The following is a 143,607-nucleotide window of genomic DNA, read 5'->3' as shown; positions in this document are numbered from 1 at the left end:
ACCCTTATGGCAGAAAGTGAAGAAGAACTAAAGTCTCTTGATGAAAGTGAAAGAGGAGAGTGAAAAAGTTGGCTTAAAGCTCAACATTCAGAAAACTAAGATCATGGCATCTGGTCCCATCACTTCATGGCAAACAGATGGAAAAACAGTGGAAATAGTGGCAGACTTTATTTTTTGGGCTTTTGGCCACTTGATGTGAAGAGTTGACTCATTGGAAAAGACCCTGAAGCTGGGAAAGATGGAGGGCAGGAGGATAAGGGGACGACAGAGCATGAGATGGTTGGATGGCATCACCGACTCAATGGACATGGGTTTGGGTGGACTCCGGGAGTTGGTGATGGAGAGGGAGGCCTGCATGCTGCGCTTGATGGGGTTGCAAAGAGTGGGACACGACTGAGTGACTGAACTGAACTGAAAATCACTGCAGATGGTGACTGCAGCCATGAAATAAAAAGATGCTTACTCGTTGGAAGAAAAGTTATGACGAACCTAGACAGCATATTAAAAAGCAGAGGCATTACTTTGCCAACAAAGGTCCATTTCGTCAAGGCTATGGTTTTTCCAGTAGTCATGTATGGATGTGAGAGTTGGACTATAAAGAAAGCTGAGTGCCGAAGAATTGATGCTTTTGAACTGTGTTGGAGAAGACTCGAGAGTCCCTTGGACTGCAAGGAGATCCAACTAGTCCATCTTAAAGGAAATCAATCCTGAATATTTATTGGAAGGACTGATATTGAAGCTGAAACTCCAATACTTTGGCTACCTGATGTGAAGATCTGACTCACTTGAAAAGACCCTGATGCTGGGAAAGATTGAAGGCGAGAAGAAGAGGGGATGACAGAGAATGAGATGGTTGGATGGCATCACCAACTCAATGAACATGAGTTTGAGTAAACTCCAGGAGTTGGTGATGGACAGGGAGGCCTGGTGTGCTGCAGTCCATGCGGTCGCAGAGAGTCGGACACGACTGAGTGAACTGAACTGAACTGATCCCTTCCCCTGAAAACTCAACCAAACATGAAAGAGGTTTATGGGCTTCCCTTGTGGCTCAGCTGGTAAAGAATCTGCCTGCAGTGCGGGAGACCTGGTTTCGATCCCTGGGTTGGGAATATCCCCTGAAGAAGGGAAAGGCTACCCACTCCAGTATTCTGCCCTGGAGAATTTCATGGACTGTACAGTCCCTGGGGTTGCAAAGAATCGGACACAACTGAGCGACTTTCACTTTTTTTCTTTCTTTCATGAACTCGAGACTTCTGTGTGTAGCAGAGACCAACATGTTTTACACTGTTGAGTTAAAAAATAAAAAATCAAAACAATTTAGACAAATGGGTATGGTATGCTAGCATTTGTATTAAAAAAGGGAAAAAACATTTGCTTGTGATGTGTAAGATAGTTCTGGATGACTTGACGAAAAACTGGTAAAATTGATAGCCATTGGGAAAGGGAACTGAATAACTGGGGAAGAAGAGAGGAGTGGTTTTCATGATTAAAACCATGTATACCTTTTATAATTTTTTTTTTTTTTTTCTGATTACACCTCGCAGTTTGCAGGATCTTAGTCCCCCAGTCAGTGATTGAACCTGGGCCCTGGTGGGGAAAGCACAGAGTCCTCACCACGGACTGCCAGGGCATTCCCCTTATATACCTTTTAAATTTGGAGGCCTTGAGTATATTATGATTTAAAAATAAATGAGTATTTTTAAAATAAATAGCTTTTATTATCCTCAGCAGCAGAGGGAAATCAAGCCTGAGCTCTACGGGCACAAGTAGCTTCCCCCTGGAGGTGGAACCTGCGGCAGCACCTGGAGAAGCTCCTCAGAGGCTCCCTTCATCTGGCCGCCCTGCCCGAGGCGTTTCTAAGGAGTTGGGACCCACGGGGATCATCAGGGAGGAGCACAAGGGGAAAGGCTGTCCAGCCTGAAGTCAGGCGTGTCCAGAGCTAGCACCTGACAGCACACAACTCACATCCTCCCTGGAAGGCAGGTGAGAACCTGCACCTGGGACACCACACGTCTTCCCTTTGGGCGTCTCTTTCCCCTGTTCCTCTCCGACTCCACCTTCCTCCACGGGTCCTCTCATCTTTGGCCACAGTGTTTGGTTTTTGAGAAGAGAATGTTGAACAAGCCAGGCTCTTAAACTCTCATTTGACTTGGAAGAGTTATGCTTTCATTTTTTCTTCTTTTTCTTTTCTTTCTTTGTTTTCCTATGCTTTTCTTTCTTCTTTTTCTTGTGTTTCTATTTTGAGGAGCTGGAGCTGCTCCCATCGTCATCTGACGTTGAATCCTTCAGTAATTGTTTTGATTTTTGTATCCTAAACACATAAGATTGACCAAATAACCATATTCAGTCAGTTCAGTTCAGTCGCTCAGTTGTGTCCGACTCTTTGTGACCCCATGAACCGCAGCACACCAGGCTTCCCTGTCCATTACCAACTCCCGGAGTTTACTCAAACTCATGTCCATTGAGTCGGTGATGCCATCTAACTGTCTCATCCTCTGTCGTCCCCTTCTCCTCCTTCCCTCAATCTTTCCCAGCATCAGGATCTTTTCAAATGAGTCAGCTCTTTGCATCAGGTGGCCAGAGTATTGGAGTTTCAGTTTCAACATCAGTCCTTCCAATGAACACCCAGGACTTATCTCCTTTAGGATGGACTGGTTGGATCTCCTTGCAGTCCAAGGGACTCTCAAGAGTCTTCTCCAACACCACATATTCAACTCAACCTAAAAAAAGTTTTTTAGATAAAAATATAAGTAGTGAGGATGAAAACTGTCACAAATAGTCACCTTATTAAAGATAGTACTGATGTTTATTTTTGCATATTTCCCCATTCTTGTCTACATCCATGCCTATTTTATATGACTTTAACCAGTGTACAAGCCATTTTGTATTCTCAGGTGAAGACTAGGTAATCTCCCTCCTCAACAATTACAATTCAGTATCACCAATTTGAAAAAAAAACCCTCTTGTTTTTTCACCCTATCTTTATTCATGTCTAATTTTTAACAATAGCTCAGATTCTTAAAGACATTGGAGAAGATAAAGAAAACATAAGAAAGAGACTCAGTCACATAGTAGAACTAGATATCACAATGTTGGCTTCGAACATCAACTATCTGTGACACGAGTGGGCTTGGCCAACCTTTACGTTAACAGCTTTAAGTTAACCCAAGTAGAACAGGCTGCCTCCTCTTTCCCCACATACTGGTCTTTTCAGGGATTACTCCTATTCTCCAAACATTTCACAATTAAAATACCATCTTTATTAAACCATTTCTCTAATACTGGAATGGCTGTTTCTAACTTTGTATGATTTCAGACTTTAAGAAGATATTGTTATCACCAGAACAGTCTCACCTTATATTCTTTTCGTGTCTTTTATTCTCTCCTATGATGTCATACATGGGATCTTCATGTGCCTTAAGGGTGAAAAAGGGTTGGGTGAAAAAAGGCTTAAAGTTGGGTTAGGCTTGCTAGGTTGTTAGTTAATTAAAGATTAAATCCCTAGGTTACTAAAAGCCAGTTATTCTTTTTCAGCTTGGTTGTTCAAATGTTCTAATCCTTCCTAAGGGGCACCAGCACTGCCAACTCACTGAAGCTGTGAAAAGAATTTTCCAAATAGGAAGATATAGGAGGGTTAACCTGGTGGTCCAGTGGTTAGGACTCTGCACTTTTCACTGTGGAGGCCCTAGGTTCAACCCCTGATCAAGGAACAGGATCCTGCAAGCCACACAATGCAGCCAAAAGAAAAAAATACAGGATATAATTTAAGTACCCTTTATTAAGAAATAAATAATAGCAGAATCATGAAATATTATTCAAGGAAGAAATATTGAAGCAATTCTCTTTGTTCTATGTGGCTACATGACCATGAAATATTAATAGTACTAAGAAAAACAAGTGAATTATAAAATCACATATAGGGGGACTTCCCTGGTGGTTCAGTGGCTAAGACTCCACTCTCCCAATGCAAGGGGCCTGGGTTCAATCCCTGGGGGGAACTAGATCCCACATGCTGTAACTGGTGCAGCTAAATAATAAATATAAAAAAATAAAATCATATATAAGAATGAAATATTTATAGGTATACAAAAATATATAAGTCCCCCAAAGTCTGGAAATACACTGGAGGTATAGATAATTTTAAATGATTTGAATTACTTAAGAATACATGTATGGGAAATGTTATGGTATGTGAATTATCTTGTTTTAAAAAAGAATAAACATTTATAATAGAAATTTTAGATACTATCAGAAAATTAAATTTTAAAAACATTGATTACTTCACTACCCAGAGATAACAGTAAACATGTGGTATCTCTTTTTCTTGGTTTTTTCCTTGTTCTGGGGGGTTTCTTTGTCGCCATCCTCTGCAGTCTGTGGGATCTTAGTTCCCCAGCCAAGGACTGAACCTGTGCCCACGTCAGTGAAAGCACCAAGTCCTAACCACGACCACCAGGGAGCTCCCTGGTCTCTCTTTTTCAATCATTATTCATAATTTATGAAAAATCATAATAATACTCTATAAAACTCTATTACTTTTCATTTACATTTTCATGAACATTTCCCCGTGATATAACACATTCTTCTAAGCCACAATTCCTAATGGCTAAATAATCTGTTACAGTAATTTATGTTGATATTTAATTTATCTTGATATGTTGGACTATTATTTCCCATTTTTCTTTAGTTTTCATTTTTCTAAACATACAAATAATGAAAACTATCCTATACATACATAAATAGTTGTGTATATACTATGTTCTCTTATACTCTTAAGGTAAATTCTTATAAGTGGGATTTCTGAATCAAAATGAGTATCCTTAAAGTTTCTCAGATTTATCGCCAAACTATGTTCTATAGTATCTGTAAAAATTGTCACTCCACTAGAAGTGGAATGATTGATGTCAAAATAAGTTATATCAGATTATTAAAATGAAAACACAGCATCTTAAATGTCATAAAAACTGGAAAATGTTGATTCCAATCTGATTTACATTGACAACCTCAGTATAGCCAGACAGCTGCATATTTTACTTGATAGAAGCAGTTACTGAATTTACACCCCTGGGAAGTGACTGTTAAAATAATGTGAGGAAATGATAGATTTATTTTACTGTCAAGTAAAGAGTGTATATAATTTATATATGCATTTCTAGCTTATGGTTTAAAGATATAATCTTTAGGTAAAGCCTGGAAAACTAAAACCCTATTTTAGCTATAAAACATGTTTTTGTAAATACAATAAGTTTAAAAAAGTGATTGAATAAATAACAATGTCTGCTTCAGAAAAAGAAGGTATTCCCAAGGTATAAGCAAATAACACTTTAATAAGAAGTTAATCTTTTGTTAAAGAATGAATCTATCTCACAAATGGACTGGCATAATACCTCATTCTGCTGCACTTCACTTTATTGCACTTGGCAGATACTGCTTTTTTTTAACAAATCGAAGGTTTGTGGCAACTCTGTGTCAAGCAAGTCTGTCAGCATCATATTTCCAACAGTATTTGCTTACTTCATGTCACAGTGTCACATTTTGGTAATCCTTACAGTATTTCAAACTTTTTCATTATTGTTAGGTTTGTTAGGGTGATTTGTAATCAGTGATCTTTGAAGTTAGTACTATAGCCTTCTGAAGGCACAGATGATGGTTAGCAGTTTTTAGCAAGAAAGTATTTTAAATTGTTACGTATTTTGTTTTTAGACAGAACGCTGTTGCATACTTAACCAACTACAGTATAGTGTAAACATGACTTTTGTATGTATTGAGAAATAAAAATGTGTCATTCACTATATTGTGATATTCACCTCTAGATATTGCTGGAACCAAACCTGCCTTATCTCCAAGGTGTGCCTGTGACTTAACAGAAATGTGGTTAACACCAGACACTTTGGCTGAATGGCTCTGGGAATGTATTTGATGTGAATTTCCAGTTTACTGATTATAGCCTAATTCACTGATATTCACTGTCTCTGATATATGTAAATTGATATTGTGGGGCTCTGCTTACTACTCTGAACTGTTCTAACTTTTGGTTGCCTTTGATAAAAAAAAGGGCATTCTTTGTCCTCCGTTCAGTGACTATTACCGTTTACAGCACCAACCTGAAAGCAAAAAAAAAAAAGGAAATATTTCTGTAAGATAACACAGTTTCCTTTAAAGAAGACAAACAATCGGTAGATCATATCAAAGTTTTTCTTCATTAAACTCCAATTCTAAAAACAAATGCAATCAATGAATGAACCATGTAAGATCCTAAAAAACAAAAGGAAAACTTGTGATTGGGTTATGTCCCAATAAACCCATTGTAAGTTGAAAATATCATAGGTTGAAAATGCACTTTAATGCACTTAACCTACTGAATATCATAGCTTAGCCTAACCTAAAGGCACTCATAACACCTATTGATACATTAGCCTACAATTGGACAAAATCATCTAACACAAGGGCTTCCCCAGTGGCTCAGCAGTAAAGAATCTGCCTGCAGTGCAGGAGCTACAGAGATACAGGTTCAATCCCTGGGTCAGGAAGATCCCCTGAAGAAGGGCATGACAACCCACTCCAGTATTCTTGCCTGGAGAATCCCACGGACAGAGGAGATTGGTGGGCTACAGTTCCCGGGGTTGAAAAGAGTCAGACACGACTGAAGCGACTTAGCAATGGCAATGTAACACAAAGCCTATTTTATTGAATAAAAAGCCTATTTTATAATAAAATGTTGAATTTCTCATGTAATTTATAAATGGATGTATGAATTCATTTACATATAATATATCCAAAAAAGCCAAATTGATAAAGACAGTAGATTAATGGCTATCTGGGGCTGAAATGGGGATTAACTGGAAAGAGTCATGAGGGATCTTAATGGGAGGATAAAATTTTCTAAAATTTATTTATGGCAATAAATAAATATACTCAGTAGTTACTAAAAAAAACACTAAAATGGGTGAACCTCATAATGTCTATATTAAACTGTAATAAAGCATTTTTCAAAAGGCCACAAACCCAAATGTACAGAGAAAAGCTGTATGAGTCAAATGCAAAAAAATGTTGTATATCACAATGCAATAAATGTTAAAATGAAGAACAGACACCAGAAAATTCAATTCTAAGGCACCAGAGGGGAGAACTGAGAATCAACTCAATTTTTCTTTGTGGAACCTCCAAAGAGCTCAGGAATTGAGCTCTGAGCACCAGATACTGTTGAATGTAAGGGTAAAGGAGAAGCTGAAATAACAAGGACTGATGAAAAGTCCAAGGGCAGCTCTTACTAGCCCTGGTAGAAGTTATTGTCTGAAAAAGGTAAATCATAGGATCTCTGGCAAAAGGACATCAGATACACGTGAAGGCAAGGTGTGACAGTAATTACAGAAGATTACGGGAACACATAAAAAAGTAGATGGCAAGATTTCGCAGCCTTTTTGCTCCAATTAGATTCCACAACACTAGCAGCTTGGCCTTCACCCTCCATGGAGGAGCCGCCTTCTCTGGGAAAATACAACCCAGCCCTAGAAGAAAAACCTACAGGTACTGACCTCATAAGTTCCCAGATGGACAGACTAGAAAGATCACCCTCCAGTGAAACTCAACAAGCGCTACTCACACACTTAGAGCTTCCAATCAACTTTTTATTTCCCAGTAATGAGCAAGAATAGCTGTGATTGCCAGTCTTCAAGATGGACACCAAAATCCCTAAAAAACATGCCCTCAGGTATTCCCTGCAATGTTGAATAAGTTAACTGTTGTAACCTAGGTACTGGGAAAGGATGGTGTGTGAATGGAGGCAAAGAAACATGAACTGCTATATTAATCGTATGCATGAAGGATCTCTGTACAAACAAATGTCTTTAAAAGCAGCAGTACCCCTTCAAATGCCATCTTATGCTGGTGCAGTGGATAGTGTGCCCACAGCTCCTCTCAGGTCACCTGGAGAAAACCTTGGTACCACTGATGAGGAGGATTGGCTGAGGCAAGACCCAAGGGACCACCTCCCAATGCATCTCTTGTTCCCCGTGGCATTTCTACATGGAATATCCTTTCTGTTACAGGACTATTACTGAAGCATAGACTCTGCAAGAAGCTACAGTCCTGTGGAAGACCACCGCCCTTGCAGCCAGAAGCCCTGGAGTCAAGGCACTGCTCTGCCACTTACCCTAGACACTGACTAACACGTGGAAGGCAGCTTCCTCATCTATTACCTAGAGATCATGCCCTGACTTCAACAGTGCTGTGTGAGAATGAATTAAAAGAAGTGAACTTATTTGTAAACAGTGGTTTATAACTTGCATGAACTGAGTCTGTTACTTGAAACCCTTCCACGCTCACACTGCATGACTTTGACTTCTTTCCCCAGTGGCATCCAAAGTCCTTTGGTTGGTGTGTGAGCCAGAAATTCCCTGGCATGTTCATTGCCTGGGACATCTGGTATACAGTCTTCTGGCTTAGTCTCATCTTCCTGAAAAAGGAAACAGTGTGTAAGCTCTATGGCAAAAAAAACCACCAGAGCCCTCTCCCACCTGTTTGAGAACACAGCACTGCCTGGCTTCCTCATGGGCTGGAGATCCCTATGTCATCATGGTATCCTCTGAAGAGCTAGAAAGACAAATTATAACAGAAAGAAAATATAAGTAAATATTCCAGAAGATCTGCTGCTGCTGTCGCTTCAGTCATGTCCGACTCTGTGCGACCCCATAGACGGCAGCCCATCGGGCTCCTCTGTCCCTGAGATTCTCCAGGCAAGAACACTGGAGTGGGTTGCCATTTCCTTCTCCAATGCATAAAAGTGAAAAGTGAAAGTGAAGTCGGTCAGTCATGCCCGACTTTTAGCGACCCCGTGGACTGCAGCCTACCAGGCTCCTCCGTCCATGGGATTTTCCAGGCAAGAGTACTGGAGTGGGGTGCCATTGCCTTCTCCGTCCAGAAGAGCTAGCCTACCACAAAAACAAAGTAGCTGTTCTTAGAGAAAAGTCACTAGTGTTTACACAGGGATAATCTGTGAGCTCCAAGTTCTAATTCTAGATCACAAAAATGAGATTCTAAGATCACAAAAAATTTTCTGCTAACTTAGAAGCTTTGTGGAATGAGGCAGAAGACAGAATTAAACAAGTAAGGTTTCCTGGAACAATAAAAACAATGTGTCAGAGTAAAAGATTATTAGACCTTGAGGGCCACTGTCATGGTTTATAATCTCATACATAGGGTACTTGTGATGCAACTTCCATGACAGTGTCATGGGGATGGGGGCTGTGCAGTGGGGAGGGAGCGAAGCCAGAGGGAAGGACCTGTTGCAGTAGAAGGAGGTGGGGTTGACCTGGCCCAGAGGCTGCTCCTCCCACTCCCCACCCACCAGCTTTGGATTCAAGATCCTCCCTGAAAGGCCTGTCCTGGCCTTCCAGCGGGCATGGGGATACTGTCTGATGCTCAGCACCCTGATTGCCCTCTGACCTCTCAAGATGCAGGTCTCCTGCTCGGTGCCTGGATAATAGGTGACACTCAGTGAAGAACTACTGCTAGAGAAGCAGATGACTGTGTGCAAATATACTTTCCCTTCCACCAACACAGCTCTCAGACCCCAGGGTCCTGAGCACGCAAATCATGCCTATGCTCCCAACTCATTTCCACTTGTCATTGCTCTGCTGAAACTTCCAGAAAAGACTTCTGGGTGCCAAATCTAGAAAACTAGCACCAAATGCTCATGTTCATTTTTAAGTATTAACACACTACCTACTCGCTATTAAACACACGGTGTGGGTGTTTGGGTTTCATTGTGAATGCCCAAGGGACCAAAAACAAAAGTGAGAATGAAAACAAAGAAACAGGACAACGGAACTTGTCAGGTCTGTGCATTGCTTCTGTAAGAAATATCTAACTGAGGACATCTGGACCCTGTAGCTGGTTTAAAATTGTGTCTTGACTCCAGAAACTTGGAAACACACATGGGAGCTTCACCATTGCTGCACCCAGATGGTGAGAGCCAGGATGACTAATTTTCCACATTTTCTGTAATGAAGATGTGTTACTTTATGACCAGGGGGAAAATGCTTAAAATGTGAACTAGATATTCATATGGGACAATCTCCATAAGTTTAAATTTTTAAAACGGGAGTGAAGAGCAAACCATTATATTTGGTATGTTTTTTGTTTTTTTGGCCACACTAGGCAGCTTGTGGGATCTTGGTTCTCCAACCAGGGATCAAACCCAGGGTCCCGGCAGTAAGATCCCTGAGTCGTAACTACTGGACTCCCAGGGAATTCCCTTGGTATTTGTGTGTATGGGCAAAAGGAGTCATCATATGGCCATAACACACCCACCTTTGTTATTATACATATAGACTGTCTCTGGAAGGATATCTAAAAAACTGGCTTGTCTCTAAGGAGGGGAACTAAGGATCATATAAATGGGAGAGACTTTATTATTCATTCTATTTGCATTTGCATGCACATGTATTAACTTGCAAAATGCTTTCTAATGACAACAGAAAAGCAAAATCAGTGGTATCTTCATTACAGCTATGTTGGTGTAAGCCCAGATTAATATATTTCTGAAAGAAAACTGAATGTAACAGGGGCTAAGAAAAATGGAGCCTGAAATACACTTTATATAGAGGAAGCTCTGCCCCTGAAGACTACATAGTAAACAACCAGGCATGAAGAGATTTAGCTTTTTATGTGTGGAACACTGCTTTTCCAAAGTAAATGCTTAAAATATTTTCTGACAGAAAGTGGGGAGATGATAACAGTTCATCGGCATCCATTCATTAGAAACATTAATGCTATGCCTTATGCATAGAGACCAAAAGGAGACTGCTGGTACCATCATAAATCAACTAATCCAGGAGATTAGATTGAGATTTGAGCCACAAGAGTTATACAAACAACAACATATGGCCAACAAACTGAAATCCAAATTACTGAAAAAATATGTAACTACTGATTCCAAAATGAAAAGGAGTGTGAAGGGACTAGACATTTTGAAATCTATTATTAGCAATGGCTTCCCTAAAAAGTCCATTTTACAACTGTTTTCATAAGTTTAAAGGAAGGTGGTTGATGGTTTTTCCTCGGGCTAAACAATTCATTAATTTAACATATTAAAAAAAGATAGTTCTCAATGTTTGAAGTAATATATAACTAGTACACATAACAGAATAATTTAGAAATGGTAGTATGTTTATGTTAAGTTTAGCTTCTGTGCCATAACAATCAAGAAGTCTACATTTATCTTTGTAGTTAATTCTTATTTTTTGTACGGCACATGGGGTCTTAGTTCCCCAACCAGGGATCAAACCCGTGCCCCCTGCATTAGAGTCTAAAACCACTGGACTGCCAGGGAAGTCCCTGTAGTTAATTCTTAATATTTAAAAAAGTTCATGAAGGCCCATTATTCTGTCCCATCTAAGAAGCTTACCGTTAAATCAGATGATAATAATTTATTCTGTGTAATATGACTAAATTAATGTAAGAAGGAATTTCTTCCCAACTGGTCGGAGAGAAAAAAATCTTTATTCAGCCAAGTATTTCAAATTACTCCTTGTGATTCTGAGTACTTGCGTGGGCTTTCTTTCAGACAGATCCTTCATGTAAGCATACTCCACCCCAAACAATTGTTCCTGCAACAGCTTGTCTTATCTGGGACTGGAAAACAGAGGCAAAAGTGGCGCATAGACTGAGAATATCCATTCTGCTATGCCTAGTAGCCCAGGAGCACTTAAGTGACAGAGTGGGAACATGGACTGGAGCCTAGGTGGGAGACTCAGAAGTCTTTGAGGGCCTGGCTGCTGCTGCTGCTGAGTCGCTTCAGTCGTGTCTGACTCTGTGCGACCCCACAGACGGCAGCCCAGCAGGCTCCTCTGTCCCTGGGATTCTCCAGGCAAGAGCACTGGAGTGGGGTGCCATTTCCTGGCTGGTATGGGCAAAGAGAGAAGCAAGGTAAAAGTGTAAGAAAATGGCCAGTGGAGATTGAAGAGGGTACATCAGGGACGAAGGATTTCAATTCAATTTCTGAAAAAACAAACTGTGGGGCTTTCCATTTAATATGGCAGACTGAACAAGATGCTTTATTTTTTGTTTTTTGTTATAACAACAATAAAATTTAAAAGGTAGAAAGTTACAAAGAAATCTTGAGCAGAGACAACATCAGAGGAAGATTTCAACAAATCTGGGCAAGTGGAAGGAAGAAGGAATGGATTTATGTGTAGGAAGTTGGTCTTCAGGAGATGGGGTTAGGGAATGTGGACATGGAGTGGCTGAAGACACCAGTTTTTTCCTCCTTTCTTATATCCAGGAAACTGCCCGCCCAACCTGTGAAGGCGGCTGCAGATTAGTGCCCTCTGAGCATAGATGAGGATGGGGGTGATAGTGAGCATGGGCTGAAGTCAATGCTAAATGAAAGTCTGTATGAACTCGAGACACTCAGCCTTCTCCTTTCCAACCCACCCAGAATGCTTGCATCCAAGCATAGATCCCCAGACTGAAGGGTCTGCTCTAGAGAAGCTGAAGAGCCCTAAAAAACATCTCTACCCACAGCCTGATCTTCCTCTAGTGAGGCTATGCAGTCAGTGAGCAAGCACCTTCTCTCTCTGTCTCATACATGGATGCTTGTCAAAGGGTGTTACAGAGCCTCACTCTTAAATATGAGTAGAGACCCAGATATCCAGGCATTAGTGGGGAAAAACTCTAAATGGAAGACAGATCAAAAGAAAAGGCAAATACAAAGGCAATGGAGGGAGCAGAAAGCAAAGAAAAATTAATGAGTATCCTCGAAGAGGAAACAAGAAAGGATACTATGGAAAAATAATGCTCAGAATGAGAAAAAGTTCTTGAATTGAGAAATACAAGAACAGAATTTTAAAAACATGTGCAGTAGAAGAAACAGAAGATAAAGATAAATCTACAAAATAGATTGAAAAGTCAAAGGGATAAACAACTGGAGATAAAAGATAATTACAGGACCGACAGAAATCCAACAGAAAGAAAAAGAAAAGGAGAAAAAGAAATCAAAACACAGTATATTTATTTAATGTACCCATGAAATTTCAAAAAATGAAAAAAAAAACTGTTGTAAAAAAGACACACATCATCATAAGCTTCAGAATGGCAAAAATAAATGGAAGTAAAGTTGCCAAAGCTTTAAGAATAGAGTTAAGGCTGAGCAGGTAACCTATGAAAGAAAGGGAATCAAGTGCCATCAGACTCCTTAGCAATTCTGGAAACTACATGCCACCTTCAAAATTGAGTGAAAATAATTTTTGACCTAGAATTCTATACCTCACCAAATTATTAAGTTTAAAGACAGAATAAAGACATTTTCAGATATGCAAGGCATCAAAAAATTTACTTCCAATACACTCTTTCATGGGAAGTTACAGAATGTGCTTCAGCAAAATATGGGAGTAAAGACAGAAGGAGGAACAGATGCAATCCAGGAATGGGATATAAGACAGGATATTGGTGAAAGAAGTTCCAGGATAATGGTTGCACTCCAGGTCTAGAAAGTAACGAAGGATTACTGGAGGATAAAAGATGGAAGATCCAAGTGAAAAATAAAATAATTGATTATCTAGATAGGAACACATGGGGCAAGTATTTTCAGCTTTTGAAGCCTCAGGGGGAAAAATAGCACTTGATAATAGTATATGAAGTCGCTCAGTCGTGTCCGACTCCTTGTGACCCCATGGACTGTAGCCTACCAGGCTCCTCGTCTGTCCATGGGATTTTCCAGACAAGAGTACTGGAGTGAGTTGCCACTTCCTTCTCCAGGGGGATCTTCCCGACCCAGAGATCGAACCCGGGCCTCCTGCATTGTAGGCAGATGCTTTGACCGTCTGAGCCACAAGGGAAGTCCCTGGTGTGAAAAGAAGAGAAGCAAAAAGCAAAGGAGAAAAGGAAATATATGCCCATTTGAATGCAGAGTTCCAAAGAATAGCAAGGAGAGAGAAGAAAACCTTCCTCAGTGGTCAGTGCAAATAAATAGAGGAAAACAGTACAATGGGAAAGACTAGAGATCTCGTTAAGAAAATCAGAGATACCAAGGGAACATTTCATGCAAAGATGGGCTCAATAAAGGACAGAAATGGTATGGACCTAACAGAAGCAGAAGATATTAAGAAGAAGTGGCAAGAATACACAGAACTGTGCAAAAAAGATCTTCATGACCCAGGATAATCACAATGGTGTGATCACTCACCTCGAGCCAGACATCCTGGAATGTGAAGTCAAGTGGGCCTCAGGAAGCATCACTACTAACAAAGCTTGTGGAGGTGATTGAATTCCAGTTGAGCTATTTCAAATCCTAGAAGATGATGTTGTGAAAGTGCTGCACTCAATATGCCAGCAAATTTAGAAAACTCAGCAGTGGCCACAGGACTGGAAAAGGTCAGTTTTCATTCCAATCCCAAAGAAAGGCAATGCCAAAGACTGCTCAAACCACCACACAATTGCACTCACCTCATACGCTTGTAAAGTAATGCTCAAAATTCTCCAAGCCAGGCTTCAACAGTATGTGAACCATGAACTTCCAGATATTCAAGCTTGTTTTAGAAAAGGCAGAGGAATCAGAGATCAAATTGCCAACATCCTCTGAATCATCAAAAAAGCAAGAGAGTTCCAGAAAAACATCTATTTCTGTTTACTGACTATGCCAAAGCCTTTGACTGTGTGGATCACAAATAAACTCTGGAAAATTCTGAAAGACATGGGAATACCAGACCACCTGACCTGCCTCTTGAGAAATCTGTATGCAGGTGAGGAAGCAATAGTTAGAACTGGACATGGAACAACAACAGACTGGTTCCAAATAGGAAAAGGAGTATGTCAAGGCTGTATACTGCACCCTGCTTATTTAACTTATGTACAGAGTACATCATGAGAAACACTGGGCACAACCTGGAATCAAGATTGCCGGGAGAAATATCAATAACCTCAGATACGCAGATGACACCACCCTTATGGCAGAAAGTGAAGAACTAAAGAGCCTCTTGATAAAAGTGAAAGAGGAGAGTTAAAAAGTTGGCTTAAAGCTCAACATACAGAAAACTAAGATCATGGCATCTGGTCCCATCACTTCATGGCAAATAGATGGAGAAACAGTGGAAATAGTGGCAGACTTTATTTTTGGGGGCTCCAAAATCATTGCAGATGGTGACTGCAGCCATGAAATTAAGAGAAGCTTACTCCTTATGACCAACCTAGACAGCATATAAAAAGCAGAGACATTACTTTGCCAACAAAGGTCCGTCTGGTCAAAGCTATGGTTTTCCCAATAGTCATGTATGGATGTGAGAGTTGGACTATATAAAGAAAGCTGAGTGCTGAAAAATTGATGCTTTTGAACTGTGGTGTTGGAGAAGACTCTTGAGAGTCCCTTGGACTGCAAGGAGATCCAACCAGTCCATCCTAAAGGAGATCAGTCCTGAATATTCATTGGAAGGATTGATGCTGAAGCTGAAACCCCAATACTTTGGCCACCTGATGCAAAGAACTGACTCATCTGAAAAGACCCTGATGCTGGGAAAGATTGAAGGCAGGAGGAGAAGGGGACGACACAGGATGAGATGGTTGGATGGTACTACCGACTCAATGGACATGAGTTTGAGTAAACTCTGGGAGTTGGTGACAGACAGGGAGGCCTGGCGTGTTGCAGTCCATGGGGTTGCAAAGGGTCGGACACGACTGAGTGACTGAACTGAGCTGACTGAATAGTATATGAAGCAAATGAAAAATTGAGGCTATTACTATTCAAAAGACAATAGTTATACTAGAAAACAAAAAAAAAATCACACCGTCTGACTCAAAAGCTAGCAGCACTGCATAATTATAACAATGTTAGTACTCACATTGATTAGGGAAGTTATTATATCATAATGGAACTCAATTGGAAGGATGGAAACAAAAAGGGCAAATAGGAGAACTAAATCTTTACAAGAAGTTAATAGCTAATGTCTGAAAGTGTTGAATGAACAAAAGCAGTATAAGCATACAATTTAGAAATGTGCAGTCAAATCCAAGAAGTGAAACCTAAAAGAGTTTGCATGTGGAATCTTGGCCCTATTAGGAGAGAACTGGGGGTAGATGGTTGTGCAGGGAACTATGGGGGTGAATGAGGAGGGTGGCAACCCACCACTATTTTTTTGTAGGATTTTTAGTAAATACTATTAATATTTGAGTTTTTAAGCTATATGCAAGTATTACTCTGATATAAATTAAACTTTATGAAAATCAAACACAACTCTGAATTAGAAAAAGCAAACATGTTTGTAGCCTAGCCAGTTTTAAACCTGTGAAACTGGACAAATCCCATTGGTCTGAGAATTGAGAACACCTCAATTCTGCTCTAGCGTTTTTGTCTAAACAGGTCAGTGACTTAACCACTGAGCCTCCATTTTCTCACCTATAAAATGTTATCATCTTTCTCCTGTCTGTGAAAAAGTTCTGTGAGCTTCAAAATAAACATATAGAGTATTAACCACCATCTGGAATCTTATAGTTAAAGATACTGAGCGCTGAGTGGGCCAAAGTCCTGCCTGAGTACAGGGTGTCCAGAAGGAGCCAGGACTGTGGATGCTAGCAGTATAGCTCCTGTATCCACAACCATTGTTCACTGAGGCAAAATTCAGCTCAAGAGCCACAGTGAGAAGTACAGGTCAGGCTTCAAGGAGGCATGCGTTTTGTATCAAAGCTCCCAGAGGCGAAGGAGAAAGATCAATCCTTTGAGGACCTTTCCTGACATGTCTATCTCAGCAATCAGCAATCATGAGAAAGCAGGCAGTGAGAAGTGCCCGAAACAAACAATTCAAATAACTAACTGAAAACCAAACTGAGAAAAGTTCCACTTATGAAGCTGATTACAGGATAACAGAAACACGGAAAAGAAAGGGTCGTTAATCCAACTTTCCCACCTGATGTTTATTTAAATCTCCTTTACAACCCACCCTTCTCTCAGTGGTCATCTGGACTCTCCTCCATCCCTCGGGAGCTGGGGGAGCACACTGCCTCTTAAGTCAGGCTGACGCGGGTCCTAATTCTTCTTCTTGCGCTGGAACTGGCCTAGTAGCTTTCACCCTTAACCCTGGTAAAAAATCCTAAGGACCAGAGAGAACAAGTCTACGCGCTCGTCTACGTGACAGCTCCTCCCGAGTAGTTAGGAGCCAGGCCCTCACCCCAGTTGACTTCTCTTTGTCACCGCACGAACGTAACGGGACTGGGCTTTCTCTTCCCTTATTAACAGCAGGTGAAAAGGATGGGGAATTTAATCTCTTCACAGCGCGCCCCCTGACCTGAGAGCGGGAAAGACCAGGGCGCTCAGCCGCACTTCTGGGTTCAGTCCCGGAGTCCTGACCAAGCACCGCCGCCGCCGCCGCACGAGGACTAAAACCGCCGCTTCCTGCGGGGGAAGCGCCCGCCGCCGCCGCTCGGGGCCGGGACGAGGCTCGGGGGAGGAGCCTCCCTCCCTCCCGCCAGCCGCTGGGAGTCTAGGGTCCCGCCGCCGGGATCAAAACCGGCTTCGCGGGGCCGCGAAGACAGCACTTCCTCCCTGCCGCGACCCCCGGGCCTCGCAGCGCCCCCTTCCTGCCGCCTCCCCGAGCCCGGTTTCTTCGCCAAGGCCGCCGGTCCCCAGCCTCCCGACAAGCCGGCCGGACTGCCTCCGGGCGACGCAGCCTGAAGTCCGCACTCGGAGCGCCAAAACCCCGCGGTGGGGTCAGCGGGTGCCGCAGGCCGGAGCGCGCCCCCTGGCGACGGCCGGGAGCCCCGGCGCTGAGGATGCTGCGGAGGGAGCTTGAACTCCCACTTGGATCTCTGGAAGCATTTCTCCTGAAGCCTTCAGGAATGTAAGCTGTCAGTTGCACTGAAGCCACCATGCTAAGAAGAAGCCCAAACTGACAAGTGGGAAAGATTGATGGCAGGAGGAGAAGGGGACGACAGAGGATGAGATGGTTGGATGGCATCACTGACCCGATGGACATGAGTTTGAGTAGGCTCCAGGAGTTGGTGATGGACAGGGAAGCCTGGCGTGCTGCAACCCATGGGGTTGCAAAGAGTCGGACACAACTGAGCGACTGCATTGAACAAGTGGGGAGAGATCACGTAAAGAGGCCCTAAGACTCAATAAAAAATGGGATGTCAGGTCAGATGCCACTGCCTAACCACACCTCACCCCTAGTGAGAGGACCCCTTGGTGCATGCCAGAGATAAATCTTAAGTGGCTCACAGCAACCAAGCTAGACCAGAACTGTTTTCCCCATCTTGGGGAGGCTTTGTTGCCGGCCAGTTATGTGCCTAAAGTAAAAGAAAAGAAAATGGAAGAAGGAAAATAGAAAGAGAAAAGACAACAAACAGTATTTAAACCCAACAGGTGACCTTATAGCATGCAAGCAAATAATCTGAAAACGTTAGTATATACTTATATGCAGAAAGCAATTGTGTTGGATTTTTCTCACTTGCAATTGAAAAAAGTCAATTCAAAGTCAGTTTGCCTAACACAATGATTTGATTTCTCAGCAAGAAGATCTGGAGATTGATAATTACATTTTAGCAAGTATTAGTAAAAATTCTTTTGAAAACAACAGTGGACCAAAATCCAAATCAAAAAAAAATTTTTTTTCTTTCTGTAGTAGCTCCCTACATGTGGGATCTTAACTCCCTGACCAGGGATGGAAACTGTGCCCCCTGCACTGGAAACTTTGAGTCTTGACCATTGGACTACCAGGGAAGTCCCCAAATGAAACTGTTCTAAGAAAATAAAATTCAGGAATTTATTGACTTACATATGTGAAATGTCATAGGATAAAACTTCAGGAATGGCTGGATCTAGGTGCTAAGATGTTACAGTTAGCAGGTTCTCTCTCAGCTTTACTTTCCTTTGTATTGCTTCGTTCTTTGCAATTTCTCCCATGTAGGGAAAAAGATGGCCACTGGAAGCCAAAGATGGCCAACAAATTAGCAGTCCTAGCTGGAAGAAACTTTCCCTTTCTCAGTTTCAGTAAGAATTCCATGTATTATACTCATTGCCTTAGCAATTCTTTATTACCCAGGGCCGTCTCTCACATTCAGCCCCATTTTCTGATTTTGATAAACTCAGTATAAGAGCATCTAGTAAGCATGAGACAAACGGGAATTCTTATCCTGGTGGTTATGATTCTGAATCATTATTGTTACCTGTCATCCTTTGTTTATGCTTATACTTGGAGGGGTGTGCAGGTACAGTTCCTTTCCAGAAATAGAGAGTAAAGTGATTATTACCCAACTGTGAACACACATGGAGTCACCCTTCAGTTTGTACTAGGGCACCTAGCCCAGTGAGTGAGCGATGCTTTCTTTATTGTCCCTCTCTGTTCTATCCTCAGCTTCAGTCTTTTCTACCCCTCTGCTTCATCCTAAGATGGCAGATTCACCCTCAAGGCCAACAAGAGGGTCTTGGTGTTGGTCTAATTGTAGAGGGGTGGCTGCAGCTAGTCCTGACTGTGTTACTGGATAGGTTTGAAACCTTATTATTTTTCCCCCCTAAATGTTTGTTTATCTCTGGCTGTGCTGGGTCTTCATTGGTGCTTGGACTTTTCTCTAGTAGTGGGGACTACTCTCTTCTTGTGGTGCACTTCTCGCAGTGGTGGCTTCTCCTGCAAAGCACAGGCTCTAGGGTGATCAGGCCTCAGTAGCTGCAGCACGTGGACGCAGTGATGGTGTATGGGCTTTAGATGCCTCATTGCATATGGAATCTTCCCAGACCAGGGATCGAACCTGCGTCCCCCCCGCACTGACAGGTGTATTTTTAACCACTGGACCACCAGGCAAGTCCTATTTCTAATCATTTCAACTGGCATTCTATATAGTCACCAATAGGACTGGAGGGAAAATTGCAGACGTGTTTCCTTTGATGCTTTGAAGGGAAAAGGGAGACAGCTAACATAACTATCAATCTGTGGCAAAAAACCGGTTGACAAACCAATTGCCATTGCCCCTTCATTTCCTTGATCACACCACTTTGGTTTTATACAAGAAGCTTAGGTGGCCATCTACTTCAGTGGAGGCCCTTTCCCTCCTCTCTGGAAATGAATCTTAATTAGTCTTAAACCAATCATAGTAACACAATTTCTCTTCCACTGATAGATAGATTAGCAATGGGCATGGGTTGCAATTTCAGTCAATGAGGCAGGATGGGAGGGCTATAGGAGGGAGGGTTTCTGGAAATGCTGTCCTTGCTCTTAATAAATGATACTTGGAAAGATTAAAAAGTCCCCTTTCTGCCTCAGGATGGTGTTCTCTGTAGATGGTATCTGGATCTAGGGCAGGCATCTTATAATTACAAGGGGCAGCAGCAAACCCCCTGAGGAGGAAAGGAAAAGAAGTCACCAAAGCACCTGAGGTTGTTCTAGAGACACTTCATTAACCACTCCTGCAGTTGCTTCCCCTCCAGACCTCCTCTTCTGAGAGATAGTATGTATGGGTTAAGTGATTTTTGAGTTATTTTCTATCACTCATAGATAAATGTTATTCCTTACATTTCCATATTACTTTGCAGATTTCCACCCCTCCTAAACTGCTTCACTTGATCCTCACAGAAACTCTCTGGAGACAGGCAAGACATCTTACAAATAAGGAAAGTGATGCTCAGAGAATAGGGGGATGGGTGGCCCTACAAGCAGGTCGGACTGATTTCTAGTCCAGGATTTTTCATCAAACCACATGGCAACTCCAGGTGTGTTGTCCAATACTGAAGGTGGGAGAATTTCTTGGAAAATCCTGGGAAGGGAGAAAAGACACTGCTACTTCACATTTGCTTCAGGTCAGTTCAGATGAATACTGGCCTCTTTATCCCTGGCTCAGTATGTACCAAGCTAAAGTTAATAGCTTACATAGCTTAGCCTCCAGGGTTTACTGCTTTTGGAAGATCTGATTCATGCATGAATCCTTCTTTATTTCAGGCTCAATGAAAAGTGGAATTCTTTCTTTAGTGCCTAGTTTTACTTGCCAGATTATGTTTGTAATTTTCCCACTAACTTCTTGTATGGAGCTGGATTGAAAGAACCTTTGAAGCTCCAACATTCTGGCCGCCTGATGCGAAGAGCCGGCTCACTGGAAAAGACCCTGATGCTGGGAAAGATTGAGGGCAGGAGAAGGGGACGACAGAGTATGAGATCGTTGGATGGTATCACTGACTCAATAGACATGAGTTTGAGCAAGCTCTGGGAATTGGTGATAGACAGGGAGGCCTGGCATGCTGCAGTCAGTCCATGGGGTTCCAAAGAGTCGGAACATGACTGAGTGACTGAACTGAACTGAGAAAGAACCTAGTTTTCTGATACTCATTCAGACCGATCCTATTTCAAATCCCGCTTCAGTTCTTCCTCCAGGATACTCCACAGCTCCATCCTGGCCTCAGACCTTTTGTATGTTTCTCCTATTATGTCCTTGCCTCTGATTGTGTCACACATCCTCTTGTTCCTTGGCTCTTTTCTCTCACTGATTCTCACCTTCTACTTTTCCCTTCTTGCTATCTTTCTCACTTCTCCCCTCACCCTTTTAAAAAATTCCAGTACCTTTCCCTTCTTTCTGGTTCCTGTCTCTCACCAACCTGCCTCTTTCTCCTATCTTTACCTTTCTAAGCTTTTAGTCTACTGGTGATTCTTCTTGACTGGATTCACAGTTTCTAAACTTGACCAGTTCTCACAATGTCACCCCCAGAAGTTTAATAGAAATCTTTTTAAAAAAATTTCAGCTTGATTTTATCAGTTCTTAGGTTGATGTTATCAGTAGTGCCAAGAGGTACACTTTCTCTTTGGTAGATTGCTACAGAAATACAGTTCAAAGAATATCTGTTAGGATTTAAAGAGACACTGTAGACACACACTGTTTGATCAGATAATCAACATTTTAAAAGGAATAACAAGGGAATTCCCGGGTAGTTGAGTGGTTGGGGGTCACTGCTTTCACTGCTGTGACCCAGGGTCAAGCCCTGGCTGTGCAACGTGGCCAGTAAATAAATAAATAAACAAAATAAAAGGAATGACTAGAAATCAAACCCCTGGGGAGCACTACGAGGCAAAGTGGAAGCTGCAATCACTGCCTGACCTGCTTCTGCCTATGTCTGTCTTCTTTCCCATGCTGAAGTGTCTTCTCTCTTATAGGATCACAGAATTTTAGGATTGGAAGCCTTAGAAATCAACCCCTTCATTTTGCAGATGAAGAAACCAAGGCCCAGCTAGGTAGCATGTGTTGCTCTCAGTCACAGCAAGGGAGTGCAAGATTCCTGACTGGAACCAGGCTGACTTTTTTGTTTGTTTCTGTGTAAAACCTGGCAGAGTTATTAAAAATCATAAAGAACTAATGAAAAGTACATCAGTTTAGTTCAGTTCAGTTGCTCAGTCGTGTCCGACTCTTTGGACCCCATGAATCGCAGCACGCCAGGCCTCCCTGTCCATCACCAACTCCCGGAGCTTACTCAAACCCATGTCCATCGAGTCGGTAGAAGGAAGCAAATCATCACCCCAAATTCAACTTACTGGTGGTTGAATTGTTTTAGTAGGTTTTCTATTTCAATAAAATAAGCTCTATTAGGAATAATGGACATTTCTTTAATGCTACATGTAGCTTCTCGTTAGATCCTGAATCTAATAAAATCTATAATACTCTAATAATTATAATTTTTAAAACAATTATCACATTTTATCTTCATCTTACAGAGGACACTGACTTAGTTTGCAGGTCACTTAGATAGTCCACATAATTTTTTTTCCCTTTAATAAGTTGGATTCAATTTACTCACCATTTGTTAGCATTTTTAGTTAGAAATTAGGTTGGTACCCAGCTTCTTTCTCCCTTGCTATCTTTGCCAGGTTTTGGTATCGGGATTGTTTGCTTCCAAAACAAGTTGACAAACCTTTGGTGATTTGCTTTCATTAGTCCAAGTTTCAATAAATAAGAACAAACAATTCTAAACTAAGAATGCATTTAACTAGTCTAGTAAATTTCCCCGCAGAATCTGGGTCTGTAATGTGAAGTCTTAACTACCTTAGTCACGGGGGTGGGACCATGTGGGATGTTTGCCATTAAGTATCACTCACAACATCTTAAAACTTTCCTCTGGGCAACTGTCACGGAGTCTCCCCTTTCTCTTAAGTATTAAAAGAAAATCCTGGGGAAAGAAATCTCGAAGATGGCTTCAGTCTGTTTCAACGTAGAATCCAGCCTTGAAACTAAAGTTCTTTAAAAAGAAGTTTTCCTCCCTTCCCAAATCAGCAAAGGGTAACTGGATCCGCGGCCACGTAGGAGCCTCTAGGGGCCCTAAATCCGGAGTCTCTAGGGGTAGGCAGAGATCTGCGGGTTTGCCTGGGCCAGAAAAGTCTTTCTCTTTTAACTGTGGATCGCAGCCCAATCCCAAAGAGTTCTTGATTTCTCCCTCGGGGACTGGTCCCTTTGAACTTCCAGAAGGCCCGCCTCTTCCCCGGGCGGGCCAGCTCACGGGACCCGGCCGGCTCGGGCGGCGCGGGGCGCAGCAGGGCTGTCCTGGCGCGCGGCCGCGGCTCCTCCCCTCCCTCGGATGTGGCCGGGGGGTGGGGGGCGGGAGAGAGGGGGGTGGCTGCTGCAGCCCGGGGAGGGCCGGGAGTCTTTTCCACGTTTGCAAAGGCCGCTGCACATCCAGGCCCGACCCGCGCCGCCCGAGCTCCGCGCGCCCTCGCGGCTCCCAACCGCGCCCCTTCCTCTCCTCGCCCCCGATGGCGATCAGGGCCCGGAGTTGGCGGCCCCCGCCGCCGCCGCTGCTCCTGCTGCTTCTCTGGGTGACCGGGCAGGCGGCCCCTGTGGCGGGCCTGGGGCTGGGTTCGGACTCGGAGCTGCAGATCGAGCGGCGCTTCGTGCCGGATGAGTGTCCGCGTGCCGTGCGCAGCGGCGACTTCGTGCGCTACCACTACGTGGGGACGTTCCCCGACGGCCAGAAGTTCGACTCCAGGTACCGCGCCCCGCGCGCCAGCCGGACCTCCGAGGCTGCAGCGGCCGTTTTCCGGCTTCCCGGTCTCCGGACAGGCCTTTCCCTCCTGACGGACCTCCCCCAGCTCCGCCCCTCGAACCCGCTCCTCCCTCTCCCTCTTCTCACCCCAAAGCTCCCCCGACCCTTAATCCCTTCAGCCTGGGGGTTGCGGGGGCCCTCGAGCCTGCCGGCCCTTTTAACTCGACTGGTGGGCTGGAATCTTCCTGGGACCTTGCGCAGCGGGGTTGGAGCAGATCACCCACTCCTTCTCCGCCCTGCGCAGTAACACGCGCGAAATCTTCGTAAAGAGCTGGCCCGCTAGCAGACCCCCGAGAGTAAATGTTAGTGTCTGCCTGTCTGTCTCCATTCTGGGAAGGCCCTTGAGTGTCAAGTCATTCATGCCTCTTGATGATGATGATAATGGAGGTGGCGATAGCAGCCGCTAACATTTATGGAGTTGTTACAGGGTGGTTCTCAGTGCTTTCCATATAACGAGCTTATTTAATTCTTAACTACAGTTTTCTGTATAGGTATTATCATTACCCTTATTTTGCCAGTGAGATAACTTGAGCCCATGGCGGCTGAGAAACTTGTTTAAGCGAGATCATTTTGAAACCCGAACAATCGAAGTCCAGGATTTGTACCCATTAACCACCACCCTCCCCTTATGGCCTTGCAAAAAACTCCCTGGGCAGGAGGTAGTCCAGAGCCAGTCACTCAGCTTTGCCCCATGCACGGTGTCCACAGTTCCTGCCCTTGAATCTGCAGCGAGATCACAGCACCTCTCCCAGCTCCCCCAGTTTAGCGTTAGGGTTAACGGGCCCTTTCTCCAGCTCCAAGCTGCTCTCCTTCTCCAGACTTTGTTACCGTCTTAGGTCTGTGTCCACACTTCTCGTCCTGAATCACCAGGTTAAGTAAAGAGAACTATTTGTTAACATCTGTTTTGTGCTTGAGGCGGGGCTAACATTCCTGAGGTTATCTTTTAAAAGGTACTCTTAGTCTTTCTTGCCTTTTAAAAAATTCCAGACAGTGAGTGTATATACAAAAGCTGGTTAGTATTTGATGTGGCACATAGCAAGCACTGAGAAATATTCATTCTCATATTGTTTCAGTCGCTGCTTCTTTTTCAAACAGGTTCATTGAGATATAATTTACATTCCATACAATTCACCCATTTAAAGTGTATGATTCAATTTTTTTTTTTTTTTTTTTAGTATATTCACAGAGTTGTGAAATTATCACAACTCTCTAATTCTAGAATATTTTCTACACTCCAAAAAAAGAAACCCATCAGCAATCACTCCTTTCCCCTCCAGGTCTAGGTAACCACTAATCTACTTTTTGTCTTTTTATGGAATCTTGCCATTTGCAGCCTTTGGGTTTGGTTTCTTTCACATAACATTGGTTCATTTATGCTGTAGCGTGTATCAGCTCTTTATTCCTATTTATGGCTGTATAATATTCCATATCATATTTTATCTATTAATTAGCTGAGGGGCTTTTGAGTTATTTACACTTTTTGGTTATTATGAATAATGATGTTATGAACATTCACATACAAGGTTTTGTGTGGATGTATGTTTTCATCTCTTATGGATATATGCCTAGGAGTGGAACTGCTGGGTCCTATGGTAACTATGTTTAACTTTTTTAGGAACTGCCAAACTTGTTTTCCAACGTGGCTGCACCATTTTACAATCCCACAGCAATATGTGAGAGTTCCTGGTTCGCCATGTTCTCACCAACACTTGTAATTGTATGCCTTTTTGATTATAGCCATCCTAGTGGATATGAAATAGTAGGTCATTATGGTTTTGATTCATGAATCTCTAATGGTGAATGATGCTGCACATCTTTTCATGAGTTTATTTGCCATTTGTATATCTTCTTTTGCTTCACTAGTTAGAAAATAGTTAAGACTTTCCTGCTTATGCTGATGTTAATTAATAATTCCCACTGGAACAAATCATCTAGTACTTTCTACCCTCTAGAATGGCAGCCACTGTGAGTCAGTGTAAAAGTGAAGAGAGAAAGTGTTAGTTGCTCAGTCATGTCTGACTCTTCGCAACCCCATGGATTGTAGCGTGCCAAACTCCACTGTCCATGGAGATCCCCAGGCAAGAATGCTAGAATGGGTTGCCATTTCCTTCTCCATGGGATCTTCCTGACCCACGGACAGTGGAAACACAGATGAGCTGTCATCCATTCTGCAAATGTGTATGCAATGTCTGCCCTGAAGACGGTGTTCCCTCCCTGCACTCTGGCTATTGTCCAGACAATTATACACTGTGTTAAGTACAGAAAGAATAATAGCACACCCTTCTGTCTCTGACATAGAGTTCACAGATAGTTCTTACCTTGTGCCTTTACATATATGAACTACACTGAATTCTTTTAACCTCACAATACAATACCATCTCATTACAAATGAAGAAATTGGGGCTCAGAAAGTTCAAGTAATTTACCCAAGATGATAACTACTAAGTGGTGGAATGGGGCTTTGAATCTAGGCAGTTTGGTGCCAGGAAGAGGGGGCATGTGAAAGCTGCTTAGACGGCCTGAGCCTGGAGTGGGAGTAGAGGAGCCACAGAGAGGGGAAAAGAGGAGGTGAAAGGAGCTCAGAGAGACAGGGTCAACTTTTGAGAGCCCTCCTCTGTCTGGCTGTGGAGTCTGGCCTTTGTCTAGGGACAATGGGAAGCCACTGAAGAGTTAATCATGGGCGTGAGAGACCAGAACTGCGTTTTATTGTACAAAAAATCCCTGTGGTTGCAGTGCAGACAATGGAATGGTGGGAGCAGGGTACACAGTAGGTGACTGATTAATGTGTTTCCTTCGAGGGCCCCCATTCCTTTGGGAATTTATGAAGTATATTAGAGCATTCCTTTGCTCTTCCTTCACAAAGAGCTTCAGTTCAGTTCAGTTGCTCACTTGTGTCTTGACTCTTTGCGACCCCATGGACTGCAGCATGCCAGGCTTCCCTGTCCGTCACCAAGGGAAGATGTGGTACCTTCCCTGTCCATCACCCTGTACCTTCCCTGTCCATCACCAGGGAAGACGGACAGGCTTCCCTGTCCATCACAAAGAGCTTGCTGCTGCTAAGTCACTTCAGTCGTGTCCGACTCTGTGCGACCCCATAGACAGCAGCCCATCCGGCTCCCCTGTCCCTGGGATTCTCCAGGGAAGAACACTGGAGTGGGTTGCCATTTCCTTCTCCAGTGCATGAAAGTGAAAAGTGAAAGTGAAGTCGCCCAGTCGTGTTCGATTCTTAGTGACCCGGTGGACCGAAGCCTACCAGGCTCCTCCGTCCATGGGATTTTCCAGGCCAGAGTACTGGAGTGGGGTGCCATTGCCTTCTCCACACAAAGAGCTTAGGAAAGCAGAAATCTAGGTGCTTTGGGCTTTGGCTGTTAATTTGGAGGTTTGGCCCAGAAGAAAATGATGGCTGTCAGTCTGACCAGAGTCATAAAACACAAACGCCTTTTCTTTCCACAGAGCATTCTTCCTGCATCTGTGCCTGGCCCGTAGGGGCAGTTGGTGTCTTTTCAGCTTATGGGTATTTGCAGCTGCCAGGAGGCCCAGCCCTTCAGCCCTTGGTCACTGGGTTAGGCATGGTTTCATTTTATTTTGGAGTCTCCTCAGGCTTGTTAGCTTGCTCTGCGGCTACTGTGCTGGATTGAAGGGGAAGACGGCAGCTTCCCGCTGCAGGTTTCTTGGGGGGCTCCTGCTCTCACCCTTCAGTCCTTGGGAGCTGCTTGTCCACCACTCTTGAGTCAGCTTTTGAAGAGTTCCATAGCAGTCCAAGTAGTAAGGGACTGAAGTTTAACATGTTCCTGTTATCTTTAGCAGGCAAAACCAGCATCCTGGTCACAGCCTTCAGGCCTGTCTGCAGGCCCCTAAAGTCTATACATTCAATAAGTATTACTGTAGGAACTTCCCTGGTGGTCCAGTGGTTAAGACTCCATGCTCCCAATGCAGGGGGCCTGGGTTCAATTCCTGTGCAGGGAACTAGATCCCACAGTCTGCAACTAAGAGTTCACATGCCACAACTAAAGATTCTGCATGCTGCAATGAAGATTCAAGATCCTGAGTGCTGCAACTAAGACCTGGTACAGCTAAATAAATAAATAAATATTTTTTAAAAGTAATAATACATATTACTGTGTGCCCACTACCTGCCCTGTTGGGTATTATAGAGTTGTAGATGCTTGGATCCAGTGGTGTTCAAACTGTACATGCATCAGAATCACCTGGAGAGCTTATTATACACAGTTTCTGATTAGGTAGGTCTGGGATGGGGCCTGAGAATCTGTATATCTAACAAGTCCCTAAATGATGCTGATCGTGTGGTCTAGGACCACATTTTGAGAAGCATTGCTTTAAAAGAATCATAAACTCATAATGGAGGTCAGCTTCATTTTATATATTCATTATTCAACAAATATTTATTGAATACCTACTATTCTAGTTGCTTATGTAGGAGAGATAAAACAGACAAAAGTCCCTGCTTCTGATGGTGGATACAAGTTATTTTACATTTATCCAAACGCATAGAATATATATCACCAAGAGTGAACCCTGATGTAAAAACTATGGACTTTCAGTGATAATGACATATCACTGTAGGTCATTGATTATAACAAATGTACCACTCTAGTGATACACTCTGCTGATAATGGAGGAGGCTATGTGTGTGTATATGGCATTGGGTCCAGGCAGGCGGTATAAGGGAAATCTCTGTATCTTCCGCTCAATTTTTCTGTGAACTCAAAACTGCTCTAAAGCAAAACAAAAATGAAAAACTGCCCTAAAAGAACAAAATCTATTAAAAATCCCTACCCTCAAGTCAGGGAGTGGGGAGGGCCCAGAGAACCATTGTAGCTGGCATAAGGAGAAAAGGAGGGAATTTATTGGAAGGATCTTCCATTCCTCCCGAGGATCCAGAATTGTGAGCAGAGGTGACTTTCTGCATCTCTCTGAGGGACTTCAGAGGGGCTGATTCCCCCGACTCCTCCCGGAGAGAGCTCCAGCAGGCTTTCTGTGCCACATACATGACCTCTTGGGTCCAGTAATGCTGACTAACTGGAATCTATCTCAATTCCACATTCCCAGGATCTCTCCCATTTGATTGGTCCCATAGGGAACCTCAACCCCCTCACCCTTGCTATGGGTATAAAGTCACATGTCAAGTGAAAGCGTGTTATCTCATCCTTTTGGCAGGATTGGATCTCAGAGAGGAGCCAGAGGGCTCGGCAGTACCTTGGATGGTGTCAGGTTGGATCCATGGGGCTAAGTGGTGGCAGGGAGACTGGCCAGGTCAGGGCACCCTCTCTTAGGCGGGAAGCATTTAAAGTGTGGATCTGGGGCTTCCTTGGTTAACCCAGTGGTAAACAATCTGCCTGCCAATGCAGGAGACATGGGTTTGATCCTGGATCTGGGAAGATCTCACATGCCTCGGAACAACTAAGCCCGAGCACCACAACTACTGAGTTTGTGTTCTAGAGCCTGGAAGCCCACAGCTCCTGAGCCCAAGTACTGCAGTTCCTGAAACCTGCACCCTGTGGAGCCCATGCTCTGGAACAAGAGAAACCACCACAATGAGAAACCCTCAAACTGCAGTGAAGAGTAGCCCCCGCTCTCTGTGACTAGAGAAAAACCCATGCAGCAGTGAAGACCCAGCACGGTCAAAAATAAATAAATAAAATTATTTAAAAAAAAATTAAATGTGGATCTACATAGGAAACCTTTCTATGGAAAAGCCACATAAAGAAAGAGAAGCTGCCCAGTGCAGTTTTAATAACTTGAGGTAAAGTTCTTTTTCATTCTTCTTACTAGAGTCTTATGCAGTCATTGGTAGGCTGACTTAATGTCCTCTTTGAAAATTTAGTGGCATTAGGACTTCTCTGGTGGTCCAGTGGCTAAGACTCTGCTCAACCCGGGTTTGACCTCTGGTCAGAGAACTAGATCCCACATGCTGCAACTAAATATTCTGTGTGCCACAACTAAGATCGAAGATCCCAAGTGCCACATCTAAGACCTGGTGCAGCCAGATAAATAAATAATTTTTTTAAAGACTTAATGGCATTGCTTTTAATTTCATTTGTGCATCATTATAAGCAGTGATATATTCGTATTGATTACTTAAGTTGGCTATATTTTACTGAAGGGCTTCCCAGGTGGCTCAATGGTAAAGAATCTGCCTGCCAATGCAAGAGACATGGGTTCCATCGATGGGCTGAGAAGATCCCCTGGAGAAGGAAATGGCAACCCACTCCAGTATTCTTGCCAAGGAAATCCTGTGGACTGGACAGAGGAGCCTGGCGGGCCCCAGTCCATGGGGTCATAAGAGTTGGACATGACTTAGTGACTAAACCACCAACTACTATCGCATTTTACTGGACTGAGAACTTGTGTGAAAAAAGAATTATTTCTAGAGATCTGACATTTTAACTTGTGCAGTTGCTTGAAAACAAAAATCTACAATAGCAGTGTAATGATTTTACTTTCCTTTGCAAAGTTTTTCTTTTAATGATATTTTAATGCACCAAAGACTGTCGAAGCCAACCGCTCACGGGTTAAGGTCTGACCCTCCATGGAGGTGTGAATAGGTGCGCTCTTTCTGTTCCTCCTCACTCCTCTCTTCTCTCTCACCTTCTCTCTCTTCCTCTCATTTTTCCATCTGGGTAGATCATTAATAGCTTGCCTTTCCCCTCTGCCAGGGCTCATTAGTTGCTGATAGAGGTGGTTGTTTGAGGGAGATACTCTTGCTGGAGCCTCTAGGAAGCCCAGAGTCACCTTTGGGAGTAAGAAGTGTGGGGAGCAGGGGTGGGAGGCAGGAACATCAGTTTTGGCCTCCTCACTTCTGAGTTGTGCCCAAGCTCAGTGGTGGAATTCAGCCTGGGGAGGGTGTTGAATCTCACCTGCGTCGTCCCAGGATTAGGCATCCAGCTAGGAGATGAGTTTCTGCTTTTGAGCATTTCGTGAGTCTTATTCACCACGGGCTTGGGCAAGGACCACAGTCCTTGTATCCCAGGTGACCAGCCATCTGATCGATTCCGAAACACCAGCAGTGGTTCCTGAGCCCAGGGGACTGGCTCTTTATTAACTTGTTTCCCTCCTGTTATGAATTCTCAAAATATGGCGGTCTCTTTAATGTTCAAGACAAGTTTATTCAGTCTAATGTGAAGCAATGTGAATATAGTTAATAACACTGTATTGTATACTTGACATAAGTATACCTTTTACTAAAAAGGTAAAACTAAATGTTCTTACCACAAAAACAAAACGAAGGGACTTCCCTGGTGGTCCAGTGGATAAGACTTTGAATTCCTGATGCAGGGGGCCTGTGTTCAATCTCTGGTTGGGGAACTAGATCCTGCATGCCAAAACTAAAACCTGGCACAGTCAAATAAATAAATAAAATTTTAAAAAAGAAAATGGTAACTATGTGAGGTGATGGATATGTTAATTAGTTTAATTGTGGCAATGATTTCAGTGTACACACCTTAAATATGTACACTTTTTGTCAATTATACCTCAGTAAAGATGTGGCAGGAGTAATGTATCCAGTTTTCGTTTGTCTAAACTAAATATAAAATTGCATTTAGAGAAAGCTATCTTTTCCTTTTATCATTGATCAGAGCTTCAGCTCTGCTAACCGTAGGGCCATATTCTCTTCCCTTTGGTAATGGCCATTTTAACTTTGCTTCTGAACCTGAGATCAGAATAATCTCAACCATAGGTAGTATACATGTATGTCAATTTTTGGCAAAAAGTTTTAAAATTAATTTAATTTTAAAATCAATGCACATATACTGAATTTTAAAAGCAGTTAAATAATTTCCATAAAGTTTAAAATTATGGTTGCTAAGCTACGGGAGTTGGGAAGGGGCTCACAGTGAAGTGTAGCTGTTCTGAATTCCAACTTTCAAACTCCAAGTTTCATTCTGCCCTCTTGCTCGTCTTTTACTCTGCAGCCTCTGGGCAGCACATGGTGTCTACCTTTGGCCAGATCCCCTTTTGTATACGCCTAAATTCTGTTTCTTCCCTTCTGCATCAGTTTCTGCTCTTTCGTTCCCTTTCCATATTCCAAAATGTTGCCATCTTTTGACAGCAAGGGTCCCTGCACTGGTTTTCTAAGTTCTTTTTTAAAAAGAGAAGCTGAGGAGCTTGAGGAAGGAATGAGTTGTAGGGGCTCTTGAGAAAGGAGGGTGTTCAGTTTGCCTTGTGTTCTTTTTAAAGTTCATCCTCACTACAGATTGAAACCTACATTTGGAAATAGAGCTCCAGTGTGGGATCTTTAAGAATGCAGCCACAGAGGGAGGTAGTTACCTGTCCTGAGGAATAAGCACAGGACAATATGTGCTTCTGTGCAGCAGCTGAGTGAGTTGAAGATGATGGGTGTTAGGTGATGGCTTCTGTCTTAGTGGTCCTTGGGCTAATTATCTTGAAGAGCATCACTGGAGGCTGCTGCAGCCACCCCAATCCCCACTAGGGGCAGAGGAAGATAGAAGTGTCAGCAATCAAAGGGTCTACAAGAATGAATGATCAGGGGAGAAAAAATAAGCTGGTGGAGAGGAAAGGGGGTGTTGGATGTGCTGGATAATTTCCATAAAAAAAAACACTTTTTTTTTTTTTTGGCCACATCCTGCAGCATGTGGGGTCTTAGTTCCCCTATCAGGGATCGAGTCTATGTCTCCTGCATTGGAAGGTGGAGTCTTAACCATCAGGGAAGTCCCATTCTGGATAATTTCCATTTGCCTTTCTAGGTCCCCTTACCCCCAGTTCCACTTCTTTTTGCTCTGGGAGGTTGACCTGTATGGACCATGTGTGCATAATATGGGTTATATCAGTGACCCCCTTGTAGTCTGGCTTCTAGTTGGTTTCAGCCAATGGGACATCCGCAGGAGATCAGAGGGAATAGGCAGGGTGAGGTGGAGATATTTATTCCTCTGACTTCCTGCCTGTACAGTCATCACATGGGCTGTGTTCCTAAACCAAAGGTCCTAGCTTAGCTTCTGTCAGGTGCTCTGAGCTCCCTGTCTGTCCCTGGATCCTTCAGGCCTGGGTGTGACAGCACTCCCTACTTGTCCCCAGAGCTATTGCACTGTCCCTTAATGTTTCTCTGCATCCTGCCCACAGCGCCCTGGAGTTGTCTACTTTAGGCATATCATCTGTTTCCTGCAGGACCTTGGCTGGGGCATCTGCAAAACAGCCAGATACTGGGACACGCTGAATAAGTGCTAATTCCAGCGGTCGCAGAAATAATTTTCATGACCAACTCCTGGCAGGACCCTGCACATGAATTTGTGCTAGTCCGAGTGATCAGCATAGACTTGCTCAGAACGATTTATTTTTCCAGATGGTCAGAGTTTTCAGCAGTAGACAAAACTGGCCTTGCATTGTTTGTTAGTTTTTCATGTATGTAAATTATATATTTTCTTTTGGAAAGGTGCTTTTTGTTTTGGGCGTGTTGCTTAGGCTGTTGTTTAGTCACTAAGTCGTGTCTGACTCTTTTGGACCCCATGGACTGGAGCCCGCCAGGCTCCTCTGTCCATGGGATTCTCCAAGCAAGAATACTGGAGTGGATTGCCATTTCCTTCTCCAGGGATCTTCTTGATTGTCATTAAATGAATAAATTAATGCCATAAGGCCACACTAGTTTTTATACACCATCTAGGGAGGCTCTGTGCCTGGAGGGTGAAACTTAGACAGTCCTGGGTTCTAACTTTTTTTCTCATTTGGCTAGTTTTGTGCGCTTGAGAAATTTTTTCAACTTCAAGGGACCTGAGTATCAGTACTTACTGATACTTAAAGTGTTGTATGAGGATTAAATGAGGTAGTGTATAGAAAAGCTTGGGCTTCCCAGGTGGCACTAGTGATAAAGAATTGCCCTGCCAATGCAGAAGACAGAACAGCTGCTGGTTCAGTCCCTGGGTCAGGAAGATCCCCTGGAGAAGGGGCAACACACTCCAGTATTCTTGCCTGGAGAATCCCATGAACAGAGGAGCCTATACAGTCCATGGGGTCACAAAGAGTTGGATACAACTGAAGCAACTTAGCACATATAGAAAAGCTTAGTTGCCCCTGTGCCTGGTACATAATAAATACTCTCTAAATAGTAGTTATTATTAAAAACTCTCATTAATTTTGGGTTCTGTGAATGAAAACTATAAAGTTTCCAGCCTGTGCATTGTTGCTGTTTGCACATGTTCTGTGCCTGGGAAGCTTTTGAAGCCTAAATTCTGGTCCATTGTTAACCTAAATCCTCCAGTTTGATGACGGTTCAGGGTGTGGCAAGATCCCAGCCAAGTGAAATTGGACAGCTGGCATTCCGAGGGTGGTTTTTTGTTTCCCCTGGAGATAGAGGGTGGAGATGTAGAGCCACTTGGGCACAAAGCTGATCATGCGCTTTTGTCCTCTGGCTTGTTAGCCAGAACTGGACATTTGCTTTCTGTTCACTGACCTTGGAGAAAAGAAGGCAGTAAAATGGACTATAAAGCTAGGAGGAGAAAGGGAAGGAGGAGACAGATCTGACAAAGCTGCCCTGATGGGTGGTGAGGTGGACTGTGCTGCTCTCCCAAGCTGATCATTGGGGAAAATGAGAAAAAGGTAGAAGTAATTTACCAAAGAAGGGCAGCACATCCTAATGAGGTGAATTCCAACAGTTCTTAAGGTTTATTACACAAGCACAGTTGTCCCTCAGTATCCCACGGGGGTCAGGTTCTAGGACCCCTTTGGATACCAAAAGCCTCAGATGCTCAAGTCCTTTATATAAAATGGTGTAGTATTTGCATGTAACCAAGGCACTCCTGTAAACTTTAAATCATCTCTAGATTACTTCTAATACCTAACACAATGCAAATGCTATGTAAATGGTTGCCAGTGTTCAACAAATTCAAGTTTTTGCTTTTTGGAACTTTCAGAAGTGAAAAAAAATATTTTCAATTTCCAGTTGGTTGAATCCATGAAGTGAAAATTGAGGATACAGAGGGCTGACTGTATTCCATGATCATTTTGAAATTGAGAGAATTAAAGAGAAGATACATTAAGCCACTTGAAATCTTGTACTCATAGATTACTATAGATAGTATTTTCATGTTTCACCTTGTGGATTTTTCATATGCATCTATATAAGTAAATTCAAAATGGGATTATTTTATATGTGGCTCTATAACCTGCTCTTTTCTCTTCACGTGTATGTTCTTCTGTGCCAATGAATAAAATCTTAAAAAACTTTTCATTGATGTATAATTAACATGTAGCATTATATTAGTTTTAGGTAAACAACATGATTTTATACTCATATATATTGCAAAATGATCACCACACTAAGAGTTAATATCCATTACCATGCATAGTTATACAATTTTTTTTCTTATGATAGCTTGTAGGATTTTACTTTCTTAGCAACTTTTAATAATGCAATACAGTATTGTTAGCTATAGTCACCATTAACTATATTCACTATACAGTATTTTATTAACTGTAGTTATGTATTGTGATGCTATACATTATATAATTATAGCAGATATCTTTTATTTTTAAATGACCATAGAGAATTTATTATATGTCTTTGTCTTATATACAACCAGTGCCATACTCTTGGACTTCTAAGTTATTTCCAGCATTTTGTTATTATAAACCAAGCTCTGTAGTTCTTTTCTTTTTTTTTGTAATTATTTTCTTAAACACAGTGTCTAAAACCCTGTGGGTGTCTCTGTCAGTTTATAAGGTACTTGTAGGCAAAGTCCATGCCTTGGAATTTTTTATATTCCCCAAAGCCCCTAGTAAAGTCTCCTTATTGGCACCCCCTTGTTGCTGCTAAGTTTGGTATTAAAGAGGATGAGAACTTGGATTGTAGCCATGATTCCATTATTTATTTTCCTGCTTCAGGCCATCACCAGTTAGCCTTTAAAACACATTTATTAGTGACTTAAAGATTACTTCAGACTTTCTGTCACCTGCAATAATTATGTATAGTAATATTGGCATAATCCTGGGGTTTTCAGAGCCCTTTTCACATTCCTGTATTATACAGATCTTGTGATGGCTATTATTGTCACTCACATTTTGCAGTGGAAGAAACTGAGGTTAAGAGAGTTCAAGTGCCCTTCATGCTACGCCACACTGCATCTTTGTTTAATTTAGTGACTTAGAAGAAAAGAAAGGCAAATTAGTAACAGAAACAAAATCAGGAATCTAGAAAATAGACTGGTGGTTGCCAAGGGGAAGGGGGTGGGACAGGGTAGGAGTGGGAGTTTGGAATTAGCAGATGTAAACCGGTGTATACATAGGATGGATAAACAACAAGGGCCTACTGTATAGTACAGGGACCTAGCTTCACTATCCTGTGATAAACCATAATGGAAAATAAAAATGAAAAAGAATATATATCCACATACATATATACATATATATGAGCTTCCCAGGTAGCTCAGTGGTAAAGAATCTGCCTGCCACTGCAGGAGACACAGAAGATGCGGATTCGATCCCTTGGTCGGGAAGATCCTCTGCAGTAGGAAATGGCAACCTACTCCAGTATTCTTGCCTGGAAAATTCCACAGGCAAAATTCCAGGAGCCTGACAGGATGTAGTCCATGGAATCTCAAAGAGTCGGACATGACTGAGCGACTGAGCATGTGTGTATAACTAAGTCACTTTGGTGTACAGAAGTAATTAACACAGCATTGTAATTCAACTCTGCTTCAATAAAAATAAATTTGAAAAAGAAAGTTAGTATTAATTTGCACATTGGTGTCTGTGATGTTGCTCTTAGGTACCAATCGCATAGAAATGGAGTAAGTGATTCTTTTTTTAATGGAAGAATTGGTAAGCTATTTTGCAACAAATTTGACATATATATTATTTAAGCCATAATATTTTGAGAATGATCTTTATTTGCTTTACACAGCAGTAAAAATGATATACATTGTGTGTGTGCAAGCTCAATCACTAAGTCATGTCCAACTCTTTTGTAACCCCCCTGGATTGTAGTTCATCCGGCTCCTCCATCCATGTAATTTTTCAGGCAAGAATACTGGAGTGGGTTGCCATTTCCTACTCTCTATTTTTTTTCCAGAGAGTTATGCCGATGCTTAACTGACTAGATTTGCTGGCAATATTCAAGGTAGTTTAAAAATCCCAACACTGCAAGTACTGTCCAGTGAAGACATTGCCTGCATCAGAATAGATATGTGGGTTTGTTGTTTTGCAGGGACCTCACTGTGTCCATGGGTACTTTTTTACAGGTTGGCTTCACTAAGGTTGGCTTATTTATACTCTTCTTCTCTCTCCTTCCCCTTTGGGTCTCCAGCTATGACAGAGACTCCACTTTCAACGTGTTCGTGGGAAAAGGACAGCTGATAGCAGGGATGGATCAAGCTCTGGTCGGGATGTGTGTAAATGAGAGGCGGTTTGTGAAGATCCCTCCAAAGCTGGCCTATGGAAGTGACGGCGTTTGTAAGTGTTTGTTCTGTACTTGTGAAAACATTTGCCAAAACAACCAGAACATTTGCTGGCTCTTCAGTCAGGCAGAATAGAGAGTCTTTTGAAGCTTCAGGTAGTGGAAAATGAGAAGCAGTAAACACTCACACACGGCTGAAATTTCATCTGAAGTTGATTTATTCTAGATATGAAAGAAGTGTTATTAACACAGGTATACTGAATGTTATTCTTGTTGAGAGGAAATTTTTGTTTTTCCTCTTTTATTTAAGTTTCACTGGGAGGGAGTTCTCTGCTGGCCTAGTGGTTAGAATACTGGACTTTGACTGCTGTGGTCCGGGTTAAATCCCTCGTTGGGGGACTGAGATCCTACAAGCTGCAGGGTATGGCCAAAAAAAAATTTTTTTTTTTTTTCATTTGGAGGGAACATCACTCATTCTGGAATCGTATACGACCTCTTGAGCCCTTCTGGCTTCCATTCACCTTGGCAGCATCCTTGGTGTTTCTTTGAAAGGCAGCAGCTTCTCAGTGTGAGCTCTCTTTATTTTCTAGCTGGTGTGATCCCCCCAGATTCAGTGCTTCATTTTGATGTACTTCTGATGGATATTTGGAATTCGGAAGATCAGGTTCAGATTCACACTTACTTCAAGCCTCCCACTTGCCCTCGGACCATCCAGGTATCTGATTTTGTAAGATACCACTACAATGGAACATTCTTGGATGGGACACTGTTTGATTCGAGGTATGTCCTGCCATTTGTACTAGTATCATTGAAATGCCCCTTAGTTCCTTCTGTCTCATCCACTTTTTATGGCCATGGAGAAACCAGAAAGGGAACTTGTTCCCAAGTGCTCTGTGATTGGGAACAAAGGTGCATACCTGCATTTCCTCCAGGGATGGGTATGAATCCATTGGTCAGCTGAGTTTGAGGTAACAAAAACCTTTTGAAAGATGAGTTAGAAATGCCCTCGTGGTATGGAACTTCTCCCTTTTCTCATTGGTTTTCAGTCACAATCGCATGAAAACATATGACACCTATGTGGGAATTGGCTGGCTGATTCCTGGAATGGATAAAGGGCTGTTGGGGATGTGTGTGGGAGAAAAACGCATCATCACCATTCCTCCTTTTCTGGCCTATGGAGAAGATGGAGACGGTAAGTTCTTCCCATTCTTCAAGCTACTCTCATCTGTCTTTATTCCTTTTGCAGTGGTTGGTTTAACTTACCGGGTGAAACCCACCAGAACTTTTGGTCTAGACTTGCAGTGTCCAATAGGGTAGCCACCAGCTATATTTAGCTATTTACATTTAAATTAAGTTAAATAAAAATTTAAATTCTGTACCTTGGTCATACTGCCACAGTTCAGGTACTTAAAAGCCACTTGTTGTCAAGGGCTACTGTATTGGACAGGCAGATACGGAGCACTCCCATCACCGCAGAAGTTCTGGTGGACACTGCTAGTCTAGGTCAACTGCTGACTGATGGTTAAGATGCAGAAATCTTCATCTATTCACGGTCATTTTTGTTCTTAAGTAAGCCGTCTGTCATTGCCTCAGAATCTGTAAGCTTAGGCACCAACCTCTCCAGCCTATGTTTTCCCTTCTGTGAAATTAGATTTGAACCAGGTAGTCAAAAGGTTGTAGCCATCAAGGTAGAAATTCAGCATATGCTGCCAGAATTGTCATTTTTTTTTCACTGATTTGTACCTCCTTAATGGGTTTTACCTGTGGCATTAGCTCCATGTGAATAAATGCAAAGTACTGATATAATTTTAGAGGATACATTAATTTGGATTAGTGTTCAGTTTGTAGTTTCACTGTGGAGGCAAATGGTAAACTGTTTACTGGCTGATAGATAGAATTTCTTAGTTACTCATGTTTGAATTTCAGGCACATTTAATTTAATCACACTGACAAGCTGACACAACAATGAGACCTTCAGGCATTTAAACAAGCTGATATATGTAGTTAAGAATAGAAATGAGGCATTCCCTGGATGTCCAATGGTTAGGGCTTCAAGCCTCCACTGTAGCAGGCATGGGTTCCATCCCTGATCAGGGAACTAAGATTCCACAAGCCTCCGAGCAGTGTGGCCAGGAAAAAAAGAAACGAAAATGTGATGCTATTTAAGAAGTTTACTGATAGTGGTACCCAAGTTCTAATAACCCCCTAATATAATATTTTCCAAGCTATGTTTCCTGGCCCTAGGTCTGTATACACAGCAGGAGAGGCGTGCCTTCTTTCCTGTTGACTTCTACTTTTGGTACTTAGGATCTGCAGGAAGTTCCTTTATTTTTTTTTTTGCTGGTCACAAAACATGTGATTTTTTTTTTCCCCAATTATGTATATTAGTTGGAGGCTAATTACTTTATGATATTGTAGTGGTTTTTGCCATAGGAAGTTTCTTTAAAAACCTTTTAAAAGAAAAATATAGCAGCTTGAAAACAGCTACCATAAATATATCTTAATTCTCCCCTCCTCAAGATATGTTATTATCTTATTGATACTCAAATTGTGTCATCCTTGACTAGTAGAAGTTTGTTCCCCTTGACTGTCAAATCCTTTTGTCTTCATCCACATGTATACGAATTACCAGATAAAATGAGATGCCTAGCCTGATGTGAGGAATATTATTCATTTATTTTAAACAATTACTAATTAAATATTTAAAATAAATAGTTTATTTAAAATAGTTATTTTTAAATGCTTTATACTTTGACATTCTGCTCAGCTATCCAGGCATAAATTTAAGTAGGTGAATTGTATGGGAATTAAATCTCAATAAAGTTGTAAAGGTCAGTATTCATTCCAATCCCAAAGAAAGGCAATGCCAAAGAATGCTCAAACTACCGCACAATTGCACTCATCTCTCATGCTAACAAAGTAATGCTCAAAACTCTCTAAGCCAGGCTTCAACAGTACGTGAACCATGACCTTCCTGTGTTCAAGCTGGATTTAGAAAAGGCAGAGGTACCAGAGATCAAATTACCAACATTCGCTGGATCATCAAAAAAGTAAGAGAGTTCCAGAAAGACATCTACTTCTGTTTTATTGACTATGCCAAAGCCTTTGACTCTGTAGATTACAACAAACTGGAAAATTCTGAAATAGATGGGAATACCAGACCACCTGACCTGCCTCCTGAGAAACCTGTATGCAGGTCAGGAAGCAACAGTTAGAATTGGACATGGAACAACAGACTGGTCTAAATTGGGAAAGGATTACGTCAAGGCTGTATATTGTCACCCTGCTTACTTAACTTATATGCAGAGTAATCATGAGAAATGCTGGAATGGATGAAGCACAAGCTGGAATCAGGATTGCCAGGAGAAATATCAATAACCTCAGATATGCAGATGACACCACCCTTATGGCAGAAAGCAAAGAAGAATTAAAGAGTCTCTTGATGAAAGTGAAAGAGGAGAGTGAAAAAGTTGGCTTAAAGCTTAACATTCAGAAAACTAAGATCATGGCATCTGGTCCCATCACTTCATGACAAAAAGATGGGGAAACAATGGAAACAGTGACCAACTTTATTTTTTGGGCTCCAAAATCACTGCAGATGGTGACTGCAGCCATGAAATTAAAAGACACTTGCTCTTTGAAAGAAAAGTTACGATCAACCTAGCTGCTACTGCTGCTAAATCGCTTCAGTTGTGTCTGACCTAGACAGAATGTTAAAAAGCAGAGACATTACTTTACCAACAAAGGTCCAGCTAGTCAAAGCTATGGTTTTCCCAGTAGTCATGTATGGATGTGAGAGTTCGACTATAAAGAAAGCTGAGCGCCAAAGAATTGATGCTTTTGAACTGTGGTGTTGGAGAAGACTCTTGAGAGTCCCTTGGACAGCAAGGATATCCAACCAGTCCATCCTAAAGGAAATCAGTCCTGAATATTCATTGGAAGGAGTGATATTGACGCTGAAACCCCAATACTTTGGCCACCTGATTCAAAGAACTGACTTGTTGGAAAAGACCCTGATGCTGGAAAATATTGAAGGTGGGAGGAAAAGGGGATGACAGCAGATGAGATGGTTGGATGGCATCACCAACTCAATGCACATGAGTTTGAGTAAACTCCGGGAGTTGATGATGGATAGGGAGGCCTGGTGTGCTGCAGTCCATGGGGTTGCAAAGAGTTGGACACGATTGAGCGACTGAACTGAACTGAAAGTTGTTATAAAAAAGCAAACATTCAGGTAGTACCTTATAATGCTAGAAAAATTTAAACACCAGGGCTTCCCTGGTGGCTCAGATGGTAAAGAATCTGCCTGCAATGTGGGTTTGATCCCTGGGTAGGAAAATCCCCTGGAGAAGGAAATGGCAACCCACTCCAGTATTCTTGCCTGGAAAACTCCATGGACAGAGGAGCCTGGCGGGCTGCAGTCCATGGGGTCGCAAAGAGTCGAACATGACTGAACGATGAACATTTTCACTTCACTTTCAGGGTTAAGTGAAACTTTAAGGGGTTCTGTTTTCTATTGAATTAAAAGATACTGAAAAGTACAAAAGATTAACATTCTACACACACCCTCCCATACCCACACCTGGGATTCCAAAGGGATTGATCACACCTGGCATTCCAAAGGCCAACTTGGCAGCCCACTTTGAGCAAACTTCACCATTCTTCTGAAGGGAAGGAGATGGGGGAATGATTCTGCAACAGAGACAGCTGAAGGAGCACATGCTTGGGATGCCCAGTGGTTCACTTGCCCAGGCCTTCTCCTTTTATGGCATAACAAATGGCAAGTAGGAGTGTTGACGGAGGTGGTTTGTCAGGTAACTAACTTCCTTTTATCCCAGAGTCCTGGGTTTAGAGTTAGGTATTGGTGGATGTTGAACCTCTGCAAGAAGAGCTAGTGCCCAATAATCTCTTCATGTGGATTATGCCGTTGCACATTTTCAGTAAATCCTCACTGTCAGGAATATCCAAGAGAAGCAGTAGCACCCTGAAATGAGATAGACATGATTTGAGGACTATTTCTATTTTGGATTGTGGGTGGCATTTTCCTTTTCCCCTCTTAGCTAACTTTAGTTTTGTTTGTATGTTGTTTTGGATGCATTTAAAGGAGTGAATTTTTGCCTCTTTAAAAAATTGGCTGCGAGTTCCCAGACAGAGAACAGACTTGTGGTTGCCAAGGTGGAGGGCGGTGGGAAAGGAATGGATTGGGAGTTTGGAATTAGCAGATGGAAACTACTGTGTATGAAATGAAGGGGCAACATGGTTCTACTGTATAGAACAAGGAACTACAGTCAATGTCCTGTAGTAAACCATAATGGAAAAGAATATGAAAAAGAATATATATATGACTGAATCACTTTGCTATACAGCAAAAATTAACACATTATAAAACAACTATATGTCAATAAAATAAATTTTTTGAAAATTGACTGTGAGTTCCGAAGAACAAGTCTATGTAGTGTTCTCCAGAACCATATCCGAGCTTTGGAATGTCTGTGATTTGCATCTGTACACAAACAGAAGCCCACGAAGGTATGTATTTGGGTTTGCATGTGGGTGCATAACCACCCACCTAGAGCCTCGATTTGCAAGCACAAGCATAGAAAATGTGGTCACAGTGGTCTCCATGTCATTAATATCGGTTTGCTCCTGTTTCTGAGGAAGTCAGGCTTCAAATTATACCTGTCAGCCCATGGTTGGACACCGTAGTGAGACAGAATGTTCCATGTTTCACCCAAGATGTGAAAAAACATTTATTTCCCTGGCTTGAAAACTTCAAGGAATGTGTAACACCAGTGTGGTGGGTGTTGAATTGTAGTTACAGTACTTCCTAAATCTTGTGTCCCGATTTCATCATCTTACTTCATTCCACTCTAGGGAAAGACATTCCTGGTCAGGCATCTCTGGTGTTTGACGTTGCGTTATTGGACCTCCATAACCCTAAGGATGGCATTTCCATTGAGAATAAAGTAGTGCCTGAAAACTGTGAGCGGCGAAGTCAAAGCGGGGACTTTCTCAGGTATCATTACAACGGCACGCTCCTGGACGGCACCTTCTTTGATTCCAGGTGAGCAAACAGGGTTCTTCACTGACCAGAACATCTGTTAACTGCAGTTTGCAGCTGGCAGGACCATGATCTGTATACTTGTCAGTGCTGATCTGGAGTTAGTATTTTCATCTTCAGTATAGATTTGTATTGTGTGATACTGAATTCCTTCAAGGGTGTTAGAACAGTCTCCCCGAGCTCTGTAGGGGATGGGCCTGCAGGAAAGCAGGAGCGCTCATGCTCAGACTCCCACCACCCCTGTAGACTGTGCTCAACAATCCAAGTACAAACCCAGGTCTGGAGTCTGAGACGGAGAGTGACTGGAAGGGAAGTCCAGGCTGTAGGATGGAAAAAGAACAGACCTGGTATCAAGAGACCTGGATTCCAGGCCCTGTATGTGGCACATTAAAGCATTTAACGTCTCTGATCTTCAGTTTTCCCCCTGTTGTTAGCTCCTTTCTCAAAGAGATGGTTAGATTAAAGAGAGAAGGTAGGTGGAAGTGCTTTGCAAACTTTGATGACTTATCTGCTGCAGGAACTGTTTGGTTGCATTATGCTCCCATCCTGATACTAATTAGGAGGTTAATTACTGAACCTGTCATTAGTCAGTTTTGTATTGTTTATCAAGCTTAGCTTGCAGTCTTGATCTGGCAACAGGCATTTGGTTTGTGTTGTCTGGAAAACATTCCTTTAGCTTCCTATAGAGCAAACAAGTAGTGACATCAGTCTTCCTGTCTCTCTGAGGTAAGAGACTTCCTGTTTAATTAGTCATCCAGAAACATTACAGAAGAATTTTTATATGGTGTAATTTTATTTGCATAATTCATTTTTCCTGCTTCTAGGATCCCCTCTTTTAAATTTTTTATTTGATTTTTTTGAAAAAGGCAATAGTTACATTGTTCAAAATTAAAATAAAATATGCATTAAGATATGTTGTATTAATCATCCCTGCCAACCTTACATCCCCCTCTCCACAAGCCACTTAGAGTTAATCACTTTTATTAAGTTTCTTTTCTTATTCTTCAAATGTGTGGATTTTTTTCTAATGCAGATATAATCAAATACAATTGTTATATTATTAATATCTTCTCACTTTATAGAATATAGCATTTAGAATACTATATGTGTACATATATAACATTATGTATTACATATCCATACATAACATAATGCTATGTACTATATGCACTATTCTGCCCCTTGCTTTTTTTCACTTTGGGACTATTTCCATATTAATGCATCGAGAGAACTCATTTTTTGTCTGCAGTGAATTGGGTGAACATACCATATTTATTTAACCATTCCCCACTGATGACATTGAGTTGTTTTTATTCTTTTTCTATAAAAAAAAAAAATTCGGTGTGTGTGTATGTGTGTGCACATGTGTGTGATTAGTCACATATGAGCTTGATTCTGTCTTTTATTCCCTGGAATTATATTTCTAGTTGAAAGGCCATTTTCCTAGTAGATACCAGATTTCTTCCCTTATTAATGGAGCCACAGTTTTCTTAGGTTTCAAACAGACTTCCATTTTAGTATACTGGGATCTAATTCATCCTAAGAACTAAGTAATATTCCATTATCAAGATTTGCCTTAATTTAGTAATCAATCCTCAATGTTTTCTACCTTTTGATGTCCTAAGTAGAGCTGCAGTACTTACTTTTGCAGTAAAATCTTAAATAATATAATTGTTTCCTTAGGATAAATGTCTAGAAGAATCTCTAGATCTAAGGTTATATGTATTTTTACAGCTTTTGATATAACTACCAAGCTATCCTTAAGGAAGGTTTTACATCACTAAGAATACCCCATTCCCTGCAAACTCAGCAACATTAGGTATCATTTATAAATTATCTTTGCTAATTTATAGGAGAAAAATAGAATTTTATAATTTTAATCTGAATTTCTTTGATTGCTATTAAGGTGGAAATATTTTCAAATGTTTATTTACTATTTGGATATTTTCTTTTGTGATTTACCTGTTTGTGTCTTTTGCCTCTTTTTATATTGAGGATATTGGTATTTGTCCTTTTCTTAATTTAGATCTTGATACATTAAAGATATTAACTCTTTTATGGTTGCATATTGTTGAAGGCATATTGCTTATTTATTTGCATTTTAACTTTGGTTATTGTGATTTTTGATATGTTTTAAATATAACTTTTTATGTTATTAAATGCATTCCACATCTACTTTATGGCTTCCTTTATTCTTATGTAAATTCTTACATATATATATTCTGTTTTGGATAACTTACTAAAAGTCTCTCTCCTCACCTAGGGTATATAAATTTTTACCTGTATTTTCCTCATGCCCTTCTAATTGTTTTATTTTATTTTATTTTTTTTTTGTTTTATTTATTTATTTTTTTGTTTTATTTTTTTATCCTTTAAAATATTCTCTATTAGAATTTTTATTTGAGAAACTATTATGTTCTTATTGTATAAGTGAAACAATGCAAAGATATTTAGTAAAATGTCATAATTTCACATCAACCCCTTCCATTTTCACCACTTGAGGCAAATATTAAAAACCTTACACAGACTCTGTCCATGCTTGTAAACTCTTTCATGTTTAAATCTTTAATCCATCTGGAATTTATTGTGGTGTTCAGTATGACCATAAGGATCTAAATGTTTTTTTCCAGATGGTTAGCTAGTTTTCCCAACACTATTGAATAACTGTCTTTTCCTCACGCATCTAAAATCTGAGATTTATTATGTACTAAATTCTTATATACACTTTGGGTCTTAGTCTAGAATTTTTATCCCTTTCCAGTGATCTAGTTATCATTCCTGGGCCACTATCACACCTTTAGCTACTGTAACTTCTTAATTTGTATGATAGAGAATATTCTTTTTCTTTGTAAACATCATTTTTTCCTATTAAGTGATACATTGACATGATTTAAAATTCTAGAAGTATAAAAGGATAAACAATAAAGAATTTTCCCCCTCTCCTTGACCATCAACCTCCTAGTTCCCCTCTTCACAGGGAACTAGTGTGACGATTTAATAGGTCTTCCATTCATATACAATGAAATACAGATAAGTATGTAGACAGCCTGCTTCCTGGCTGAGGAGAATCACTTGATGCTGTCATTTCTTCATGCCCTGTGGCTCTGTGGTCCCTGCGGTGGGGGGGGGGGGGTGGCTGAGAAGGAAGAGCCCCTCACAGCTCTGCTTTTCATCTCCCTGGCCCCACTGCTGGCCCTCCTCTCTGAGGCCATCATCCTTGGGCTGTGTTTGATGAAGTGACACCGATGGTGAACTGGCTCTTTCAGGACAAGCTTTTTGCCACATCTGCGCCACGTAAGGGTGGGTAATGGGCGCAGATCATTGCAGTTCAGTTTGGTAGCAGACCTGACATGTGAAGTTTTATTATTTTATTCTGGAATCATCAGGCTTTGGGAAGTTTATCCCTACTCTCTCCAAACTCATAGTCTAATCAGAACCAGAGAGGTTGGATCTCTCCACTGAGCGGAATGCTCGGGTCTCCTGCCAGAGGCATTGAGAAAGGCAGGTACTCACCAGGAGGCTTGATGAGCAGCAACTAAGCAGGGCGGGTTCATCCAGGCCCTGGCGGAGGTTGGAGAGTTAAACTGCTCTCAGTACATATACTACTTTTCTGGCAGCCCAAATATTCATGTCTCCCATAAACAGGTGTTCTCCTCTTTAGAAAAATTGTTAATTTCTTTTTAATTTTTTTCCCTTTTTTGCCTTTCCTTTGAAACTTTATATTAGAGTAATAAACATGGTCCCCAAGAGTCGAGTCCTGTTTGCATTAGCTCCATTCCTGCGTGGTTGCTTCTTGTAACCTGCATCCAATTCATAACCTGACTAAAGCCAAGTGCTGGAGGGCTTCTTTCTGTGAGCATTTCTGCTGGAAGCAGCTCCCACGCCGTGTGTGGACCCTTGTTCACCATTTCAGGGGAGCATGTTTCCTGGCTTGTCCTCCGGCTCTAGGGTGCCCCCCGCCTCTGGCCTGGAGGCCTCCGCGCTCTGGCTGCTTCACGGTACCGACCCCACAGCGGCCGCGGCGTCCCTTGTGATCAAGCTCTTTTCCTTTTTCCCAGCTACTCGCGGAACCGCACTTTTGACACGTACATTGGGCAGGGCTACGTGATTCCCGGGATTGACGAAGGTTTACTTGGAGTCTGCATTGGAGAGAAGCGGAGGATCGTGGTCCCCCCTCACCTGGGCTACGGTGAGGAAGGAAGAGGTGAGCTCTGCGTGCCTTCTAGGGTCAACTGGGCAGACCAGTCGCTGCTTCCACAATGCTTGGAGTAGGGCCTTTCCGAGCCGAAGCCTAGAAGCCAAAGTCCAGCCTCAGACTTGAATGCTCAGATATAACTCTAGTTTCTAGAGGTGCTCTGGCGTTTCTCCTTGTTCCCCCTGCCCGCTTTCCTTTTGGAAAATTTAAAACTATGTCCAAGTTGAAAGAACTGTGCAGTGAATTCCACTTAGATTCACCAGTTGTTAACATCTTGCTATGTATTTATTTTTTCTGTATGTGTAAAACTATATTTTCTCTTTGTTGAGTTATTTGAAAGTAAATGCCAACTCCCGCTTCTTTTGTTGAAGTATATTTGACATATAACATTGTGTGCATTTAAGGTGTATGTGCTATTTTGTACGTTTATACATTGTAATGTGATTGCCATTGTAGTGATAATGAGCACCTCTATCGTGGTGTATGTTCAGTCGTGGTGTGTGTTCAGTCGCTCAGTTGTGTCCGACTCTGTGCAACCCCATGGACTGTATAGGCTGCCAGGTTCCTCTGGCCAAGGGATTTCCCAGGCAAGAATACTGGAATGGGTTGCCATTTCCTACTCTAGGGGATCTTCCTGACCTAGGGATCGAACCTGACCCAGGGGCCAAACCTGAGTCTCCTGCATTAGCGGGCAGATTCTTTACCATTGAGCCACCTGGGAAGCCCTTCTGTCATGGTACATAATTACCATTTTTTTGGGGGGGGGTGGGATAATTGATAATGAGCAAGTTTGATGATTATAATATTGCTGTCTGTATTTGCTATACTGTGCATTATTTTGGCTTTTGTTTTTAACAACTTTATTGAGATATGCCATAAAATTCACCTATTTTTAAGTATACAACTCAATGATTTTTAGTAAATGTATTGAGATGAGCGGTTATCACATTAATCCAGTTTTAGAATATTTGTCACCCAAAGAGCAAACTTTAAAAAAAAATCACACAGATAATATATGTTGACTTTAGAAAAACATAGCTCATTAACAACAAAAATTTCCCATAATCTCACCAGCCAGGAATAAGCATTATTAATGTGGTAGATGGAATACTGGCCCCAAAGATGTCCATGTCCTAATTTGCAGAACATGTGAATATGCTACTTTACATGGTAAAAGAGACTTTGCAGATATAATTAAGGTGAGATAAGAAGGTTATCCTGGATCATGGCCTTAATGTACTTCCTAGTATCTTTGTAAGAGACCAGAGAGAGGAAAAAATGCTAGGCTGCTGACTGAGAAGATGGAGGAAGGGGCCACAAGCCGAGGAAAGGAGGGTGACCTTGAGAAGCTTGAAAAATGGGGAAACAGATTCTCCCCTGAAACTTCCAAAAGAAACAGGTCCCTGCCAATACCTTCAGTTTAGACTTTGACCCCTGAGTTATATAAGAATACATTTCTGTTGTTTTAAGCCACCAAGTTTCTGGTAATTTGATACAGCAGCCTTAGAAAACTAATACAACCATAAAGTGGTTGTATACTTCTTCATCTTGAGTAGATGTGACTCTATCGGTAAAAGGAAATATATAACCATTTACACTAATAAATACTGACAAAATTGTGATCATCTACACATATTACTTTGTCATTTCTCTTTACCTAATTTGTTGTGGACAATGTTTTATGCCAACAGGTTGCATAGAATTTTAATGGTTGCATACTATTCCAAACCATATTTCCTTTCTTTTTTTCTAATATACCATGTTTTGCTAGCTTAGGAATAGTTGATGCAGTATTATTTTGCTTTTGTGTTATTTTTGCTGGCTGGCCTGGCTGACTGTACACATTCATTTTGTTAACCCGCTTCTGACTTCTACTACTGTATCATATGGATTTCAGAATTTTCCCAGTCGGATTTGTTTGAAAGGTCTCAGAAGCCCCAGGTTGGTTGGAAACTAGGGTGTACCATGGAGAAATATTTTTTTCCCTGACTTAAATTTCTGTTATAAAGCCACAATAAATCATAGCTTACGATCTTAAGATCATTCAGCAGGCCTCACTTCCTGTCCTGTTTGTCTAGTGTCTTGATGCTCTATTTTTTTGTACTATGTAAATGTCTGTGCTGTACTAAGTCACTTCAGTTGTGTCCAAATCTGTGCAACCCTGTGGACTACAGCCTTCCAGGCTCCTCTGTCTGTGGGACTCTCCAGGCAAGAATACTTGAGTGGGTTGTTATGCCCTCCTCTGGGATCTTTCCGACCCAGGGATTGAACCTGCAGCTCCTACACCTCCCGCACTGCTGGTAAATTCTTCACTGCTGAGCCACCAGGGAAGCCCCATGTAAATGTCTACTTCTAGACAAATACATACAGGAATAGACAAATACTTTCAGAGTACCCTGTTTTGTTATGCCCTTAGAACTAATTCTTCCTTTCCCTAAGAAGAATATGCTGATGGAAAACATTTGGTTAAATTATTTTTCTCCTTTTGGCTTTCTCTCAAGTATGAGATAGTTTTGCAAAGAATTATATAAAGTTCTGGGAAGCATTTGAAGTCTCATAAATTTTCTGGGCACAAGGCTGCTTCACCCTGAATCATGTGTTGCCACGGAGGGAGGGGCACCCTGGCAAGTAACACCCAGGTGCTTTTGCACAGGATCTGTCTCTGACCGGTTGGTTAACGAGTGCCTCTAGCCTTCTGCGGGATTTGCACAGGACCTAACGCTAATCACGGAGGGGCTGACCTTAGAAGGGTGTCAGGACACACAGGAAGTCTGTGGCTTCCTTACCACAACCACAGGGTGGGGAATATTTGCAGAAGGAAGAAATGCTGGGCTCTTCATGGGTTCTCCAACTCATCAGCATTTCATTTTGTTGCAGTTATGTTCTCTTACAGGGTTGATGGAGGGGAGGGGGCAGGCCTTCTGTAAAGGCTCTGGCCCTTTTTGCTGTCTGCTTTGTTTCATGGGGTTCAGCTCTAAGTTTAGAGCGCCTAGATATGTTCCCAACCCTGAAGTGGAGAATAAATTCTACTGCAGGGTTGTGGAAGCATCACTTCCTCAATGGTTTTCTGCCCCCCCACTTCCACATTACCTTTTTTTTTTAATTGGAGGACAATTGTTTTATAATGTTTGTTAGTTTCTGCTGTACAACAGCATGAATCAGCTATTAGTATACATGTATCTCCCCCTCTCGAGCACATTTTCTTTTAAGCACTCTTTTTCAAAAGTTAAAAGAGAAGCTAATGTTTGACCCATACTCTCAAAGACTTCTCATATAGCAGCTCGTTCAGACTTCAAAACAGTTCTCAGTTAAGAACAGGAGGCCCAAAGAGGTTGAGTCATTTGCTGGAGGCCACAATAGCTAATTAGTATGGAGCTCAATTGGACCCAGGGCTCTTGCTGCCTGTGGGAAGAATGCCTTTCCATTAGGCTGTGACTTGTTGATACCCATATATGGAGAAGTCCCAGAGCTCTCAGAGGAAACCCATGCTTCCAAGGAGTGGCGGAGCTTCCTTCTGGCCCAAAGTGCCAGTCAGCTTTATTTTGTGTCATCCATGTCTCTTCTTGAGGAGGCTTATCTAGTGGACAAAATTGACGACTACTTTTCTGCATTGGTTATGAGTTTATTCAGAGAGGAGGCTGGATTTCAAGTTTGCTGGTAATGGGGAGGAAAATCATTTCCTCTACACTTCTAGGTTCTTCTGGCTGGTCTAAGAATTAAATTGATATGAGACAGACTACCAGGAGAAAATCAAAGTTTAAGGACATGTATATATGGGAGGAATCTAGGGAAACTGAGTAACTCACCAAAATGTCTGAAGCCCTAGCCTTAACATCACCTTTAGCTAAAGACAGAAGAGGATGTTGGGCGTAGTGTTTTCAGACTTCAAAAGGGAGGAATGTGATTGACCTGGAGAAGGAAAAGCAAGTGTTAGGTATACAGATATTTGTTGGGCCACACAGACATTGGGACCTGAGAGAAATTTTAACTGACAGACTTTGCTAGTTTCATCCCTGTCTACACACCTAACTCATACTGTCGTTATCTATGGTGATAGCTCCCCACCCCACCCCTACCCCCAACAGTCCTCTATCTACATTCTTTAGGCAGTTAAGTAGGAAATAAAAAGAAGGGTTTTCGTTTGAGGCTTTTGGGTCTTGCTCTCAACTTGGAATAATCCACATGTCAAAGAGATGTTTTGGGGTGGTAAATTTTGCTCCCCTGCACTGGGGAGAAGGGACCACCATTTGTAGGGGGACCTGTCTTCAGGTTGGCTCATCATCAGTTACTAGGGCACAGGCCACGCGTGTAGGCAGTTACTGGTTAAGCACTGTGATTAAGAGAATCGGACAGTGATGTGAGTGAAGCAGGAACTGATCAAGCAGGGGCAGTACAGAGAGCAAGAGAACAGGCATCTTGAATGTAGTTCAGCCATACAGTTGGCACAGGGAGGTTAAATTTGCATTGGCCCAATGCCATCAGGTCCTTGTCCCTTTCTGGGCTTCATCCGCATGCTTTCTTCAGAGAAGTTAATGGAGCTGCTCAAGATGCAGCTTTCTTTTCCACCAATCTCCTACACCAACCATGGTCTGCACCCCTGTTGTTGAGTCGCTTAGTTGTGTCCAACTCTTTGTGACCCCATGAACTGCAGCATGCCAGGCTTCTCTGTCCTTCAGTATCTCTTGGAGTTTGCTCAAATTCATGTCTCTTGAGTCAGTGATGCTATCTAACCATCTCATCTTCTGCTGCCCTCTTCTCCTTTTGCCTTCAATCTTTCTCAGCATCGGGGTCTGTTCCATGGTCGACTCTTTGCATCATGTAGTCAAAGTACTGGAGCTTCAGCTTCAGCATCAGTCCTTCCAATGAATATTCAGGGTTGATGTCCTTTAGGATGGACTGTTTTGATCTCCTTGCAGTCCAAGGGACTCTCAAGAGTCTTCTCCAGCACCACCATTCGAGGACTTCCTAAATAGCATCAGCTGCTCACTTACAGACCATTTAGCACAGCATTCCTTAAACTTGGCTGCCCCTTGGAGGGGCAGAACAAAACAACACAAAAGCCCTGGGAAACAAAACAGAACAATACTATGCCTGGTACCACTCTAGTTCAGCTATTCTCAAATGCTGGTGCATATCACAGAAGAGAATCACCTGACAGGCAAAAGATTACAGAACCAAAGGTGCTGCATGGGAAAAGTCCTGGCCCTTTGTGTTTTCACCAAGTTCTCCAGGACATCCTGATAGCACCCAAGACCGAGACGGACCACTGCACTAGATAAGCTAAATCTGAATCTTAGAGGGGCACCCAGGTGATTTTTTTTTTCAGGTCATCTTGATTTTTTCTTTTATTCTGTGAATGTGGTGAATTAATTTTTATTGTGGTAAAATGTACATATTTACCATTTAAACACTTTTTTAAGCTTACAGTTCTGTGCCATTGAATATATTCACAATGTGGTATAACCATCACCATTGTCTATACCCAGAACTTTTCCATCATCCCAAACTCTCCATTACCCTCTCTCCCTTCAGCCCATGGGAACCATCATTCTACTTTCTGTCTCCATGAGTTTGCCTATTCCAAGTGTCTCATATAATTGAAAACATACAATATTTGTCTTTCTGTGTTGGAGCATAATGTTTTCAAGGTTCATTCCCTGTCGATTGTAAGCGGTAACCAAGATTGCGAAACCACTGAGATGGTTCCACAGCCACTCACCCCTGTTAGTGTCTGCTGTTTCCTGCAGAGAGCTGCCCTCGGCTCTGGTCTCTGAGCACCTTCCTATGGCAGTTTGCAGTACCTGGTTCCTGTGGAAAAGATCCTGCATCCTGTTACTGCTCACATCAGCAACTCCCCCTCACTAGTGAATATCAGGCGCCTGTGTTCTGCTGTAGACGCACAAGCTTCTCTAATTACACCTTGGTAACTTTGGGCAGGTGTCTAAACCTGTGCCTCAGTTTCCTCATCTGTAGGTTGGGAATATATGATTATAATGAGAATTAAATAAACTAATACATCTAAAGCACTTATAAGAGTGCCTGGTAGTTAACAAGCACCTACCCATTAAGTGTGTGTTAGAGAGAAAGCAGACAAAAAAAAAAAAACAGAAAAGTACATGGTAGGGGTGTTAGGAGTTGGAAGATCTGTGGGGTGAGGAGGGGCTGTTGATGTTCAAGTATCTCTACTAAATTCTGTTGATAGCTGTGTTATTTTCTTGAACAAGTTATATATGAATTGGTTTGCTTGTCTGCAAAATGCTAATGAAAATATTATACATTCTTGATTCTAAGTATTACTGTTTATAGATCTTTTACATTTAAATTCTGAAATGATTTGGGAAGTGTGGTTAACAACTGATGCCTCCCTAGAAGCTGTCATTAAATTCATGCAGGAACTGCTGTTCCTGAATTTGTGATAATATTTACCCAACAAGGTTGCTGCAGAGATTTAATGAGAGAATGTCTGTGAAAAATGCTTTGTAAAGTGTAAAATGGGCTTCCCAGGTGGCGCTAGTGGTAAAGGTCCTGCCTGCCATTGCAGGAGATGTAAGAGATGTGGGTTCAATCCCTGGGTCGGAAGATCCCCTGGAGGAGAGCGTGGCTACCCACTCCAGTACTCTTGCCTGGAGTATCCCATGGACAGAGCAGCCTGGCAGACTATGGTTCATTGGGTCACAAAGAGTCAGACACGACTGAAGTGACTTAGCGTACACACACACACACACACACACAGAGTGTAAAACATTATTCAGATGTGAGATAATGTTCTCAAAAGTGGAAATGCAATAACTTTGTGTAGAACAGGACGTGTCAGAAAGCACTTGGTGAACTGTTAGGTGTAGTATATCTTAAGGGGTGTATATGGGCCAGTTTTAGCTAGGTGTTTTCCCCCATGATGCTGATGCTGGGAAAGACCCTGATGCTGGGAAAGATTGAAGGCAGGAGGAGAAGGGTATGACAGAGGATGAGATGGTTGGATAGCATTGCCAACTCAATGGACATGAGCGTGAGCAAGGTCCAGGAGTTGGTGATGGACAGGGAAGCCTGGCGTGCTGCAGTCCATGGGGTCGCAAAGAGTCGGACACAACTCAGCGACTGAATGGAACTTTCCCCCATGAAGTTACTGTTGGTTTTGTTTCTCTCGAGCAGTGGTAGGGCACTAACGTGATTTCCATTTTCTAACTGATTTTCTTAGCTCACCTCTTCTAGCAGAAGCCGGGCAAGTGTTAATTCGGCTCAGCTTTAGTTTTCTCATCTCTGATGAACTTAGCTGTAAGTCTTTCAGGCTTAACCATTGCATGGGGCAGTAGTGCAGTGTCTTGACTTTTAGTCCACATTGTGCTCCTGACTGTGGACCCTGGACAAATCTGTGCCTCAGTTTCCCCGTCTATAAAACTGAGTTAGTTTACATGTTAACAGCCCTTCCAGCTCTGTTCTTCCAGCATCCCTAGGATTACATAGCCGGATCCCTGTGTTTCTCACTGAGGTCTGTGAGGAATACCTGGTGACACCGGGAAGCCAGGTGTCCTGCTACTACTCTAACTGCTTGTGTCTGTCCTCTAGGGAACATCCCTGGCTCGGCCGTGCTGGTGTTTGACATCCACGTGATTGACTTTCACAACCCATCAGACTCCATCAGCATCACCTCCCACTACAAGCCCCCCGACTGCTCAGTGCTGAGTAAGAAAGGGGATTACCTCAAGTATCACTACAATGCCTCACTTCTGGACGGGACCCTGCTGGATTCCACGTAAGGGCAGCAGGATCGGTGGGGTGTGGGCCTGGCGGATAACAGTCGGTATTCCCGTGGCCCCCCTTTCCTTTTCCCCAGATACTCACTGAGGGCTTTTATTTCCATGCCTTTTGCACTGTGTATCTTCAGTGTACATCACTACTCCTGTGCACTGTTCTAAGAGGTCCCTCTGAACGATCTCATCTTGTCCCCTTGAAACTGTCTGAAAAGATCTCGTAACTACTGTCTTTAAAAATTAACCCACAGATAAAATCCAAACTCCAGAGTCTCTCTGGAGGCACCTGAGGCTCTCTCGTCAGCTCCGTTCTGCCTTGCCAGTCCCGCCTTCTGCTGAGGTCCCTCTCCCGCCTCCCAGGGGTGCCATGTGCTGTGCTGCAGGATGCGCACTGCTTTCACCCTTCCTTCTGGCCAACTTCTGCCCTGGTCTAAGCACCTTCCCTTTTCGCAAGGTCGTTGCCTAGTTCCTAGGAAGAATCAACCGTTCTCACTTCTGTAGTCTCATAATGTTTTATGTATTACCTGCCTTTTAGTTGGGGGCTTCCCAGGTGGCTCAGCGGTAAAGAATTTGCCTGCCAATGCAGGAGACACAGGAGACGCCAGTTTGATCCCTGGGTCAGGAAGATCCCCTGGAGGAGGAAATGGCAACCCACTCCAGTATTCTTGCCTGGGAAATCCCACGGACAGAGGAGCCTGGTGGGTTACAGTTCATGGAGTCACTAAGAGTCGGACACAGCTTAGAGATTGAGCACGCACACACACCTTACAGTTGTTTTTGTTTCTATCACTGTTGCTGGTCTGAACACCTTAGATACTCAACATGTTTATTCATCTTTTTACTCCTTACACTTAGCCCAGAACATAACGCAAAGGAAGTATTTTATAAATGTTAATTGAAATGAATCTAAAACCATATTACTAGGAATCAGCAGTGTATACTAGTATCATGCAGGTAAAAGGAGCTTTGCTCCTTATGTATCTGAATCTTTAGATTATCTATGAAAGTGAAAGTCGCTCAGTCATGTCCAGCTCTGCGACCCCATGGACTGTAGCCTGCCAGACTCCTCTGTCCATGGAATTCTCTAGGCCAGAATACTGGAATGGGTAGCTGTTCCCTTCTCCAGGGGATCTTCCCAACCCAGGGATTGAACCCAGGTATCCTGCATTACAGGTGGATTCTTTACCATCTGAGCCAAGGTAATATGCTATTCTCTTTGGGAAGGAAACATTTTCAGCCTTTCTTTGTGTCTCCATATAAGTACATCCATTTTTGTACTGAGCCTGGCTTAGAATCCTAAGTTTAGTCTTGAGGAGGAAGAACAGTTTCATATAAATATGTGCTACTGCATTTACTTCTAGATGGAGAGGGTCTTATCTCCTTCTCACCATCCCTTTGTCTTCTAGCCTCAGGTGACAGAGTGTGGCCAGTTGTGGAGAGCTTGAGGGACATACTCCTCAGAGCATTCTCTCTGGTGCTGTGAGACCTATTTAATGTATTTCATCAGATCTAAAATGTGTTGGTTGTTAGAAGCATCATTTTATGTATCTCAAGAAACTAAGAACGCTGTCAAAAAATAACAACATGATGTCTGTTGTAAGATGTATCCCAAATCAAGAGATACTAAAATGTGAAAAAATATGCATTATAGAATCAATGAAATATGCTGCAGCTCCTGGGACCCAGATTTACAGCAGAAGCTAGCATACAACAAACCTCACTGCACTAATGATTAGAAACTTGTGCGGACAGTGGGGAAGAAGCATGGCTTTCCTTTGTTCTGGGTTCAGTGAGCGTGTGCATGGGAAAGCAAGGTTAGGAGGTCTGTAAGGCCGATGGCCAGCTGTCACTGCTGGGGCTGACGCTCCTATTCTCGTTGGTGCTCCTACAGCTTTGGAAAGGGGAAGTGGGGGTGGGGAATGAACAAAGGAATTTCTTCTTTGGTGGATCAGGATATGCGTCTCTCGTGGGGTGGGGGAATCCGTCTTCCTGCTTCTGAGGCGTGTTCGGCGGATGCACAATATTCTTACAGAGCATGCAGGATCCACGTGACGCTCCTTCCTCTTCCCAGAGACTCCATTCTGAACCACCCGAGTCATTTGTGTGACGTGTACATTGACACGAAAGAGCAGTGTCTGGGCGTCCCTGCGGGTTCTCTTCCTGGCGGAAGTTTCAGAGTAACAGGGTCGTGGCGAGTGCGGCAGGAGAAGGCTTACCTGTGTGTGGGAGGAGCTGCTTCCGGAGGACGGGGTCTGGTCCCACCCCAAGCCCACGGGGGCTCTGTTATCAGCTTGGCAGGTGCTGCTGCTGTTGCTCATTGATCGGGACTGGGAGAGTCTGTGATGGACCGGAGAGAGGGGGACGTGGGTGGAGAGCCGGAGAGGGCTGCCCGTAGGCAGGAAGCAATGGGAAGCCGGGAATACACAGAAGGAATGATGAGAATGTCCGAGACAAAAACTGGCAAATCAAAAATAAAAGGATGACTTGAGGGAAAAGAATGAGCTGGTTTTCAGAGATGACACGTAAAAACAAGTTGCTTGCTTAGAGGGTTCTCTTCATGTGTGTTGAAACTGGCCTCAGAAAAGAATAAACACTTGTTATTTGATAGCTCAATGAGTTCTTGCATATTCTGTAAGATTTTGAAACCCAGTAGTCCCATGGGAAGTTGCCCAGGGTCCCTGGAGAGAGGCAGTGTGAGGGCGCCTCAGTGCTGCTGACAAAGGCGGGGTTGTGTTGGGGTAGGGCAGAGGACCAGCCCTCCCTCGGGCCTGGGGCCAGGGCATCCAGTGCACTGGAACTGGCTTTGTTTCCCTTTCACCCCAGGTAGGACAGATGCAAACGCTGTTTTGCATCTGCTCCCGCAGGAGGCTAGGAAGCCTGAGAACCTGAGGTGAGGCAAAGGGGCGGTACCTTCCTTGTCACCAGCTGGCGATGGATATCAAGGGGGCCAAGATAGCCAGGAGGCGTTTCTTCTCTGGATTTGAAGAATATTCCCATTGCCTGCTTTTAGGAAGTGATAGGAATGCATCAATTTGAAAATAGATTTACTTTCAGTACTGATTGAGGTGACTTTTATTTGGATACCCTTGGGATTTTGGACATCAAGGCTCATTAAAACCATGGCCCAAGTTAACTGTTATTCTGGAGTCAGAGTGTTATAGGCACAAGCATGTCACACTCTCAAGGCTGTCCATTTATTGAGCTCTTGATGCTTGCTCTCCCCTGTGCCAAGCATATTATATGCTATTTAGAATGTCCTGTGCGATAGCTGTTATTATCTCTGTTTTATAAGTGAGGAAACTGTAAAATTATATTTCTGTCAAATTAAGTGGCAGAACCAGGATTCAGACTCAGGTCTTGCTGAATGCAAATCTGGGTCTTAACTACGTTACATTTTAAAAATTTTCATGAAAATTTCTGACTAAAATTTCAGAACACTGACTAAAACTTAGTGACTTAGCAGGCATTTACGCACATCCCACTTGTTTTGCCAAATGTTCCTGTAAGGTCTTTTATAGCAAGAGGATTCATTGCATAATGCCCCAAACTCTCAAACAGTTCCTCAGTTGTCCCTTGATTTTTGCCTTGAAACCTTTGACGATTACAGGCTGGTTGTTTTGCAGACTGTCCCTCAGTGTGGGTTTGTGCCCTTTTGATTCCACAGGGGTTCTGTATCTTTGGCAGAAAGATCACAGAATTGACATGTTCTCAGGAGGACATGCTCAAGTACCAGTGGGTTGATGGCCTAACCAGAGATTCTTCTGTTTCATTTTCAGGTGGAATTTAGGCAAAACGTATAACATCGTTTTAGGATCTGGACAGGTCGTGTTGGGAATGGATATGGGTCTCAGAGAGATGTGTGTTGGAGAGAAGCGGACTGTGATCATTCCGCCCCACCTGGGCTATGGCGAGGCTGGCGTGGGTGAGTCTGTAACAGTAGTAAAAGGCGTCTGGGACATGGGCATTGTTTGTATTTTGTGCTTTTTGAGGTTCTAACACAAAATGCTTCTTCCATTTAAAACCCCAACCCAGAAAATCTGTGGTTTTTATTCAAATCTTTAGCATTTTTGTTTCAAAACCCCATGAATTCGGTGTGAGTGCCATGTTAATGGGATTAAGCAGGGGTTTCTGTGGAAAAAAAGAACAACAAAAAAAAAACCAAACAAAAAACCCCTTAACTTTTCAAACCCACGTGTGGGAAATGTCACCAAAAGGACTTCCCAGGTGAGCTAGGTGCTTCCTTTGGAAACTGTTTCCTGGGACAGTGAAATGCTGAATCTGTAAGCTATCTAAGGAGATTTCCTTGTGGAAAAGATTGGTGTCAAGTTCTGGAAATACTGGTGGTATGTTGCCCTCACAGCTATTATGGTTTGATTCATGATTTTGGCCAAAATGAACCCTCCTCATGGGGGTTGGCGGGAACCCCTTCTTTTTCAGTTCTTGTACTTCTGCTGTCTGGAGATGGAGCAGATGGGAAGTGCTAATTTACAGAAGTGATAGGCACTTTGATTTTTTCAAAATTTTTAAATAATTGGAGAAGATATACTCTATGCCATTTTCCCCAATCTGAGAAAAACACTTTAAAAAAATGTATCCTGTAAGACCATACTCCCATGACATATAATTACAATATATAATTTAAAATAATGCACATTACATTTATTTATAGTCACATACTTATAAGTTATTTTGGGCCCATACTATATATTCTGTTCTAGAATTTGTGTTTACAAATCATATCATGGCTCATGATTTTAAGGCATAATGTATTATTCTTAAAGTGCTGTGGTTAAATTTATTCAAAAGTTCTACCATTGTAGTCTCTGCTAGTTGCTTTTAAACTTTTTTTCACCAAGACACACAGTAAGAATTACATTTTATCTCCCAATTAGTGTTATGCATAAGCATACAATTTATACCTAGTATATGTATACATATGGGCTTCCCTGGTGGCTCAGTGATAAAGAACCCGCCAGCCAATGCAGCAGCTGAGGGTTTGATCCCTGCTCTGGGAAGATCCTCTGGAGAAAGGAATGGCAACACACTCCAGTATTCTTGCCTGGAGAACCCCGCGGATAGAAGAGTCTGGTGGGCTACAGTCCATGGGGTCACAGAGAGTTGGACATGACTTAGTGACTGAACAACAATAGTACGTATGGATTTAGTTTTATATTTATATAATTAATACTAAGTTCCATAAAACAGTATCTATCCTTTCTATGTATAATGTACTCTGATTTTTTCTGTCCCTTAATTTAAAAAACGTTGGTCACCATTCTTTAAATTGATTTGAGACTCACTGCCTACAGTTTGGAAAAACCACTTGCTGAGGCTGAACTTTTTTGCTGTCACAAGAGATGCCTCTGTCATAAGAGATGCCTCCATCCATGAGGCTGCTGGAGCCTGGGTGTTGGGGCGGGGGGCAGAGGGGCGTGCTTGCTGCCCTGTGGTTAATGCCACCTCCACCCCTGTCCTGTGGCAGACGGAGAAGTGCCCGGCAGTGCGGTGCTGGTGTTTGACATCGAGCTCCTGGAGCTCGTGGCTGGCCTGCCAGAGGGGTACATGTTCGTATGGAACGGCGAGGTGTCAGCCAACCTCTTTGAAGAGATCGACAAGGATGGTGATGGAGAAGTCCTCCTGGAAGAGGTAACTGACCTTGTTGAATAGAAGTGGGGCCCAAGGAGCTCAGGGAAAGTCCCTGGGCTGGGGCACCCATCCTGAATGTGAACCCACTCAGAGTGAGGATACCGCTGCTTGCTCCTTGTGATCTGTAAACTGCACGCTCGTGTGTCAGGTGCTTGCGCACACACACTGAGTCCTCTAAGTCGAAGCTCACAGTTCCTCTTTGAAGAAACTGAGGCCCTGAGAAGTTCAGGGCTTGATTCCATGGCTCACAGATCTGGACTCAGTTCTTCGTTCCTGGGTGCTCACTGCGGCCTGCATGGTGCTAAGTGTTTTTCACATATATTATCTTGCTTGGCGCTCATGACAGCCATGTAATCACCCCTATTTTTCAGAAGAAAACAGCTGTGCACGGAGAAGGTAAATGGCTTGCCCAAGTTTGCACAGCCATCTGGTGGTTTGTAGATGTCTTGATCATCTAGATCCTATCTTGTTTCTCCTGTATGAGACCCCCCTTTGTGGAGCTGGGCAAGAGAGTCTTTGTCTTGTCGCCGCTCTGGGGAGTTTCAGGCCTCTGCCTGTTCCCATCTCCTAGTTCAAGGACATGGCTCCAGCCTTCTCCCCTTCTCTCTTCTATCATCCACATTTCCCCAACTTCTGGACCATTCCCATTAGCTGAACAATATGCTGCTGTTTTCCCTTATTGATGCATCTCTCCATTTCTTTTATTTTTTTTTGCTTTCTTTACAGCAGAAGCCTCAAGACTTGTCTGTCTTTCCTGCCTCCAATTTCTTTCCTCCTAATTTCTTTTACACCCAGTCCTGTTGGGTCTTTATCCTCCATACCACTGAACTTGGTTTCTTGCTCAGGCACTGAACCCAATGGTCAGTTCTCAAGCCTACTTTAGCACAGCTGTTTCCTTTTTGAGATGTCTTCTTTTCCTGGCTTCTGCCTCACAGTTTCTCCAGGTTCCTTCTGCCTCACTGGTAGCTACTTCTCCCAGGGCTTTTCAGAGTGGAGGCCCCAGGCTAAGTCCTGAACTTTGCTCTCCTCCCCCTTGATGTCATCCCTTGGTGACCTCCTCCCATCCTAAGGCTTTATCGTCTTCATCCTGATGGCTTCCAGATTGGCAGCTCCGGGCCTGTCTTCTGTCCTCTTCACACTAAGGTATCAGTTGCCCACTTGACATCGTCATTCACTGAACCCCCAATATCCCCCCAAACTTGCTTCACCCAAAGCCTTTCCCATTTCATTCGATGATAGCACTTCCCTTCCAGTTGCTCAGGTGAGAGCACCCAGTCATCTTTCCTCTCTTCCTCTCACAGGCTAGATTAAATCCATCAGGAAATTATTCTAGCTCTTTCTTGAAAATATACCCAGAACCTGACCACTTCTCACCACCTCCGCTCCATAGCACCTCAGTCCAGGGTCCATCACCTCCCGCTTGGACCTCTGTATAGGTCTTCCTGCTCACACCTTTGCCCCTCACAGCGGCCAGAGTGGTCCTTCTAAAACGTGAGTTGGAGCAGGGCTCGCTTCATCTGCAGAAGCCTCCTGTCAGGCAGCATTCCACAGGCCCCAGAGCCTTGTAGTTGTCCAGCCTGGAGACAGCAGAAAGAGCCTGGAGATGGTGACAGAGACATCAACAACTTACTGAACAGGAATCTTCCATGTCTGCAGCAAAGGTCCTGGAGTGACCCCCCACGGTGTGTGGCAGATAGGACGTAGCAGGAACCCTTACTACCTGGGGGAGGAGGAGGCTACCATTAACAGGGGAATTAATGTCCTATTGGCTCATGCAGTTACCAAGGAAACCAGCAGCTAGGACACGACCCTCACAGGCCCTCAGGTTAAGACCATCATGAGGGCAGATATTTCCCTTTAATAAACTAGCAGGTGGAGCTGTTCTGGCATAAAGAGGACAGCAATCACTAGCGGGGGCAGGGTTTCTTGTGAGTAGGGCGTACGTGAAGCAAGGGCTGGCCGAGCAGGAAGAGAACAGCTGTGTTGGTTGGCCTGACCATACATCCCTTTATTTTCAAAGTCTTTGCGGTGGCCCACAAGGGCCCCACAAGGCCCTCTACCGCCTGCTCGCTGCCCCCGCCCCTCCATCGACTCTCCCTCTGCTGTGCTGTAAACACACTGGGCGTGTGCCCACCCGGGGCCTTTGCACCGGCTGTTCTCTGCTCAGCAGACATTCCCCCTAGGTAACTGTCGGGCTTGTTCCCTCACTTCCTTTAAGCCTCCATACATGCTTCTCTTTAGCACTGTGCTTTCACCCTGACCACCAAACTGATACTTAAACCAGCTCCCCTGGCTGGACTCTTGATCTTCCGGACTTGGCTCCACTCTTTTGTTTCTCTGGAGCGTTTTACTTTCTAACTTAATATGTAGTTTAGTTACCTTTTAAATGTTCCTTTTTTAGTGTTTGCATTGTATTCTAAATGTTCCTTTTTAATCTTTTCCACTAGTGTATGCTAGAATTACAAGAGCAGGATGTTTTGTTTGTTTATTGATGTATCTTTAGGCTCTAGGATGCTGCTCAGCATACAGCAGACAATAAGTTTTTATTGTATGAATGAATGCATGTTCAGAGGCAAGGATGGTTAGGGGATCAGCTGTAGGTGGAAAACTAAGTGTTGATTTAGGGAAACAGGGATAGTTCCAGTGACTGCTAGGTACTGGCTGCCTGGAACCTAAACACTCCTATAGTCATTTTGTCAGAGGTTTTTATCCTGCATCCAGAGGTTAAAAGCCATCCCTGGTGGCTCAGAGATAAAGAATCTGCTTGCACTGCAGGTGATGCAGGAGATACAGGTTCTACCTCTGAGTCAGGAAGATTCCCTGGAGGAGGGCATGGCAACCCACTCCAGTATTCTTGCCTAGAGAATCCCATGGACAGAGGAGCCTGGTGGGCTACGGTCCATGGGGTCGCAGAGTTGGACACAACAGAAGCAACTGAGCATGCGCGCTAGAGGGAAAAAGTCTAGATCATATAGCTCAGAAGATTTTGTCTGTTTTGCTGGCTCAGACTCAAATTCCAACCTCATTGTCCCAGGACCGCCCTGTTCAGGCTCCAGCTTGGTGTCTTCGGCTACCCTGTCTCATGGTCTGTACTGCCCCCTTCTCTCCAGTTCTCAGAGTACATTCATGCCCAGGTGGCATCTGGAAAAGGGAAACTCGCTCCTGGATTTGATGCTGAGATGATCGTGAAGAATATGTTCACCAACCAGGACCGAAATGGAGATGGGAAGGTCACGGCTGAGGAATTTAAACTCAAAGACCAGGAGACGAAACACGACGAACTCTAAACCTGACACGAGCCACTTGTGTGATACCAAGCCCCCTGTTGTGGCAGAATGTGCACTGAGGGTGCGAGGATCTCTCAGAAAGTCAGCAGGTAGTAGATGGGTCACATAGCACCTGGGACATAACATCGGGGTGGGCTGATATACATGGTGAGAATTTTAGGCTGATGCCAGTGATACTAAATAAAATCAGTGTGGGGGCCTTAGCATGGGTGGTGTAGAATATTGAAAATGTTGCATTGTCAGCTATTGTTTTGTGAGTCTTCTGGGTAGGTGGTTTTGTTGTTAAAGGAAAATAGCATCATATAGAAGTTGTAATCATCTTGGAGGGAACAGAAGAAAATGTGTCTTGGATCTCTACATAAAGAGGGTTAAAAATGTTTTTAACTTGCTGGTATTTTCAAAGTGTTCTCCGGGTGGCTAGAAAACAGAGGGCAGGCCCCAGCAGTATTCCCAGACAGCCCCAGGAAACTTCTTAGCAGCGTGTATAAGACGTGGTAATGCCCAGTCTCCACTATGCCTACACACACACACACACACACACACACAACCTGGTAATGCCCAATCTCCATCATGCCTATACACACACACACACACACACACACACACACACACCCCTGGTAATGCCCAATCTCCATCATGCCTACACACACACACACACACACACACCTGGTAATGCCCAGTCTCCATCATGCCTACACATATACACACACTTTTCTGGTTAATCATATCCCACCTTGTTGTGGTCCTTCTATTGGCCAGGTAACTTGAAGGTTAAAAAGAAAATCAGTGGACCAAACATAAGGCATGTTGTGCCATGAGTAGAGAATTTGATTCTGCATTTGTCATGTAAGATTGTCTGCTTTACTCTTTTCTTATTCCCATCACTCTAACCCATAGCACCCTCTCTTCCCGCCCTGAATCCTTTGATCAGATAGATACAAGTAGGGCTGATGGCTCAGCCACACTCGAGTTATCTCACTGTAGCCAAGACAGAAATGTCATCCCAACAGGTGAGCATAAACAAAGTGATGTATTTCTGTCACCCCTGTGTCCCAGAGAGGGAAGTGCCCTAAGGCCTGGGGGCCTCTCTCTGCGTAGGACACTGTGCCTGCTGACCTGTCCTCATGTTTTGCAGTGACCACCTTGCTGCCTATGTCCTCTGTCCCCTCGTGGTGGTGGCACTCACCCTGAAGTAACTAATGATTTTCCTTTTGAAGTGACTTTGTGTGCCTAATTTAAACTATTTTGTACTGATGTAGCCCTGAAATAGTTCCTGAAAATGCTGTGCACTCATTCAGTGGAACAAATGTTGGAAAATGAATTTTTCATATATAAAATATTGAATTATCAGGTTTTGTGTTTTATTTGAAGGCTCATTTACCCCATGAGAATACGCCACGCCCCCAGAATCCCCTTGGTTAAAAACTCAGCAAGACTGAGTTGAAAGAAGTGGAAGATCACTGTACAGTAGAAAGGGGGTGTATCTGTCAGGGTCTAGGCTGGAAACATACACTGAAGTGGGACTTCTGAAGAGAAGCGAATGAAAGGACTCTCTACACGAGTGTGGTGGGGTTGGAGCGGGGCAGTGCAGTAAGGATGCCGAGGTACCCATGACCACCGTTGGGCGTCAACAGTAGCAAGCTGTTCTAACGCTGGGACTGAAGGGCCAGGGGGAGCCTGGGCGGGGCTGCCTGGTAGGAGTGGGTGGAGGGACACAGCCACCCCCAGAACTGTGGCTGGCAGCAAGCAGAGTGGTGAGAGAGGAAACACTCTTCCTCTCTGTCCTGCTCCCATCGGCTGAAGCCAATCTGAAGCCAGAGTGTGAGGAGCTCAGGGGCTGGTGTTCTCAGAGATCAGTGTGTTGGGGTGCAGGGGAAGGTGTAGAATGGGTTAAGGGTTGGGGTTGGAGTGGAAAAATAACTGGCTTATTTAGAGAGAAGAAATACATGTTTTTTAAAGAGCAAATGTTCTGCTTTACTCTTTTTAAAAAAGTATTTGGCTGCATCAGGTCTTAGTGGCAACCTATGGCCTCTCTAGTTACGGCACACGATTCAGTTGCTCTGTGGCATGTGGGATCTTAGTTCCCCGGCTAGGGATCAAACCTGTGTCCCCTGCATTGTGCAGTAGACTTGCAACTACTGGACCACCAGGGAAGTCCCGGCTTACTCTTTGCAGAAGCAACTTCAGGGATTCTGTATGCTTCTGGGAGGGGAAGGAGGTGCCCATGGCCTTCCCGGCTGCTGCTGCCAATGTCACTAATGTTCCTTAACCCTGTTCTGTGGAGCACACAGCCACGCAGCCTTTTCATTTAGCAGAATTCCTTGAGTGCACTAGATAGGTTAATGATCTGTTGAACTGAATTGCCCTTTGGAATGCATTTGGTTTGTGACGTCTTTATACTCACATATGTTCACGGAGATGAGTATCTTGTGCTGCTTCTCCACCCTGGATCTCTAGCTGGTCCTGTTTGAATTTCTTCACTGGCTGTTTTCTACAGTGGCAGGTTGGCTGAATAAAAAATAAGTTTCTCTGGGGAAGTTAAGGACTGTGAGCCTCAGAGCTTCAAGAATGGAAGGAAACTTTAGCTGGTATTTGTTTTTGTATTTAAGCTGCCTGCCTGACTGCTGACCTGAAACACTGGTCTTTTCTGGCCTTTAGATTCAGACTGAAATGCTGGCTCTTCTTGGGTCTTTGTCTTATTGGCTTTTGCTTTTTAGCTTTATTGAGGTGTAATTTAAAAAACTGTTTAAGACATTTCAAGGGTGTGTGATGATTTGACACAAATATACATTGTGAAAGGATTCCCACCAACTTAATTAACATGTACATCACATTTTTTTTAGAGAACATTTAACTTCTACTGTTAGCAAATTTCAACTATATGATAGTGCTATCAACTGTAGTCACCATGATATACATTGGATTCACAGACCTTATTTATCTTACAGATGAAAGTTTGTATCCTTTTATTTCCCCCACCCCCTAGGCCCTGGTAATCACCTTTTTTTCCCTCTGACTTCAACTTTTTTATTTTTTTGTTATCTACATATATAAATGATACCATGCAGTATTTAGCTTTCTTAATCTAGCTTATTGAGTGCCTCCTGGCACTTCCATTCTTTCCGTTGCTAAGGGAACACATGTCATTTTGTCAGGGAAGCTGGCCTGACTGCAAAATTATATGTAAGTACTTTAATACCAAGTTTCTAGGAACAGAGTGGCTTTCTTTGAAGCCTTCTTCCCTTGGATCTCTTGGAGATCTGAAGTCTTTTTATAAAATAAGACTACTACTTGCAATTATTTACTCCTATTTGTGGATATTATTAAAATAGTGTTTGATACTGTGTGGTCACCCTTAGTGTTGGAATTTCAGTAGTTTAGGGGAGTTCCTTGCAGCTTACAGTGGCCCTACTTAAATATGATTTAAATGCAGACAAGATTTATACTACTCAAATTTTCTTCTCTGAGCTCTAGTCCCCTTACGGTATCCTCTGTACATTTCACAGGCATCCCAGGCTCAGTGGGCCCAAAACAGAGTGTATGCTCCCACGCCCTTCCCAGCACCTTCCATCCAAGCCTGTGCTCCTCCCTCATTCTCTTGGACCCATTTGCTCAAACCAGACACTGGGGAGCACCCTGTTCCCTCACCCTACACATTTAATCCCACAGCAAGTCTTGACATTTCTAAACTGGCAGTGGCTAGAAGAGGCTGTAGAGACTGTTCTCATGGCTTTTATTTTAAAGAGAGGTGACTGACTGAGCAGTGACAAGAAAGAAGGTCAGAACTTTAGTATTCTTTACACTTAGACCACACAGTGTGCTTGTTTGTGGACGCATATTATAAACTCCTTTGGAAAATAGCCAATTTGGCAAGCTCTAATAGCAAACACAGGAGTAAAAAGCTATCATTTGATAAGGGAGTCCCAATTTTTTCTATGTGGAAAAGTCCTCCAGGTAATTGACACCCCACCCTGCCTCCATGCCACGGGCTTCCCAGGTGGCGCTAGTGGTAAAGAACCTGCCTGCCAATGCAGGAGACGTAAGAGACTGGGATTAGATCCCTGGGCGGGGAAGATCCCCTGGAGGAGGGCATGGTAACCCACTCCAGTCTTCTTGCCTGGAGAATCTCATGGACAAAGGAGCCTGGTGGGCTACGGTCCATGGAGTCACAGAGCAGGACACGACTGAAGCGACTTAGCATGCACGCACATGCCATAATATCTGCTTTAAAGCAAGAAGCTTGGTTTTGAGTTCCATTCTGGAAATACCTAAGTGGGGACAGTCTACTTTCTGCCACTGTGTGCTTTGTTTAGTATAAAAAAGAGAGAAGCAGTGATGGAGAATACAGATGGGATGCAGGAAAAAAGGTTTGCATCACAAGACCTTGCGTCTCTACCACATATGACTGGACTAGACATTACTGCCCATACTGGATATCAGAACTAGCTGGACATGCTTTGTCTGTATCATGGCTCAGATGCTAAGAACACCAACTAGTTGCTCACAGACTGCAGTTCAAGGGCTAGAGTCAGGATCAAACTTATCACAATGGCAAGACTTAGCCTTGTGTAAACCAATTATAGGGCCGCCAAAATTTGGAATGGGAAGTCAGGCTGCAGAGAGGCATACTGGCTCCTAATGCTGAAGTACTCTATTTTAGTCACCATGAGACCCAGCAACATTTTGTCTTCTGCCTGTGGCTGTTGCTGAAACGCTCAGACGTACAATAAAGTACCTCTTTTACTAACATTTTCACAGGAGGAAAACAATTTTCCCAGGCCCCACTATTTTCTGAAGGGCAAATTAAATTTTCTCTGGAAAAATCTTTTTTTATTTCTATAGTGTATAAATCTGAAAATAACCTAAGTAGGCACTATGACATAGACATTGGGATTCATACATCACACATACATGCAAGAAAATCATGGCAGGCTTTGCGAATGAATAATAATAGTCTTGCCAGAATTACAAAGGCTTTTCATTTCATGTTTATCATCAGTGCTTTGATACAGAACATTCTGTAATGATTAGTGACATGTCGATACCAATGGATATTTTTCAAACATTAACTGCCAATATTTTTTGGTAAATACTGATTTTCACCAAACAAAAGAACTAAATGTAAGTTTTAGGAGATGATTAATACCATCAGCGTAATTCACACAAATTATAAAAATGACAATACTTAAAATCATGCACATTATTTCATCATTTCATAAAACTTTTAAATCTTCTATAAACTTTCCCAATGTAAAAAGATTCCTCGAAAATGTCATAATAACATTAAGCTACAAAAGTCACTCTCGAAATGTAGGGGGTTATTTTTCCAATTTTAGCTCTAAGAATTTTTAAAAATTTGTTAAAAAATATATAGTGAGGAGTGTGTTGAGAGAGGTGGAGAAAATAGGAACTTCCAGTTGATGGATTCAACAAATCTGAAAATACTTGAGTAATACAGAGGAAAAATTTCAAGAGCAAGAATATATTATAAATAAAAAAAAGTCTTTTAGCCAGATGAACAGATGAGCAGCTCTTTCATCAGTTGCACCCATAGGTGAGAGGTCTTCTTGAAGAATGGTTGTTTATAGAATCTTCTGTAAGATAGAATTGGCTACATCCAGTGACTCATCTTTTACTAGAACAATATCATAAGAGTCCATGTACTTTTCTAAAAGCTCATCCACCTAATCAATAATAAAAAAAAAATCACAAAAATTAATATTGCAGGGAGGAGAAGTAAATAATCTCAGTATAAATCTCACTATTACATCAAATCTTTTGGGTAAAATGTAGTAACTTGTTTTCGTAAAAGCTTTGCTATGAAGAAATACTTAAAAATTTTTTTTAAATTCATTGACATACAAAGTTTCCATACAGTGGTTTTTCTTCCAAAATGATTTCTCTCTAGCCCAATGGTTCTCAACTAGGGACAGAGTGCCCAAGGAATATTTGGCAATATCTAGAGACATTTTTGATTCTTCTGATTAGGGAATGATACCAGCTTCCAGTGGGGAAAGGCCAGAGATGTCTCACTGAGAAGGTATACTCTCCCTCCCCACCAAAACCTACAGCATGCATATGTGCATGTCAAGTCCTTTAATCATCATCACAGTGAAGGGATAAAGAGCAACTGACATGTTTTTAAAATAACTACTTTCTCAGGTACCTGTGGTAACAATTTTCTACAAGTTTCATTCTAATTTTTTTTTTCTTAAAATTAAATGACAGATCTGTATACTTACTCTATCATTTAGATACCCAATTTTCAGGATGTGTTCCACATTGGCTACTCCATCTGCCATTTTTAAGTCCCCTTGGGAATCTCCCAGGAGAATTATGTTGCTATTGTTTTTTAGTTGATTGAAATATTCTGTATTCTTCAAGGAACCATCATGTTTATTAAACACATGAATTAGTTCTCCTTTAAATCCTTTGAGCAGCCCCTGTTTAAAATATAAATCCTTTGAAAGAATAGGTTCTACAAGTTCTACTTTTTGTATTTTCACATTCATGATAGGTAAGAAGGGCTCTGAGAAGTTAATGACTTTCTAGGGACCACTTTAAATGTTAAACACAATGTGCCGAAAACCCAGTTTTTACTTTTCATTTGTTTCCTACCCAAACGGTTTCATTATAGGTTTATCATAATATATTGTCTTTCTTAGAACTCATTCAATAACATCACTTCTAATTCACTTTTTCTCTTATCTATAGATACTTAAATGTACAGAATTGCTGCATTAAATTTAAAGAAGTTTTACTACTTATTAGATTGCAGCTTTAGGAACAAAGTTTAAGAAGCATATATTACTTTTAAAACCCGGACACAGACATACCCATGGAGAGATAAGTCCCATAGAAGGCCCACCAACTTGGCCTAATTTAACGAATATATAATACACTAAAGAGTAAATTAAAATGTATTCATATGATTAAAATATTTTCTGATATTAAAATTATGAAGAATGATTTGATATTCTTACATTGTCATCAAAATCCATGAAGTTGGACACTACTTTGACATTTGGGTAATATACACCAGCTTGACGGATAACCTCCTCCAGCACATCACCGATACCAGCCGAAAATATGAACACAGGAATACCGTATTGTTGCAGCTTATCAAAGAAATTCTCATATCCTTCCCTGTAAGATGGAGGTGGGAATTGAGTGTTAAAGAGCAAGATATATCTCCTTTTCACCTAGATGTTAGAAAAGTGAAATAGTTCTACTTGGTTCAATGGCTTATTTATATTCTCATTTCAAAATACTACCCAAGAGGGCTGTTATTGATGTCTATGATGATACTAATACAAGTTTTTCAGTCTGGTTAACTTTTTATCCTACTTTCAATAAATTCTAAGTACATATTAGATGATTTTAGACTTACTTGGAATATGGACATAAATCTACATTTAACAGCAAGTAGATGAACCACACCTTGAAAAACCCACAAACGGTGAGCTAGAAGACCTCCTGCTTGTCATCTTGTTCATCTATTCCCTATTATAGGAAAAGCAGAGTGGCAGGAACTCAGCTGTATTCTCTTTACATCTGGCATCTCTCTTACCTAAGATCTGGCAGCTACAGGTAATGTCTTGATCCTAAAATCAAAACTCATTTCACTCTTAATGGACTATAGATTAAGCTGCCTACAAAGGAATACTTACTAGCTGTCCTCACACTCTTTCTGACAATTTAATGCTTTCCTCCTTAGAAGCAGATCACCTTAAAATGTAGCATCATCAAAAAAAGAAAAATACAGCATCATCATATTTGTCTATTGAGTTGAAACATTTAAGAGGTGGTAAAGAGTACTGAAATTAGCTTAAAAATATTGATATAATTCATGATTACAAATGTTCTTATTATCTGCTAAAACATATTCACCCTTCCTGGAAATAGTAGTTTTCAAGGGAGTTTGTGAATTCAGAAAACAGATCATGTAACGGAAACAATTATAAGCTTAAAATCCTTTTAAAGTTGATTTATAAACTTTCCTTTCATAATCATGTCTTTCAAAAGTATTTTGCTAAAATATTTCAAAATGGTCTTGGTTTCATAAATTTTTAAGTTAGTCTTGAAATTATCTGTTATTCTAAATTCCTTATCTCACCAAGTGGCATATTTTGGATATGTTTTTGTATATAACATTTTGTTACAGATTATCTTAATTAAAAAACACACGTGAATAAATATATGACAATAGTTCAAGTCTGTAGACAATTAACAACAAAACATCTTGAGAAACTTACTTGAGCATAATGTCAGATTCTTCCACAATTTCTTTAAGTTTGGCTTTCGGTAAAGCCTGTTCAACAAGCAAGCTATGTGATTTAGTATACCTGGAAAGTATAAAGAGAATGTCAAATTATCAAAGAAAAGGAGATATCAATTAAGGCAAATTAAGACTATTATTGGATCATCGAAAAAGCAAGAGAGTTCCAGAAAGACATCTATTTCTGCTTTATTGACTATGCCAAAGCCTTTGACTGTGTGGATCACAATAAACTGTGGAAAATTCCAAAAGAGATGGGAATACCAGACCACCTGACCTGCCTCTTGAGAAACCTATATGCAGGTCAGGAAGCAACAGTTAGAACTGGACATGGAACAACAGACTGGTTCCAAATAGGAAAAGGAGTATGTCACGGCTGTATATTGTCACCCTGCTTATTTAACTTATATGCAGAGTACATCATGAGAAATACTGGGCTGGAAGAAGCACAAGCTGGAATCAAGATTGCCAGGAGAAATATCAATAACCACAGATATGCAGATGATACCACCCTTATGGCAGAAAGTGAAGAACTAAAGAGCCTCTTGATGAAAGTGAAAGAGGAGAGTGAAAAAGTTGGCTTAAAGCTCAACATTCAGAAAACTAAGATCATGGCATCCATCCCATCACTTCATGGCAAATAGATGGGGAAACAGTGGAAACAGTGGTTGACTTAATTTTTTTGGGCTCCAAAATCACTGCAGATGGTGATTGCAGCCATGAAATTAAAAGACACTTACTCCTTGGAAGGAAAGTTATGACCAACCTAGACAGCATGTTAAAAAGCAGAGACATTACTTTGTCAACAAAGGTCCGTCTAGTCAAGGCTATGGTTTTTCCAGTAGTCATGTATGGATGTGAGAGTTGGACTATAAGGAAAGCTAAGCACCAAAGAATTGATGCTTTGGAACTATGGTGTTGGAGAAGACTCTTGAGAGTCCCTTGGACTGCAAGGAGATCCAACCAGTCCATTCTAAAGGATATCAGTCCTGGGTGTTCATTGGAAAGACTGATGCTGAAGCTGAAACTCCAATACTTTGGCCACCTGATGTGAAGGGTTGACTCATTTGAAAAGACCCTGATGCTGGGAAGGGTTGAGGGCAGGAGAAGAAGGGGACAACAGAGGATGAGATGGTTGGATGGCATCACCGACTCAATGGACAAGAGTTTGGGTAAACTCCGGGAGTTGCTGATGGACAGGGAGGCCTGGCGTGCTGCAGTCCATGGCGTTGCAAAGAGTCGGACACCACTGAGCGACTGAACTGAACTGAACTGAAGACTATTATCTTTATTAAAAATGTTCTTTTGCATGAGAAAAAAAGTACTTCATTCATTGCAATTTTAAATTTAAATTTTAGAGATTTAAGTTCATCACTAATGAATGTATAGCCCATGTGTCTCAAAATGTGATATGCATGTTCTTATCATATTTCCCAGTTCTCAAACTCTGGTTTAGTTTTAATATGTTAATTAGATAATGAAAGGATACTAGTTGTAAATCTTTCTTTAGTCTACAGAGAAGAACTGAATTGAAGCTAGGGAGGCATAATCACTTCTCTGATGGTAGTAAGAATGAACAGCAAAGCCATTTTTTCTCACCTGTTTGTGATCTAAATTTTCATGAGTAGCCTAAATTGCCTAGTGAGAAACAGAAAATTCTTGCTATGGAAAGTTTTATATATAGGTGCTCTGTAATTACATAAAACCACCTATAATTATAGCATCTCAGTATAATAAGCCTTCAGAACCTCTCTAGCTGATATCTAAAAATCCAGCTATAATATTCCTAGGTGACCCTCTTCTCTGCATCAGCTCCCATCTTTTTAGTGAGCTCATTCTCCCAGTGGTATAAGCTTATACCATTGCTAGAAAAGTCTAATTGATGAACAGTCCTTTCTTTCATCATGTTGAAATAAGTTGGTATAAGCCTTCCAAGTCTAGATTCAGTTCTTTTTGTGCACAGGCAAGTAAAGTAAATAATCTCTTTTCAGTGCTTCATACCATAGATACTGATTAAGTGTGCAAGGTTAGGTAATGGGATTATGAAGACCAGTAACATCATTCCTGTTCTCTTAAACTCCAAAACCATAAGTTGTTGCCTCTCAAATCAAAGCATCATCTCTATTCCTTGAAATCTTCCTCAAATGGGATGGCTTTAATTCCTCTGATTATCTTAGCGGACTCCTATGACACAGACTAAGTTTGTCAACATTTCTTTTAATAGCATTCTCCCTGGACTCAACACAATGCTTTCGCTGTGATTTGCTTGGAATGCTGCAATTTCAATTAATACGACCAACATCAGAGGTACACTTCTCAGTAACTATGTCACCTGCTGGCTCCAACTGAGTTCAGAGTTAACTTAAATCCTAATTCTTTTTCTTTGCATATTCAGCCACATACACTTTAAAAAAATTGTTTTTAATTTAAGGCTTGAGGGTATGATTTTAAATTTATTCCCACTGATCTTCATCTTAACAAAACAAATTCTAGATTGGTGCAGTGATTAGAGAATCAGAGTTCATGCTGTCATATTTAATCACTGCTCTAACTCACTGGCTAATTTATGAATCTATATATACAGTACAGAGGAAAAATAAACCGTTAGTTGTAACTGTAATGTTATTTTATATTTTTAACCCTCCTATCACCCAATGCACACTTACCATTCTACTATATAAGGGTACTTCTCTTCTATAGTAAGAACAGGATCAACTTCAATAGCATAGTATTTTTCCTTTAGTTGTAGTAACTAGAAATAAGTGAATAATTTAATCATTAAGATTACAGAGTTGTCATTAAGATGCTCAGTCTAAGAGAAAACAAAACAATGTAAACAAGTGTTTTCTGCACACTGCTTTATATGGTGAAGATCATGCCTAGCCAATGCATATATCCATTGAAGTGATTTCTGTTGATCTTAGTTTACATGTAACTAAACATATCTACAAGAAGTTACCTTTCTTTTTTTAAATACCTCAGGTCAGTAATTCAGTGAAACCAATAATCAAATTATCACTACAAAAAAAAATCTTTTGTTCTCCTATGAAAGTATTAAATTTGATTCATATTTGGAGTCTTATTTGTTAAAATAGACATAGGTAGATACCTACTCAAGTAAAACAGAGAACTGAGGCACTTTCCTATCAATTTAAGGGAACAAAATACATAAAACCACAGTACTTTTTTCTATTTTTGTTTGCAAGGCTTGTGGATCTTAGTTCCCCAACCAGGGACTAAACCTGTGACCCTTCCATTGGAAGCACAGAATCCTAAACATTGGACCACCAGGGAATTTCCATCACAATATTTTTGTTTTAATTCTCCAGTTAATGTAAGGACATGAGACTATTTTGGTAATCAATTTAAAAGTTTCTCATGGAAGTTTTATTATTAAAAAGTTATTATTAACTTTTTTTGTTAAAGTAAGTTGGGAGCATATAATCCATACAATAAGCCTAAGATCTATTGAGTGTTTACTCTGTGCCAGATATGGCTCTAAGAACTTTTGCATCTATTCTTGTTTGTGTGAATGAACCTGAAAAAATTCTCAGCAAAAAGGGTAATGACGTCTTTGAGTAACCCTGGATTATAGTTAGTCTTTACCTTTTCTCGACATTCATCTGTGATTAGCTTACAGTTGTCAATGACATCTAAAGAAAGAAAGCAAACTAGGCATTAAAAAAATACTCTGAACTATATGCAATATCCAGGGATAAACCACAATGGAAAATAATACTAAAAAGAATATATATATGTGTATAACTGAGTACTTTGCTGTGGAGAAGAAATTAACATAACACTGTAAATCAACTGTACTTTAATTAAAAGATAAAAAAAGAAAATAAATACTCTGATTGATGCTACCAGTAATATAAATAACTTACTATGGTTAACTTAAATGCCAGGTCAAGAAGCATGATCATTACAACTTCTGGTCTTAGTGTTATAATCCACATGGCATTCCTAGAAAATCTAATGATTTTAAAATCTAAACCTTAGATCTGAAGCTTTTTCCCAACATTTGGGATTACTAAATTAGAAATTTTCCAGAGAAAAGTTATTGGGCCAAAGGGTGTAATTTTTAGTGGTTTTTAAAATAAATTTATCAATGATTTCTCAAATTACACATGTTCCAACAGTAAGAAAGAGAGGGCTAATATCCCTGGTTGTCAGGTTGAGGAGTACTATTTTAAAAATTCACTGCTAAGTTTGGAAAACAAAAAAGGTGTATTATTCCAGCAACACATTTTAAGTTGCTATTTATTTAGTAACTCACTCTTTTTATTTTTTTTTTGTAACTCACTCTTTTACTTATCAATGACACAAAAATTTAGTAATATTCCTAGAAAACACAAAGTATTTGATAAATCTATTTCTTTAGGCTACTTCAAAGTTTAAATTCATTTAAATATTTTCTGAATAAATAGACCACATTTGGAGAGAAAATTTCAGAACTCTTCATTCCTCTTGCAACCAAAACCGTACAGGAAAACAGCCATTTATGTAACATGGGGAAAACAAATCCTCAAAATATAATAAAAAAAGAAGGCCCCTCTCACTTTGAATGTCCACAAAGAAGAAAAAAACACAAGCAATCTCAGATAACATAGGCTAAAAAATGAACTTAATGATTATTTTTGTGAATCTATTTATGATTGCCACACTTACTATGACATGATGGGCATCTTTTTCCTTTGTAGGAAAATCGACTCAATGTCATATCAAAGTCTGTTATTATCTATAAGAAAAGGGGAAAAGGCATTATGAAATCACAGCTACCAAGGCCAGACACTTAATGCACATTTTCTAGAGGAATGAGACTCCTCTAGAGTGTTCTATCCCTGCCCTCCACTGGAGGTTATTCTGTCTCCACTGAGTTTTCTAAAGTAGTTCATATGTCAAGTCTTGAGAACTTCCTTAACTACAGGGTGAACCTTAAGTACCCCAGCACAGTCACCAAATAAAATCTGACTAATCAGTATAGGAATTTGAAACTGCAGGTAATACGGTTACTATTTCTGATAGCAATAAAACATTGCACAATTTCAACCTACTTGGTCAATGTACAAAAATGCAGTGGAAATAAACTATGCCATGCTTTTAGTTATTGAAACTGTACATTCTTGATTTGTCTATTTAAATAAACTAAACAATGAATGAATGAATGATACACAGCAATAGTTTACCAGCTCTTGAAACTTAAGAGACTGGGCTAAATATTTTTTTCGAAATGTTTAAAAAAGGGAATAAGTTTTTAGTGAATATCCAGATTATTTAACTTACATGTAAAACATTCCTTTAAAAAAAGAATTAGAAAAATTAGCTATCCCCTAATAGTTACACATTACTTTGACTACTATGATTTATTATATTAAAAGAACACCTTGAAACTGTCCACAATTTAAAGATTATTAATCATATTGTTAATCAATTTACTTAAGATGGTTTAATACTTAATGCATAGCACTAGTTAGCTGAGCACTTAATATTAAAGAAAAGCTAAAATTATTTCAAGGTTATTAACTTTTGTTTGTTTCCAGTGGGGTATTCTGCATATTTTAGACCAATTCCAGATACATCTCTTAGATTTTACATTCCAAAAGGACAGGCAAAGCTTGTCTATCTAAGCTTTCTTTATTCAGATTGTAGCAAGACATAAAATGAATGAGTCTGCTTGAACATGAAAAATAGAGGTTTAATGCTAAAGGCTTCTTGATAATGATTCACCTGAAGTTTAGCAGCTCCTCCTTTGATAAGACCACAGATAATTTCTTCTACTCTTGATGGGTTCTTGATGTGAACTGAATTTTTCTGGATTTCTGGCATCTAAGAATCAAAGAAATGAATTAACTATTTTAAATTTCTTTTTCCCCAGGTTTCTTTGATACCAAGCAGAGTAATATAAAAACTTATATTATTTAAAGATATAAAAGTGTCGAGGCATTATTTTAAAAAAAGCAAACCACCATAACAAATTGCCATTTATATAGCCAAAAAATTTTAAAGCACATCAGTTATTTACATCTAGAAGATTAAGACAAAACTACATTTTAAATACATTATCATAAAATGCAATTTTTCTAATTATAAAAGTCATGCATGTTCACAACAGAAAAAAACAGAAGTATAAAAAAGAAAAATTGCCTGTAATTCTACTGCCCAAAGCTAAACAAGTGTTTTAATGTTTTCCATTATTTTCATTTCTATGACTGCAACATGCATGTATATGCACATAGTTTATCTCATTCACATTATATACTTTTGCATCTGGCTTCCTGAAATTAATATCAATGTATTTAATTTGAAAGGCTGCTTTAAGATCTTTACTCCTTTATTGTACTATACCCCCCAAAACTTCATTAATCTTGACATAAATTTTACAATGGATTTATTCCAAATTAAGATTACTACTAAATATCAGGCCACCTGGGCTGAGGCTGCTACTTAGGCTGGTTTATGCAGGCTTTAGTTTTGCTCAACAGTTTAACGTTATGTAAATAGCTTATTTTTTCTACCATATCACAGAGAGAATGAAACTGATCAGAGTAAAATTAGCACCAGCATGGTACTCTTATAGCACAAGAGGACTGGGGGAAGGAAACTACGAATCATTTAATGGTCAGCTCCAAGTATAAAGAGACAATAACTGAACCTCAAATTAAGATTCTACAGTGGCTTGTATCCAGTAAACTTTATTTTATATTCTATTATTATATGTGTGTTATCTCCAATATTAACATATTTCATGTGTGTTATGGACACAGTTATGAAAAATTCCCCAGGCCTTTTATCTCTGCTATAAGAGAATCTGACCAGGTAAATCTGTCAGGTCCCATGCTGTCCCTATATAATGGACAAAATCAGAAAATCAGAAAGAAGTTAATATGTCTTCCTGAGATTGGAGGATGAATACAGAAGTGGAGAGGAAACAGAAGTAGGAACATTAAATTTTTCTTCATGAATGAAAGGCCTGAATTTATAATACACTTAATTTCAAAAAGCCATATTTTTAAAATAGGGTAGGAGGATAACCTGTAATACAATTAACCTTCATACAGTGATTCTTTTAACTTAAATGGACTTTAAGGTGTTTCAAAAGAAAAAAGGTTATTTAAATCATCTAAATAAATGCAAGGAGATCAAACCAGTCAATCCTAAAGGAAATGTGTCCTGAATATTCACTGGAAGGACTGATGCTGAAGCTGAAACTCCAAAATTATGGCCACCTGATGTGAAAAACTGACTCCTTGGAAAAGACCCTGATGCTGGGAAAGACTGAAGTCAGGAGGAGAAGGAGACGACAGAGGATGAAATGGTTAGATGGCATCACCGCCTCGATGGACATGAGTCTGAGCAAGCTCCGGGAGCTGGTGATGGACAAGGGAAGCCTGGTGTGCTGCAGTTCATGAGGCTGCAAAGACTTGGACACGACTGAGCGACTGAGCTGAACTGAACTAAATCACTATTTATTTTATTGTGATTTTTCAAACAGATGAGAAAAATCAGTAGGCACTTGCTCCTATATTCCTTTTTTTTCATTCACTAACACCCACTCATTTGTTTTATAAATACTTACCATGTGTCTACTTTGTCAGACATAAGAAGCTAGGGATACGATGCTCATACTGTTTTCCTGTTGAATTTTAGGAATTACTGCTGTCACTTCTGATGCTCCCTTACAAATACCTTAGCAAGTAAATTGATCCCCTAATCAAATTCTGCTCTTACATCTGCCTTAACTGGCAGATGCATAATAAACAGCATATGCTTTATTCAATAACTAACCCATTACTGAAAGCAACAGAGGGTATATGTCACTTACTCTATTTTCACCAAAAAAATGAGACATTTTGTTTTAGTGTGTCCATACTAAGGAATATGTCCTGCCTCAAGCAAATCACATCCTACAATACATTTGATTTTAAAAAGCCATATTTAAACAGGACTTCTAATTAGGCTGGTTTCTGCTAGGCTATCAACTATTAGATTGGTTTATTTTACAGTGAAAATAAAGAGAACCAGTGGCGAGAGGCGTTCATATTCCTGCTTCTGCACAACATATAACCATTCATTTTCAGTAGTAGTGAACACCCAAACAGTACCACAGTGAAATAAGAGTGATAAAGACAGATGAAAGGGCAGCTACTGTTTCCAGAGAATACAAGAGGGGTGAGGACACAGGTGTAAGAAATATAAAAATTATATTTGCCTTGGATTATACAGTAAAATACCATATCTCCCCTTTTCACAGTACACATATAATATTACTGAAGTATATGATGAATACGTCTCAAAAACTTGAGACATTAGACATTTAGACATTTTACTCAAATATTTTAGAATACAGCCTAAGAAATGGAATTTACTGTATGAAATGTATCAATGAATATCAGAGTATCAGAACATTATGAAGCAGACTACAGGAGTATGCACTTCATCACATGTCACATACTTCTGTTACCCCCTCAAATCCCTCCCTCATAGTCCTCTTGGACACAATACACCCACCTGTTTGGTGGTACATAAAATAATGATACTTGAAATTTTAAGGGCAAGTTATTTAAATTGTTTGAAAACGTCCCAGTTTGATTATAATACAATGCTATGAAAAATAAATAAGGGACTAAAAATTTCCATCATTTATGAGCAAAAGAAAACAAATTCATTTTATAAGGTCATAATATAAAATGCTGGGGAAGGAGCAAAGCTTTCCTGACAAGAATCAGGGTATCCTGGCTGACAAGAGCCTAAGCTGAATCAATGCTAAAGATAACTAAGGAAAACCTAAAATGTACTTATTCTGGCTAATCTTAAATATACTGTACTTGTACAGATGAAATGAACTCCTAATTACTAGTCTACTTCCACATTCAGAAGGCATGATTTCTAAAGAAATTGATTTCAAAGTTATACAGTTTTGTTTACAGTATTTGTGAACAAATAATGTGATTATTTGATTAGATTATTTGATATTATCTTGTGGCTACACTGAGACAATATACTGCCTGGTAGTCACAGAACTGTCCTAATGACGTCTGCCTGTGTATTTCTAATCATAGCTCACATAAGAATGAGTTTGAATTACTTAAGAACCTCTGTCTGAAGCTCTCAGTGGAAATATTTTTCGTTTGTTTTCCAATGGTCAAATATGGTACAAACAGAAGTCTTTATTACGGGTACAAAGGAGTGGGCAGTACAATTTTTGTGTGATGACATAAAAAGTATAGATTTTTAAAGCCACCTATGCAGACTGGTACATTTTTTTCACTGACACACCTAGATGATTCTTGCTTTATTTTGAAGATTAAGCACTGCTAAATTTGACTGATAGCCATCTCTCCTGCCTAGCCTGTCTCCACATTAAAGTAGTGTAGGCGAGATTCTTTGCTTCATTTACCATATAGTCATTAAGTGTAAGGCACTCTCTTAAGCAACCCTGTAAGAGATACAGAAGTTTGAGTAAGATATACATCTTATACTCAAATGCATCTTCTCTACCATGGATTGTAACACAAGTAATCCAAATAATACAAACATTGTCAAGATGTCCATATACAATACAAGAGAAACAGGAGAAACTAAGGTTACTTCTGCTGGGGTCAAAGGAGGGAGACCCATGGAGCTGGGCTTCTGGAGAGAAGCAGGATTTGGGTGTGCTGAGACTGGGGAGGAGTCAAAGTACAGGGTCTAATGTGGGAAAAGGATGAATAGCTCTGTTTTTCTAGAACTTGAGGGTACAGCTGGCAACTTAAAAAGATGTTATCAATTTTTTAGAAGAGCACACCAAAGGTAAAAATTATACAGACTATAATAAAAATTATTTAAACACGTGTCATCTCAAAGGCTTGTCTTCCTTCCACAGCGCTTTTGTAAGTTGGCCACATTGCTGGGCTGGGCTGGGCTTAGCCTCTCACTTGTGTCCCACTCTGCGGCCCCACGGGCCGTAGCCCGCCAGGCTCCTCTGTCCATGGGGTTCTCCAGGCAAGAACACTGGAGTGGGCTGCCATGCCCTCCTCCAGGGGATCTTCTGACCCAGGAATCGAACGGGGGTCTCCTGCACTGCAGGTGGATTCTTTACCAGCTGAGCTGGTATCAGGGAAGGTTATCAGGGAAGCCCCAACTACACTGCAACTTGCTTCTTAAGGAGACACATGGTAGACCCTGGTAACAACAAATTATATGGTAGGATTTTTTATATCACTTGTATTCATTTTCGGAAAAAAACAAAATCAACTCAAGCAAGAAAATGAGTTTAGACTGACTTAATTCAGAGATATTTATGCTCAGTATCAATAAATCAAATACCAATCATGCAATGGATGCAAAGGTCATGTTCAAGTATTAGATTGAACCATATAAAACTGCCAACATTGGACTGTTATTTCATGTATTAAAGAATCAGCAATTTCATACGCTTCATCCTAAGAGCTCTAAGTACACTGCTGACAAGCTTTATCAGCACTCTGAGTAAATTTTAACCTCCCATCACACACTGGATGAGGAAAGTTAAATGAAACAAGAGATTTACTAATGGTGACACAAAGCTGCTTGCATGCCAAGTTCTGGTTTATAGGTTCAAACCAGAAAAAGAAAATTAGAAAGAAAAAGCATGAAAAAATAGAGAAAAGGAAGAACAAAAAGAACAGAAAGAGAAAATAAGAAAGAGATCATGGGGCAGCTGCCCTCTTTAAAAGAGAGAAAGAAATAGTGATTTTTAAAATTTTGTGACTGAATAAAGATGGACATAATTTCCCCCACATTTACAAATAAATCCTACTTACATAAAACAATAATAGAGGAGACTGACGTTCACTGGGTGCTTACCATGTGCTTTTAAGTGCTTTATATATATACCTTTTCATTAAATATGCATGAGGACATTTCAATTATAAGATGAATAAGGTAAAAGGATATAATGTATAACATGGTGATTATTACTATTATATAATTGAAATTTACTCCAAAGGTAGAACTCAAATATTCTCCAAAAAAAAAAGGTATGTTTGTGAGGTCATGGACATGGTAACCAAAGGGGGTAAACTTTCACAATGTATACTCATATCAAATAATCACATTGGACACTTTAAGTAGCTTATAATTTTATTGGTTAATTACATCTTAATAAAGCTGGGAAAAGATACGAATAAGGACAACAGGAGACTGGTGGTTTCATGTGCATTTCTTAAAGGTGAGATGGTTGCCTGCATTCAAGGATGTCACTGCTAATAAGGACTGAGTTAAGATCTGAAGCCACTTCTGAAGCCAAAGCCTATATTTTCCCTACCTCATCCTAATGTGTATAATGCAATGAAAGCTACTGCTGTTCAAAAAGTTTTTAAAAATTAGTTAAATGCTCGTCATTTTAATTCAGAGGCCTAAGATAAAAGATCTCATGTTGTATGATGTAACTGTGCTGTTACTGAGCAAGGAAAATTTAGCACAAAAAAGGAATGGGGTAATCATTTTATCTGCTGAAAAACATTTTAATGCACATTATATTTCAAGCAAAAAAAATTCCAAGGAAATTCAACAAGTATTTGAAGTTCTGTTGCGTGTCTAACATTGTGAATAAAGGTCTGTGTAAAGTTACAGTCCCTTAATTAATTATCTGATTAAAGACAGAGGTAAGAGTGGTGCAGATTCACCATTAATAGAACTGGAAACAGTCAAATACCCACCATTTTCACATGTACAGCAGAGTCTTGATTAAGCATTTCTTGATTATCCAATCTTCTGGATTTTCCCAGGTGATGTCACAGTAAAAGAGAGAGAAAAAAGGTACATGTGACACACAGACATTTCAGGCTCTTCCTGTATGTTAATACACTTTTGGTTTGACTGAAATACTAAGTTACTGAAGACAGCTTTTTTCTTTCCTAAGAAGCTCAGCAAAGATTTTACTCTATCTCACAAAATTTTGGACTAAAAATTTTGTACGGAGAACTTGCAGCTCTCCTATAAGAACTTATATGGTTTAATAAGATTTGAATAAAGAGTTAAAGTGAAGTATATATTTGGAAAAAAATGTTTTATTGCATGAGCACTTTATCAACATCTTCTCTACATGTAAGGATGAAGTTTGTGGGAAAATCATGCATTATTAATCCTGAATCAGTGAAGAAATATACAAACAGAATGTAAGGAGAAACATAATCCACAGAAGTCAGATTTATTCTTCAACTTTTTCATATTAAAATCTTTAATTTTGTGAAAAGCTGTGACTAAGATTTGACTTGTGTTTGAATCTAGCATAGTATCTGGCACAAAATAGGTTAAGTGATAGTGTTTAACTGAATGATCATTTAAGGGTTTTGGGTAAGACATCTTATTATACTAAGTTTCATTTTTGCAGTATAAATCTTAAGGAAAATTATTTATTTTTGCTCCTCAAATGACTCTACTTTCTTTATTCTAGGTAAGCAAAATTTTATAATGAAAGCACTATTTAAACAGGGTAAGTTAGCTGAGAGGAAAAAACTGACTTTTTCTTAGACTCTGGTAACAGAAGTTGAACATTAGATGAATGTTCTTTATAATTAAAACATGTGTAGCAGATATAAAAAAATTCTCAAATTCTAAAACCCTTTCCCTATTCCACTTAAAGTACATAAAATTGGGAAATATCTTACTTGAAAAAGTGTTTCCCACCCCTCTCAGAAGGGCTGCTAGTAAGTCGATGATCTTATAATTGATGGCATCTTAGAGTTGATAAACAATATTTAAATAGTAGGATACCTCCATTTTTTCACATGTGAAAAATATTGTCATTGAAATTGCCTAGCAAGTCTGTTTCTTCATTTAGGGAATCCAAACTATAAACTATGAAATGCTTATGGCTTTTCTTCAATGTTTAATATCTGAAAAGGGTTTCTAGGTTTCTCAGAAGGCACTATTTAAATAAAACCATTTTATTAGCTTGAAAAAAAAGAAAGAGAATGTGAAAAAGTACAGTGAAGCTTTAAAAAAAAAATCACATATTCTGACACATTTGAAAAACCTAAAAGAAACAATTCAAGCAGTGAAGAATACATTTTACTATCTGGGAATCTAAAATCTTTGGTTAGGTGTAGCCCAGCAGACCCAATTCCTCTCCACTCTCCATCCTCAACTATGGCTCTTTTTGGAGCTTTCATTCATGTTCAGCAGAAAAGGAAAGGGAAAAAAAAAAAGCCAGTGTCAGTAGGTAAGAAAGTTAATCATCTTTCTCATGACCTCCATTAATTTTATTTAAGCAAAATACAAATTAAACAAAGAGTGATCAGAAATTTGATTTGATAATAAGTAAAAAGGCCAACTTTAGGACTAAGCAAACCTAAATAGCTTACTAGATACTACATAAATCTCAAGTGACAATATTTCATTCTTCCTAGTCCTCAATGGCAATCTGACCAGAATTTATTTTTTTTTTTTCAGAATTTATTCTTATTCAAAGATAATCTCACACAAGTGATACTATAGTCCTAATAGAAAAATCACTCTCATTACAGAAGTGTACCGACTAAGGTATAAATGTCAGCATTCTGGCAGTACTCTAAGACACTGAAAAATAGGGCAGAGTATTTTTAAACCAATAGGCTTGTAAACCTATACTTGGTATATAAAGTTCTGGCTTACTTTGCCAGCAGTCATCTGTTGCAGATGCTTCAAGAGAAGAGTTGCTGGAAAAAACAAATCGAGTGCAGAAGACTTGTTCAAATATAGAAAATATTACCCTTGAACTATGAACTCCTAAGAAAGTTTTGAAGTTTCAAAGTATTTGGAATCTTTAAATGTGGACTGGAAAATGTGGATACTGGAAAAAAAATTACTTTGTGTTCTTTTGCTATGAGTTTAAGGTCTCTACTGTAACAGTGTTCGTTACAAGGAATATGTAGGACAAGGCTAAAGACTGAAGCGAGAGGTAAGAAGAACTTCACTTGAATAGCATAAACTTGAGAACTGACAAGTTTTAGCTATTGTGGTATTTCATTCTGAGATGATTATCTTTACCCCTTGAAATTATTTATAAATCAATGAAAATTTCTGTATCAAGTGAAAAATTTGATTTGCCTTTATACAGTTTTAAAGTATCTATCTGAATGCAAACTGAATACTTTTAAAGGCCCTTTTGACTGTCTTATAGGAAAGTGAAAAAATATTAAAATTTATTGATATTATTAGCTTAAAAAGCTGTGATTTCTGCTTTAAGTATGCTACTTTCAGAAACATTTAAACTATACAATAAAGTAATGAAATTTTGAATGATAAACTGTATACTACTTATATTAAGGTATGTATTACTACAATATGGACAGGGTATCAGCAAGAGTCCTAAAAATCTTACTGCATTATCTCTGGCAACATACATTACTTGTCCTAAGCTTGGGTTTTTAATAATAACACTTAGGGTGATCAGCACATGGAAGATCGAACTATAAATTCATTATTTGTAAAACATTATAAAATCAGTTTCTTGGAGGGTATTTAAAGAATTCTCCCTGATTAGATTTTCAAGGCAGAAGTAAAAAAATAGCCCAACAATAAAAAGTAAAAACTGGAAAGTGAAACTGTCTCTTGATACAAACATAAAATAAAAATGAAACTGAATAGCAAAAGGTGGGAGAGGAGAAGAAGGTGGTAGAAGAAAACAGATTTCAAAGGTTATTTAAAAATTGGAAATTTATGCCAATTTTCTTAAATGGCAAAACGTGGCTTCTCAGAATTTTATAGATACTTATGAAAATCCACAATCTCAGAGCTTAGAATGTCTTCATCTACCCTCCACACCTCCTCTGCCCTACTGCCTAATACTGTTTTTCAAGATAAGAAAACCAAGGCACAGGGAAAATAGGTAATTTATACTGATTACCCTCAGAATACTCTTGAGTTACTCTGTCCTTCAATTTGTCCTACAACAACAGCATAGGTAGTAAACAATATCCAGAGGTGTAGGGCTTGGATACAGGCTGCCAATAAAAACCAAGTAAACTACCTTTAAGAAATGATCTGCTGCATTAGTTAACTATAAAAAATAAGGCAAATTCAATTATTTAAATCTCAGTTAACCACACCATTCTAGGTTGTTTAGTAATACATATGTTTGAATCGATGGTAATGTGTATGTTTGAATCTTAATTTTCATCATACGGTGTTTTATAATCCTTTCAGACAGTAATCCAGCTTTTATCAATTTATAAAACATAACTATTATAAATCCATTCCATGATATCCTGGATAAAGCTTATAGGCACAAAATAAAAATTATCTTTATTATTAGCAATAATAAAAAGTTCCTAACCCTAGGTACACAAATCATGTGGCTATCAGCAAAACTGAGTCACACAACAACTAAATGAACAACAAGATTGGATTTTTTCTTCCCCCTGAAAAGAGATTTCTGAGGGTACATGGCTTTTTCTTAACATCTACGTGTGAAACAAAAAGCTCTTAAAATTAGATCCTACAAATTAGCATTTCTGAGACCCAAGACACTGCAAGGTTTTCCATATTCATATCTTTGCAAACTATAAAGATGTTTTGTGTTACACAGGATCATTCTATTTTAATTTACTTAATTTGGATTTTTAAATGCCTAAGATTTCAAGAAGACACAGAATCAAGTTAAGAATCAGATGAAGTTCAACAAGAGAAACTCACTGTTTATGTGAACTTACCCTGAAGGTAACCGGACAAGCTACAGCAGCGAAAGAAAATTCTTCCTGTCTGAGGAGCACTAATATAGCGCAAGGTGCAGCCGGGGGCGGTCCCAGCAGCCTCGGCTAACACGCTCCATGCAAAATCGGCCCTGTGACGCGTCACCACACAGGGCTTTATTATGCTCTGGTGACAGGCTTGCTAGCTCTGCACTCGTCACCAGCCAGTCTAAAGAACAGGATCAGAGAAAACAATGTGGCAGTTAAGGAAGAGAAGGTAAATCTGTACTATTAGAGCACTGCCAACTTGCTCTGCAAAGAAAAGAGGAACCTCAATAGTTTTCACACTTGAAAACACCCTCTTCCTCATTATGTGATTCAGTTGTCAGCTCACTTGCCGTGTGTGTACTTCTCCGTACGAATATGATATTTTAATACAAGGTGAAAAAGACCAGGTCCTCTTTGCCAGGGCTGGGGGGAGGGGAGAGCGGGGAGCTATTGCTCAACAGGTACAGAGTTTCAGTTTGGAAGGTGAAGTGTTCTGGAGATGGATGGCAGCAGTGGTGGTGGTTTCATAACAATGTCAACACGCTTAATGCCACTGAACTGTACACGTAAAAATAGGTAAAATGGTAAACTCTGTCATGTGTATTTTACAGCTTTAAAAAGATTAGCTCATGTAAGACATGTGAAAAACAATATTTGCATTAAAGTGTGGTAAGTTGTTAACAATCTTCATTGCAGGGTAGTGGGATTTAAAGTGATTTTTATGTGTTTCTTCATATTTTCCTACACTCTAAATTTCAACAAGACCATGCACGGATCTATTAAAAAATCTGAACAGATTGAAAATTAATTTTTATGGTTAAAAAACTGAAAAAGCTCCCTTCCTGCTGGAGATGAAAGCAAACTGTTGTGAAGGTAAATATTTTTAACCTTTAAAGAGAAATCAGTCTTGTTTTTAACCTAAGTCGTAGGATTAAATATGCTAATACCATGTGGCAGGGCCTGATAGATAAGTTACGTTACTGGCTCTGGGAAGCTTTATCATGAGGAACAGGGCTACGCTACACTCATGTAAATAAATTTGTATACTAGCCTTTTCTTGTCTATACTCAAAGCAAACTGAATCAACATAACATTTCAGTAATCAGACTTTGTGAAGTAGCACTCTGTGCTACAAATGATACAAAAAATTTAAAAGTTGTTTTTAAAAAAGGCCACTAACAAATTACCCAAACTTGGTATCTACCAAATGTTAAAAATTTGGCATTACTACCTTATTTTAATAAGATGAGAAGACTGACAACATAATATTCCTCTTAGAGGAAAATCTTTTATATTCTAGTAATGGAGGCTCAGGACTTCCCTGATCGCTCAGTGGTAGAGATCCCACCTGTCAATGCAGAAGACACAGGTTTGATCCCTGGGTCAGGAAGATCCCCTGGAGAAGGAAATGGCAACCCACGCCACTATTCTTGTCTGGGAAATCCCATGGACGGAGGAGCCTAGTGGGCTCCAGTGCAAGTGGCTGCAGGAGTCAGACACGACTTAAGTGACTACCCAACAACAATGGAGGCTTAAGGGCAACTAGGTGATCCATTTTGAAAACACCTCTGTGCTGTGTATGAATGTGTTGACTAAACTGTCCTTTAATATATTAAAATGGTTAGCACTGACAAGAATTTTAAAGATATCTTTTTTTTTTTTTTTACATAGTGAAAACTTTCATATTTGGAATTAGCCAGCTGGACTCAGTTTAGATGATCCCAATTTTGTTGGCAACATCCAAAGCATCATAGTCAGGAGCCAGTCGGACATATGCCTTCTTCTCTCCATCAGGCCTGATCAGAGTATTGACCTTAGCCACGTCAATGTCATAGAGCTTCTTCACAGCCTGTTTAATTTGGTGCTTGTTGGCCTTGACATCCACAATGAATACCAGTGTGGTGTTGTCTTCTATTTTCTTCATGGCTGACTCGGTGGTGAGGGGGAATTTGATGATGGCATAGTGGTCAAGTTTGTTTCTCCTGGGGGTGCTCTTCCGAGGATATTTGGGCTGCCTCCTGAGCCGCAGTGTTTTGGGCCGCCGGAAGGTGGGTGACGTCCGGATCTTCTTTTTCTTGTGGCTGTGGACACCTTTCAACACTGCTTTCTTGGCCTTCAAAGCCTTTGCTTTGGCTTCAGCTTTAGGAGGGGCAGGGGCTTCCTTCTTCGCCTTCAGCGCCATCTTCATGAAAAGCTAAAGATATCTTTTTAAAAGATCACTCCAGATGAATCATATCTAAAGAAAACAATAAAAAATGGTGGAGCTGGAGTTCCACAACCTTTTAGGAGGGGAATTTAGAAATACTATTAAAAGCTTTAGAAATACACATTCCCTTTGACAGACCAATTTTATGTCCTAAGGACTTTACCCTAAGGAAATAGGGCAGTGTATGAAGATTTAGTTGTAAGGATGTGTATGGCAGAGTTACTTGATGATACTGGGAAACTGTAAACACCCTAAATGCCCAGTATCTAAATGTTTATTGACACAAGGGAGGTGAATAAATTGTGGAATACACATAAAAATTTTACAGTTCTCAAAGATGATTACTATAAACAGTTACAATCTACTGTATGTTTACTGAGTGCCAGACACTTTTAAGCACTTGACGTACCTCGTCTCATCTCATCTTATAACCCGAGGAGGTGTGTGCTACTATTATCCTCATAGTTGGCAAAAGGCAGAAATGGATTCAAACTCAGGTTTCTGTGACTTCAGAATCCATGCCTGTAAATCAACATACAGTACTGCTCTGTGAGATCAATATTTACAGATATACTGAGATATGCATGATCTATTATTGAGTGAAAGGAGTTATGAGAGTATCGATAGCCAGAGTCCAATTTTGGGGGGAAAATCTTTATATAAGCACAGGAAAATCTAAAGTAGAACACATAAGACAGTATCAGTAATGGGAGTAAAGGGCCATTTTTATTTTCTGAGCTATATAAAACAAGTGAGTTCCTTGGGGGAAAATGGCTTATTAAAATGTTATAGTAGTCGAACCAATCATGTCCATAATCAGAAAAGAAAGTTTAAAAAAAAAAATCAGAACCAGTCAACATCACACGGATTGATTATTTTGAAGAATATTTCTAAAGCAGAGAATTCAGCCAGTTGACCCTAAAACAAAACAAAACACAGCATGAGAACCAAGACGGCTAGTTTCTTATCAAGAGGGGTATTTTGGTCTCTGAGAGATAGAAGGCTTTGGCTCTGATGGTGCTCTGTCCTGTTACTCTAAGGAGAGTAGAGAAGAGACAAAATATGAGTATTGATTCCTGACCATATGTAGGAGATAATGTCTGCCTTTGAATTCCATCCAGTAAGTGAGTATATGCCATGGGGATGGGAATGTGTGTCTGGTGAGGTGTCCATCTATGTCTAAAAAAACAATTTATATACCTTAATTTAAAAATAATTTACTGCTAAAAAGTGCTAATCACCTGAGCCTCCAGCCAAATCAGAATTTTTTTGCAATAGTAACATCAAAGATCCCTGATTACAGACCACAACAGATATGGTAACAATGAAAAAGTTTGAAACACTGCAAGAATTACCAAAATGTGAGACACAAAGTGAGTAAATGTTTTTGGGAAAATGGTGCCAACAGACTTGCTTGATACAGAATTGCCACAAACCTTGAATTTGTAAAAAAGGCAATATGTAAAGTGCAGTAAAACGAGGTATGCCTGTGTAATTTAATCAGTAAAACCCTAAGAGAAAGATAATACTTCCCTTTTCATTATAGATAAGGAATCTAAGGTCTGGGAGAAGTCACTTATTACTTACATACATGAGCTGGAAGACTCTTTTTCCTTACTACATCAGCACTGTTTCTAGGCAATAATATAAGCATAACACTTACATTAGAGGACTAAAGATGTGTATCAATAAGAACAATGTTTTGAAAATTGCCAGGAAAAAGGAAGAAGGACAGATGCAAAATACTGAATGAAAGAAAATGAATTTTGTTTCAAATAGCTCTAGGATCTTTTTTTTTTGAGAGGAGATTTAACAGATCCAGGAAGAAATCATATAGAAGTCATAAAGGCAGACTCTTTTAACAGCACACAGTGGACTTTCATCTCTGGACACAATGACTGGGCCTTGTTGCCTGGGAGTTTCTTTATTCACTGTCATAGAAACAGTAATTACTCATACCACTCCTAATGAAACTCTAAACCTGAAACTGATATACCAAAGAGCAAAGAATCATGCGGGAGTCAAATATTTGGCAGATTTTTCTCTCCTTATAACACTGAAACTGGCTGTCTTTATCACTATAGAAAGGGATATTCATTTGTACTTCTGAATAACTTGTTACAATGTTTAGATGTTGTCAATTTTCAATTAACTTGAAAAGCTAAAAATGATCACTTCATACTTCGCCATCAAAAGTTTTGAAATAAAAAAAAAAAAAGTCCAGAGAAAATCTATCCATTTAAATCTTAATAACTTATTAATTGATTTTGTTTTTAATCTTTGGTCAGGGAGTAAAGAGAATAAAGGTATTGCATTAATTAACAGTTGCATATGAAAAAAACCACTTCATAATCCCACATAAAACTTGTGGTATACAGTTATTTCTCAATAATCCAGCCTATGACTTAACTACAGTTTATCATAATCCAATTATCATTCCTCTATGTAATGTAATTTTAAACTTCAACCTGAACTTGACTGTGACACCCTAGGAAGTTATTCCAAACCAAGCAATAAAGTCATATAAGGAAGACAATCCATAGATGAGATGTAATGCTTTCTATAAGGACTCTTGCAAAACTTGTTCCTGCTAATTGTTGTATGATGTAAACAGCAAGACCATTTTTTTAAACATGCAAAACGCCTGTCTAGGCATCTGACTTCTATCAAAACTTCTCTGAAAAAAAAAAAGTCAACTAACTTCAACAGTGTGACTGTCAAAATAAAACTGAAATAAATGATATAGATGTTTATATGAATATGGTTTAAAATATTTAATGAGCAAAAACAGAGCTGAAAATAATGAACTATTACATGCTGGGAAAATGAACAGTAAATAAAGATTTTCCTGTAAGTTTTTTCTCATTTAAAGTAATTTCAAAAACATATCCTATTTGGTGACTGTCAGCACAGTTTATTGCTGCATTTATGAATTTTCACACATATACACAAACTGAGGAAAACCTATGGGTCTGGTCTCAATGCATTTCTTAAAAACTCTATGCAACAATCTAGGATTGAGTAACTTAATTTTCAGAAACTCAAATGAAGTTCTTGAACATAGTCTATATCTTTTTATTTTTTCACTTAAAAAGTAATAAATTCTGTAAACTCCTTTAGAGGAAATGACATTTATGTTGTAATAAGTAGGTCAAGTTCAAGAAACTGGGTGTAAGACAATACCATAAATGAAGGAAGTCTTTCTTCCTTCCTCTCCTCTCAAATGTACTATTAATAGTAGTAATTATTCAAGATGCTCAGCATTGAAATTGATGCGCCTGTTTTATTATGTCTAAATTTCTGTGCCTGAAATAAAACAGCAAGAAAAACTTTTGTTTTAATTTTGGACTCTTTCCACATCACACAGTTGGTATTCTATATGTTGAAAGGAAACAGTATTGCTTGGGATTACTAGTTTGGTATGGGTTATATTAAAAGTGGTAAGAAACAGTTATGCCATTAATGGTTTTTGTTATTGGTGTATTATATCCAGTACACCTAAAGGAGAATACAAAGACTGAACTTACTATCCTTTCTTTTAGCTATGCTAAACAAACTCATTTAAAAAGTAATAAGGTAAGAAAACAATGAAGAAAATTATTGAAAGAGATTCAAGTTTATAAACTAATAAGTTATAACAAACAATTATTTAAAATTAAATGGATGATATCAGTGGTTGATAACCTGAGTTTTTAGAAGTGTGTAAGTAGAAGAAAACATAAAATATAACCCCTTCAAAACTTCTTTCAATAGTTAATAACTCAACACAGCAAACCAAAGAACTTAATCTTAGAATTTTGACATGTGTGTGCTCAGTCGCTCAGTCATGCCTGACTTTTGCAACGCCATGGACTGTAGTCCCACAGGCTCCTCTGTCCATGGAATTTGCCAGGCAAGAACACTGGAGTGGGCTGCTTTTTCCTACTCCAGGGGATCTTCCCAGCCTAGGGATCAAACCTGCGTCTCCTGTGTTGGCAGGCAAATTCTTTACCACTGCACCACCTGGGAAGCCTCTTGATAATACATATTACATTCAATAATGAAATGTGTGACACAGAAACCAAACTTATGGTTGTCAAAGGAGAAAGGGATGGGAGAAGGGATAAATTAGAAGTTTGGGAGTAGCAGAAAAGCCACTATGTGTAAAATAAACAAGGTCCTACTGTATAGCACAGGGAACTATATTCAGTATCTTGTAATTAACTGTAACAGAAAAGAATCTGAAAAAGGATATCTATAAAAATATATCTGAATCATCTAGCTGTACACCAGAAACTAACACGTTAGTTTATGTGTTAAACTAATTACACAATAACACATTAAAGTCAGCTATACTTTAACAAACCAAACCAAACCAAACCAAAGCTAACAGTGGAACAGTGGAACACTTGCTCCTTAGAACTTATAAACATAAGCTTGGTAGAAAATGGCCTTTAAAAAGCTTTGTGGTCAGTTTTGTATTTTTGAGCTCTTTCAGACTTTAACAGATAGCTCCATGCTAGATAAACTATAACACGTGAAATAACTATCCAATTTCTTTTCTGAACTAACTAGTATAAAACTCTAAGACAAAAGTCTCTCAAAAAGAGACAAAAAGAGAAAACATACCTAATTTCACTTTGAATAAACATATAAAAGTTTAAATAATAAACCAGTAACAAACTAAATTTAATATAATAACCATCTAACATGACTGAACCAAATATATTCCAAAAATCAATTAATAGTTATCAAAGAGAAATGACAGGGTCACAAATGACTATACACCCTTGGTATTTTCTAAATTTTCTGTAATGAATAATATACTTAGAAGAAAATAAAGATTATTTTTTAAAACTTATATATTCCAAAATAAAAGAAAGTGAAAGTGTATATAATGTTACTATACACCTCTGTAGAAGCAATGGGCGGTATATGTTAAGTCATATTTATGAAGTGAAATGAAAATTCTCTATGGACAAAATCATAATACTTTACTATTTTTTCTGCAGTACCCTTCCTCATTCTATGACTGGGAGGATAAACTAGTGAGTAAGCTATACAAACTAAACAATATGCTATATTTTCCTACCCTGGCTGTAAAATGAAGTCATAATGTGTAAATGAGGAGTTATGTGCAAAGTAAGGTCAGCAAAACATTCTATAAGGAATTAGTCCAAAGGTATGAAAAGGAGGGTCATATTTAGCTACTCAAAAATGGAAGTGAAATTTAAAAAAAAAAAAAAACCTGGAAAAATGTATTTCTAACATACTCTCGTGGCCAAAAGCATTTTATAAAAATTCTTGCAAATCAAGACAAAGAACTGATGATTCAGCAAAGAAGAAAATAAATGGTCAATTATTTTAAAAGTTCAACTTCAAAAGCAATAAAAACATTTTTCAAAAAAAGCTATCATTTGGCAAAGATGAGGAAAAAAATGATACCTATCTCCAGGAAAACATGGAGCTAGGTACTTGGATATACTGTTTGTGAAAGTATAAATTGGTACAACCTTTCCAGAGGGTAACCTGGCAGCATATTCAAAAGGCTTTGCTCCATTTAAACAAACAGACATGGACATGCATAGATGCTACAAGAATGTTCAATGATCCATTATTTATCATAACAGAAAATGAGAAACAAGCTAAATGCTCAACAATGAACAACTTGCTAAATAATTCATGATATTCATATATGATATAATACCGAAGTAATATAATATAGTTATTAAAATAAGGGTAAGTTTGTTATTAAGAAATAAATTAACAAGTGAATCATCTTTTAAAAAACAATGTTATATAGTATGATCCCATGGGAAAAATGATACTTAGCAGTTATATGCATAGAAAGAGAAAGGAGTACATTTACTAAAATACAGGTTTTTTTGGTTGGTGAAAATTGCAGATTACTTTTTTCCCCCTCATCTAGATATATTAATTTTATATCAGCATATACTATCTCAGAAATAAAAAGAGGAAGAATCAATGGGAGATTAAGTATAAAATAGGTAAATAATTAAAAAATGGAGAAATTCCTTATAAAAAGCTTAATCATAATTCAGGTATTCATGAGTCAATCATCAAAACTCCCCTAAAACTGAATCAAATGACTGGAGATCCACACATGGTGTAGACCCCCTGAGTTAATTAAATCTATTAATGATCAAGATCTGTGCTTGCTGTTTAAGTACACTGGAGGGGACTCAAAAGTGAGTGAAATGCATGTAGCTTTATCCTTTATAAGGACTCATGCTTCTTGTACAATTATACTGAAATTAACTGAAAATGCCATGATGGTATGTGCCAATCCTCCACGTGTGCTTCCCAGGCCAGCTGAACCATCTACAAAGATGACAGCAGGAATGCAGAAAAAATGTTGCTCAAAATTTGGCATAATGCTGTATATCTCTTTCTTTTTAACAATTTTAACTCTGAGAAAGATGTATGATGAGATAAAACCATTCAGTTTTTATCTCCAAATCTGAGGTCTCAAATAAAATACTGTTATCAAATAAAATTAGAGATAATTTTTAAATGCATTACTTAGTATGAACATACTACATGAAAACATCATGTCTAAAATCAAGATGGGAAAAGAATAGCTTTGTTTATTTATAGAAGGAAAAAGATAGAAGAATTAACATTTACTGAATAACTAGCATGTGGCAAACATAGTTTGGCACTATCTGGATATACAAGATAACAAGACAGTGCCAGACTAAGCCAAATGCAACGCAGTTTCTAATTAATTCCCAGTTCTAATGAAGGTGTAGTCCCTTTTTCTCTTACGGAACTTCAGTGGGTTTCTTCTTTGTAACATTTCACTATGCTATAAAGCTTGGCTAGGTTCTCAAGTTTTTTCTATCTCCCTGTATTAAAATTGATCAAGTGTCTCATTCCCTCTGAACGCTAAAAGTGTGACTGAGAGAAATTGAGATGAACTGACAAATTGTTCATGGGGGAAGACTGGATAATAACACAACTATTATTATTTTTGTTGATGGTGTTACTTTGAACCCAGACTCCGAGTAGGACATCTGAGGTAAGGTAAATGAGAAGGCTGTACCATGACAAGTCTTCAAACAAGATAGAGGCAGGAAGGATCTTGCAGGAACCCACATCATGTTAAACCTGTGATCATCTACTTCCACCTAATTACAAGCAGGAACTTGCCAAACACATTGAGCAACTCTCCAACCAACTGCTAAACAACTCTGTAACCTATTAACACCTTGAAAATGAAGAACATATATCAGAAAAAAGGAGACAAATGGCATTTACATCTGTAACAGCAAAATACTGTCTTACTTGGCTTAAATTTCAAAGCTTAATAGTTTTTAGGAGGAGAGGAAAAATAATTTTCTCTCTACCCTTCCAGGTTTCTGCAAGATCCCCCTGTACTAGAAAGATTAACAGAAAAAATTAACTTTGTAGCTACAAGAGCCCTCACAAAAATATGAGCCCCAAAGACAGCCAGGCAATTGATCAAGGCTTATATATTATACAATGCTGAGCTAAGGGGAAAAAGGCAGGGGTTTGGGGCTTCAAAGGGGAGGAAGGCAATTCCCAGGAAGAGGGGAAGATCAAACGTTTGGTGAGCAAACATTTGTCCCTCTATGTAGGGAAATGTCCCAGATGAAAACTGTGATCTTTGGTAATAGCTCTCTCATGGTACAGGACTCCTTCCTCAATTTTTAGGCAGGTGAGGAGGAGGTAAAAAGGTTTTCTTGAGTCAGCTGCTTCTTGACTGCCTTCAACGCCAAATAATGCACACGCCAAAATGGCACATTGTGGGGTGGTACCTTCTGCTTCACTTCAGGTTAAAGCAACAAAGAGTAAACAAACATAAAAGTGCATTAACAAGAAAGGTAATTTAGAAATGAAGCACTGTGCCATGAGAGGGGAAGTCTGCCACCTGCTGGCAGAAAAGCAGAATTGCATGAGTTCCCTGATAGCTGTTTTTTTTTAAGGGGGGAACATCTAGACAGCATATTAAAAAGCAGAGACATTACTTTGTCAACAAAGGTCCATCTCGTCAAGGCTATGGTTTTCCCAGTGGTCATGTATGGATGTAAGAGTTGGACTATAAAGAAAGCTGAGCGCCAAAGAATTGATGCTTTTGAACTGCGGTGTTGAAGACTCTTGAGAGTCCCTTGGACTGCAAGGAGATCCAACCAGTCCATCCTAAAGGAAATTAGTTCTCAATATTCATTGGAAGGACAAACATTGAAGCTGAAACTCCAATACTTTGGCCACCTGATGCGAAGAACTGACTCATTTGAAAAGACCCTGATGCTGGGAAAGATTGAAGGCGGGAGGAGTAGGGGACAACAGAGGATGAGATGGTTGGATGGCATTACTGACTCAATGGACATGAGTTTGGGTAAACTCCAGGAGCTGGTGATGGGCAGGGAGGCCTGGTGTACTGCAGTCCATGGGGTCCCAAAAAGTCGGACTCGACTGAGTGACTGAACTGAACTGATCTATCAGGTAAGGTTCATGACATTAGATTTCAAATAAGTTATTATGTGAAGACATAAATTACAACCTATAATTAAAAGAATAAAGATTGAAGTAGGATTTCAGATTCTCTGTATGCTTAATTCAATAATTATTTTATTTTTTTATTTTTTTTCAATAATTATTTTAAAGACAAGTGAAAGAGGAATACATGGAAATGTATTTAAATAAATTATAGGGAACATTGTCGTGTCCGACTCTTTGCGACCCCATGGACAGTAGCCTGCACCAGGTTCCTCCGTCCATGGGATTTTCTAGGCAAGAGTACTGGAGTGGGTTGCCATTTCCTTCTCCAGGGAATTTTCCCGACCCAGGGATCGAACCCAGGTCTCCTGCATTCTAGACAGACGCTTTAGTGTCTGAGCCACCAGGGAAGTCCATGAAAAATTTAGGATAATCCAAAACACTTTGCAAAATTATAAAATCTGTGGGGGAGGGAAAACAATTTTCCTTCTACCCTTCTAGGTTACTGGCTGAAACTCCACTGTAATGAAAGACAGATTAACAGGAGAAAAACAAGTTTAGTAACATATACAGTATACTTCCTGTTTACCTCAGAGATACCCAGGAAAACTGAGTTAACTTCCAAAATGACCCAAGCCATTAGTGGCTCAGACGGCAAAAGACTCCACCTGCAATGCAGGAGATCTGGGTTTGATCCCTGGGTTGGGAAGATGCCCTGGAGGAGGGCACGGCAACCCACTCCAGTATTCTTGCTGGAGAATCCCCATGGACAGAGGAGCCTGGTGGGCTACAGCCCATGGGGTCACAAAGAGTCAGACACGATTGAGTGACTAAGCATAGCACATCACCTACATACCATCTTAAGCTAAAGACAAAAGATGCTGGGAAAGGGAAAGCCAGGTTTTCAGGCAAAGCTCAATAAACAAGGGTATGGTTGTTACGTGGAGTTGAGATTTTTGAGAATTTCTATGTGTCTATGTGCTCAGTTGTGTCCAACTCTTTTCAACTTCACGGACTGCAGCCCGCCAGGCTCCTTTGTCCATGGAATTTTCAGGCAGGAATACAGGAGTGGGTTGCCATTTCCTCCTCCAGGGATCTTCCAGGGAACGAACCCGCATCTCTTGCCTCTCCTACATCAACAGGTGGATTTTTTTTTTTTAATTACTGAGCCACCTGGGAAGCCCAAGAATTTCTACAGACTCAGTCATTGCCCTCTTCCTGGTAACAGAAAGGGAGACAACGCCACAAATGGAGATTTCCCTTATAAGTGTAAACTGCTCTTATCAAAGGGTAACTTCTGCTACTTTCTCAGAGTTTCTCCCGGGTCAGCTGTTCTTTTTCCCTTAAAAAAAAAAAAAAAAAAACCACAAACAAAAAAACCCCAGAGAAACAGCCTAAAATAACCCTGATACCACAGAGGCATATTTTGGGGTTACAAATTCTGCTCCCTTTCAGATCCTATATATTTCACTTCTGCAACGTGTCAACTTTGAGCCCTCCGCTTTCTGCTGCTCCCATGGCAATCTAGAGAGCACAGTCGTTCTCTTCACTCCAGGCTTATTTTAATTCCTGCTCCTCCTCGGTGGCAGATTTGCACCCCAAGGTGTACTTTTTTTGCATAAGGATTATTTTGAGCTGATTATTTCAGAGAAACAGCAGACACAAGAGAAGCTTAGAAAACAAAGTAGACATTACCCTCGTAGCTCAGTTGGTAAAGAATCTGCCTGCAATGCAGGAGGTCTGGGTTCAATTCTTCAGTCGGGAAGATCCCCTGGAGAAGGAAATGGCAACCCACTCCAGCATTCTTGTCTAGAGATCCCAAGGACAGAGGAGCCTGGCAGGCTACAGTCCATGGGGTTGCAAGAGTCGGACATGACTTAGCGACTAAACCACCAAGGGAAATTTACATTTTTTAAAAAATTTACGTTTTTTGATAAAAGAAATCTCCATCTGCATCTCCCTTTGTACGAGGAAGAGAAGATGATTAAAGCACAAGAAATCTATTAATGGAGAATGCACTTCAATCTGAGTATCAACCCTAGGTCAGGTTTATCGAACTTCGCTTCCTCCACACCTCTTCTCCACTCTTCTTTTTGCCTTTAGCTTCAGATGGTTTAATTCTAAGCCATCCAGGAACTACTCACTTCCCCTTGGTATTGTACATGTTAATGAGCTTGTTTGTTTCTCTCTTGTCAGTTTGTCTTGCTATGGGGTCCCCAGTGGAGAATTTAGAAAGGTGGAGGGAAAATTATTTTTTTCTTCTCCTACACTCTTCTCCTTCTGATTCTAGCAATGCTTAGTCTATCTCAGCTACCAGATTATTCATACTAAAACACATTCCAGATCTTATTCATCAAAAAAATTTTAAAAAAACAAGCTCAAGGGATCTTTAGCAAATTAATTACAAACACCTGATAATGGAGATGTTTCTACAATGTGGTCCAACACACACCTTTTAATATGTTATTGCTATTCATTAACCAGTTTTAAAAAAATAAATAAAATACATGCTCGTGTTATTTCAAACATTATGAAACATTAAAAGATGATAAAGTTGAAGGTTTCCTCCATAGTCTCACCCTCCCAAGTTCGACTATCACCAGCAACAACTATAAACAGCTTTGGGTATAGTTTCTCAAGAAGCTCCAATAACAAGCACATACTTGTATATCTTTTCTGGAACCACAACTGTCCTACAACTTGCCTTTTTCCCCTAATTACTATCTTTTGAGCTTTTTAAAATGTTAACTCATACAGATTTACTTTTTTCTTTTTCAAAGCTGCACAATATTTTATTATATATGTACCATATATAAATTATGTAGCATAATTTAACCATGCACTATTACTTACTTAACCAATGTATACCCCCTCCTGAGTAAATGACAGTGTTCGTTTTCCTACATTCTCATCACTCTGCTTTCTCTTCTTCATACAGTAAATTCTGGCAGCCTCAATTTTCACTATTTGTGAGCAATTAACCTGGAAGTTTTGTGACTTGTAAAATTCATAATTATGCTGGTGGCAAGAATTTGAACTGTTTACTTCAATGGTTCTCAAACTTTTGTAAGCCTCAGAATCATGTGAGGAGGGGGAGGACTTGTTAAATGAAGACAGTAAAAGGATTTAAGGATATGATACCTTTTAGCCAGAAAACAGAATTATTGGATAAATTAAAAATATTAGTATATAAGACCTTATGGAAAACCTGACCAAAGTTTTTGGTCAACCTAATATCTGGTTTAAGGGTGGCTTCATCTGTCATGTAAATGAATTTCCAACAAAAGGAATAAGCAAAAAACCCAATTTGTAAAGCTAAACTTTTTTCAGGAACTATTCTAGCTAACATGAAAATAGCTCACTAGATAAGAGATCAAACTTTTCACTGAAGTTGAAAATGTGGTTAACTTGCTACATGAGGATAACACACAGGAAACATGACATGTGCTTTGAGAAGACAAAAATCATATGCCTGGTACAAACAGTTCCGTACTTGCAAATTTGGAGATTCAAGATGACCTTGGATATTTTCTTTATCAAAGTTACGAGTTTAATGTATTTTCCTTATTTGAAGATATATTTTACTCACACTGGACACATCATGATTTCTACCCCTCAAATATCACCATGTCTATCAAACATTACCCAATGTCACCTCCTATTCCTTTGAACGCCACAAAGCCTTCTGTTGATCTCTTTCTTGTAACATTTATATTCTTTCATTCTAGAAATACTGTTAGGACTTTAGCTTTTAAGCTAGTTGTGACACCTATTTAGGGTTAGCTTCTAAATCTCATTAGCATGTTATGAAGGCAGTGGCCATATCTCAGGAACTATTAATACTAAGATCTAGCTACTTCAGGTGTGAATGAATAAATCTTTACTCTTTGGGTGGACAGAAGATCAAAGCTATTCAGAATTTGTATCCTCTATTGTTATTATTACCAAGTACTTGGAATAGTTGGAATGCTCTATTTTTCTATCAGCTGACTGACCACCTGTAATATTATATGTACTTTCATTTGATCAAATATTGAATACTTACTGAACAGTCAGTGTGGCCATATGATACCGTTTCCTCCAAGCACATGTAAGGAAAAAGTTTTGCTTATGGAGTAAGTATTCTCCTTGCTCCCTCACTTCTGCTGTCTGAAAGATGGAGATGTTGGCCAGGACTACTACATCTTGTGATCGTGAGAAAAGCCACGGACATTTCAAAGGCCTCTTCATACCTTGTACCCCTTAGTTAATACCAGCAACTGCCTATCTTTTGGATTTCTTGTTACACTAGAAAAATAAAATCTGTACTGTTTAATAAAGCCACGGATTTTGGGTCTCTGTTTCTCTTAGTCAAGTGCAATTAATAAAAAAAGATGACAGAAAAACACGCACCAATTCAGACATACCAGAACACACATTATAGTAAACAATATAAGAGAGTGTATAAATTGCTAAACTATGAGAAATCACAGGAATTCAGGGAATACACTTCACAGAACAAATCAGTAACTTAAAACATGTGCTAAGAAGTCATAAATTTCTGTATTCATAAAAAATTAAAGTTGAGTTATCAAAATATTTTAAAAGCCTACGTGATAGTGTTAACCCCCTGAAGCAGTTGTTTAAATCTTGGTTTCTCCCTGCCCTTTTTCTAAATATATCTAAATTTAGATTCAGTAGTGGGCTTTCCACTTACAGAATAGCACTCAGAAAACATCTGATATTATCTTAAGATAGAAGAAGGAAGAAGATTTTGTTAGAAGTTTATATCTAGGAAGGAAAACACTAAGGTTTCAAAAACAGCACCAGATATTTAAGGAGTAATTGCTGATGTTTACGAGAAAGCCATAAATACCTGAGATGTGTTTAAATTAGAAAGGACCGTTTTAACTGGTTGGGGAGCTTCAAGGGGCAGTTCCATCTCCCTTATTCCTGCTGTCCCAATAATTTCCACCTTCTCTGTTGCTCTTTAGGGAATAGTGTTAAGACTATACATTTATTCTGGTTTTGTGTTTCCATTTTATTTCATTGGTTAGATACGCCTACTTTGGGAGCATCTCCTCACTCCAGATTTACATAGATACAAATAACGTACATCATTATAAATTTAAGGTATACAGCATAATGCTTTGACATATGTCCACTGTGAAATGAATACCATAATCAGTTTACTCAGCACTCATCATCTCATACAGTAAGAAAGCAAAAGGAAAAAAAGTTTCTCTTTGTGATGAAAACTTTTAGGATTTAATCTCTTACCCTTCCTATATATCCTACAGCAGTGTTAGCTATAGTCATAGTGTTAGCTAGGGTTGTACATCACAACTCTAGTGCTTATTTATCTTATAATTGTAAGTTTGTACCTTTGACTGCCCCCTCTTCCAATTACTTTGGGAGGATTCAATAAAGGATATCAGAAAACCTGAATGAGATTAAACCATCTCATTTTCTTTTTTGGAATTATTTTCCTATTGGAGAAAAATAAGTATTAATCTTTTGGTAAAAAGTAAAACTAGAATATACTCTGCTAATGAAGAAAAAAGGAAAAGAGTTGATATATAAAAATTGGAAAGAGGTGCCATTTAGTAGGAGAAATTAAGTCAACTGGACAGAAATAAAGAATGAAGTAAGTAGACGCAGTTGGTATAAGGCTGAAAATAAGACATAACATAAATTAAAATATGCTGAAATAAGCACCTATAAATCAGTGAGTGGTACAGTCAGCCATCCATATCTGTATGTTCCACATCAGTGATACAATCAACCGAGGACTGAAAATATGTGGGAAAAAAATTCCAGAAAGTTTCAAAAAGCAAAACTTGAATTTGCTCCTCCCTGGCAACAATTTACACACCACTTACACTGTATTTACAACTGTTTACACAATATTTACACTGTATTAGATATTAGAAGTAAACTAGAGACTATTTAAAATATGAGAGGTAGCGCATAGGTTATAAGTAAATACTATTTACCATTTTATAAAAGGGCCTTGAGCATCCTTGGAGTTTGGTATCCAAGGAAGTCGGGAAACCAGCCGCCCAAGGATAGTGAGTGACTATTGTACATTCTTAAAGAGAGAGGACTGTTCTTTATTTCTTTAAAAGGTTACATGTCCACCTGTGTTCTCTATCCCCAGCCTTCCTATCTTCTCTAGAACTCAGCTTGATTGATTATTCCCTTTCCTCCTTTCACTTCTTTAAGCATTCTCACTGTCCTTCTGCCTGCCAACATGGTTACGCTGCCAACCACTCAAAACCAAAGCAAAACAACATACACTGAAGGCATGAGTATTTTTGCATTTAATAGTCACTTTCTGGTCTTCTTCACTTTGTTGTTCTTTTAGTGGCTGTCTAATGCACATGGCATTGAGCTCAACATGTGACCTGTGCAGACTGACGCTGCTAACTGCCCCTTCTTTTTGGTAATGTGTTCTCTTTTCCCACATCTGAGATCTCGGTTTTCTTCACTGAACACCCGTTATTTGTCAGTATTCTCAAGGTTTCTCTTTTCATCCTGCTGCAAAGTTATGGATAAGAAATCATAACCATTTTCACTATTAGTGTCAAGAAGTTAGACATTTCAGAAAGTACTGTTGCTAGTCCCAATCTATCTTCTCAACTCCAGCACTACATTTTCAGTTGTTGCTAATAATAACAACAGGTAATGTATATACTGCATATTACTATGGGCCAATATATGGCAATAATTGCTTTTCAAAGCACTTTGCTTAATGTAACTAATTTATGGACGTTTCTACTTGGCTAACAGGACAAAGTGAATTTGCTCCACATTGTCCCTGTCTGTTCTCTCTCTCCCCCTTTTGATCTTGGCTAATAATGTAGCCATTATTACCATTTAGTTTGCAATCCCCACAATGTGATTAATCTCTTTAATGATCCTAAATAATGAAAAGCTCAAAATGATAGCAATTATGCCCACTGTGTTATTCATGTAACTTCATAACTACCCCATGAAGTAGGTAGTAGTATTATCTTCCAATTAATAGGTGAACAGAGTCAGAGAAGTTACAAACCGGCCCAAGATCACATAGCTTGATAAATGAGAAAGCCTAGATTCAAAGCTAGGTTTGCATGAGTCCAGAGTTTGTATTGCCAAGTCCTGTTGATTTTATCTCTGAAGTGTTCATCCTCTGAGCTCTCATTTTCTAGTCTAGGCTCTAATCATCTTTCACAAGGAATACTGCCAGCATCCTCCTGAATTATTTCCTTCTTTCCAGGCCCTCCCCTTTCACCTTATCCTAAGTGATCTTTATAAAATAAACTTTTGAACATGCAATTATCCTGTCCAACTACCTTTCATGGCTCCCCATTGCCTAAAAAATAAAGGGCAAACTGTTTGGAATGGCTTTACAACACTCCTTTACAATTTTGTCTCCTTGTCCACATTCCCTATCTCTTCCTTCCAAATACACGTCTGTATATTATGCTGCAGCCACAATACTACTTGTCCTTATGCCTGAATTAATATTACATATTATGTATATTTAAAGATAGTGGCTTCATTGTGGATTTTGTGAAAGCATTGACTTTTTTACCTCTACTTGGTTTAGAAGAGAAGTGATAGACCAATGCACAGTCCAAGTACATACAAGAAGGTATGGCAATGTGGGTTCCCCCCCCACATATATATTATACATTTTTGGTTTGTAACAAAAGGAAGCCACCAATGTTTTCTATGCAGGATAGCAACATAAACAAAATGAAAATTTTGAGATTAACAACATCTGCTCTTATGAGTACAGAAATGGAGAAAAGACTATGCAGTAATAATCCAAGACTAATTTAATCCTAGCAATAACCAAAACTATTGGCATAAGAAACATGTGGGGAATTAACATTTTTAACTTTTATTTATGAAAGAATATTTTTGTATTCAACCCAGGGCCAAGAGCAAAGATTGGGACAGATAGTTTCTGTGCTCAATTAGAACATATAGTTGAAGCTAAGTATTCTCAGTATATGAACCTAAAATTATATTATTTAGTACAGTGGTAAGCTGTCACTGATCTGTCAATACTAGATCCTAGAAGTTCACGTGTGTAGTACCTTATTGGGAGTATACACAGGATTGTTCACTCCAGAAAGTACCAAAGAATGCAACTCGCTGAGAAAACTGTCTAGATGAGAGGGCTCTAATTAAAACACAAAACATCCCCAACTTTGGAGCAAATATTGCCTATAAAGCACCTCAAATGGAATTCTTCAAATACTGTCTTACAATAAAATTGGAAATAAATTTCTAAAACGTTATGTAAGAGGTTTGGTGGGGGAAAAAAATGAACACAAAGATACTTCCCAGCAGTTCTGAGACAGGAGGAGTAACATTGCAAATACAAAATAAACTATTCTGAACTCCAACTGGGTTAACTGTCATTTCTTTAATTAACCACTGACAAGTTACACCTTGTCATAACCAAGCACATCCTAGCCACGATGCAAAAACCACCATCAGAACTGGATGGTTGCAACGGTTTGATCCGGGATGCCAAGAGGAGGGTGAAACATCCCCAGGAAGTTCCATTTCTTGAAAAAACTGGTGTTGCTGTGGGAGGTAGTTTTTTTCCGAATTACCTATTTGCTGCCTTTTTGTTTCAGAGATATAACTAAGCCCACGGGAAGCCGAGCGCAGCGGTCAAGGGTCCAGACCAGGTCATCGGGTCCGCGGACTCGCCCCAGGCGGGACGAACGGGTCCCCAGTGGGCCCCCAGCATTCCAGCAGCGGTCGGCGCGAGAAGGCGAGGCCGGACGAACCACCCCGACCCCTCACGCGCCCCGGCACGACGGGCCCCCACACTCACCATTTCGATGATCTTGGTCTTCCGGCCTGTCTTTCTCTTCAAGGTGAATATGTACTGGGCCAGCACCACCCCCGCCACCAGGGCGCACACGCTGGCGCTCGCTACCGCGCCCACCCTCGCCACCGCCGCTCGATCCATGGACCTGGCCTCCTTTGACTCGCAGTTCGAGAAGAGGTCGCTGGATGGATACCGGCCTCAGAAACGCCGGCCGGTGGACAAGCCCGAGCGCCCCGCCCCTCCTGCACGAGCCCCGCCCCCCTGCACGAGCCCCGCCCCCAGGGAGGCCCCACCCACGAGGGCCCAGCGGCGGGAAGCGGGAGGCAGCTGGAGGAACCCGCCTGCACCGAAAGCCAAGGTGGGGAAGAGGGCCTTCTCAGAATCTGGGCCAGAGGAACTGCTCAAGGACAGAAAAGGGGAACTGAACTAAATCTCTCTCTCTGCTAATAAGGACCAGGCAGTGGTTCATTCCAGTCCCGCCCACTAGAAATCTGATGCCAACCGTCACTCAAAAATAATCCTCGGCCTTCCACCCTCCTCTGACACTCAGGACTACAACCCCCAGAAGGCACCTGGGGCCTTGCTATCTAACTTGCGCAGTAGCTTAGCTGCAGAGTGCTAGGACAAGCGGCAGGGTGCAGCAAGAGAAGGGAGTAAAAGGCGATCTACAGAATATGAGAAAATACTTGCAAACCGTTTAACTGACAAGGGGTTAATATCCAGTTTATGTTAAAAATGTCAACAACAACAAACCCCATTAAAAAATAGGCAAAAGACTTGAATAGACAATTGGTAAAGAAGCTTATGAAGCTTATCAATATTAATCATCAGGAAAATGAAAGTCAAAACCACAATGAGATATCACTTCACACGTTAGGACAACCACTGTCAAAAAGACCAAACCCTTGTGCACTGCTGGTGGAAGTGTAAATTTGTGCAGCCACTGTGCGAAAATGTGTGGAAATTCCTCAAGAAATTAAAAACAGAATTACCATATGATCCAGCAATCCTATGTCAGGGTATATATCCAAAAGAATCGAAAGTAGACACTCATAGAAATTTTAGCCCTCCCATGTTCACTGCAGCACTATTCACAATAGCCAAGATGTGGAAGCAACTGAAATGTTCATCAAAAGATGAACTGATAAGAAAATGTGGAAATACATCAAATGTAATACTATTCAACCTTTAAACAGAGGCGAATTCTGCAGTATTAGACAACACGAATCAATCTTGAAGACCTCATATATGTGAAATAAGCCAGTCATAAAAAAGACAAGTTGCATTATTCTACTTATATGAGTAGTCAGACTCTAAGAAACAGAAAGTATAATAGTGGTCATGGGGTCTGAGGAAGAGGAAATGATGGAGTCGTTCAACTGAGTAGTGAGTTGTTTCAGTTTTGCAAGATGAAAAATTCCAGAGATCTGTTGCAGAACTGTGTGCCTACAGTTAACACTACTGTACTATACCTTTAAAAATTACGTTGGTAAATTTTATATGTTTTATACCACACACATTAAAAAAGTTGCTATGGCAACAGCACAGCGACAGCTTGAAGTTAGGCTAGAGCAAGTAGGTGTTTTTTCTTTTTCTGCTACATTCCAATCAATCATCGCCTCTTCCATCATTTTCCTTTCTGAGTAGCATGACTTGTTCTCACCTGCCTGGACTCTTTCAAGGGATTGATGCAGTTTCCCCTGCTTGTCTCTCGGGATAACAGGAAGGGGATGCAGGGGAGCTACTTGGGGGGATCACATCAACTCTGTGGAGCTGGTGGTGCTACTCGGTGAGGCTCTCTCTTTGCCCAGGACATGGAAAAAGTTGGAACAGGAGAACAAGAGGGAGCAGTAAGGGTTGCTTTTCTCTGCACCCTCCACTCTTGCTCTAGTCATTCCAGCCCTGGGACCCTGGCAGTTGTTCTGCTTGAAGGGAAATTTGTAGAAAGAGAGTTCTTAGAAAGGTGGAATAGAGCTTATCCCAGCAGGCATCTGGTGAGAAAACAAGTCTGGAATTAACCACTGGGTGCGTGAATGCCTTTTGTAGAACTGGGAAACACATGTTGGCTACAATCAGTCCATATGTTTGATTCCTCTGTTGTTGTTTTTAACTCTTTAAGTATGTAAAACTTTGTTTTTCTGTAAATTATTGTCCATAATGATATATGATGTTACTTGGGATGGTAAAGAATATATGAAGGAATTTGATGTAAATTTATGACTTTTTGCTATGCACAACCTTACACTCTGCTCTGATAGGATTATTGGCATAGTCTTGGCTTGAAGTAGTTAAGTAGTATTCTTGTGAGGAAGAACTATTTGGTGGATGTAGGTTTAAGATCTTTGCCCACTAACGCTGTTAAAAATTAAAACAATGCAAAACAAAACTAAAAACACACCACTGAGACTTACTCTCTCATTTCTTTGCATATTAAGTTGTGGGATAGTGACAGTATGCAAGAACCTAAAGAGCAGGACGAAAGTATGCAGAAGAAAGGTTCTGTCATTAGCTGTGACTTAGAGGAGTCATGTAATATCTCTGGGCTTTGCTTTCTTATTCTGCAAAAGCAAAAAACCAAATGATTTTGGACACCTTTTAGCTATTAAAGCTCTTTGATTAGAGAGTAATGGTCTTTTTCATGCCCTGGAAAATAACTTGGCAGAGGTCCTAGGAAAAAGAAGAGGGAAGTCCTGCTATAAAGAAACATCTACTGAGGAAATCAAGTGTTAGTTCAACCAGTGCTTCTCAAACATCAGGGTGAATGTGAACCACCTGGGGATGTTGTTTGGGGGGAGGCCAAGATTCCACATTTATTTTTGAAAGATATTTATTTATTTATTTGGCTGCACCAGGTCTTAGTTGCGGCACTCAGGATCTTCGATATTTGTTGCGGTATATGGGATCTAGTTCCCCAAGCCCCTTAACCACTGGACCATCAGGGAAGTCCCAAGAGTTCATAGTTCTAACAAACTCTTGGGTGTTGCTGATGCTCCTGGTCTGTACACTACACTTTGAATAGAAAGGAACTAAATGGTGATTGAGGGGCTTTAAGGGACTTTATTGTGCTTAGTCACTCAGACATGCCTGACTCCTTGTGACCATGGACTATAGCTCATCAGGCTCCTCTGCCCATGGGATTTTTCAGGCAAGAAATACTGGAGTGAGTGGCCATTTCCTTCTTTAGAGGATCTTCCCAACCCAGGGATCAAACCCACATTTCCGGTGTTTCCTGCACTGCAGGCAGATTCTTTACCCAATGAGCCATCTGGGAAGTTCTTTAAGGAGTTAACAATTGGAGGGAGGTGTGGATAAATAGAATTGATAGAACAGGAGAAACAAGAAGGAATTAAAGTTTGCCAATGTTATTTTGTCAACAGAAGTAGATCTTCAATTTTATGTTTGAAGTCCATGGAAATTATTGTTTGGTATAGAACATTTATAGACAATTTTGGAAAGTTAAATTTTGCTTACTGGTGATATTTTTCTCTCCATTTTAGCAATTTGACAGAATTTTTTCTCTAACAAAGGTATTCAAGGCCTTTGTCACATTACACCTATTTTTACCTGATTCAATTACTTCTTGTTTGAAGTTGTTTAAATTCAAACAGATGCCATATCTCCTATCTAAGCATTTTGATTTTGTATTTATCATTCAATAGCAGTGATGAAAGAAGAAAAATTCTCTTTCACCATTGCTTGGGTATCTAATATATTCTCTAGGCAGGGCCCATGAGGTTTTCTCTTCTGTCTACTTGAGGGGACAATAAGACCTCTTCAGATGTTGAGCAAATCTTCCCTTTCTTTTTCTCTCCTTGAGACTCTTTATGAACTCTTTTTGGTTGATGTACACTATGTGCAAAGGATCACTTACTTGTTGTTAGCCTACTGATTTCTGTCCTTGGCTGTGTCTCCAAATGGACCTTGTGCCAGTAAGTCTTCATTTTTTATGACGGGTCAGTAGCATTTGATATAGCAGGTTACTCCCTCTTTCTACATACACTTTTAAAAAATAGGTCACAATGATATTATATACATACTAGTGGTTCAGTCGCTAAATCGTGTCTGACTCTTGTGACCCCATGGACTGTAGCCCGCCAGGCTCTTCAATCCATGGAATTTTCCAGGCAAGAATACTGGAGTGAGTTGCCATTTCCTTCTCCAGGGGATCTTCTCAACCCAGGGATAGAACTCGGGTCTCCTGTATTGCAGGCAGATTCTTTACCGACTGAGCCACCAAGGAAGTCCTCATAAACACACACACACACATTCTGACCATGCCACGTGTGAGATCTTAGTTCTTTGACCAGAGATCGAATCTATGCCTTTGGCAGTGAAAGCACAGAGTTCTAAGCACTGGACTGCTAGAGAATTCCCTTGTGTGATCACTTTATGGTCACAATCTCACCCCAAACTTAACCACTGGAAACCACTGATCTAGTCAACATAATGTCCTTGAGATTTATCTAAATTGTTTTGTGTATCAGTACTTCATTTTTTCTCCTGCTGCTGAATTGTTTTCCATGATATGGATACAACAGTTTGTTTAACCATTTTACAATTATACATTGAAGAAGATTTGTTTTTTTTTCTTGAATGTTGCTTTTTGAAAAACCATGAAAAGGAAACAGCATCAAGGACTAACATTTCTTGGAAATTTAATAAACAGTTCAAGAGTTTTATTGAACTCAATCTCCAGCTCCCGCCCTGTCTCCCCACCCCCCCAGGTTCAGGTGTGGGACTGAAAGTTCCCACCCTTCAAGCACAGGTTAGGTTTTTCTGGTGATTAGCTTCCTTCCTTCAGTTATCCAGGGAACCCACCTTAGTCACCTTATTAGCACAAATTCTGCAGTGGTAGAAAGAGGCTTATTATGAATAACAGAAGATATCATTTGAGCATGTCCTAACAACAGCACAATTCTTCTGCTGAGATATAAATATCGAGTTGAGAGATTGGACATAGAGATTTAGGTGTGAGCAATATGCTGGTTATACTGGAAGTCCTGAGAATGTGTGAAAATGCAGAGAGAAAGAGTGGAATAAGACGAAGAAAATCTAACCTGGAGAATATGAACATTAAAGAGAGAAATTTGGGAGACAGTAAAAGACTTTAAGAAGGGCCAGTAGAGAGGCAACCAGTTAGGCTGGTACCTGGGAGATGAGGTTTAGTGATATAAACTGAAAAGTTTCCATGCCATTTAGCAGCAAATGGTTCATCAGTGCCCTTGATGAGGGTGGATGAGTGGGCATAATGGTAACAAAATCTGGATTTGCAGTGAGTGAAGGAATAGGAGGTGGAGAAGGCTGAGTGTTTATGATCCCCTTATAGGGAAATAGCTATGAAGGGAGGAAAGGAGAATGATGACTGGGGACAATACAGAGCCATGGGAAGTGGGAGAAAAATGCTTCTTTCATGACCCTGAACCCTTAGAAGAGAAACTGTTAGTTACCTGCCCAATTAATATCTATTCTCCACTCTTAGTCACAGCAACCCAGTTTCTTCCAAGTGGCAATGTGTCCATCTCAAAGACAAGAGCTCACACACATCCTTTCAGTTAGGGGTAACCAAGGAGATAGAACCTGAAGCTGCACGTGTTTTCTATTATAACTCTTTATAACCCTGCAATTTCTGGAAAAACCCGATTTCCATGCAGTAACGCAGTCATTCCAAACTGTCGATTCTCCCTAGAAATACTATTCCTCCCTCCTTCACTACTATCCTATCACTTTCCTTTCTCTCATGTGCAAAGAATACTGTACGTCCCCTTCTCACTGCCCACACCTCCCTGTCCCATCACTTCCCCCGACCACTGGGGTCCTCATAGCCGGAGCCCCTTCCCCCGAGATGTTGGTCTCAGCAGCACGAAGCACGCTTGCTCACCCCACCTGTGGGAATCTTCCTTCTCTCAGGTCTGTCCTCCGTGCAAGTTGACCTCCTTCGTCTCTGCTTCTCCTCGGTAGGCTCCTCTTTCTTAAGTGTCAGCGGCTTTGGGCCCCAGGAGGAAAGGAGACCAGGAGCTCAGAAGAGCGGCGTGACCAGTCCTAACTCAACACACTCTGAGGAGGGGACAGTCGGGAGACCGAGGGGGTTAGAAGGGCTCTGTCCTCTAGAAAAACCAAGGCCAGGATGCCCACACACAGAAGAATGTGAAGAAGGGAGGGGTTCACGCGGGAGTGGGCGGAGAGGACCACTTTCCTCCATCAAGTCTCAGAACCTTCCAGCGGCTTCTGTCTGGGCAGGCTGGCCTGGGAGCTCCGACAGGGCGCATGCGCAGGGGGCGGGGCCTGCTGAAGAGCTGCACGTGCCGCCCAGTGAGGCATAAAAAGGAGCCACTGCAACCGGCCCTGCAGGGGCTCTTGACGGCGCGGTCGGCCCTGTGTGGGTTGTGTGCGCCGCTACAGAAATTCCCAGTCGCAGATGTCGAGCTAGAGCAGGTCAGTGTCCCTAATGGGAACGTGGGTTGTGCACGGCGCGAGGGGACAGGGTTTGGGGGTCGTGGGGGACAGACTGGCCTACGGGAAGCGGGGTGTTAGGAGACGGAGCTCGGGGCCTGGAGTCCGGGGCCGGGCCGGGATTCAGTCTGGGGCAGAGGCTAGGGAGCATGGTGGAGAGGCTGCAGACAAGGGTGGTGCATCTTGGCCTAAGCCCCCTTTTCCAGTGCAGCTGCTGGGCACCCTGGCGTTTGACGCTGGGCACTGAGACCCGCCACGCCTCCAAGGCCTCATCTCCCCAAGGTGCTGCTGCCTGGGGAGCCGGACTCACTCAGCGTGACGTGAGCCTGGGCCTCGGCCTCTGGGCACTGCTCCGCTGGTCCTAACGCCTGCAGCGCAGTACCCCATGTCTGCATCCCAGGCAAGTGGGAAGACAAGGTAAGGGACCTGCCACCCAGGATCCCAGTCATGATGGGGGACAAGGATGGTTTTCTACCTTTACAGCACTTTACAGGGTGAGGCACAGCTGTCCTTTCTTAGCTATAAACACCTGTTTTTCAGTGGAAAATGAACTCTTCGGGAAACAACGAAAATTTTGAGGGCAGTAACTCCAGACCTTTCTTCTATGTGCCACCCATGGCCCAGCAGCCTCACCTGGGTCCCTGGTACCAGAATACTGCCTATAATCCACTCTCCATTTCTGGGGCAGGTGAGAAATCTGAATTCCCAAGGAGGTTCAGTGGGATTAGGGACCCTCCGTGTAAATCAAAGCCTGAAGTTTTTCTAACTCCTTTGTCCATGACTTCCCTTTCCTCACCCTGTGCTCACGCTAGACAGATTGGGCAGACCATGGGGCAGGGTTTGTGGTTCAGATTAATAGAAAATATTCAAATTCTAGCTATATATCAGTTGTGTGCTGTGTTAGTCACTCAGTCGTGTCCAACTCTTTGTGACTCAATGGACTATAGCCCGCCAGGCTCCTCTGTCCATGGGAATTCTCCAGGCAAGAATATTGGAATGGATTGCCATGCCCTCCTCCAGGGGATCTTCCTAACCCAGGGTTCGCACCTAGGTCTCCTGCATTGAAGGTGGATTCTTTACCATCTGAGCCACCAGGAAAGCCCAAATACTAGAAATGGATTCTCTATTCATTTGGCCAAGTTGTTGCTGTCCTTGTTTCCTAAATGAGGGAACCAAGGCTTCCAGTCAGTGACTGGCCCAGGATCATAGCGTAATCCAACCAAAGTCTCATGTTGTGAGACCAGTCTTGTTGGACGAGGTACCTTAGAGCTCCTAGTCCTTGTAATTTTTCTAGAGTGTAAAGATTCTAAAAGCTATAATGGGGACATCAGCAAAGTATGTTGGAGAAAGGTGACAAGCAAGATTTCAGAATATTTGGAAGGTAGACATCTTGGACCTAATAGATGGAGGTCCATTCAGATTATCAGTTTCTACTTGAGTTTTGGGAAATTGTCTCTTAAGGAATTTGTCCTTCTTTATCTATGTAATAAATATTGTGGAAATAGGGTTCATAGTAATCATTTATATTTTTATGCCCATGGGATCTGTAGTAATGTACCCTCTTTCATTTCTGATATTAGGAACTTATCTTTTTGTTTTCTACCTTCATTCAGTTATGGTCTAAGCAGACATTTTATAATTAGTATACCTTTTAATTTGTAAGTGTGTTTTATGGCCCACAATGTGGTCTCTCTTTGTGAATGTTCTATGTAAGTGTGAGAAAAATATTCTGTTAGTTGAGGGGGTCTATAGAGGTTAGTTATGTACAATTGGTTGGTGCTGTGGAGTTCATTGGTTCCTATTGATTTTTTAATATTGACTGCATCTATCCGTGTCTGCTGTAGGCATATTAAAGTTTATGACAATGGATTCATCTATTTTTCCTTGCAGTTCTATGACTTTTGCTTCATGTAGTTTCACCCACTGTTAAGGGCATACATATTAGGTATTGTTATGTCTCAATGAAGAAGTGACTTTTTCTTGTGATGCCCCCCTTTATGTCCCTGATTACTTTCCTTTTTCTGAAATCTGTCTGAAATAAATACAGCTTCTCCAAGTTTCTTTTGATTATTAGCATTAGCTAGTTAGTATGGTATGTCTTTCTCCTTCTGTTTGCATTTAATCCCTGTTTTTGTATTTAAACTGATTTTTTTCTTTGTTTTTGTAGACAGTAGTTCTTGCTCTTTATTATGCATTATAATTTTTTTGTCAGCCATTTCGTACTGGATAAAAGGAACTGATCTGAATAGGCCCTTAGTAATGGAGTGTTACCTTGTAGAGGTAGAGAAGGGATCACAGTTCTGTTTGTGAAAGGACTATGATTAGGTCTTAGTCTTTTAGTATGATTTTTGTCTTTGGACAACAAACTACACGTGCTTCCCCCTCCCCCATTGGGTTGGGAAGGGTGGCTAGAGTGGACTGGAGAGAAGTATTTCCATTCCTGCACATCAGTTATGCTCTGTTTATTGTCTTCTGAAGATGAACCTTGTTAAGAACAGTGCTTCTGGTATGCATGATTCCTTTCCCTCTTTCCCTGCGGGAAGCTCAGGAGATTTTTCTCTTAAATTTACTGTGAGAAACTGATTGAGCTACTGCATGGAAAACTTAAAAAAGTGTGTGGGATGGTTCCCTTATGGATGAGTTTTCTCTGAGAATTTGAACTCGGACTTCTCCATCCTAATCTTGCAGTCTGTCAATAGCAGTTCAGGTTTTCCTACCCCACTGTGAGTTCCCATCGAGTTTTGTTCTCCTGGGTCTGTGCTTCTATAAGTTGTGATTGTATTCACATGGCTTTCCAGTATTGGTAGTAGCACTTTTCCCAGTAACCAAACATTGCTGTGAATGACCTGAGAATTCTTGATTCTTGTTCACCTTTTTCACTTGGGTAGGATTGAGTGGCTTCCAAGCCTGTAGAATATCCATAATCACGTAGTCTATCATCTTTTAAATATTAATTGGACATGCAGTATGCAGTGCTCTAGAATTAAAATAGCTGATTTATGTTCTTATAAATAGGCTGATTTTGAGTAAATGTTTCCCTTTCCCATTTTGTCTTTTGTATAATAAGCTGAATTGGAGGTTTCTTTTTTGCCATTGGCCAGCATTTGCTATTTCCCCATCATTCAGCAACCACATGGCAACCACTATTCCACTGTATCTAATATCATTTTTTTCTAGATTTTACATAAAAGTGATCATATAGTATTTGCCTTTCTTTGTCCAACTGATTTCTCTTGACAAAATGCGTCAAGTTCCAGCAGTTGCTGAAAATGTTTTAAAATGATTAGGGGAAGGAGGGTATTCCAGAAAAGGAAAAGAGAAGTTTTAAAAGCTGTGTTGGTGAAGGAATGCACCATGGTGAGAGTCTTAGTGGACCATCTGTATCTTGAAAGACTCAATGAGATGATACAGTGAGAAACTAGATAATGAAGTGTTTTATGCCATCCTAGGGAATGTGGTCACTATCCCTCATATCTGATAGGCCATGATGAGCCATTTAAATACTGTAACTGGAGTGAGGACCACAGATTATTCTGGAAGCGAAACGGATTACAGACTTGTGAGAAGTGTGGGAGATGGGTTAAGAAGGTTGTTAGGAGTTACTCATGTAAAAACTGGGGGAGGACTTTATGTCCTTTGCTTTGGTAACAGAAGAGGTAACAGAAGACTCGGTGGGAGCCCGTGGTGGGTGTGAGCCGCTGTGGCTCTGCAGTGAGTGCTGGCTGAATGTTGGGACTGGTGGCAGGAGACAGAATGGCTAACTCTCCCCTCTCTTTCTAGCTTTCACAAATGGAAGTCTGTATTTTCCAATGGTGCTCAGTGAGTATCCTGCCTTCCTCGTCCCTCAGTCCCCACTGCCCACTACTGTTAACCGAAGATCCATCGTCCCTATGTTATGTAACACGGCACAGTTCCGACAGTATGGTGGCTATTGGGAAAAAATGAAAACAAAGGACACACAAACAGAAGCTGAACCTCAACCGGCTGAAAACTTGAATGAAAAACAAGACGTGCACTCAGAAGGCGACGGCCCGGAGATAGGAAAGGTGACCAGTATTCCTGCGAGTACATCAAACAAAATGATGCCGTTGTATGATGTGGTTTATGGTAAAGATATGCCACAGAAGGAGGTGCCGCAAAATGGGATTTCACAAAGTTTCTGTGAAAGTAGAGGAATGCTTTATAACTCTTACAAGGGTAGAGACCGCATGAGCTTGGATGAAGAAAAGAAGAGATATGCAGCTCTTTCCCCAAACCCACCACCTCCGAATGACAGAGATGAAATCCAGAATACCCAGAACTCAAAATTGTATCAGTCTACTGGAGATATGAACAAGCTTCATCAGGAACGGGCACTCTGTGCCAGCATGGAAGCAGTTAAAGACCTGAGCCTACACTCAGAATCATCTCAGAAGCCCTTTACTGCAGGGGAAAGTAGCCGAAGCCATGGCTGCCCTGAGGCTGTGGGTGAAGAGGTAGAGAGCAACAGCTGCCCTGAGATGGCCGTCCCATCCCCTCCCTGCTTGGCTCAGGTCAGCAAAGTAGATGAGGGCATCCAGTGCGACTTGACTTGGTGGACTGAGGTACAGTCTGGGAATTCCCCTGAGTCTTCACCAGGAAGTGGTAGGAAGGGAGCAGAGCAGATGTCAGTGGGGAGCAGGAACCAGGATGAAGTCTATGAGGTGGAGAACAATAGCTGCGGGGGGCATGTTCCCTCCCCTACCTGGTTGGCCCGGGTCCCCAAAGTGGATGAGGGCATCCAGTGTGACATGAGTTGCTCTGAAGCCCAGGTAGAGAAATCCCCCCAGCAGATCCCCTCCAGGTATGAAGAGACAGCATCAGACAGCGAAACCAAGGGATCTTGGAAACAGCCAATCACCAATAGGAACTTAAGTGCAGATAAAGAGGAAATGATCATGAACGATGAGACTGGGGAGGTGTCTAATGAGAACTTGAAAAGGTGTGCGAAGATTAAAAAGACTGTGAAAGGGAGGAAGCTGAAAGAGCTGAGCAGCTTCTCAAATGTTAAGACAGCCTATCTGTTGAAGAAAAGTGCCGTCTTGACCATTGTTCTTCCTGAGGATTCAGAAGACTCTGAGTTGGAAGAGGAGGGTGACATGGATGAGGTAGAACGCCTCCTTGAAGTGAGTCCACAGGGCCCTCTGACATCTTCCAAAAGAAGGTCTTACCACAAGGCTGGAAGGATAATCAGGATGTCACCTGAGAGCTCTCTCCCTCCTCAACTTATGGTCTGGCCCACTAGAAATAAATGCAAGTTACTACAAGCTTATGGTGAATGTGAGTGTGTCCCTGCAGTTTATCGGTGGAGACGACAGGATGGCTGTGAAAGCACTGGGGTCAGGCTCCGCAGCAGACCCGCCATGACCAGCAAGGAGGGACTGCAGTCCCAGAGAGCCTCTTACAGATCACTGGAATGTAAGTGACTAACGGATTCATATACTGTTTGGTTGTTTGTGCTGGTTCCCTATTGGGTCCAGGACACAAAGGCAGCCATAAATCAGTATTTCTCTGTTTTGAAAATATGTTTTTGCTTAAGGTATAGGTGCCCATATTCATGTTCAAAGAGAATCCCAAGTTAGAGTTCCTGCACTCTAGGAAATTTCAGTGTAATGCGAAACAAAGTGCTCTGGTAGAAGATGATAGAGAGGTGGGTGGTGGTGGGCTGAGATGGTCAGGAGGACATGGTCTAGATGGACGGCTGAGAACGGGCAGTCCATGTGGAGGTAGAGGATTTCACACCGATTAGGTTCTGTGGTTTGGAGACAAAAGAGCACAAAGTTTGGCCTGGGAATGGAGACAGCAGGTGAGCTCAAACAGGCAGTCATGGCAGGATTCTGCTTGAGACCTTCTTGCCAGAATGGAGAATTGTGAGGGATTGGGAAAGAGGCTGGGAATGTGGTAAAGTACGAGGGTTTCTCTTCACTTACAAATTTTTATCCTGTAGGCAGTAAGTGGCTAATTCAGACTGAGTAGAGAAATCAGACAAATCTTTGTCCTCAACCAGTAGTATTTTATAGTAGGAATTAGCGTGGAGAGCACCTATATGGATGAAAATCTTGAATAAAGCCAGTTTATTCAATAAAAAGTATTGTAATTCAAAAAATCAAAGTGGTGAGGGTCCTAACTCACACGGGAGTAATTAGAGATGGGTGAGAGGACTAACAGCTGAATTTTAAAAGGTTGGAGTTTGAACATGAGTACATAGGGGAAAAAAGGTAATCCATGGAAAAGTTATCTTGGGAAGAGTTGTTTTGCTTTGCTGTGTGTTGTGGGTGGAAGGAGTGTAAAATGGTGAGATTGAGGGACTGGACTAGCAGCCCATCCACACCTGGTTGAAGCTTGAGTCTGAACCATCCTAGGACTGGTGAGGGCACAGGTGACAGGAGTAGGGGACAGGGGGAGGACCCTAAGGGCCGCTTTGGGAGATGATTACATCTGGGGTGCAAAGAATGAAGCAAAGCAGGTAAGTGAAGAATGGCATGCATAGGGCCAGGGAAGTTTAAATAAATTCCAGGCTTAATCCCAAACCATTAGATTGAAGAAATATTTAAGCCTACCACTTCCACTTAAAAATCAGGGTATATTGTTAGGTTTTAAACTCCTGGCTATTGTCTTGACTTGATTCATGCTCAATAATTTGGGGGAAATTTTTTAAAAACAGGGTTCCTTTTCAATATGTACAGGGTTTTCTGGCTTTGATATTAGTCCTTGCTTATAAAGTGGCAGGAAATGACCTGGGCCACTGTGCTTAGGGACCCCTCATGCGCATCTGACAGCATCTTGTGAACTCCAGAATGTGAGCTCTTGTTCATGATGTGTAACACTGAAATTAATAGTTGAATTAAAACACTGACTATGGTACCATTGGTCTTCCCAGTCTTATTTGCCTTTGTATTCCCATGTCATGTCATTGCCCATCAGAGTGTGTATGAATCTTTTTTCTGTCTTGGGAAATAGCATTGGTTATAAATTTACTCCTCACTGTGACCCAATACTATAGTTTAGTAGTTTTCAGTACTTTCTCCTTTGGCCATATCTGAAAGGAAGTCTCACTGAGTCCTCCTGTGAAGAAGTTAATGGGAACCTCAGTTTACCCCAGGTTACACAGTCAAGATTTTAATTTTCCTAATGAAGGCTCTCTTCTGGAGTGTCTGTTTTTGCCAAGTGATCACTTCTACCACCAGGAACAACAGAACAGCAAAGAATTTTATCTTGAAAAATAGGTCACTTTCTTGAAAGATGTGTTTTTGAATTGTTTTCTCTTTTGGTTTCGAAGCCTCTTGGGTTATTTAATATATGAATCACTTCTTCCCTCAGGTAACTGTGAGAGAGCTAAAACCAAGTACCAGAGATTTGAGGCAGATGCCATAGAATTTAGGAAATACCCAGCAGCTCTAGAGGTTGGTATTTATCCTGTGTCCAGTTTGTCTTATGATTTGCTTTTTGGACTTTATTTGGGTTTTCCTACTTGGTGTTTGGAGAAGGAAATGGCAACCCACTCCAGTATTCTTGCCTGGAGAACCCCACGGACAAAGGAGCCTGGTGGGCTACAGTCCATGGGGTTGCAAAGAGTTGGACATGACTGAGCGGCTATCACACACACACCCCCTCACCCCCCCACCCCCGGTGCTTGGGTCTATACTGCAGTATTGGCTTTGGAGTATAGACCCAAGCATCAACATATCAGTGTTCTAACTGGGTAACAGACATACCTTGTTAGACCCTAGCTTACGAGAAGTTTGGAGCCAAAGTTTTTCAATTGTGTGGAATGTTATGATTATTTAATTTGTAATTTATTTTTATGCAGTTTTAAAGATTACTTTCCATTTACAGTTATTACAAAATATTGGCATCCTCGTGTTGTACAATACATCCTTGAGCCCTGTGGAATGTTGTTTTTATCCTAATTTTCACGTTTAATTCCTGCTGCTGTTACCAATAGTATATTGTGGATTGTATGGAATTCTGTAAGTTTCCTGGTGGCTTCACCATTAGTGTTCTAATTTAGAGCTAGGTAAATGGAAGCTTAGCATCTCCCTTCAGGGGCCAGCAGCTTGACAGGCTTCCCTTCACAATGAGTCTTGGCACTGGGTAACCCTTCCTCACCTAAACCCCTAGTCATGGACCAGTGGATTGATGACCTTTTAAAGGTCATTTCTGCCCTGCAGAGGTCATAAAGGGAAGAATGATAACTAAACTTAGGCAAAATGTTAACACCCTTGGCTTTCCCCTAAAAATGGAAACTAAAGATATTGGTAATGATTCTCTATATCACATGAGTTACCTGACTTAGAGAACTGTATTATTCTATTGTTACTTCTTAGGAAACAAATTGCTGAGTTCCAGCTACAAGAAGAAGTGAAATATTGCATTATCATGATGGATTAGAACACAAGATCTCTTTCTTGAACTACTAAAGTTATACCAGCAAACAAGAAAATAATGACATTGTAAAGTTGTGAATTAAAAGTTGCAAAATAGCAAATAAGTTGGATTTCAAAAGTGTAATTCTTAAGCATTTTCTTCTCCTCTCAAAATGGCCACATCACTCATGACAACTCTAGTAGAATTGGGTCACCCATGAATAGTTCTGTCTTGTCCTCACCAGGGACCTTGGTATAAAGAGAAAAGGATGGTGGAGTTGAGGACAGAATAAAAAGACTTAAGCATTCCATACAGAGGCTCTATCCTGGGAATAGAGAGGATGCTGACTCATTGTCTATATAATGTAGGCCAGGCATATAGCAGGTCCGACAGGACACTGATAGACGTGTGGAGGGTAGGTGGTCATGCATTCTTTACTTGCATCTAGTGTCTCCTGATGAAGGAAATGGCAACCCACTCCAGTGTTCTTGCCTGGAGAATCCCAGGGGCGGGGGAGCCTGGTGGGCTGCCCTCTATGGGGTCGCACAGAGTCGGACACGACTGAAGTGACTTAGCAGCAGCAGCAGCAGCAGCAGTGTCTCCTGAAACAAAGGAAGCTTCAGGCATGTAAGACTGCTTTATACTCAGACCCTAGGGGCTAGATGGTCAAGAAGTGAATTCAATCTCCCAATAAATGGTGTAGGTTAAATATGACTAGGTACTCAAAAGGTTTGTGTGGCTGAAGACTGCCTGGGTTTTTTGAAGGAAGGTGGCATGGCAGGATTCATGGTGTTCCGGGTGTGGGAGGCAGTGGGAGTGCCACCAGGAATGTCTGTGGTCACTGAGGGATACACGGATGGACTGGCCAGTGTTCCCTGTGAGCTAAGCTGTTTGAACATATCTTTGCTGTGCTTATAACTTCAATAACCTCAGATATGCAGATGACACCACCCTTATTGCAGAAAGTGAAGAACTAGAGCCTCTTGATGAAAGTGAAAGAGGAGAGTGAAAAAGTTGGCTTAAAGCTCAACATTCAGAAAACTAAGATCATGGCATCCGGTCCCATCACTTCATGGCAAATAGATGGGGAAACAGTGGAAACTGTGGCTGATGTTTTTGGGGCTCCAAAATCACTGCAGATGGTGATGCAGTCATGAAATTAAAAGACACTTACTCCTTGGAAAGTTATGACCAACCTAGACAGCATATTAAAAAGCAGAGACATTACTTTGCCAACAAAGGTCCGTCTAGTCAAGGCTATGGTTTTTCCAGTGGTCATGTATGGATGTGAGAGCTGGACTGTAAAGAAAGCTGAGCGCAGAATTGATGCTTTTGAACTGTGGTGTTGGAGAAGAATCTTGAGAGTCCCTTGGACTGCAAGGAGATCCAACCAGTCCATCCTAAAGGAGATCAGTCCTGAGTATTCATCAGAAGGACTGATGTTGAAGCTGAAACTTCAATACTTTGGCTACCTGATGTGAAGAGCTGACTCATTGGAAAAGACCCTGATGCTGGGAAAGATTGAGGGTGGGAGAAGAAGGGGACAACAGAGGATGAGATGGTTGGATGGCATCACCAACTCAGTGGACATGAGTTTCGGTAAACTCTGGGAGTTGGTGATGGACTGGGAGGCCTGGCGTGCTGTGGTTCATGGGGTCACAGAGTCGGACACGACTGAGCGACTGAACCGAACTGAACTCCCTTATGCTAACACAGAACTGCTAGCTGGTGTAATGAGCAGGTAAAAAGTGATAGCAGTGAGGGCAATGAGACAAGTAAAAGGTAGGGTTGGCAAAGCTGGTCTTTTATTAGGTCTGTGACGGCCTGATTAACTCCTACTTCAGACCTGCTTAAATAGCATCAGGAAGAGATCTGGCCTGTGTCCCCAAGCCATGGTTGCATAAGGTGATTCTCAGATGTCATCAGTACACTTTCACAACAAGACAAATACAGGAGCTATCACTGTCCTGGCCATACTCTACATTTCTGAATGGTATTGATTATTGCTGTACTCAATATTCTTACTACGCAGTATTCTTGCCTGGAGAATCCCCATGGACAGAGGGGCCTGGCTGGCTACAGCCCACGGGGTCGCAAAGAGTGGGACACAGCTGCGTGGCTGAGCCCAGCACAGCTCTATGGAGACTGGCATTTAGCGTACACTATTTGACGGGTAACTTAGTTTTAACTTAAGATAACCCATTTTGCCCTGTGGTCACCGTCTCCACTAGCATTCCAAGCCCATCAGAACACAACTGAACTACAGAGGTAGTTGGAGACAGGAATCCAGGAGGTAGAAATGCACTGGTGGGAGTAATGAAGGATTGGATAGGAAGGGTACAGTAAGCTCGGTTTGCAGATCCTGACTCCAGCAGTGTCTTACAATTTAACTCATTTCTGACACTGTCTGCCTGGAAATGCACGATTTCACATGGCAAGAGCTCAGCTGTGTAGGACTATGCCACATGCCTCATCCACTTCAGGTTCTACTCAAAAGTCATGTTTTTGCCTGTGCTTCTGCCTTCAATTCCCTGCTTTGGATTCAGTTAATTTGCTACATTTCTGATTTATTATAAAAGGCTGTAATTCAGGAATGGCCTGATGGAAGAGATGCACAGGGCAAAATAGATGGGATGAGAAGCGGCACAGAGCCTCCATACCTTCTGCTTGCGTGGCATTCTCCCAGCACCTCTGTGTGTTCACCAACCCAGATATTCTCTGAATCCCTCCTTGGGCTTCTATGGAGGCTCCATCACGTAGGCATGATTGATTAAATCACTGGCCATTGGTGATTGATTCAACCTCCAGTCCCTCTAATCTTTCCCCACATGAGGGTGTGGGGCTGCAAGTTCCAGTTCTATTCAGTTTGGTTTTCCTGGCAACCAGCCTCTCCCCACATCCTTAGGTGCCTTCCAAAAGTCATCTCATGAACATAAACCCAGATGTTGTGGAAAGGAGTTAGTTATGAATAAACAAGACACTCATTTCACTTTTCTGGTTCTGTCATGAATGGAGGACAAGAGACCAAACACAACAAAAGATGCTCCCATTGTTCTTATCACACATGATATTCCAAGGGTTTGGGGAGCTGTGTCCAGAAACTGGACAATGACCAAATATATCTGAGACATATATTTTGGTCATGTGAGTGATCAAATATATATTACAAATTACGATATTGGAGAATGACAAACAGGAAACAACAGAATTGCGGTAGAGGAATGGTTACATGATTGTAGTATCTTCAAATCAAGGAATTATGTGGCCATTTAGAGTGTGTGGTATGTGTCATATGAAGACATTATACCTATGATGCCATAACGCAGGATATATTTGCTATTGAAATCAACATTATACTGTTAAAACATAACATGGAGATGAATGTGTATAGTATTTATACTTAAAAATAAAGCCCTATGCTTGCTTGTGATGTAGGCAGTATTCCTGGAAGACGTCACAAGAAACTGGTAAAACTGGTAGCCACTGGGAAAGGGAACTGGGAAGCTGGGGGAGGAAGGAAATATAAGTTTCATAATTAAACCTTAGGTACCTTTTAAATTTGGAGAATGTGCATGCATTAAGAAATAAAAAAAGTAAATGCATTTAAAAAATAAATAGTGAGCTTTTATTATCCTCAGCAGCAGAGGGAAATCAAGCCTGAGCTCTACGGGCACAAGTAGCTTCCCCCTGGAGGTGGAACCTGCGGCAGCACCTGGAGAAGCTCCTCAGAGGCTCCCTTCATCTGGCCGCCCTGCCCGAGGCGTTTCTAAGGAGTTGGGACCCACGGGGATCAGCAGGGAGGAGCACAAGGGGAAAGGCTGTCCAGCCTGAAGTCAGGCGTGTCCAGAGCTAGCACCTGGCAGCACACAACTCACATCCTCCCTGGAAGGCAGGTGAGAACCTGCACCTGGGACACCACACGTCTTCCCTTTGGGCGCCTCTCTCTCCTGTTCCTCTCCGACTCCACCTTCCTCCACGGGTCCTCTCATCTTTGGCCACAGTGTTTGGTTTTTGAGAAGAGAATGTTGAACAAGCCAGGCTCTCATCATTCTGAGTCCGAACTCTCATTTGACTTGGAAGACTTATGCTTTCGTTTTTTCTTCTTTTTCTTTTCTTTCTTCTTCTTCTTATGCTTTTCTTTCTTCTTCTTTTTCTTGTGTTTCTCTTTATCTTCTGAGGAACTGGAGCTGCTCCCATCGTCGTCTGACGTTGAATCCTCCAGTAACTGTTTTAACTGTTGTATCCTAAACACATAAGGTTGACCAAAGAACCATATTCAACTTAACTTGAAAAAATTGTTTAGATAAAAATATAACAACAGTAATGAGGGTGAAAAATATCACAAATTAATCACCTCATTAAAGATAGCATTTATTTTTATATCTTTTCCCGATTCTTGTCTACATCCATGCCTGTTTTACATGACTGTAACCAGTGTACAAGCCATTTTGTATTCTTTCCATTGTCCTAAGTATTTTGGCATGTTTCCATAGTCCTTCCTTTTATAATTTCTAACAGATGCACACTTTCCTAAATCATTCTCCCACTGTTCAAGTTCATGCTAGGTAATCTACCTCTTCAACAATTATAATTCAGCACAAGGAATTATATTCAATATTCTGTAATAATCTGTAAGGGAAGAGAATCTGAAGCATATATGTGTGTGTATATATATATTGATATATTTCTGAATTGCTGTGCTGTACTAACATGATACTGCAAATCAACTATACTTCACTAAAAAAAAAATCAAAACAATTATAATTCAATACCACCAATTTGAAAACAAAACAATATTAAAAAAAAAAAAACACAAAAAAGTTCCTCTTGTTTTTTCACCCTGTCTAGGAATTTAAAAAAAGCTCAGATCTTCAAAGACACTAGAGAAGATAAATGGTAGTTGCCAATACCAACTATCATTGACACGAGTGAGTTAAGCCTAGGTCAAGCACAGTGCTTTAAGTTAACCCAAGGAGAACAGGCTGGCCTGATCATTCCCTACACAATGGCTTTTTTCAGTGACTACTCCAGTCTTCCAACTATTTCACAATTTACTAAACCACTCCTCTAATACTGGGATTTTTAAATTTTAAATTTATAAAGTTTCTAGCTTTAACTTCAAAATTTAAGAGGATATTGTCATCATCAGGACAATCTCACCTTATATCCTTTTCATGTCTTTTATTCTCACGAATGATGTCATACATGGGATCTTCATGTGCCTTGAAGGTTAGAGAAGGATAAGGTTAGTTTTGGCTTCATAGACTGTTAAAATTAAATCCCTCTTTCATGCAAACATTTTTTTCCTCCTGTTTGGTGGTAATTTTATATTCACCATGTTCTAATCCTTCTTAAGGGTTGCCATCATTTCAAACTCCTAGAGGCTATAAAAAAGATTTTCCAGTTATACAAATACAGGATATAATTTACACAGCCTTCATAAGGAGATAAACCATGGCAAAATCATTATTAAGTACTATTCAAGGTTAGAAATGTTGAGATTAATTCTATTTGTTCTATATGGAAAGATGATCAACTGATACTATTAAGCAAACAAGTGAGTTGGAAATGATACATGATTCATTTATAGGTGCACAAAAACATACTGTATATGACCAAAGAGAAATCTAGAAGTATACTCATCAAACTACTTACTACAAATTCCCTCTGAGGAGAGAGGCAAGATTGGACTTGAAAATCAATTGTGAAAAACCTTTCTGTAATGTTTCCATTCTGTTAAGATGAATTTATTCTTATATTTGTATAATTTAAAACTACTTAAATTACTTAAAAATATGAATACACATAAAATTTCATGGCATGTGAACTATCTTTAAAAATATTATAAAATTTTTTCCATATCAAAGAAAACATAAAGTTAAAAATATCTGATATCTTACCACCTAGGGATATCCACTGTTAATATTTTAGTGTGCTTCTTCTAGTCATTATTCATATTTCCAAAAAATAGAATCATGTTATGTATCTCAATACAACTCTATTCTTTTTCCTTATGTTTTCATGAATATCTTCCTATGACATTACATATTCTTTTAAAACATAAATCTTTTTAAAAAAAATAATATCCGTTTATTTGGCTGCGGTGGACTTTGCGGCACTTGGAGTCGCTGCTGCAGTGTGTGGGCACAGGCTCCAGAGTGCGTGGTCTCTCTAGCTGTGGTGTGGGCTTGACCAGGGATTGAACCCATATACCCTGCATTGTAAGGCGGATTCTTAATCACTGTAGTTAACACCAGATACTGTGGCTTAATCACTGGATTACCAGGGAAGTTCTTAAAACAAAATTCTTAAAAGCTATATGATTTATATGTTGCAGCGAATCATGTTGTATATTGGACACCACAGTTGTTTCCTACTTTTCTTTAATTTCTATTTTTTAATCATATAAATAATTTTGAAAGTTATAATTATTTGTGTATACTGATGTTCTGTTTTATCCTTAGATCAATTTAGATTTTGAAATTTTAAAAATATGAATATATTTACATTTTTGAGATTTATCATCAAATTATCTGTTAAAGGTACTGTAAAAGCTGACATTTTGGGTACGAGTGATTTATTCAGAATATTTTCTGTAAATTAGTAAAATGAAAACCCAATATTTTAATTATCTTAAAATCCTTGTAGAATGTTTATATACCCAGTTTCACATGCTGATAATCCCAAGTATATCCAGCAATAGCATAGTTAAATTGACCAAAATAGTTATTGAATGGTGAATTAACACCTGGGAGGTGACTTTGTTAAGATAAAGTGACAAGGGACTTCCATGGTGGCCCAGTGGTTAAAACTCTTGAGTTTTCAATGCGGGGAGACGGGTTTGATCCTTGGTTGGGAAACTCAGATTCTACACGTCACATGGCTCAGCCAAAAAAAAAAAAAAAAGTGATGAAATGATAGACTGACTTTATTGTCATCCAAAGAGAGTATATGATTTGTACATACTTCCAGTTTATGATACAAAAATATGTAGTCTTTAGACAAAAGCTGAGAAACTAGAACCCTATTTTATTTATGAAATATGATTTTTTACATAAGTACAAAAAGACTGACTGAATTGATAAAAATGCCTCTTTGGAAAAGGCAGTGTTCCCAAGGCATAGCAAATATCATTTTAACAAGCATCTTTTTTTTGTTAGTAACTAATGTGTCACACAAATTTGATTTAATAGAGATGCAGTTAACACCAGATACTTTGGCTTAAAGGCTTTGGGAACGTATTTTGCGTGAAACTCCAGTTCACTGGTGACTGCCTGATTCATTGACATTCATCATTTCCAGTAAATGTAAATTGACACTCTGGGGTTTTACTTACTACTCTGAACTGTTCTAACTTTTGGTTGCCTTTGATAAAGAAAGGGCATTCTTTGTCGCCCGTTCGGTGACCGTACCGTTTACAGCGCCAACCTAAAATAAAAACAAGGGATATATTTCTTTAAGATAATATATCTTTACTTAATCAAGATAAAATATCAGTAGATCATATTAAAGATATTCTTCATTACATTCCAATTTTAAAAGCAAATATAATTAATGAAAAGACAGAAACTAACTACTTCCTCAAGTATCCTTTAATTACAGAGTTTTAGAAGTGAACTAAGTACTTACTAAATAATTCCATGCAAAAAACAAAGTGTGATTTTTTTAAAACTGTGCTATAGGTTGAATTGTGTCATCCCCTTTGCTTTCCCACTGTATTGAAAGTCCTAATCACTACCTCAGAATGACTTTACTGGGAGACAGGATTTTTAGAGAGGCCTGGAATACATCCTTTCCACACCAGCCCTCAGAAGGACACCTTGACCTTGGATCATTAGCCTCCAGAACTGTGAGACAAGAAACTTCTTGTTTAAGTCATGCAGTCTGTATGACTTTGTTATAGCAGAACTAGTAATAGTTACACAGGCATTCAGTAACTCCAACTAAGGAGGTCAGGAAGCAGGACGAGGAATTCTAGGTATAGGATTAGCCAATTTTGCTCCATGCTGGCAGCTAATGAAAATATGTAGTGACGGGGAAATATTTTCTTCTTCACATTTCAATCTCAAAGTTGGTAGTAGGAAACCACTGGGAAAAAATGAAGTTTAGGGATCCTCTGACCTGCCCCTTCTGCATCTCCCCACTCTTTTGAGTTAGTTCCACCTGGGGAAGAAGAAATGCATTCAATACAAATACAGACCCATTCAAACAAATGTCTGTCTTTATGACAAAAGAAGAAATGTTAAATGCCATAAATTGATGTGCAGTATCAAGAAGGATCCACATGATCTGTGATCAAAACCTCTACTAAAGGAGAGGCAATGCTTACTCAAGGTGTGGTCAGTGGACCAGCAAGACTGGCATAACCTGGGAGCTTGTCAGAAATAGAGAGGATCAGGCCCACCCCAAGTTTGAGAAGCTCTGTGTTAGATAACACTAGGATCATGGAAATCAATGACAATAGGGTTATGTGTGCATGTATTTTTGCATCTGGATGGATATAAGTTTTGTGAAGTCTGAAGCTTACATGAATTAAGGAGAAGAAGGGCTCTTTTGGGGGTGGGGTGGGGAATCTTGACTTGGTAAATTTTACAGAAAGACAGGACCACTGTTGGGACTCCAAAGGCCTTTCGAAGGTGCAAGGAAGGGGTCCTAAAGCTTAAGCTTCATTAACTTCATGTAAAACTGGTTCTGGTTCAGATTAAACACTTAATTTGCATGTCAATGAAAAGAACAATAAAATGGAAAGTTAAGCACAACTAACTACCCCATCAAAGAGAGGAGTGATTTTTAAACTTAATTTTTTAAAAAGGAAATATAATCAGTTTGACAAGTAATTCAACTCTGAAAATAATAAGCACAATGGATTTATTTAATTAAATTTATGATATAACTATTATTGGGGAAATGAGCTAGGTAGGGCATGTGTATGAGATGGGATGGAGGAAGAAAAAAGGAGCTGAATTCTTGTCTCCTACAGTAAGAAATGAGCAGATAATAAGGAAATCGGAAAAATCAAGGGTCAGGAATGTCATCTTGTTATCTAGATACATGGGGACAAACTTAAAAATAACTTTTTAAAAAGAGGTTGAGGTGAGGGGAATGCAGGAAAAGGGATAAGAACTGCTATTTTAATTGTGTGCATGAAGGATCTTTGTACAAACAAATATTTTTAAAGGCAGCGGTACCCCTTCTTCAAATGCCATCTTATGCTGGTGCAGTGGATGGTGTGCACACGGCTCCACCTGGTCCAGACCCACCCTGTGTGGCCCACAGCTCCTCTCAGGTCACCTGGGTAAACCTTAATACCAATAATGAGGAGGACAGGCTGAGATGAGACCCAAGGAACCACCCCACAACGCATCCTTCGTCCCCCATGGCATTTCTACATGGAATATCCTTTCTGTTACAGGAATATTACCGAAGCATAGACTCTGCAAGCAGCTACAGTCCTGTGGAAGACCACCGCCCCGGCAGCCAGAAACCCTGGAGTCAAGGCACTGCTCTGCCGCTTACCCCAGGCACTGATTAACATGTGGAAGGCGGCTTCCTCATCTATCGCCTAGAGATCATGCCCTGACTTCAACAGCGTGGTGTGAGAATGAATTAAAAGGAGTGAACTCATTTGTAAATAGTGGCCTATAACATGCGTGAATTGAGGGTGTTACTTGAATAATTTCCATGCTCACACTGCATGACTTTGACTTCTTTCCCCAGTGGCATCCAAAGTCCTTTGGTTGGTGCGTGGGCCAGAAACTCCCTGGCATGTTCATTGCCTGGGACATCTGGTATACAGTCTTCTGGCTTAGTCTCATCTTCCTGAAAAGGAAACAGTGTGTAAGCTCTACGACAAAAAAAGCATTAGAGCTCTCTCCCACCTGCTTGAGAACACAGCACTGCTTGGCTTTCTCATGGGCTGGAGATCCCTATGTCATCACGTCATCCTCCGAAAAGCTAGAAAGACGAATTATAACTGACAGAAAGAAAATGGAAGTAACTATTCCAGAAGAGCTACCTGTACCACAAAAAATAAAGCAGCTGTTCCTGAGAAAAGTCACTAGCATTTACACAGGGATGATCTGTGAGCTCCAAGTTCTAATTCTAGATCACAAAAATTAGATTCTAAGGTCACAAAAAATTTTCTGCTAACTTAGAAGCTTTGTGGAATGAGGCAGAAGATAGTATTAAACAAGTAAGGTTTCCTGGAACAATAAAAACAATGTGTCAGAGTAAAACAGATTATTAGATCTTGACGGCCACTGTCATGGTTTATAATCTCATACATACTGTACTTGTGAGATACATTTTCACCACCAGATAACTGCACTGTATAATTAAGGTGCTGTTTTTTTACATTATGATTTTTTCACATTTCTAGGAATATTAAATTTATAATGGAAGAATGTTTCCTAAAAAAAATTTTTTTTAAGTTAAAAGTTACCAAACAGGAAAGGTTACTTTGGCCTTAAGTCCTCTAAGTCTCACTCCCAGAGAAACACAGACACTGTGGCCAGGGTGCTAGAGGAGGGACTCTGCACCAGGCGGGGCTAGACTGGATGGATTCACATGTCCTCAGAGTCCACGGTTCTCTGAGCTGACGACATTCAAGAAAGCAGCAATGGAGCATCAGAGAAGGAACATGGGGCAGCAGAGCTTTGAGAAGGTGCAGTCACAAGGGAGACAGAAAGAAGGGGAGCTAGTGCTGAGGACACCCAGGGGGTCTGCAGTGGTGTCTTAGGGACGGGCAGACACAAGGCATGTTAAACTTCTGCAAAGACAGACTATGACAAAGCCCCAAGTGTACAAACCGACTGCCATCTGCAGGGAAGAGACATAACTACCATAAAGGACGTTCAAACCTTAAGCAGCTGTTTTTCATAACAACTGACTGAGTCTGAGCTCTGGTCAAATCTGTCTCAGAGAAAAACCAAAAATACAAACTTTACACTGACCTTGATAAACCCAGGAGGAGGTTTTTCATAACTAGAAGGAAAAAAAAACACAAAAAACTGGTCATCAACCATGTTCATAGGAACATAACACATTTCAATCACCAAAAAGCAACTACAGGCCAAAATAAAAAAGGTTATTTTTAGTAAAAACTAAAACTATACTATCACTTTTAAAAACAGTTAATAAAATATGCCCAGCAGTCAGAGATGTTATGTTAATATGAATAAACTGATGCTGTGTTACGTCCTGCTGGGATGCAGAACTTAAATTGACCAAATAATAACTAAGTTAGTATCTTAGGACAATGATTTTATATTTAGAGTAAGGGAAATCAAGAGACTGCAGGGAAAAGGTGAGGAAAGAAGAGACTTGAGCTAATTATGGTTCCAATCTGTCATTACACTTGTGGGTGATTTACCTACCATAACTTCCAACTTCCATAACACTGTGAGGCCCATGGGGGTGGCGGTGTGAGTGCTCTAAGAAGGATGGGGACTGCACAAGGGGGAGGGAGCAAGGCCGGAGGGAAGGGTCTGCTATTGAGAAAGGAGGTGGGGGTGATCCATCCCAGACGCTCCCCCTCCCACCCCTCGCCCCAGCTCTGGATTCAAGATCCTCTCCACTGGCCCATGGTGTTTGCAGAGCACACTGACACTTGCTCCTCAGCTCTCTGACTGCCCTTTATGCCCCTACTGACCCTTCTGGACTCAAGGATGTAGGGCGATCCGTGGCACTCAACTACTGCTAGAGAAGCAGGTGACTGTGTGCAAATGTACTTTCCCTTCCACCAGTACAGCTCTCAGACCCTCGGGTTCTGAGTATGCAAATCATGCCTATGCTCCCAACTCATTTCCACTTTTCGTTATTTTGCTGGAACTTGGGGAAAAGGCTTCTGGTGCCAAATCTACAAAAGCAGCACCCACCGCTCCCATTCATTAAAAAAAAAACAACAACTAATTTTAAAAATTGAAATGGAATTAACATATAACACTGTATTACTTTCAGGTGTAATTATGTTCAGTTTCAAGCACTGACACATTCTAGGCTATGCAATGCAGAGCGTGGGTGTCTGGCTTTTAAAGGTGACTGCCTAATGGATATCACCCCCTTCTTAAAAAAGAATGTAGTTGGAAAAAGAGGCAGGATAACTGAACAGCTCAGGTCTTTTCAATGCCTCTCTAATGGAATTTTACTGAGAGAGGGCATCGAGGTGCTATGACTGGTTTAAAATGCTATCTTGACTCCAACAACTTGGAAATTGGGGAGTCCCAAAGTTGCTGCACACAGAAGGTGAATTCAGAGATGATTAATTTTCTGAATTTTAATACACTGAAAATGTCATCAGGAAAACATTAATAAATTCTAAAATGGCTAATCACTTATCTAATAGTCGAATAGATACGGATTATTCTAAAACTAGGCCAAAATAATTTAAGTTAAAACAAGAAAGCAGTAGTGTACAGGACAGAGTGCTTGGTATGGTTCTATTTGTGTGTATGGAAAAAGGGAGATTATACATATATATATCACCTGAGGGAGGAAGCTTTTTTCTCACTTACATTTATTTACATGCAAATACACTGCCTCAAAAAATGTCTTTTTAATTACAAAAGAAAAATGAAATTAACATCATCTTCCTCACACCTATGTTGGTATAAGCCCAGGCTAATAAAGTTCTGAGAGAGAAACCAAAGGACTTAGGGGCAAAAAAAGGCCACAAATAGGCTGTCAGCTCATTTCTGTTATAGAGTTACAAAGGAAGCATTTTTGTTTTAAAAATTTCTATGTCATTTGTTTGTTTCAGGAATCATATCCTCACTCCTGCTCTAACCAACTTGCTATTTCCTCCTACCAAAGAAAAGAACAGGTTTATTAGGAGAAACGAAACTTTTAGGTGATACTGCAAGTTCAGTTTAGAAACTTACTCCCTGCAGAAGTAACCACTCAACAATTGCCAGGCCAGGCACAATGCTCAGTACCAGAAGGGAGAACTGAGGGGATAAGGGTACTCCTAAAGAAATCTAGAAAAGCCATAAAAGTTGAAACTGCTCTTACAAAACCTCAGTGTAACTCTGGACAAAGGTCCTCCGTAGCTTGGGAACCCCAAAATGGAGTGGCCCAGTTCAAATTTAAACCTAAGTCAGTCTGCCCTAATGGGCAATGCCTCGATGCCAAGGAAACCTAGTATATACCAATCACAATCCTTCAGCCCAGGGCTACCTAGCTTAGTTTAGCTTACCCTAGATAATAGGACCAGCAGGCTTTGTAAAGAAATCCCTAAAAAAAAAAAAAAAGAAAGAAATCCCTGACTCCCTAGTCAATCGTGCCCTATTTTCAAGTTGCCTCTCAAACACCCTGTAAAACTTGCTCCTGCCCAAAATAACTGGGAAGAGTGTTCCGCTGCAGATGAAACACTGTACTTCCTCAATCTGCAGATTGTTTTCCCTTGAACAAGGGACATCAAACTGTTTGCAAAGTGTGGTAGTTTTGTCTTTTGACACCCTTTAGGACTGTCCTGATAAAAAAGATGTTTTAGTTTTTGAAGTAGAAAACTCTAGACATAGCATTAATGTTACTAATGAATGGCTGCTGATGGACTGTATCACCTGCCCAATTTATACACATTTCTATTATTCTTCCATTATGGGCTTCCCTGGTGGCTTAGATGGTACAGAATCCGCCCATAACGCAGGAGGCCTGGGTTCGATCCCTGGGTTGGGAAGATCCCCTTGAGAAGGGAACGGCTACCCACTCCAGTGTTCTGGCCTGGAGAATTCCATGAACAGTCCACTGCTTCGCAAAGAGTTGGATATGACTGAGTGAATTTCACTCTCACTCTCTCCATTTTTCTTACTAAAAGAGGTCAGGCCTGTGACATGCCACAGCTTTCCACTGGAAAATATTTCAGCAATTTGCTTTGGAGATATCAGATCTAAAAAGCTTTGTACCTTACCTACAAGGCTAATTCTGTTTATACCCAGTTGTTCAAATGAAGTGACATTCAGCTTAAGAGCCACAGGAGGCCAGGCTCCAAGAAAGCATGCATTTTGTGTCAAAGTTCCCAAAGGTTAGTAATGAAGGATTAACCCTCTGAGGGCCTTACATCATTATCTCAGCAATCATGAGAAGGTAGGCAGTGAGAAGTGCCTGAAACAAATAAGTCAAATAACTCACTGAATATCAAACTTAGAATCTAAGTTTGACCTCTAAAGCTGATTATAGAAGGAAAAAACAGAAGGGACTAGAAAGCGTCATTAATCCAACTTTCCACCTTATATTAAATCTCCTTTACAACCCACCCTTCTCTCAGTGGTCATCTGGACTCTCCTCCAACCCTCGGGAGCTTGGGGAGCACACTGCCTCCCAAGTCAGGCCACGCTGACTCAGGTCCTAATTCTTTTTGAGCTGGAACTGTCCTCCTAGTAGCTTTCATCCTTAACCCTGGTGAAAAAATCCTAAGGACCAGAGACAACAAGTCTACGCTCTCGTCTACGTGACAGCTCCTTCCGAGTAGTTAGGAGCCAGGCCCTCACCCCAGTTGACTTCTCTTCGTCACCGCACGAACGTAACGGGACTGGGCTTTCTCTTCCCTTATTAAGAGCAGAAGATGAAAAGGATGGGGATTTTAACCCGTTCACAGCGCGCCCCCTGACCTGAGAGCGGGAAAGACCAGGGCGCTCAGTCGCACTTCTGGGTTCAGTCCCCAAGTCCTGACCAAGCACCGCCGCCGCCGCACGAGGACTAAAACCGCCGCTTCCTGCGGGGGAAGCGCCCGCCGCCGCCGCTCGGGGCCGGGACGAGGCTCGGGGGAGGAGCCTCCCTCCCTCCCGCCAGCCGCTGGGAGTCTAGGGTCCCGCCGCCGGGATAAAAAACCGGCTCTCGGCTCGCCGGGGTCCGAGGGGCTCACCAGCCCACCCGCCAGATGTCCGAGGATCCCGTCTAAAGCGCCGACCCCAAGCGGACCCCGCGGCGCGACCGGGGCCCCGACCCATTCCTAGCATTAGTCGGAGACGGAGACGGGCGTGACGGACTCACAAGGACTCCAGGTGCTTGAGCTGCTGCAGCTGCTGCGCGTCCTGCCGCCGCCGCTTCAGCTCCCGGCGCCGCTGCAGCTCCTGCTCCGGGGGCTCCCGGGGCCGCCGCGCGCCCCCGGCCCCCGCATCGTCGCGCCCGGGCCGGGACGACATCGCAGCCCCGCGCGACTGAGGCTGAGGCTGCCCGGCCGCGCGGCGAAGACGGTACTTCCTCTGCGCAGCGCTCTCCTGGCCCAGCAGCGCCCCCTCCCGCTGCGGCTCCGCGTCCCGCCGGGCCGAGCCGGGCCGGCTGCCCTCCCCGCGGCCGGCTGCACCCTGCACCGCGGAATGGCCGGCGCGGCCTCGAGTCGTTGCTCGGAGTCCTGTCTTCAGGTTGGCTGGTGCCGGAGGCCAGAGCTCGCCCCCTGGCGGCGGCCAGGAGTCGCGGCACTAAGGACGCCGTGTGGAGTTGGGCCAGTTCTGCGACTGGCTAGGCCCCTCTTGGAGTCTGGCAACTTCCTCTCCATCTCCAACCCGGGAGGCTAGGAAACATGTGCAAGTCCATTTCGTATCCCCCCGTGGCTAGGCACACAGAAGCTGCTCGTTACCCGTTAGTAGGATGCACTCAGTTTTTGAAGAAAGCGAGGCTTCCATAGAAATTTTCCAGTTATCCAAAATTTGTGAGCCATGCGATGTATCAGTTCAGTTGCTCAGTCGTGTCCGGCTTTGTGCGACCCCATGGACTGCAGCACACGTCAGGCTTCTCTGTCTTTCACCAACTCCCAGAGCTTGCTCAAATTCATGTCCATCCAGTCGGTGATGTCATCCAACCATCTCATTTTCTGTCGTCCCTTTCTCCTCCTGATTTCCGTCTTTCCTAGCATCAGGGTCTTTTCAATGAGTCAGTTCTTCGCATCAGGTGGCCAAAGTATTGGAGTTTCACTTTCAGCATCAGTCCTTCCAGTGAATATTAAGGACTGATTTCCATTAGGATAGATTGGTTGGATCTCTTTGCAGTCTAAGGGACTCTCAAGAGTCTTCTCCAACACCGCAGTTCAAAAGCATCAATTATTCTGTGCTCAGCTTTCTGCATGGTCCATCTCTCACATCCATACATGACTACTGGAAAAACCATAGCTTTGACTAGATAGACCTTTGTTGGCAAAGTAATGTCTCTGCTTTTTAATATGCTGTCTAGGTTGGTCATAGCTTTTCTTCCAAGGAGCAAGCGTCTTTTAATTTCATGGCTGCAGTCACCATCTGCAATGATTCTGGAGCCCCCCAAAATAAAGTCAGCCACTGTTTCCCCACCTATTTGCCATGAAGCGATGAGACCAGATGCCATGATCTTAGTTTTCTGAATGTTGAGTTTTAAGCCAACTTTTTCACTCTCCTTTCATCAAGAGGCTCTTTAGATCTTCGCTTTCTGCATAAGGTGGTGTCATCTGTGTATCTGAGGTTACTGATATTTCTCCTAGCAATCTTGATTCCAGCTTGTACAGTCTGGCATTTCTCATGATGTACTCTGCATATAAGTTAAATAAGCAGGGTGACACTAGACAGCCTTGATGTACTCCTTTCCCAATTTGGAACCAGTCTGTTGTTCCATGTCCAGTTCTAACTGTTGCTTCTTGACCAGCATACAGATTTTTCAGGAGGCAGGTAAGGTGGTATGGTATTCCCATCTTTCTAAGAATTTCCCACAGTCTGTTGTGATCCACACAGTCAAAGGCTTTGGTGTAGTCAATAAAGCAGAAGTAGACGTTTTTCTGGAACTTTCTTGCTTTTTCGATGATCCATGCAACGTATAGTCGGTGTAATATATTGAATTCGGACAAGATTTGGGTTCTGGAAATGAAAAGCCAGTATATACTATGCACTCTTTATGTGGTCATTGAACCAAGCTCTTAATAGTATAATAGATCATTTAATTTAAAAAATTATAACAAGTGCTGTTACCACCCATGTGTATCATCTATATTTAGTGATAAAGAGGCCCAGAGAGCTCAGTGACTTGCACAAGAAAACAACTAGTAGGTCATGGAAAGTGAAAGTGAAGTTGCTCAGTCGTGTCCCACTCTTTTCGACCCATTGGACTGTAACCTACCAGGCTCCTCTGTCCATGGGATTTTCCAGGCAAGAGTACTGGAGTGGGTTGCCATTTCCTTCTCCAGAACCAGAATGCAAAAGTGTTAGGTGCTTAACTAGGTTGTGCTTTGAAACTGTATGTGATATATAATTTTTTTCAGCCTTGAAATAATGGAAGAAACTGCAGAGGAAGTAAAAATAACAGCATAAGGGAAATACTTGCCAAAATATTCAAACTGTTAATAACACAAAACATGAAGAACTTCTTCAAATTTATTCAGGAAAATACAAACACACAGAAGCCATGCATAGACATCTGAAATTATACTGACATATGCCCTGGAACTTGGAAATTATCTTTTCTTCTAACAATGAAACCAATAAGAATTGTTGAATGAACGTAGATTTAGCCATTCATGTGTAACTGATCATGACCTTATGGGGCCTTCCCAGGATAGCTTTCTCCCCCATATCCTCTGCCAAAGCTCCTGTTTGAAGTACTCAGATAATAGTATCTTACGCATATTTCCTGAGTTTTTCTTTTTTCTTTTTCCCCTGAGTTATTCAGATGCTAAAAACTGCCACAAAATGGAAGAAATTAACTACTTGATTATCATGAGCCCAAGTCCCCATTGCACCGGAGCTGATGACATACCTTGGGACACCTCCCCACAACTTTGCCTTTAAAATTGCGTTTTGCTGAAACACTTCGAGGCATACAGGGTTTTTTTTGTTTTATCTTTTTTTAAAGCATCTTTGCCCCATTCTCCTTGAATAGCGTTGTAATAAAACTTTCTCTGCTCTGAGCTCTGACATTTGGGTCTGGCCTATCTGCCTGCACTGCAGGACACCCGGGTTCAATCCCTGGGTCTGAAAGATCCTCTGGAGAAGGAAATGGCAACCCACTCCAATATTCTTGCCTGGGAAATTCCATGTACAGATGAACCCGGCAGCCTACAGCTCATGGGGTCACAAAGAGTTGGACACGTGCTAAAGGCACACACACTTGCATTCCGCGACAGTGGAAGTTATCTGGGCCAGTGAGTGACTATATGATGCCTTTTAAGACATTCAAATACAGTCAAGAAAAATGACATAGGCTTTGGAAGCTGTGATTTACAAACAAAGGAAATGTAATCGCGTTGCAGGAAGAAGTTGGTCTGCAGAATCAAGAAGAGGAGAACCAAGGAAAGAAATCAGGTAGTGTTTTTCCAGGGTTGTTATCGAGCAGAAAATTCTGGGGAGTTCCAGAATACGCACAGTACGTATTCCTTCCTTTTTAAGGTGAACATGTACTGGGCCAGCAGCACCCCAGCCACCAGGGCGCACACACTTGCGCTCACCCTCGCCACGGCTGCTTCTTCCATGGACGCGGCCTCCTGCGCCTACCAGTTCAAGAGAAGAGGTCGCTGGGTGGCCAGGGCCTCTGATGCTCCGGCCCTGAAACCTACTGGGACCCCGCCCCCAGCCCCACCTCGCCCCGCCCCGCCGCACCCGAGCCCCGCCGCACCCGAGCCCCGCCCTAGCCACGCCTCCGGGGAAAGCCCCACCCTCGGGCGGCGGGGACGGAGCCTGGTTTGGGGGGCGTGGCTTCGTCCGCGCCAGAGGCGGGAGGCGGATTTCCTCAGAACCGGCGTCCAAGTCTGTCTGAGAACAGAAAACGGGAATCGAATCAATTATGTTTCACCGCTAACGAGGAGTAGGCAATGGTTCGCTCCAGCTCCGCCCAGTAGAAATCTGATTCCAACAATCAGGAAAAATTCTCCGTCTTCCGCGCTCCGGAGACACTCAGGACTACAACCCCCAGAAGGCATTGGGACTCAGCGATCTGACTTGCGCAGAAGCGTTCGTTGTAAAGTGCTATGACAACAGGGCGAAGATGGCTTGGAGTTAGGCTTGAATCGGGAGGTGTCCCTTCCGCCGCTGCGGTCCTTTTTCTGCTACATCCCACTCACTGCCTCCTTCATCATTTCCTCCTCTTTGTGAGCAGCATTACTTTCCTCTGTTCTCTCCTGCGTGATCTCTGCCACGGGACTGATGCCGTTTTTCCTGCTCGTCTCTGAGGGTGACAGAGAGAGGATGCGGGAGAGCTACTTGATGGGATCACTCCAACTCCGTGGAACTGGTGGTGCTACCTGGTGAGACACTCTCTTTGCCTGGGTCGTGGGACAAGTTGGATCAGGAGAACGAGAAGGAGTAGTAAGGATTGCTTTTCTCTGCGACGTCCGATCTTGCTCGTCGTTCCAGCCCTGGGACCCTGGCAGACATTCTTAAAGGGAAAGCTGTAGAGACCGCGAAGGACGGTGGGGCAGGACCCACCTGATTCAGCATCAGGTAAGAAAGTATGTCTAGAATTAAACATCGCATTCATGAATGCCCTTTCCTTGTTTTATTTTATTATATATATGTGTGTGTGTGTGTGTGTTTTATCAGATTGATTCTCTGATGCCATGTAATGGCTTTGGGAGATAGAGGATAACAGGTTTCTTATGGAATATGTTTGCATTCAAAAGAAAACAACCAGAACAATGTGTGTGTGTGTGTGACCCTGTGAACATGTCGAGAAAGGGTGATACGAATTTTTAAAGATTCCATTCAGGAGTGTCACATGGTGCACAAGCATTCTCCTGTGACACTTCAAGTCTCCTGAACAAATGGTCAAAGCAGTTCCCAGCCTGTGACTGAAGTAGGATGCGTGTACTAATACCCCTTAATTCCTTCTTGCAGTAGGATTATTCCTTCTCCTCCCTTTACATTGCAGACCACAGCAGTTTAGATGAACTGAAGTGAACTCTCTCTCTTCCCCAGTTCAATGCCCTGCAATTGACTCCAATTTTAAAGATCTTTCCCGCCTGCCTGCCCCACATCATCTCACTTTTACTTTAAAAATGAAACCATATCACAGACATCCACAAGTTGAGGATGCTGGAGGGAAAAGGATGAGTCTTAGCTAAAGTCTGTGAGTTTTCAGAGAGGGAGAAATTTTTCTAACCTCTTTCCGTATTTGCTGCAAATACGTAAAGAGAGTATTTGTTGAAGATTTTTTGGTGAATAGATTGAAATGTTATTTAGAATAATATATAAAAGAAACTGTAAATTCTGCAAATGATTTACAAGTTATAAGTTTAAGGAATTTTTCATTTTGTGTAATTATGAGTAATTGTTCTTAAATTACAACCACACACTTATGTTTTTGGTGAGACTTCTGGATGGAAACCTTCTTTGAAGGGGCAAAAAAAATCCAGTATCAATAGGATATAGTAATTTTTAAAGCTTTGCAACTTTTGAAGTTTGTAGCAAATCTTATCCCTCAGGATAAGGAATTTCTCAAAAATCATTGAAACACAAAGCATTCTTGCTGATTAATGAAAAGTTACTGTCATTCTTTTCAACTGCAGTTTAAATCTTCGTTCCAGAGGGGACGTTCGCATTCACATTTGTAGTTTTGTCTTGCTCAGAACATATCATAACCACCACCAGCACTACTGTTATTACTACTGCAAGGTTACTACTGACTCTTATCTGACATTTATTGAGTGCTTCCTATGGATTGGGCAGTGGGCTAAGTAGTTACATGTATTAGGCTATTTTATTCTCCCATCTTCCCAAAACAACTGGGAATCTAGAGGAAGAGGAACTTGTTTAAGGTCATACAGTTGAGGTCTGTCCAACTCCCTCTCCTGTGCTCTTTCATCTTTTGTGGCTTTTATTAAAATTTTAGCATTGAGTCTATAATATTGTCTTCAAAAGCAACATTCTTCTAACTCTGTGCATTTGTCATCTTGCCTGGACTGGAAGACCTGACCAATGTTTTCCAAAATTCGAGGCAGCACTAGCATGACCTGGAGAAAATAAAGCTCCTGAAATGAAAAGCAACAGTGTCAATGTCTTAGCCTCCTAATTTCAGCATCTGCCATCTCACCCACGTGTTCCTTCCAGAAGATTCTTGGGGTTATTATTGCCACAGCTGTTGTT

At 41.0% G+C, this 143,607-nt stretch overlaps 6 protein-coding genes and 1 long non-coding RNA gene across 15 annotated transcripts in view; 3 read left to right on the top strand and 4 right to left on the bottom strand.

The window, feature by feature from the left end:
• Positions 1-2,658: 2,658 nt before the first annotated feature.
• Positions 2,659-18,611, bottom strand: LOC122438409. Of its 2 annotated transcripts, XR_006268542.1 has the most exons (5): positions 17,274-18,611; positions 8,517-8,592; positions 6,030-6,104; positions 3,355-3,416; positions 2,661-2,720 (listed from the first exon to the last, which is right to left on the bottom strand). It is a non-coding gene; the product is annotated as an uncharacterized LOC122438409 (long non-coding RNA). The 2 variants fall into 2 exon arrangements; XR_006268541.1 differs by lacking the exon at positions 6,030-6,104 and having other exon boundaries at positions 2,659-2,720; positions 17,274-18,596.
• Positions 18,612-23,304: 4,693 nt separating this feature from the next.
• On the top strand, positions 23,305-65,645 carry FKBP9 (FKBP prolyl isomerase 9). The gene is made up of 10 exons (XM_043463240.1): positions 23,305-23,938; positions 37,269-37,414; positions 37,949-38,138; positions 38,405-38,550; positions 43,233-43,422; positions 47,478-47,623; positions 55,178-55,364; positions 59,139-59,284; positions 60,845-61,008; positions 64,119-65,645. Exons 1-10 carry the CDS (start codon positions 23,706-23,708, stop codon positions 64,293-64,295), a joined length of 1,725 nt encoding a protein of 574 aa, XP_043319175.1. The 5' UTR covers positions 23,305-23,705; the 3' UTR covers positions 64,296-65,645.
• Positions 65,646-69,103: 3,458 nt separating this feature from the next.
• On the bottom strand, positions 69,104-107,946 carry NT5C3A (5'-nucleotidase, cytosolic IIIA). Of its 3 annotated transcripts, none has more exons than XM_043463243.1 (10): positions 107,747-107,831; positions 84,255-84,309; positions 78,304-78,402; positions 77,245-77,314; positions 76,180-76,226; positions 75,240-75,325; positions 72,551-72,640; positions 71,279-71,441; positions 70,538-70,738; positions 69,104-69,979 (listed from the first exon to the last, which is right to left on the bottom strand). In XM_043463243.1, exons 2-10 carry the CDS (start codon positions 84,288-84,290, stop codon positions 69,878-69,880), a joined length of 894 nt encoding a protein of 297 aa, XP_043319178.1. In that variant the 5' UTR covers positions 84,291-84,309; positions 107,747-107,831; the 3' UTR covers positions 69,104-69,877. The 3 variants fall into 3 exon arrangements, with proteins under 3 accessions (XP_043319178.1, XP_043319177.1, XP_043319176.1); XM_043463242.1 differs by lacking the exon at positions 107,747-107,831 and adding an exon at positions 88,230-89,609; XM_043463241.1 differs by lacking the exon at positions 84,255-84,309 and having other exon boundaries at positions 107,747-107,946.
• On the bottom strand, positions 89,816-111,076 carry LOC122438408 (60S ribosomal protein L23a-like). 2 transcript variants are annotated; one of them, XM_043463244.1, is made up of 3 exons: positions 111,072-111,076; positions 107,998-108,004; positions 89,816-90,450 (listed from the first exon to the last, which is right to left on the bottom strand). In XM_043463244.1, the coding sequence occupies exon 3, from the start codon at positions 90,442-90,444 to the stop codon at positions 89,968-89,970; it is 477 nt and encodes a 158-aa protein (XP_043319179.1). In that variant the 5' UTR covers positions 90,445-90,450; positions 107,998-108,004; positions 111,072-111,076; the 3' UTR covers positions 89,816-89,967. The 2 variants fall into 2 exon arrangements, with proteins under 2 accessions (XP_043319179.1, XP_043319181.1); XM_043463246.1 differs by lacking the exons at positions 107,998-108,004; positions 111,072-111,076 and adding exons at positions 98,357-98,359; positions 109,407-109,411.
• On the top strand, positions 107,883-122,651 carry LOC122437807. The gene is made up of 7 exons (XM_043462333.1): positions 107,883-108,101; positions 113,566-113,811; positions 113,981-114,175; positions 114,734-114,881; positions 117,974-119,629; positions 121,532-121,614; positions 122,539-122,651. The coding sequence occupies exons 1-7, from the start codon at positions 107,883-107,885 to the stop codon at positions 122,551-122,553; spliced, it is 2,562 nt and encodes an 853-aa protein (XP_043318268.1). The 3' UTR covers positions 122,554-122,651.
• Positions 122,652-126,180: 3,529 nt separating this feature from the next.
• Positions 126,181-137,816, bottom strand: RP9 (RP9 pre-mRNA splicing factor). Of its 2 annotated transcripts, XM_043463238.1 has the most exons (6): positions 137,567-137,797; positions 133,531-133,561; positions 132,268-132,397; positions 129,915-130,006; positions 127,739-127,800; positions 126,181-126,822 (listed from the first exon to the last, which is right to left on the bottom strand). In XM_043463238.1, exons 1-6 carry the CDS (start codon positions 137,716-137,718, stop codon positions 126,624-126,626), a joined length of 666 nt encoding a protein of 221 aa, XP_043319173.1. In that variant the 5' UTR covers positions 137,719-137,797; the 3' UTR covers positions 126,181-126,623. The 2 variants fall into 2 exon arrangements, with proteins under 2 accessions (XP_043319173.1, XP_043319174.1); XM_043463239.1 differs by lacking the exons at positions 129,915-130,006; positions 133,531-133,561 and having other exon boundaries at positions 137,567-137,816.
• Positions 137,817-141,212: 3,396 nt separating this feature from the next.
• BBS9 (Bardet-Biedl syndrome 9) overlaps positions 141,213-143,607 on the top strand; it is a 461,674-nt gene continuing 459,279 nt past the window's right edge. For 3 of the 4 annotated variants that reach the window (XM_043463234.1, XM_043463233.1, XM_043463231.1), the window contains exon 1: positions 141,218-141,966. The gene's annotated coding sequence lies outside the window, so the exon portion shown is untranslated. Of the gene's footprint in view, positions 141,967-143,607 lie in introns of all 4 variants that reach the window. The other variant, XM_043463235.1, reaches the window with a different exon arrangement.

The sequence above is a fragment of the Cervus canadensis genome, chromosome 3, assembly GCF_019320065.1.
Source record: "Cervus canadensis isolate Bull #8, Minnesota chromosome 3, ASM1932006v1, whole genome shotgun sequence".
Taxonomy (NCBI): Eukaryota; Metazoa; Chordata; class Mammalia; order Artiodactyla; family Cervidae; genus Cervus; species Cervus canadensis.
The sequence above is the reverse complement of the archived record's forward strand: the minus strand, read 5'-3'. Positions and strand labels throughout refer to the sequence as shown.

Excerpts from the sequence above, each read along its gene's own strand:
- FKBP9 (XM_043463240.1), top strand. The coding sequence starts at position 23,706 with ATGGCGATCAGGGCCCGGAGTTGGCGGCCCCCGCCGCCGCCGCTGCTC. Across the intron at positions 23,939-37,268 it reads GGCCAGAAGTTCGACTCCAG|CTATGACAGAGACTCCACTT; the intron begins GTACCGCGCCCC and ends TTGGGTCTCCAG. Across the intron at positions 55,365-59,138 it reads GGGACCCTGCTGGATTCCAC|GTGGAATTTAGGCAAAACGT; the intron begins GTAAGGGCAGCA and ends TTTCATTTTCAG.
- LOC122438408 (XM_043463244.1), bottom strand. The coding sequence starts at position 90,444 with ATGAAGATGGCGCTGAAGGCGAAGAAGGAAGCCCCTGCCCCTCCTAAA.
- LOC122437807 (XM_043462333.1), top strand. The coding sequence starts at position 107,883 with ATGGACCTGGCCTCCTTTGACTCGCAGTTCGAGAAGAGGTCGCTGGAT. Across the intron at positions 113,812-113,980 it reads CACACTCTGAGGAGGGGACA|GCTGGCCTGGGAGCTCCGAC; the intron begins GTCGGGAGACCG and ends CTGTCTGGGCAG. Across the intron at positions 114,882-117,973 it reads ACTCTCCATTTCTGGGGCAG|CTTTCACAAATGGAAGTCTG; the intron begins GTGAGAAATCTG and ends CTCTCTTTCTAG.
- NT5C3A (XM_043463241.1), bottom strand. The coding sequence starts at position 107,884 with ATGGATCGAGCGGCGGTGGCGAGGGTGGGCGCGGTAGCGAGCGCCAGC. Across the intron at positions 70,739-71,278 it reads TCATGGATTTTGATGACAAT|GGGCTGCTCAAAGGATTTAA; the intron begins GTAAGAATATCA and ends TATTTTAAACAG. Across the intron at positions 69,980-70,537 it reads TTGGGTATCTAAATGATAGA|GTGGATGAGCTTTTAGAAAA; the intron begins GTAAGTATACAG and ends ATTATTGATTAG.
- RP9 (XM_043463238.1), bottom strand. The coding sequence starts at position 137,718 with ATGTCGTCCCGGCCCGGGCGCGACGATGCGGGGGCCGGGGGCGCGCGG. Across the intron at positions 130,007-132,267 it reads AGAAGTCAAAGTCATGCAGT|GTTGGCGCTGTAAACGGTAC; the intron begins GTGAGCATGGAA and ends TTTTTATTTTAG. Across the intron at positions 127,801-129,914 it reads AGTTAGAACAGTTCAGAGTA|GCACATGAAGATCCCATGTA; the intron begins GTAAGTAAAACC and ends CTAACCTTCAAG.